At 40.3% G+C, this 132488-nt stretch overlaps 1 protein-coding gene across 4 annotated transcripts; it reads left to right on the forward strand.

Annotated features, from left to right (window-relative positions):
- The first annotated feature begins 46666 nt into the window (after positions 1-46666).
- Positions 46667-107691, forward strand: LOC148037708 (osmosensing histidine protein kinase SLN1-like). 4 transcript variants are annotated; one of them, XM_087676649.1, is made up of 11 exons: positions 46675-48735; positions 48834-50404; positions 50585-51583; positions 54366-54482; positions 63628-63749; positions 64900-65122; positions 84087-84195; positions 84961-85507; positions 94262-94886; positions 106446-107085; positions 107177-107691. In XM_087676649.1, the coding sequence occupies exons 2-10, from the start codon at positions 50030-50032 to the stop codon at positions 106656-106658; spliced, it is 3330 nt and encodes a 1109-aa protein (XP_087532775.1). In that variant the 5' UTR covers positions 46675-48735; positions 48834-50029; the 3' UTR covers positions 106659-107085; positions 107177-107691. The 4 variants fall into 4 exon arrangements, with proteins under 4 accessions (XP_087532777.1, XP_087532775.1, XP_087532774.1 ...); XM_087676648.1 differs by having other exon boundaries at positions 46675-48427; positions 48580-50404; XM_087676651.1 differs by having other exon boundaries at positions 46667-50404; positions 106470-107085.
- The last annotated feature ends 24797 nt before the right edge of the window (positions 107692-132488 follow it).

Genomic DNA, 132488 nt, shown 5'->3' on the forward strand with positions numbered 1-132488 from the left:
ATTCAAGGTTGATCTAACGCCATATTGGGTAGATGACATAGTCCAAGTGCTTAAGCATGGATTATTTGAACGACCAATAGAGAAGGCAAGGTTGAGGCAACTTGTTCTCAAAATCCAACCCTACCAGTTGATAGCATGCTAGCTATATCGCTTAGGGCAAGACGGATTGCTGTGCAAATGTGTGTGTGAACATGAGATGCACGACGTGCTCTCAGAGGCATACAATGGAATTGCTGGTGGGCACTTTAGCGGAGACACGATAGCCCACAAGGTGTTGCAGTCTCAACTATGGTGGCCAACACTATTCCATGATGCCGCACGATTTGTTAAGCATTGTGATGAGTGTCAGCAGACGAAGGTCCCAATTCGCAAGGATCAAATGGAGTTGACCCCAACCATTGCATGACAACCCTTCGAAAAGTGGAAAATCAACTTTGTAGGACCCATCAGCCCCACTGCACAGTATTCGTAGACCAAATACATCATTGTGACCACAGACTACCTAACAAAATGGGCAGAGGCGAGAGCAACACGAAAGAATGATGCTCAAACAACTGCCAAGTTCTTGTGGGAGCAGGTGATCTCATGATCCGGATGCCCCATCGAACTAGTCAGTGATCAAGGGACACACTTCATCAATGAAGTGATAGCGCATCTCCTATCCACCTTCTTAATTATTCATCGAAAATCCTCTCCATACTGCCCTCAAGCAAATGGCCAGGCAGAATCCACAAATAAGATTCTTGTCAACGTCCTAACCAAGGTAGTCTCTGCCTCACGTAGCGACTGGGATAACAAGCTGATGGCAGCCTTGTGGGCTTATGGCACAGCTTATAAAATGGCTGTTGGACAGACCCCTTTAGGTTGACCTACGGAACCGAAGCAATTCTCCCCGTAGAATTCTTCGTGCCTGGCCTATGAATTGCACTTTAGGAGCGATGGGAAGGAAAGGAGGCATGGACGCAATGCCTAGTTGAGCTCAAACGCCTCTCCGAGACTCTCCTTCTAGCCACTCATGCACTCATATGTGAGAAGGCACGACGCAAGAGCTGGTTTGACAAGCATGTCAAGCAACGCGACTTCAAACAAGGCGACTTGGTGCTTCTATACTCAGTTAAGGGGCATAAGCAAAAAATGAAGTTAAGGGGTCTTGGACCTTTCAGAGTCCATGCAATCAATCGAACGGGCAACATTGAGCTCGAGACTCTAGACGGCGAGGGAATAGGCTTCTTCAATGGTAGTCGCATCAAGAAATACTATCCTCCCACGTATCCTTTGCATGAGCCACCAATGTTGGAACCGCATGTCAAGGTACGAGTAGCCACCATCACCGAAATCGATGACAAGGTACGAGTAGCCACCATCACCGAAATCGTGGAGCTTGCATACCTGCACATCACGGTCACTGCCAAGCGAACATGCGTCTTCAATGCCTTAATTGACGAGGGAGCGGACTTCAATGTCTTGACTCATGATCATCAGACCCAACTTGGCAAACCACCACTACAACCCACTAAAGCCAAATTAAGCCCATATGGGGGCCGCTCATACGCACTTCTCGGCAAGTGCAGGGCCACCATTTCTATCGAGTCTGAGACTGTACTAATGATCTTCTACGTGCTGCCAGACGCCAAGAACGGAAGCACGGAGATGCTACTAGGGCGAACCTCTAAGAAGCAAACTCGTTGCAACGTTGATTATGAGTTGCAGTGCATTCACCTTGCCATAGGCAACATTCACATTGATATAGCTTTCAGCAAGGGCTGCACGATCTCACCCCAATCCGCACGACCACCAGTAGAACTAGTAGCAGCCAAATCTAAGGAGAAGGGTAGTGCTCGGCCACCACCCACCACCTCTCAAGAACCGCTGCTCGTGGCAGCAAAAACTAAATCTCAACAGCCTAGTTTTCAATGGAGGCCGCAACCACTACCTAGGAATCATTCCAAAAACCTCATAAAACCCAAAGCTCTAAACCTAGGACACCAAGGCGCAGTTACAGAAATCAGTGCATAATCAGGCAAAGGTGGGTCCCTAAAGCCCTCCTGCACACACAAGGCTACTATGAGAGAAATGCATGGATATGGATCCCTAAAGCTCACACACGGCCAAGGGCACCACTCGTACACTACCCCCAAGCTTGATCACCCCCAGCCTCATAGAACCTCAAAACCATAAACCGCAGTCCTCCCCAGGCCCACATCCATCAAGCTCATCCAACACATGCCCAAGAGAGTCAAACAAGTCTATCGGCCCAAACAACAAACATCGTCACATGAGCCATCACCCGCTAGATCCCATCCGACTACAATGATCCACCCTAAAGGCAGCAGTCCATCAGAAGTAGCTGCTACTTCCCCAGCCCTAAGCCAGGAAGCCCAGCCGTAACCTCAAGAACACCCACAACCACAACTATCCATTGTCAAAGACTCTAGTACTATTAAAGTCCAACCACGATCTCTAAAGAGCAAGCCCTCAAACAGTGCCTCATCACATCATATGATCAGCGAACCACTTCTGCCATCACCAACCAAGAAATTGGAGAATTATCCAAACTTGCTAAGACTGAATCCCCATTCTTGAGGCACTGGTACACTCTTAGGTTGCAATGGGAAGTAGAAGGGTGCCGAGTCATGACAAATGCTGAGTAGCACCGTGCAATCAAAACAGCAGAGTAGGGCCCCACTTATGTCGTGCCAACCTCGTATAGAGTGTTAACCACTCTTCGCGACTACCCCCTAAAAGAGCACATCAAGGGACACCCTTACCTCAATCGCCTATTGACTAAAGAAGAGCTACATATTGCTAGCTGTGTCACCTCTGGTGACTTTCTAACAGATATTCTCACTTACATTACACACATGGGCACTCGACCTTTTGATCTAAACCGCGCAGCTCAGTTAGAATACAACCCTGATTTCTACACTTAGTTCCTATGCCGGTAACTCCTAAGCCCATTGCAGAATGTCCTCAACCTCCAAATCCTTCAATCCTAGGAATGATTCTTCTCAAGCTCGGAGGGGAGGGGAGTGAGGTGAATCAAATTAAAACCAAGGAAAATCAAGCAAAATGCATAAACACGTAAACAATGAGCGAGGTAGCAAGAGAACTTTGAAATAAAGGGCAAAAAGTTAAAGCCGAAAGGGAAGATTCTACGTTGGATGGGATTTTTATGCTTTCATTCAATAAACATACAGAGTCTTTCTTTTTAAACTACGACTTTTCTTGCGAATTGTTAATGTGGAAGCACTAATGGAAACTTGGGATTATGACAAGAACAAAAGATGTCCGTAGCAAGACTGCGCCCACAGACTTCCGTTCACGAAAGAGGAAAGAGTGCAATATAGCATCACTCTTGAAAGCCACGCCTACAACTAGCTTAAGTTCCGAACCATTCACAACGTAGAGGGTGTGGTGGCCAAGGAGGAAGCGGCCAAGAGAGTCATTAAACAATGCAACTTCACCAAGTACCTTGAAAATTTTGCGTAAGAACCTGACCACACAAAGTGTGTAGAGTTTCTCAGGTCTTACGACCCTGACAATGAGAGTGCGGCACCATCATGGTAGGAAGGGGAGAAAACGCCAAACAGGTATAGGTTCACTTAACCCCTGCCTTGGTGGAGAAGGCGTTGGGACTGGAGCCAAAGATATAGAAGAAGCAGAAGAGGGATGTGTACGCCATGCTGAAAATGAAAAAGGAGGATATGCTGACTAACGATGGCATCAGCATCCAGGACATCCCTGATGCGGAAGCCAAAGCTAGTACATGTGCTCTTCTCCAACCAGCGGTACAGCACCTTAATACGTCGAATCAGCGTGCCTGTGCTGGAGAACGTAGTAGCTCACACCCTGCATGAAGTCGATTGGAATGGTTATGTGTGCAAAGCCATCAACCAGGTGGCTAAAGCACTGGCTTTCGAAAGCACACTAGTAGGAGGAGAGTCCCTAGCTTCCAAGGCCACGAAAAGAAAGAAAGCCTTGTCCAAGGCCTCATTTATTGCCTATGGAAGCATTTTGATTGTGCTCATCTAGGAGGCAGTGAAAGAGACACAAGATGCAGAAGAAGGGAAGGAAAAACGCCTGACAGGTCACCCCCTCACCAAGACTAAGAGAGGTCCAGCGACAGGACCGAGACTGATAAGGAAGGGCAGGAACCAGAAGAACAATCAAGCAAAAAGCAAGCCAAGAAACCCAAGAAGAAGATAGCACAAAAGAAAAAGAAGCCGAATGAAGGCCGCAAGAAGGAGAAAGAGGATTTGGAAAAGGCAAAAAGACAATCCCTCAAGGAGACCGAGGAGAGGGAGAAGAAGAAGAAACAGAAAGAAGAAAAAACAAAGGAAGAAGTCAACAGAACTAAAAAGGTGTCAAAACAGGAGGTTAAGAAGAGAAAAAGGGAAGAACATGAAGAAAAAGAGAAACTAGAGGAAGAGTACAGGAAAGCTGAAGAAGTAATGCAAAGAAGAGGTGCTGAGAAAGAAGAGGAACTAAGAAGGAAGGAGGAGGAGGACTTGGTCGAAGCCACACGACGGTCCATTGAGCAGCAGTGCAGGACTGATGATCCAGGAGCCTGGAGTCTGCTGAGGGAAGAAGGGCCTAGTTCTAGCACGCAGGTACTAGAAGTCACACCGCTCACTGTCTTTGAAGGCAAAGGCAAGGCCCTTCTCCATCCTATCCCCACCCTCATGGTGCCCTCCACCGAACCAACCACCCTCACCCCTAGCATCCCCACCAAAATGGAGGTCTCCAACTTCGTGGCCTGGATGCAATATTTTATCAATAAAGAAATGGCCCAGGGAAAGAGCATGGAGACCACGGCCACAGGGCAAAAGAGACCAACGGTCATAGATGCTAGAGTCGAGACAGGACCAGAAGCATCCGAGAGTGGAAGCCTCGACCAACCCAACCCACACAACAATGACGCCACCAACCACTTACGATGAGTACATCGCTGAGTTGCTCTCCCAATTGGAGAGGGCTAAGGAGGAAAAGAGGATGGTTGTGGTGGTGGCTGAGTTGGTGGCGGAAAAGGAGTCAGTAGCTGCTTTCTAGCTTGAAAAAACCCGCACAATAGCCATGCAACAACGACAGATCTTTGACCTCAAGTAGGAATTAAAGGCCAAGGAGGACATGGAAGAAAGCTACAAGCAGCGGCTCGAGGATGAGAATCAAGAACTGGTGCAGATGCAGCGAGAATACAAGCTCCTCCTTATGCAACATGGGAAATTGGAGGCAAAAATTGCCAGCATCGAGCAAATGATGGAGGAATTGAATGCCAAAGAAGAGGAGAGAAAGCAAGAGAGGGAGCAGCAGTAAAAGGAGATCACCGATCAACTACACTTGGGAAGGAAAGAGCACGAGAACATGGGCAGGGAACTCAAAGCCCAGGAGCAGAAGCTCGTAACCCTGGCACAGAAGCAGGGGGAAAGCATGGAAGAAATGAACAAAAGAGCAGAGGAATGGGCAGCGCAGAACGAAAAAAGGGTGAAGACAGTGGCATGGCGCCTCGCTTTGGTGGAGAAAGAAAAAATCCTTGCAGAAAGTAAAGCAGACGCCCCCCAAGCAGCCTTCAGTGAACAAAAGAGCAGAGGAATGGGTAGCGCAGAACGAAAAAAGGGTGAAGACACTGGCACGACGCCTCGCTTTGGTGGAGAAAGAAAAAATCCTTGCAAAAAGTAAAGCAAACATCGCCCAGACAGCCTTCAGTGCCAAGCAACAGGCCTTCATCAACACACTACTGGACACGACTCACCCAGAGGGAAAGGAGTCATTGGAGGTGGTACAAAAAAAACTGAGCATCACACGTAGAGTCCTACATGTGGGGCTATAGATGCCACCCCAACCTGCGGAGGTTAGACTGAGCCTAGAAGAGCAATGGAAGTATCTACTACTGGCCAGCCTAACCCCCCAGGAATTGGACGCACTGGGCTTTGAAGAAGGAGCACAACAAGAAGACCGGTAGGGGGAGGAGGCTGACCTTGAATTCATTATGGGGAGAATCAGAGAAGAGGTAATCCTACAACCCCCCTTGCCCCATGTCCAAGAACAGCAACAGATTGATCCATCCGCGGAAAGACAAGCTGCACTAAGGGAGAGACGGAGAAAATTAGTTGAAGAAACTAGGAAGTAGCTAAGAGCCAAACCAGTCGTGCAGCCGTCTGCACCCCTCCCACCGTGCCCCGATGACCTCCCTAGTGGATTCCACACAGAGCTGGTGATTTGGGAATGGCAAGAAAAAGAAAAAGACCCATTCACCTTCAACTTCCTCATGCCTAACAGCTTGCGGAGGGTCCTACCGATCAAGGTGATGGAGGAGGTGATCGCAACTGGAAACCGACTAGGACAAAAATGGCTGGAAGAAAGGGAGAGGACCCCCACTCTGTGGGGAAGGGAAGAAGAAGAGTTATGGCAAAACAAGATGTTTGAAATACCACATACTGTACAGGGCTACAACTGCCAACCCCTATGGAGGAGGCGAGTGTGTGACATTAGCATGCTCGCCTGGATTGCTTTTTGTAACACCTTGCCCTATGAGAGGAACGACCCCACATTCATGGTGTATCCTCATAAGGTAGGTGTGGATTTTGTTGCCACCCTCCATGGACATCATGATTTCCCCATCATCTACAACTCAAATGCTACCTCCTTCGAACATGCCCTCCTTTTCGATGCGGAAAGCCTAAATGATTCCATGACGCGTTTTCTCGCAGACTTCTCTTCATGCCCCGATCCAACCTTTATAACTACCTATAATTATCTTAGATTACTTAAGTTACTACTCAAGCAGGACCCGACCACAAGAGCGTGGCCTGCCTCCCCTCTTTTTTGACCCTAACGCCATTGACAGCTGTGCCATGGCACGTTTAATGATGAGAGCTAGCTGTCTCCCCTCCTTTTGCCTAGCTCTCCTAAAGGATATGAATGACATCCAATTAACTAGGTGCAACCATCCCTTCCTCTCCACCACCTCCCTCCACATCTGCATGAACCTCAAAGGATACATGCAAAGCCATCAATTTTTTAGCAAATCCATCTGACCCCCTTCTCTGCCTAAATCAAACGAGGAAGATTAGGTACATACTATCGTTCTACTAGTGTAATAATTTTTTTAAAAAAACAAAAAAAAAGAAAAAAAAAGAGAAAAAGAAAAAAAAAGCATCCAAGGAAGAGCAAGCGGAACATTACGCATGGAATGGACAAAACAACTCACTTAGAGAAGTACTTAGCACCACATAAAGCATGATCACTGCACCTAGGGGTCCTCAAGTTAGCCGTGCCCGATGGCTTCGATCGGCTGGCTCCGCTTCTAACCCCTATCCCTTTTTTCTCCCCCACTTCACGCTTAGGGCCCATCAAGGACAGGACATACCTCAAGCATGGGATATCACCCAAGCTAGCCTATGGTTAGACCCAACTCCCCATTCCACCAGCACGAGCACAATGCACTACATAATAAGGTAGACACCCCCCTTAGGTAGAGCACTGCACCCTTTCCTTCCAAGAATCACAAAGGAGACCAACCACCAACTTCGGAGGCCCGTGTCAACCACTTGCTATCTGTTTGGCTTCTCCAATAAACCTTATTATCAAGCTTCCATGAGCACCCGAGTTTGCACATGGCCCTACCCTTACACGACTACTTTGCCAACTGCCTCTTAAACCCCAACAGTCACCAAGAGTGCCATGGGACTGGCACCCATCTTAGAGAAGGGTAATGTTAACCCCAAGCCAATAAGGTAGAAGAATGCCCAAGCCGAGAAGGCAAAAGAATGAATGAAAAAGCGGGAAGAAGATGGAAAAGGAGCAAAGACACGCAGGCGGCCTCTAAAGCTAAGCCGGGGCCAAAAGCATAATTTTAAATGAAAGGCGCCTCAAAAACTCTAAAAACTCTTGTAAAAGAGTGCCATGCTCCCTCCTGTGCTAGTTGTAAAAGAATAGACGGGTATAGACTTAGGGCATGAAGCAAGAAGAGGGAATTAGAAAAAGGGACCTTGCCACAATGGCCGGTCATGTAAAAAGGGATGGACGCCCATGGGGTTTTAGGGTTTGTATATATAAAGTTCAAAAAGTGAATGGAAGCTCATTCTTTGGTGTGTGGCTAGCAAGAGCTCTTCTGTTCTTCTCTTCTTCTCCTCTTCTTGCTTGTGTGTGCTCTTGAGAGAGGGAGTGTGAGAGTGTGAGGGAGTGAGTGTGTGAGAGTGAGAGATCAAGAGGGTGAAGCTCTTCACCATCTCCTCTTCTCTTCTCTTCTCTTGCGCGCGTGGCTATGGTGGATGGAACTTGAAGATGGAGGAGGCTTGAGGATGCTTGAGCTAGCATCTAGGATCGTGGAGCTACCGGAGTGCACAAGAGAGGAGGAAACTCATTTCGACATCAAGGTAAGCTCACTACACTCATAGGATCGACGGCGCGTCAGCTATGTGAGAGGTAGCCATTAGAGCTCGCTTGGAACGCTTAAAACAATAAGCGGTCCGTGGATCTTGGCGGTTGAGCATGAGCTCCCACATATACACAATTTGGATCCTCAAGTGTAGGACAATACTCTCACCTTGCTTAGAGTTTGACCTGTCTCCCAAACTAATCAAACTATGTTTTGTGCACGATAAGAAGAATAGCACTACTCCTAGGGAGAGACCACATATGAGAGGTTTTTCAATTGCAGGTATTGAAGACTCCAACGAAAGTACTGTCAACTCTTCATCAACACTCAACTCTGAATTCTTATCCTTTATCATCCTACAAGCCCACCAAAGAATCGTCGCCTACAGAATTCCCAAACATCAACACCTATGCCAACCCATGAGTGCACCTCCCAACCAAAACCGGCCCTATTAGTGACTTCAACAACCCTATCACCAACCAATCAGGCCAACAATGTGCCCCCAACGACCTTCATCCACACTACCACCAAAACTTCTCCCCACCAGCAAACCACAGATGTCCCTTCCACCCACTTCTTTGGTGCATACCAAAGCCTGCTACCTACAATGGTGAGTGCCATGGGATTGGCATTCATCTAGGAGGGGGGTAATGTTAACCCTCAAAACGGAAGACGAAGGCATGCCAAGAAAAATATGAAAATACAAGAAGTGTAAAAAAGTCCTAAATCAAGGAGAAATGCACACAAGAAAAAGCGCAAGTCAATACTTTTGTAAAGGAGTACAAGGCACACCATGATTTATTTTAAGAGCGTTGGGCTCTCACCTGTGCAAATTGTAAAGGTAGATGGGTGGTAGGAAGGAAGCTAGGAAGATAGGAGGGCAATGGGAAAAAGGGCCTAGGCCATGGTCGGCCATGTAAAAAAGGGAATAAGAGGATGACCGCCCAAAAGGGATTTAGGGTTTTATATATAAAGTTGAAAAGTGAATGAGAAGCTCATTCTTGTGTGTGGTCAAAAGTAGCTCTTCTCTTTTTCCTCTTCTTCTTCTTCTTTCTTGCTTGAACTTGTGCTTGAGAGAGGGAGTGTGAGAGTGTGAGGGAGTGAGTGTGTGAAGGTGAGGGACCATGGTGGAGAAGCTCTCAATCTTCTCCTCTTCTCTTCTCTTCTCTTGCTCATGGAAATGGATCTTGGAGCGTGGAGCTTGAGAATCGAGCTTGTTTGAAGCTTGCACTTGGATCGTGGAGCTACCGGAGTGCTCGAGAGAGGAGGCAACTCAATTGGGCATGGAGGTAAGCTCACTACACTCATAGAGAGATAGCACTTCGGCTATGTGAGAGGTAGCCATTGGTGCTTGGCTTGAAACTCTTGGAACAATAAGTGGTCCAAGGGTCTTGGTGGTTGAGTGGTGTCTCTACAGGCATACCCAATGAGTGTGAGCTTGCTTCTACAAGCCATTAGTGCTTGGCTTAACTGCTTGAAACAATAAGCGGTCCGAGGGTCTTGGCAATTGAGTGTGAGCTTGCCTCTACATGCATATCCAATGGTGTGCCTCTAGAGCAACTAAAGCAATGTAAACTTGCATGGTTTCAGTGAACATTACATATAGAACTATATTAGGGTTTGGTCAATATGGTTTCTAGTGCAAACAATGCTCAATTTTGTGCCATAGGAGTTAATATTGGAAAGAGAACTGTTTTGCCTTTCTCTTTCACAGGTGGTCCCAACAAGCATTGTTGCAATTCAAATTGGCCAGAGATTCGACAAGCACTGTTGTAAGACCAATCAATTTGTTGAAAGATATGACAAATGATGTATGCTCCAAGAAGAGATGTCCTAAATCCCATATGCACAATGAGGAGAGTGGAACAACCCAACTACTATAAAGCATTGTACTTGACTATCATTTTCAATGAGCAATATCATGGTACTTTGGACTTTCAATTAGTTGTCATTGTCTTACACAAGATTGTGTTTATGAGTCCAAGCTTCCATCTTGGAGGCTAATTTTTTGTGTAACAATCAATCTCTTCATTATCTATGTCATCATGAGTCTTGTCTCCATCTTCCATCCTCATACCTGCCATGCTCTAGATCCATGTTTTGACACAGTTGATGACCACCCATAATATATTATTCGTGTCTTTTATGCAAAGCATGTGAATTTGATGGACACACTTATTAACAAAAAACATGTTGGTGATGTTGGTGGATATGATAGTGTTATAGAGTTTCAAAAGAGAGGGTTGCCTCACTCTCATACATTGTTGATTCTGGAGGAGTCATTCAAGCCTTTGATAATAGAGCATTATGATCGAATGGTTTTCACAGAGCTACCAAATAAACAGAAATTCCTTACTTTACATGAGATTATGAATAGATGTAATATACATGGACCTTGTGGACCATTTAACTCACACAACCATATATGAGCGAAGGAAAGTGCATGAAGGGATACCCAACAAAGTTGTTCGGGAGACCATTGTTAATGATAGTGGTTATCCTATTTATAGGAGACAGGATGATTGTAAATGTGTGAAGATTAGGGTTAGTATCCTCGATAATCATTGGATTGGGCCTTACAATCCCTACCTTTCAAAAAAAAAAACAAGCACGTATCAATGTTAAGATATGTTCCACTATCACAAGAGTGAAATACCTTTACAAGTACATTTATAAAGGGCATGATAGAGCTATATTTAGGCTTGGGTCTGTGAGAATAGAAGGTGACAATACAAATGTTGTCATTCAATGGTCTGTTCAAAACTATCTATAAGAGATGTTCAAAGATTGTAGGTCCATTTGTTGTGAGAAAACACATTGATATTTGAAGATGGTGACGATATGCAAGATGTGGTTGCCAATCATAATGCTAGGAATACTACTCTTACAAAGTGGTTTTTGTCCAATCAATAGTATTCAAAAGCAAGGACATTGTTATACCAAGATTTCCCTACTCATTGGGTTTGGAATGCAAGTAGAAGGGCTTGGACAAAAAGGAAGACAAAAAGTACCATTGGATAAGTGTTCTTTGTGTCAGTGCCATAGCAATATTTGTGGTTTTAAAAACAAAATCCAACAAGCATTGAGCAATATTATTTTAGAATGCTCTTGACAATTTTCTAGGGTTGCACATCTTTTGATGACTTGAGAACTATTTAGTCAATATTTGTAACCCACATTGAAGAAAGCTTACCTAGTGATGGGTATGTTAGAGAGTGATTATGAATGGTTTTAATGTTTATAGGAGGCCTCAAAAATTTAGTTGGATATACAATTACATAATTTATTTGTCGTGATATTGGTGTTTTGTGATTTGTACTCGCCAAGAAGGTTGTGGGAGAGACTTGAAGTTTCACTTACAGAGAATATCGTCCAGAACTTCGATATGGCTAGCATGCACATTGATTGAGCAAAGTCTAATGTGGGAAATGAGGTCTTGAAACACTTTCAATCACTCCTAAGACAACATGGCCAAACTCTCTAACTCTCTGCAAGATGCATGAAATACAATTGCGAAGCAGGGTATCACAAGATAATCCACTTATTCTTGAGGAGCTTGAATATAATCTCTTTGATGAAGTGTAGATTGTTGAATTGTTGAAATCACAACTCAATGAAGGGCAACAAGCTGCTACATATCATGTTGTTCTTGGTGCCTTTCATGCTAGTGGTAGGGTAGCTCTTCTTTTTGGATGGTCTTGAGAGGCAAGCAAGACATGTCTTTACAAGTGTATTCTGGCAACATTCTATGCACAAGGTTATTTGGGTTTAGTGACTCGAGGATTATTACATTGTTGTTGCCAAATGGTTGCACTATGTACTCAAGATTCAAAATCCCATTGCAATTGGAAGGCCACTCTACATGCAATGTACCTGTGCACACTGATATGGCAGGACTGTTAAGAGAAGCCTATCTCATTTTGTAGGATGAAGCTCCGATGATGCATCATTATGCATTTGATTCCTTGAATAGGAGTTTGAGAGATATCATGCCTTGTAATTCACCTTTTGGTTGAAAGATAAGGTTGTTTGGAGGTGATTTTAAACAAATCTTGCCTACTGTGATCAAGGAAGGTCATGAAGACATTATGAGTGCATCCCTTTCTTGCTTGACTTTGTGATAACATGTGACAATTTTGAGGTTGACACAAAACATGCAAGCCTATAATAATGATGCCTCTATGGGTGTAGAATTCGTAGAATCACTTCAACATATTGGAGATGGTGTTGACTTGACACATGCTACAGCTAGAGTTGCATTGTCTACAAGCATGGTTATACAAGGGGGACTAGTTGGGGATCTCATTGCATGTGTGTATAATTGACTTTTCGTGTGTACATGAACGAGCTTCTTTCTTTGCTAAAAGGGTGATTCTTGCTCCAAGAATGTAGATGTTGAGCTCAAAGACAAAATAATAATGGGAATATGTGATGTTCTTTGAGATTTCATTGTTTTTCCCCTACTTTTTTAAACGTGCATTTGTGACAGTAATAATTATAATAATAAGTGAGGATGAGATCTTAATTTTGCTCATGCGCAAACAAGGTGCGCACCTTTGTGGCTATGAAAAACCAAGCATAATAATAAGGTTTACTCGTACTTTTTTCAACTTGAAGTAATAAAAAACAAATAGCAAAATGGAGTGAATGCTCAACTTCTATACATTTGTGCACAAGTATTTTATCTTTATTTAGAAATATGAATTTTGAAAAATATTCACTAATTTGTTACTAATTATTGTGACTTTACTAAGAATATATGCACTCATTAATGACAAATCTAGTATAATAAAGAGAATTGGGGAAGAAAGAGTGGGTACTTCTTAAGAGGGGAGAACATCACTACTATACATGGGCCGTAATGACTCACACTGGCATGGGTGAAAAGAGGAGACTTATCCCAATTCTATTCGTGAAGAAGAAAGTCGGGTCACTTCGAATATGTGTGGGTTATTAAGGACTCAACAAGATAACAATCAAGAATCGATACCCTTTGCCGTTGATACTAGAGCTCTTGGAATGCCTTGGAAAAGACAAGATGTTCACAAAGATTGATCTACAAGGGGCTTACAATCTTGTACGGATTAGAGAAGGTGACGAATGGAAAACATCCTTCTACACAAGGTATAGTCACTTCGAGTATGTTGTTATGACATTCAGTCTCACCAATGCTCCTGCAATGTTTCAACATGGATGAATGATATCTCCTGAGAGTATCTAGATGATTTTGTAGTTATATACTTGGATAATATTTTGATATTCTCAAAATATCCAAAGGAGCATGAGCACCATGTAAATTAATTTTGGAAAATCTCAAAGAAAAAAGACAATATGCAAAACTTGAGAAGTGTTTTTTCCATCAGACAAAAGTGAAATTCTTAGGGTACAATGTCTCCTAGACTATTCTTGACTGGTAGACACCCACATGTGTCCACAATGTCCAATAGTTCCTTGGCTTTGCCAGTCTTGGGAGCTCAAGGAGTCGAGACTTCCAAGTAAGTAACTTCGAGTTCTAGTTCTAGTTCTTGTCTAGTCATGGTATCTAGTCTTGTCTTGTCTTCTATTTTACGCATGTTATCTTGTCACCTTGTAATCTCATAGTAGAAGATCTTGTCTAGTACTGTCTTGTATCTTGTTCATCCCCATCGAGGGAGATCTTGTAAATATGATATCTTGTATCCATACCTACGATCCCCGGTTGTGGGATCCTTCATATCCCATCAAATCATGTTATCAATACCTATGGTCCCGAGTTGTAGGATTTTCCATATCTTGTTAAGTTATCATTTTACCTTCTACCCCTACATGGGATTATCTTGTAATCAGAATTCTTGTAACAAATCTTGCATCACTATTTTGATCTGATTGAAGAATCTTCTTTAAAACATTTAATGCTTATTTATAGAATGGGTAAGGGGAAGACTTGCGAAAAAGGAAGTGTAAGCTCTTGCTATATATATATATATATATATATATATATATATATATATATATATATATATATATATATATATATATATATATATATATATATATATATGGGAAGGGGAGGGAATTAAACAGTATTGTAAAGCCTAATGTTTGTGGTATAGTTAATGGGAGGGTGTTTAGAGAGAGGAGGAGAGATTCAACAACATCGTGTTATAAGCGCCCTTATGACCTACACTAGTTGTCACATGGTTCCATTACAACATGAACATTATTTAACTTACTCCATGAGGTGGAGGTGTGGCATGGCCTTTGCTTCTAGTCTTAAGGCACGCTCACATACTAATCCAAGTAGAAGATATTTTTAGGTAGGGAGTTAGAACACCCAACTTTCTTGCATATTTCACATTTAACAACAATGATGCAACAAAAGATTCTCAACAAGGCATAGAATAACCTCTTTGCTTCATCTCAATGGCACATCTTCCAATAAAGTGTGGAGATATTTCATGTCTTGAACATGTTTACATCATATATGCCAAAAGAGCATCCTATGAGATAGAAGAATGCTAGTGTTCGAACAAATCATGCTGAACCACTCCTGGTTTTCATTGGTTGAAACTATTCATTTTCAATCTATTTCTAGCTCTATTACACATTATTTTTCGGGATGACTAATTGTGTATCTAGGGGAAATCCAGTACTAGCACAACTGCCCTAAATCTTGTTGACTAATTTTGCACCTATTGTATGTTGAGACATGGCAGACTAGTTTTGTAGACCCAACTTCTTGATCATCACTAAATGAGTCACACAAGGAGCAATAACCCCACAAAAGGAATCCTATTGAGTGACATCAAAGGAACCCCCATTCAGACAAGCTTGTCATCTCTTGCACCACCATTAAGAAGCTCATACTTGATGAAGGTGAGCATGTAACCACAACTTAGGATTTTTATGATTTGTTCATCAATCAATGAGATTTCTAAAATTGAGAGGGTCTAAGGAGGGTATATAGTTATTTACTAATAAGATCTCTCTCTCTCTCTCTCTCTCTCTCTCTCTCTCTCTCTCTCTCTCTCTCTCTCTCTCTCTCTCTCTCTCTCTCTCTCTCTCTCTCTCTCTCTCTCTCTCTCTCTCTCTCTCTCTCTCTCTCTCTCTCTCTCTCTCTCTCTCTCTCTCTCTCTCTCTCTCTCTCTCAAAAGTAAAGAGACATCTTCCAATTCAACACTATTTCTAATTTTTTGTCCACTTGAGACTTTCTCGATAATGCAATTCATAATAAGCATGCCTCACAACAAATCCCATTTGTGATGTAAGGTAGACCTCACAAGGGTTACCATTTGTAGCAATTGTTCTCTACCAATGGTTTAAACTTCTCAAGAGCTTCAATTTATCTTGTCTCCATAGCACTTGATCCTATCTAAATGCCTTAGAAGCTATCTACATAGTGTCCATAGGCATGTTGTAGGAAAGCATCAATGTGATGAACTTTATAAAAGCTTGCTAGAAGATCCAAATGATGAGGCCCAAGTGCCAACCTATGGTCCCACCATTGGGCCAAAAGAGCATGTGTGCTACTTTCCAAAAGTGGGCATTTCTTAAAAGCATGCTATGATAAGAAAAGTGACTTATTGTTAATATGTAGTTGCATTGTCAAGATCAACTAGCTCAAGTGGTAGTGAGGTGGCATGATAAATCTAAGATCAAACATTCCATCTTCATGGGCTGCTCACCACGATGGACGTCATAATGAGACCATATGTTTAGTTACTAGTCGAGAATTTAGGGTGCCCCTTGGTTACAAGTCTAGATGTAATAATCCTTTCACATCTATGTGCACACCATGAGATTCTTGGATCTAACATCACCCGATAGTTGCTAGAAGTGAAAGCCAAGCATAGGTACATGTGATATTTTGTAGAGGCAAACATATATATTAACCTTATAATGCTACTAATATTGCATCTAGTATTATTCATTGTAATGATTGTGGTAATTACAAGGTAGCTTTTGTCTAGGTTTTGTAGATGCACAATGATTTTGTATTAATTGAATGTGGGGTTTATATCTATACTTGTCATCAAGGGGCACCCAAACCCTTGACCACAGATTTTTACAAGTAGTCTCCTTACAACATCCATCTTATTGATTAGTCAAGTGGAGCCATAATCAACTTCTTACCATCATATATCATACAAGGTGTTGCACTATTGCCCATGAGAATGGAGCTCATGACCTTGGGTTTATTATATCATTTTTCTACTGCTTGAGCTAGAAATTCTTGGCTCATCTAGGTTCTCTCTCTCTCTCTCTCTCTCTCTCTCTCTCTCTCTCTCTCTCTCTCTCTCTCTCTCTCTCTCTCTCTCTCTCTCTCTCTCTCTCTCTCTCTCTCTCTCTCTCTCTCTCTCTCTCTCTCTCTCTCTCTCTCCATTCCATAACCATTACCTTGGGTTTATTATATCATTTTTCTACTGCTTGTAGCCAGAAATTTGTCATCTAGGTTCTTCCTACAATTCAACAATTGATGATCATCAAGGCAACACAGGATCATCATTGACACTTGCTTCACGATGAATAATAACATATTGTCCTGTCTCTCTCTCCACATTTAGACAGAATCTAAACTTGTCGGGGGTTAAAGGCCACATGTGCTTAGATGCTTACATTTACTTGTACTTATTGCCTGCACACTTTTAACTACAAGTAGCATCTGCTTGTCAATGTCACTTTACTCTATATTATTTACATGACAAGAGAATAAGGGAAAGGCAAGTCATGCATTGTGACTGTTGGAGTTCCTACATATCATCTTATATTCTCTTGCTTGAACCTCCATAGCTCTTGCTTTGTTCTTATTTCCGCTTGTCCTTTCACTCTTGCTCCACCTTTCAATGAGTATTAGAGTAGGCATTCAAGGACCTTCACTGACATTGCATTCAACTTGTGTAGAGAGCTTGACTTACAACTTTTATGGTAGGCCCATTTCAATCCATTGGAAGTATGCATTGGCTTCCTACCTTCAACACTTGTTCCAAGCTGGTTGAGGAGCTTTTCAGGGCTTAAGAAAGCCTTGTTGAGTGCTTACTAAGATAAGAAGCACCCATTCCACCAATTTTGAGCAGGTATAGAGCATGTTGCAAAAGGCATGGATAATATGGTGGCTTGATAAGGCTCATATTTTGGCCATAACTTTTGCATACGATATTGGATTGAGGTTTTCTATAGCTCAAAATGAAGATGCAATGAGAATTGCAAATGCGAGCAATCACAAAGTTGATTGCACACACTATTCTCGATTCTCTATTTTACATAGAAAAGAACAATTATGGTTTGGATAGCAAGCTTTCACAGTTAATATATATGTATTGAATGCCTACATGCTATTTTTGTATGACACACAATTATATTAATTCTTGACATTATTGTTTATGCCTAGATATGCTTATATTGAGATCTACATCTTAGATTTTAGCTTCTTGGTAGCGTTTGGGAAGTGACTATTCGATCTAATGATTTCCACTTGTGGGCTTGAAGACTTATTGAATATATATGCTCCCAGATGTATACATGGTGTACTTTGGGCACCCGAATGTTATGTGCTCTATACATTGAGCTTCCTCTGCTACTTACAAACTTTGAATTTTCTTCCAGTTGTGCAGAGCTTGGTTCATTTGAGTCAATGGGAAACTCTCTTATGCTACTTTATTGGTTTATGCATGTACTATCATTATAGAGGTTTATGATTGTGGGCTAATTTGCCTTTGATTTGGACACTTCATAATGTGTATTGTCAATGGCTTGTCAATGGTGGATATATGCTTGGTATGCATTGTGGTATACATGTATGTAGGTATGTACAACTTTTATGTTTTGACAGTCTTTGATACTTGGTGGTTTATGCTCTATCTTTACACTACTAGTTGCATTTTACATCCTAATTGCTATTCGAATTTCCCTAGCAATGGGAGGTTATTCTTTTACATGTTTACCTATAGTTACATGTTTACTTACCACATTTTTATGTATAACCATGCTAACAACTAGTTTTGAGCCATTTTGTTGAGAGCAGACACTTGTGTTTAGTACTCTAGTGCTTCCTGCCTATGGACAATAGTGTATTGGCTCAGTCTTCCACCTATTGTACACTTTTTGGCTTGGTTTTGGGGCTGATTTACTGTTATTATAGTAGCCCACATTCTCTTTTTTTGATACATATAATGAGAGGTGCTTCCAATGATTGTGCTATCTTCAACATAGAGAAGTTAGATGGCAATAACTTCTGGTATTGGAAGACTCAAATTTGGCATATATCGGTGCAGAAGAAGCAAGTTAAGCTATTGAAATTAGAGGGCATAAGTCTAGAACTTTATAATGTAGAGGACTAGGAAGATCTTGATGAGCTATAAAAGTCTACTATTATTCTATTATTGTCAAAGCAAGTATATTTCAATGTCATTGAGACTGAGTGTGGTGCTTATACATTGTAGAAAAGAATATGTGATTTCTATGATAAGCAGAGTCCCACAACTTAGTTGTCTTGGCTTAAGAAACTCATGGACCTTTGTATGAAGGAAAGGACATCTATGTCTTCTCATTCGAATGAGTTTCATTCCATTTTTAATCAACTTACTTCATTGGGTCTTAAGTTTGAGGAGAATGTCAAGTCTCTTTTCTTGCTTATCACACTATGTAAGTCTCAAGATACATTTTGTATTGCTACAAGTGCGAACCCTCCTGGAGGGGGTTTTCAACTCAAGGATATAGAGGATGCTTTGCTTGCAAAAGAAGTAAATAGAAAGAATTTTGATGCATCCCATACTTCTCATACACTTAAAATGAGAGGTAGAAGTGATGAAAATGGAAATAATAATCATGGTAGAAACTTACAATTCAACAAGGGCAAGTCTAAGTCTCATAGGTGAACACACAATAAGTCTCATGGTCTTAAGTCCTCTCCTACTTGTAACAATTGTGGGCAATAGGATCACATAAGGCCACAGTGCCCTAATATGAGCAATAATAGGCACAAATAAGGCAAAGGAAAGACACGGGATAATGACAAATCTTTTGATGATGCAACATTGTTCATAAGTCCATCATTAAGATAGAAGAGATGAATGCCTTGGAGTACAACTCAGATGATTACATACTTGTTGCTTCATCACTTGATACTACTCACTTGATCAATACTCTATCTTCTTACTCTCAATGTTTGCTTCATGATTTGGGGGCTTCATTTCATGTTACCCTATATCGTCACATTTGTTTTATACCTACCATACTATCATAAGTGGTTAGATTGGGAGATAACACTACATTGGATATTATTGACATAGATTATGTAAGATTGCATCTTGGTACTAGTGCTCCATTTGTGCTTCATGATGTGCATCATGTCCTGGCTTTGACTAAAATCCTTATCTCCACTCAACAATTGAATGATGACAAGTACCATGTCTCTTTTGGTGACTGCATGGAAGATTACTCATTGCAATCTTGTTTTTGTTCAAGGTTCCAAGGTTAGCAACCTCTATCCTTTACTTGTACCTAGATCTATTGGTCATGTCTTAGTCATGACAGATCTTCCTCATATATCTCTTTGGCATCATCGTCTCTAGGGCATATGTCTCTTAACAATGAAAGTACCCACTTGTTTGTAGTATTTTCCACCTCTTGACTACTCATGTTTTGACTCTTATGGTCATTGCTTATATGGCAAGTAGATGTAACTCTCAAGAAAATTCTAGCTCTATGAGTGTGGGTGAGCCTTTGGCTCTTATTCATTCAAATGTTTGTGATCCCATGCCCTATTAGTCACATTAGGTGGTACTAAGTACTTTATGATGTTCATTGATGACCATTTGCATAAAAATTGGGCCTAACCTACTATGTAAAAATTACAGATATTAGCTACATTTCAGTACTTCTTTGCTATGGTTGAGAACCATCTGGGCATAGGTTGAAATGCCTACGATCTAATAATGGGGTGATTATGTCTTTAAGGCATTTGAGGAGTTTTGTAATGAGGGAGATACTAAGTGTTAGTTGACAGCCTTGTGCACCCCAACCCAAAGTGGTGTTGTAGAGCTGATGAATATGACTATTTAGGAAAGAGTTTGCAATATGCTTAGTCAGAGGCATGCTTACCATAGTACTTTTGGACTGAGGCAATTACTACTACAATTCATTTGATGAATAGATTTCCATGCACGGCTCTTGGTAGTAGAGTTGTAGAGGAGGTATGGTATGGTAACCTCCCTCATATGTACACTTGCATACCTTTGGATGTGAGGCTTTCTATCATATTCCTAACGACAAATGTAATAAGTTGGATCGAAAGTCCATCAAGTGCGTCTATAGCCATGATTGCATGTTTAGCGTAACATTATAAGCAAAGATGGTGTGTGATGATGAGAAAAATATTATGCTCTCTCCACCTATGATATGTAGTTGTCGCAAGGAGATCTGAATCCTCATCCACAATAGGTAGATGGAGGCATATGTCCTCTTCTACCTCATCGTAGGTCTCATACTACTTTGTGGTATAATGGCTTGCATGTTGAAAAGACAAGAGCCCAAGAACGGAAGCACGATCAAGAGGAGCTATGGCGAATGGAGCAAGAGCGAGAGAGAGAGAGAGGCTCACTATCTGGGAACTCCAACCAACCACAATGTGTGGCCGGGCCTTCCTTTATTCAAACTATCACTAAAATAAGAAAGAATAAGTGATTGTGACGGGCGCTCGCCAACTACAGTAGGTGCAGTGGCGGGTACTGTCAGTGTAGTAATACTCACGGGCGGCTAGGCAAAGGCGCCTTTACCCCCAACAACCTCCCACTTAAAGGCGAATCTGCCCCGTGAGAGAGAGAGAAAAGAAAAGACAGTACAACATAATGCACATGTACAACAGGATGAGTAAAAAGGCGTCATCTCATCCAATGGCCATCAATCTCCTGAGGAAGGCAAAGTGCTCAATAGTGAGGCTCTTCGTGAGCAAGTCTGTAGGATTCTCTGCAGTCGGAATCTTGACAAGGTCAACAAATCTGTCCTCAATGACCTCGTGAATGAAGTGATACCTCACCTCAATATGTTTCGTCTTCTCATGGAAGACCGGATTCTTGGCCAACTTAATGGCACTCATAGAATCCAAATACAGTGTAGGCATAGTATCTATCATACCAAGGTCTGCAATCAAACGGCCTAACCAGATAGCCTCCTTGCAAGCCTCTGTGGTTGCAATATACTTGGCGGGCCTCTGTAGTAGTAGAAAGGACCATACAGTTCTGTGCCCTGGACATCCAAAAGATAGCCCCTCCAGCATAAGTGAACACATAGCCAGAAGTTGACTTCCTGCTATCTGCATGTCCTACATAATCAAAGTCAATGTACCCCACAACTCCTATATCCTGGCTGCCATAACAAAGACACATATCTATTGTGCCCTTCAGATACCTCATGATACCCTTTACGGCATCCCAATGTTTCTTGCCAGGTGTAGCCATATAACATGCCACAACCCCAATTGCAAAAGCAATATCTGGATGGGTGGCTATCATGGCATACATAAAGACTACACACGGCTGATGCATAAGGAATCTTGGCCACCTCGACCCTCTGCTCATCTATCTATGGACAATCGGCCTGTGAAACCTTCACATGAGAATGTAATGGACAGCCAATAGGCTTAACATCCTGCATGCGAAAGCACTCAAGGACTTTATGAATGTACTCCCTCTATGCCAAATAGAGTAGTCCCTAAGATCTATCACATGTAATGTGCATACCAAGTACATGAGAGGCCTATCCCAGATCTTTCATCTCAAAGCTCTTTTTGAGCTGAGCCTTAAGAGCATCTAGCTCCTCATGAGCTGTCCCTACTAAAAGCATGTCATCCACATAGAGTACCAAAATCAGTAAAGAACTGTCACAGGCTTTCTTTGTGTACAAGCACGGATCCATAGCACTACAGCTGTAGTCCTATGACTGCATGAACACATCAAACTTATGGTACCATTCCCTAGGTGCCTGCTTCAACCCATATAGACTCTTCTTGAGCTTGCACACTAAGTGTTCCTTGCCAGGGTCTGCAAAACCCTTAGTGTTAGCTTTCAGGGATGCAGGTAGTGAGCAAGACACAGAGTGAAGCAACATGCTTCCTCTCTCCATTCTTCTCATTATTCATTCAACACACACTTTAGTGCATATACAACCTAAGGTCATAAAGACCATTCACACCAGAAGTAGAACCGACTTATTTAATGTACCTAACTGATCTAGCCAGACTAGCTGTGTCAGTCAAACACACATGAAAGAGCTTGATATTCTAACACTCCCCCTCAAGCTTGATATTTAGTGTACCTAAATGATCTAGCCAGACTAGCTCATGTCGGTCAAACACACATGAAAGATCTTGATATTCTAACACTCCCCCTCAAGCTCAAGACAGCATCTGTACTCCAAGCAGTTGTCTAAAACCACAGAACTTATCTTTACCCAAGGACTTGGTAAAGATATCCGCAACCTGTTCATCTGTCTTTACATGCATAAGATCAACTCGTCCTGCAAGAACCATCTCTCTGATGAAATGGTAGTGTACCTCTATGTGTTTTGTCCTGGCATGATAGACTGGATTCATAGCCAGGAGTACACTACTCAGATTATCACATAGTAACTTCATTAGAGCATCTATCTGTATGTCCAAATTAGCCATAAGCTTGAGCAGCCATGAAATCTCGCATGCTGCCAATGCAGCACCCTGTACTCTGCCTCAATACTCGACAAAGCAACTGTAGGCTGCTTCTTCTGCTCCAGCTAATCATGCCGCTACCAAATCCAAATGCATATCCACTCGTAGATCTACGGTCATATGAGCAACCTGCCCAATCTGCATCCGTGTATCCAGTCAATATCAAGGGCTTATCTCTGACATAGAACAGCCCATACTCTACAGTGGACTTAACATACCTCATAATGCGTCTAACTGCATCCAAGTGCGGCTTTCTAGGCTTCTGCATAAACTGGCTTATGAGCCCTACAGCATAGCTCAAGTCAGGTCTAGTGATGGTCAAGTAAATCAAGCTGCAAACCATCTGCCTATACATAGTCACATCCTCTACTTCATCCTCAGTGTTCATGCCTAGCTTGACATTCTGATCAAGAGGTGTATCCAGCGGTTTGCATTCAGCCATGCCATACTTCTTCACCATCTCCATGACATAGTGCTTCTGCATCAGCCATAACCCATTGTCAGCTGGAACTACCTCAATGCCCAAGAAACACTTCAGTTCTCCTAGGTCTTTCATGTCAAATTCAAATTTCAGCATCTTCATTACATGTTGTATGCCCAAGTCATCATCACCAGTGATTATCAAATCATCAACGTATATGACCAGCACTACCAAGCCACTGTCAGTCTTCTTTGTAAATAGGCTGTGATCAGCCCTGCCAATAGCAAAACCCAATCTCTACAAGTAGTTACTGATCCTAGCATGCCAAGCTCTCCGAGCCTGCTTCAGCCCGTACAATGCCTTTTTCAGCCTGCATACATATTGCTAAAATCAGGGTGAACATACCCTTCCGGTTGAACCATATAAACAGCCTCTGCTAGGTCACCGTTAAGAAATGCATTCTTAACGTCCATCTGCTGCAATTTCCAGCCTTTAGCAGTAGCCAAGGCAATCGCAGTGCGAATGGTTGCCATCTTGCCAATAGGGCTGAATGTTTCCTCATAATCAAGTCCATATTCTTGGGCATACCCTTTGTGACCAGCCTGGCTTTGTATCTCTCCACACTGCCATCTGACTTGCATTTGATTTTGTAGACCCATTTGTAGCCAATGGTTTTTTTCCCTTCAGGCAATGGCACTAAATCCCATGTCTTATTTTTAGCCAAGGCATTCATTTCTTCATCCATGGCTACACACCAATTCTCATCTTTCACTGCTTCAGCATATGTACCTGGTTCTTTGACCTCCATCACTTTTGTAATGTAAGCATAATGCTTTGCGGAGTAGCCACTGTATGTCAACCTGTCAACAGGGTATCTGACCCTCTGCGAGCGTCTAAGCTGTGGTGCACTACTCGATTCCCCTCTCTCATGAGGCAGAATATACCTGCTCTGCCTTATGCCAGGTGTATAGACAGTCGGAATACCAAGTTCGTTGTCTAATGTATCACTAGACTCATAGCCAGAAGTTATTCTGCCAGGTGTCATCATACCAGATGCATCCTCAATAACTTTCTCTTTTCCTTTGCTATCCAAGACATCATGTCTCCCCCTCACTGACATACTGGTGTCAGTGGACGGCGAGCTCCTCAATCTCCACTGAAGTGTCAAAAGACTTGTATTCAGGACCCAAGCCATTCAAAGTCACTGCAACCATATCTTCATCTTCAACCGTGAACCAACAGATGCCAGCTGATCTGCTATGGTCTTAACCTCTATGACATAATCTTGTATGGATCTGTTCTTCCTCTCCATGTTATTGAATTTCTGCTTCAATTGTATCTTCTTGGCACTTGTGGTTGTGCCATAGTATTTGACCAATATGTTCCATGCATCTGCTGGGCTCTTACAGTTCATGATCTGCATCACCATAGCATTTGAGATACATAATGACAGCCAATGTAAAACTCTGCGAGCTCTTTCGGTCCAAGCTCGATGCGCTCGTCTTTGATCAGCTGTAGGATTCCTTTCTAGAACTTCAGGTTCAGCTTCAACACCTATCACTAAGTCCCAGTATCCTTTGCCTATCAGAAATTTCTCCATGCGGAACTTCCATATTGCATAATTGTTGCTATCAAGCTTTTCTCCCACAATCTGGGTTACATTATCAGTTCTATTAGCATTTGCCATGTTGTAGACCTTGCCTGACTACCTGCAAACCAAGATCTTCTTAACAGTCCAACTTCAGCTCGGAACTACTTATGACAGTTTTCTGCAATTAATTGCAATTAATTGCACTAAAAAACAGGGTATTTCAGCCCACTAACAATCCAAAACAGCCCACAACCAAGTGGCCTAACCTGTAGGCAAAACAATTAGTACAGATGCAATGTATTTACTTCAGTTGAACCTCTTCCAACCTCACTGCCAGGATACATACGTGCAGTCTAAAAACTGTAATTCTGTGAATGACTAGCAGTGATTTCAAGCCCAAAACTGAGTGATATACATGTCATACATGTCCCAAACCTTCGTAGACACTAGTACATGTAGCAATCCAAGCATAACCAACGGGGCACAAGTCAATGCATAGATAGCAGGTATAAGTATCAAACCTTCTGCTTACAAATTGCAATCAGCAACTTCTCAGTAAACCAAAGTCTATCCAGCAAATCATGTCAGACATTCACTTTGAAGTGTTAGGTTCAATAATGAGCATTCGGGTAACTATAGGCATCCTGTTCTCATGAATCCAAGTCATAGATTGCATTTACTGCTTGCAACCACTGAGACAATGTCACTGCAGTAATTACCAGCCTTAGGCTTCAACTTCCATGATCACTTAATGCTCAACTCAATCCATAAACCTCCAGCAGACATATCCCATGTCATACATATGATAAATGCCAACCAAGTGTTATGTAATGCTTCAATGGAAGCTAATGCTTGCTGCCCACTGTTTTGAGACAGGTTTCCAGCCTGTTTACACTTCTAGATCTGAGTACTTCCTTCAAGAAATTTCAACTCAAAGGCATGAGAACTGATACATATGTCTTCCAGAGTGCTCCTAAGCTCCAATGAGGTCCATAAAGCATGTCAGAGAGCTTCCAACTCCAACCAAGATCAGATACAAGCTGCCCTATCACTGTTTACAGCTGAACTGCTACTGTTTCAAATCTATAGATCAGATCTGTAGCTGATAACTAAGCACACATCCAAGTATTAGCATGCCAAGACCTTCAACCACCTTCCAAGGTGTATAAGCAAGATGTAGATTGCTTGATGAGCTCCCAATGCCTTGTGTTGCAGTGAGATATGTCTTCAACCACAACAGGCGCAAACACGCTGACCTGTCTGGAGTGTGCAACAGTAGCATTCGATGACAATGATGATTATAGAGCACACTTTAGTGCTTAATGATGCCCTGAGAGACTGCCCAACAAGCTATAACAAGCTCTTCCATAGATAGAATGCATAGACCCTGACACATACCTTGATAGAGTAACAATGGCAGCCTTGCTACTTCATAAATACACTCTGTCTTCAAGCTTCAAGTCTTCTTTTCCAGTGCATTCCACCAGTGAGCCCATTCATGACTCTGATACCATGTTAGCTTTCAGGGATGTAGGTAGTGAGCAAGACACAGAGTGAAGCAACATGCCCTAGCAGTCAAGGACCACTTGCTGCTACAAATTATTCATTTGGATTAGCATGTACTACCAGAATAGGACATGGTGGTCTTGACTACATTTGTACTAGAGGAGAAAGTATGCAAGAAGGTGCAACACAAGCTAGTTCTATTAGGACCATTATCAAATCCTACCATCTTGGTAATCTCTCTTTAAATCTAGAATCAAGTGATTAACAATGATCTACTAGATAGTGGATTTAGAGGAAATATTATCACAATGGTCACTTGTCGTGATTTTGGGCTTATGAATTTGGAACCAACCCTCTTCCTAGTCCAAATGGCAAACCAACAACAAGTGCAACCATTGTTGCACTTGGCATTATCCACTCAATCCTAATGGAAGTATCCAATGTGCCATTCCTGATTTCTTTGGTAGTGTTGAACATGGAGCATGCAGGTGAAGGTTATCACCTATAGCCTTGGTTGTGGTGGCAAACATGTGTTAACAATCTATCGAGGTCACAATGAAATTAAAATTTTCTTAAACAGGATTCCACCTCCATCCATAGCCTATGTCGACCAATGGTGGTTGAAGTAGTCAATATGGTGGATAGTTTGGATGATGATGAGGAAACTGCATTCGAAGCTCATAGTAGTCAGTAGTATTTAGATCCCCATTCCCCACTACATCCTACCAAGGAGCAGGTACCAACACAAGATCAGAATTTCTTAGGTATGGAAAAGTCTTTGGGCTCCAAAGTAGGCATGGCTCAAGCTACATCTATAGCCAAATCTAATCTAGCATGAGTGCTTAGATAGGAAAGAGAGTATGAAGCGCAAATGCAGAAGGTGATTAGGGTTAGAAGATGCTCTCTCTACTATCTATCTTGGTCGAGAAGAAACTAAGCCGATAAAAATCAGTGCTCACGCACAACCTAAATTTCAAGAGTAGCTCATTGCTTTCCTAACGGAATTTGAAGATGTCTTTGCCTAGGATTATGCTGACATGAAAGGATTGGATACTTGGCTCTATTTAGCACTGAATTCCACTCAAATCAGATGTTGTCCCACTCTACATGCAGCTCTATTGCATGAATTTGCACATGGCTAAATTAGTGAAGGAAGAGCTGGATTCCAACTCCTTCAAGTCAGATTCATTGCTCTAGTAGATCACACAGAATGGATTTCTCCAATAGTCATTGTGCCAAAGGAAAATAAAAAGTTGAGAATTTGTGTAGATTATAGGAAATTGAATGCTATCTCTATTATAGATCCCTTTCCCATTCCTTATGGCTTTAGCAAGTATAATCAAGTCCATCTTGCTCTAGAAGATCAATCCAAGACTCCCCTCATTACAGCATGGGGCATCTTTGTCTGTAGAGTCACGTGGTTTGTTTTTTAAGAATGCTCCATACTTGACCAACTTCATGTGGATATTTCTAGATGACCTTAGTGTCTTTGGCACACCACTCCTTAAATTATATAATCTTTGGCTCTATTTCACCAAGTGCCACATAGTAAGTCTCTATCTTAACCCCTTGAAGTGTGTGTTTGCTATAAAAGGTGGTGTTCTATTGGGCCATTCTATTTCAGGCAATAGCATCAATATGGATCCCACAAGGTGGTTGGCATTATGCAAGCTGCGATTAAGGATTCTCTATCCATGATACTGCAAATTTTTAGGGCAAGTTTGCTAGCATATGGATGACACTTATGTTGAGATGACAAGCTCAACACATACGGACATTGATGATGGACCGCCTGGTTAGATGGGTCCACACGTCTACACTTAGCACGTCGGTGGTCATTATGACTCTTACATGGCCACTGACTCATTACTTATTATATTCAGGTTGTTACACCTATTTATAGCTGGCATGGTTATAGCGCCAGTCGACTAGTGTAGTCGGTTATGCATTGTTTGACTTAGTAGGCCACTTTCCTTTATGTTGTATCTTATCTATACTTTGTGTACATTGTAAAGTGTGTGGAAGAAGAAGAAGAAACCAGCAAGAAAACGTTTTGTCCTCCATCTCTCTTCTTGTCTCTTGAGTAAGCTTCTCCTTGTGCATTGTGTGTATGTTCGGCACAGCATCTTGAGCAAGTCCCCCCACCACGCGATTCTTGACATGGTATCAGAGCCACACCACTGAGAGAGGCTGATTTGGAAGGCTGAAGTGAAGGAGAAGAAGCAAGGTTCGAGCAAGCAAGTCATGGGTAAGAAGCTCTCCCATTCTTCCACTCTCTCTCTTGGATAGTGCCTGTGGAGGCATTAGAAGCAGGGTCGAGCAAAAATCCTAGATTGCAGTGAGATTTGGTGTGCGCGAAGAGCGTTGTGTATTCTGCAAACCGGCCCTTTAGGGCTATCCCGCAGTTATTTTGGGCATCTGAGGCCGTTTTAGGCCCCGTTTTAGAGCCGCAAGGTTGCGGACAACAATTTCAGGGTACACTGTGACTTCGACTGTATTGATCAAAAGCGGGTGCACAGGTTACAGATTTCAGATCTGTAAGTTCAAAGGTGTTTCTCAGCAGGTAAACACAAGGATTATCTGTAAACTGGTTGCAGATTGCATGTATTGTTGAGCTGACAGTGAAAAAGGCTGTCTGGTGTATTTCTGTGCACTACAGGTCGAAGGTTACAGAAGATTTGCTTGCTATTGGTATTAATTTTGTGATAATGGCAGAGAACAGTGGAAGCCCCGTCATTGAGAATCTCAACAAGAACAACTACCCTTCATGGACGTTCTGTGTCACGAACTTCCTTATTGGAAAAGGCCTCTACGAGTTTGTTTCAGGTGAAGAAAAGGAGCCGGAGGTGAGTGATCCTTCAACTGCAGAAGAGACAAAGGCACGGAAGGAATGGAATGCAAAAGACAAGAAAGTCATGTATTGGTTGTCTACAGTAATTGACAATAATATGCTGGGACACATTAGAAATGCAGAGAATTCATATACAGCTTGGACCATACTTGAAAGTATGTTTTCTATAAATACAAAGGTACGAAATATTCAACTCAAGCAAGAGTTGAATACATTGAAGAAAGGGAAGATGTCTATCAATGAGTATGCACTGAAGGTAAGAAGCATTGCAGATGCCTTGGCAGCGATTGATGCAATGCCTGATGATGATGATTTGGTGTAGTCTACCTTGGGTGGATTTTACAATGAAAAGGCTCAGAAGTCTTTTGTAACTTCCGTAAATGTCAGAAAGCCATTTCCAGATTTCGATGAGTTGGTCTCCCTTATGATCACTAAAGAGATCAACATGCAAAGTGAGACATCTGAAAGAAGTGGTGAATAGGTCCAAACTTTCTACTCGAGTTCAGGAAGGGGACGTGGCAGGTTCTCTTCAAGAGGCCATGGTACAGGTGGTGGTGGTGACAACCAGCAAAACAGATTGAATTAGCAATTTGGTGATATGCAGGTTTCAGGAGGTCGTGGTAACTTTAGAGGCAGGGGGAGCTTTAGAGGAAGAGGTGGATGGCAGAACAGAGGTTCTAACAACTCTGGTATTGTGTGTCACTACTGTGGCAAAACAGGTCATATTGTAGCCCAATGTTATGCTAAGAAAGATGATATTCGCAGTGGTAAGTTACAGCGAGGAAACTATGCATCGTCGTCACGACAGAATGAAGACAAAAATGAACGTTTGTTTGTTATGCATCATATGCCGAATGCTGTTACAAGAAAGGGAACACATGATGATGTTTGGTATGTTGATTCAGGTGCATCCAATCATATGACCAGCCATGTAGAATGATTTGGAGAGATGTAGGATTTGCAAAATGCAGGTTATGTGCAGACAGGTGATGATTCATGCCACCCAATTTCACACATTGAAAAAGTTTATTTGTCCTTGCATGATGGTAAGACAAAGAGTCTTTCAGATGTATTACATGTGCCATCTATTACAAAGAACTTGGTGTTAGTCGGTCAAATGGTAGAGCAAGGGCTGCAAGTCAGATTTAATGCAAAGGGCTGCTTTGTAGAAGACTTCAATGACAAGTGCAGGTTGGTAGCAAAGGGAAGTAGAGTTGGACGTATGTTTACTCCGAATGCTGGAATTCCTACTATGAATGTTGCTATGTATGCTAAAGGAAAAGATGTTGTTGCAGATATTAAAATTTGGCACAAACGCATTGGACATGCAAATGTACAAAGGCTGAAATTAATGCAGTCCAAAGGGTTGGACAGGTTTGCCTACATTTAGAGTTGCATAATTTCATAAGATATGCGAAGCATGTCAGTTTGGTAAGCAGGCAAGACAACCCTTTTCACATGACAGAGATGTAAGCAGAAATATTCTTGATGTTGTGCATACAGACATTTGGAGGCCTACACAAAATGTATCTCTTGGAGGCAGTTCATACTTTGTCACATTCATTGATGATTGTTCTAGAAAGCTGTGGGTATATTTCATGAAGGAAAAGAGTGAAGCGTTTGAGCACTTTAGAACTTTCAAGGCTAAAGTTGAAAGAGAAACATGCTTGAAAGTAAAGTGTTTGAGGTCAGATGGAGGGGGAGAGTACCTCTCGAATGAGCTCAATGATTTTCTAAGGTCTCATGGGATAAAGAGACAGTTCACATGCAGATATACGCCACAGCAAAATGGGGTTGCAGAAAGGAAAAACAGGCATATTGCAGAAGTTGCACGCGCCTTGATGGTGGCTGAAAAGAATATGCCTAAGCATTTTTTGTCTGAGGTTGTTCATACTGCTGTTTATATTATGAACAGAACTCCCACAGCTGCAATTCATGGTATGACCCTCGAAGAATGTTTTACAGGTAAAAAGCCTAATGTCTCACACTTAAAAGTGTTTGGCTACATTGCGTATGTTCATGTGCCAGATGAGTTGTGGAAGAAACTGGATCCAAAGGCTGAGAAGTGTGTCTTTATTGGATACTCTTTAGAGCAGAAAGGGTATCACTATTATAACCATGTCACATGTAAGTTCATAGTGAGCAAGGATGTCATCTTTGATGAAATGAGCAGTTGGTATGCATCTAGTGGTGATGCATTAGATGATGATGATGATCATGACACTCATGTGCAGACTGAAAAGCAAGAATCACGGACTCTTAGTGGACCAGAGACATCATCTGGTAGTCCTTGGTCTGGGAGACTAAGGAGTAGCTCTACATCTTCAGGTGTATCTAGTAGCATTACAGGTAAAGACAAAGGAAAGAGTAAAGTGTCAGAAGGCATTGATGCAGTTCTTGATGGAGACTCCAGTGGCTCAGAGAGCTTGGATGATGAGCTTGGCATTCCTTCAGTGAGGACACCAGGTGTACAGAGAGCTCATAATAATGTAAAGGCTCCATTGAGTGATCCGGTGGTACACAGATCTAGCAGGGTCAGATACCCTGTTAAAAGATTTGGTTTTGAAGGTTATGCAGCTCACCATTATGCTTATATGGTGAAACTAGTTGAGGATGTTGAGCCCACTTATTTTGAGGATGCTGTTGGTCATACTCATTGGGATGCAGCAATGAGGAGATGGCTGCATTAGAGGCCAATAAGACTTGGGATCTAGTATCATTGCCGAAGGGCAAGAAAGCTATTGGATGTAAGTGGTTTTATAAGATTAAGCACAATGCAGATGGTTCTATTAGTAGGTACAAAGCTAGGCTGGTTGCAAAAGGCTATGCCCAGACATATGGCATAGATTATGATGAAACCTTCAGTCCAATTGCTAGGATGGCAACTGTCAGATGTGTGATTGCTTTGGCAGCAGCCAAAGGTTGGAGGTTGCAGCAAATGGATGTGAAGAATGCCTTCTTGCATGGTGATTTGCAAGAAGAAGTGTATATGGATTAGCCAGCAGGTTATGAAGATTTAGAGCATCCCACGTATGTGTGCAGGTTGAAGAAGGCGCTCTATGGGCTCAAGCAAGCACCTAGAGCATGGTCTGACAAGATCAGAGAGTATCTTGTCAATATTGGCATTTATGTTTCTGATGTCGATCACTCACTTTATGTGAGAAAGGGAGATGCAGGTTTGGTCATCATAGTCATCTATGTGGATGACTTGATTATTACAGGTGATAGTGATAGTGGGATTGCTGAAGTCAAGGACTTTTTGAAGAAGAAGTTTGAGATGAAGGATTTAGGTGAGCTAAGGTACTTCCTTGGCATTGAGGTGATCAGATGTGATGATGGTATATGGCTGTCCCAAAGACAGTATGGCTTGGATATGTTGTCCAAGTATGGTATGACAGCATGCAAACCACTTTCAGCCCCATTGGAGTAGAATGTAAAGTTGAGTGCTGATGTTGGGGATGAGATAGAAGACCCTACTATGTTCAAGAGGATAGTGGGGAGTTTGATCTACATGACCATTACAAGGCCAGACTTGAGCTACGCTGTTGGTCTTGTGAGTCAGTTTATGCAAGTACCTAGAAAGCCACATTTGGATGCAGTCAGACGCATATTGAGATATGTGAAGTCCACATTACATTATGGACTTTTCTATGAGGCAGGTATAGATGTACAGGTGTTTGGATACACAGATGCAAATTGGGCTGGTACTATGTCTGATAGAAGATCTACCAGTGGATATATGTTCTCTCTTGGTAGTGCAGCAGTTGCTTGGAGTAGCAAAAAGCAATCTACAGTTGCTTTGTCGAGTACAGAGGCTGAGTATAGAGGTGCTATTGTTGCAGCATGTGAGATAGTATGGCTGCAAAAGTTATTGGCTGATTTGGATGTACAGGTGGAAGGTCCACTTGTCATTTATTGTGACAACATGAGCAGTATACAGTTGGCTATGAACCCTGTGATCCATGCCAGGACAAAACATATTGAAGTACACTACCACTTTGTGAGAGAGAAGGTACTAGCAGGTGAGATTGACTTGGTGTATGTCAGCACACAAGATCAGATAGCTGACATCTTCACGAAGGCATTGGGTACAGAGAAGCTTCAAAAGTTTCGAAGCTTACTTGGAGTTGCAGAGATACAGTTGAGCTTGAGGGGGAGTGTTGAGATGACAAGTTCAACATATACGGACATTGATGATGGACCGCCTAGTTAGATGGGTCCACACGTCTACACTTAGCATGTCTGTGGTCATTATGACTCTTACATGGCCATTGACTCATTACTTATTATATTCAGGTTGTTACAGCTATTTATAGCTGGCATAGTTATAGCGCCAGTCGACTAGTGTAGTCGGTTATGCATTATTTGACTTAGTAGGCCACTTTCCTTTATGTTGTAACTTATCTATACTTTGTGTACATTGTAAAGTGTGTGGAAGAAGAAGAAGAAACCATCAAGAAAACGTTTTGGCATACATCTCTCTTCTTGTCTCTTGAGTGAGCTTCTCCTTGTGCATTGTGTGTGTTTTCGGCACAGCATCTTGAGCAAGTCCCCCCACCACGCGATTCTTGACAACTTATGCCTCTAAGCCTATGTGTCTATCCCTCTAAATCAGTTGGCCCACATTCTAAATTTGGCCTTCACCTAAAATGAGGCAATGGAATGCCTTTCAACATCTTCGGCTCTTACTTTCCAAGGCCCCAAACAACCTAGTTCCTCTAGATTGGACAAAACAATTTCATGTCTTTGTGAATGCATTAGATATTGTGATTGGCAGTGTCATAATGCAACAAGACACTAATGGATGGTTGCGACCTATTTTCTATACCAACCAATAGCTCTCCTCTATTGAGAAAATTTATTTGATTACTCAAAGAGAATGCCTGGAAATGGTCTACTCAATTAAGAAATTTCGACATTATTTACTCGGTCATTCCTTTGTTTTTCATGCCAACCTACTTAGTCAAGTGACAAAATGTCAGTAGAAGATTGGAGAGATGGATCCTTTTGCTCTAGGAATTCGACTTCAAAGTGGTGCATAGACTCGGCACAACATGTCATTACCAACTTCCTCTCCCATCTAGATTCTAGAGAAGCTTCTCTAGGAATGAATGATAACTGTCTTGATGCTTAACTGTTTTATGCAGTAGCCAATAGCCTAGAACCTAACCCACCTAGCCCTCCATGGATGTAGTGTGAAGAAATGCTAGTCTTCATGGACTCAAGACAAGTCTTGAACCACATTTCATTGGACCAGTGCAAATGACTAGCTCTTTGGAGTTGTTGTTTTGAATTTGTCCTGCCAACAGTCTATCATAGGACTCTATCCTAAGTGTTGTAGTACATCATTTTCCTTATGGAGAAAGATGCTATATTGTAGCGGGCTCATCATGATATTGTAGGAGGTCACTTCACAGCTAATATTACTACTGGAAAAATTCAACAAGTAGGTTTGTGGTGGCCTACCATGCATAGAGATGTCTATTAGTTTTTTAGAAAATGTGATTCATGTCAATGGCTTGGTCGGTTCCATTCTTAGGATCCATTACCCCTTCACTAGATATTAGCCATTAGAACTTTCAAAAATAGGGACTTAATCCATCAAACCTGTGTCATTACACCAAAAATAGGTATACTCGCATTGTAACAAATTATTGTACCAAGCGGGTAGAAGCTTGGGCTCTTTCAAACAATTGAACACAAGTAGTGGCTAAATGCCTATTCAAAGATATCTTCACCCACTACGGTTGCCTGGTAAAATTGGTGAGTGATCAAGGGAGTCACTTTGTAAATAAGGTCATCAAGTATATGACTTCCTTCTTCATGGGTAATTTAGAAGAAATCCTCCCCTTACTACCCGCAAGCAAACAATCTCACCAAATCCACAAACAAGACCCTACGCAAAAATCTTACAAAGCTGGTAGAGCATCACATGAAAGATTGGGATACCAAGCTCCCAATGGCATTATGGGGTTACCATACAACCTTCAAGGTGGCAATAGGCTTGACTCCTTACAAGCTTGCATTTGGCATTGAGGTATTAAGCCTCTGGAATTTATAGTTTCTAGTCTCTAGATTACTATTGAACATCATCTTCTTTTGCAAGAATCCCTTCCCTTCCGGATGGAGAATCTCACAAAGCTTGACATGAATTCAGATTTCTTATCTCCTAGTTGAAGTCTAGTTCAAAGAGGAGCACCAAGCAGATTGCCTCTCTAAGAAGTGGCTCTTCCAATGGGGACAAGCAATGCTTGTCTTCAAGACTTGGATGGGCAAGCTTCCTAACAATTTGAAGATGTAATGTAGTGGCCCATTTTGGATTTTTCATACAACCTCATCTAGTTATTTCTACCTAATTGGTTTACAGGGAAATCTCCTTCCACACCTAGTCAATGGATTTCGATTGTGGCATTACTATGTAGATGAACTGGTGTGCTTCTTTCCAATCACTCTAGAGAGCTTTCCAACCCAAAAGTAGCTCCTTCTATGCACAATCTGGATTATCCCCAGTCCAATCCTAACATCTTAATGATCATCGAAATCCACATTGAATGTGATCGCACTAGCAACAATATAGTAGGATCATCTTTAGTAAGCTATTTGGATGGATACCTACTATCTAGAGATCCTGGCTACAAAACTCTTTGCTCATTGCATTCCTTAGTTGTCGCACTAGAACCACATGGACCTTTGGCTCCAACAACACCATCCAAACTACAACCCACTTTTGGCCTTACCACTAGCACCTCCAACCCCCAACCCCCCTTCCCCTTTTGATTCTATCCATCTCTCCAAGTATGCCATGGCTATACACAATTTCAATCCAGCCCCAACACTAGCACAACTAGTAGCAACCTAGGATAATGCACCCACTTCAAAAGACATCACAAAGACATTAAAGAATGACCTTCTATGGGGTTAAGTTCTTTGTGCATGCCATGTATTAGGAACGAGATAGACTGGCAGCTAAAAGTAGCAATCAATGCCAATGGTAGTGGCATAGTAATGAAAAGCAACAGTCTAGTTGACAATAATGGCAAAATGACTTCAAGACACTATAGGTAGCAAAGGCTATAAAAGGAGCATAGAGAAAGTGATGTGGGTTGTGACCACAATTGTTACACGCATACACACAATTGGCTATGGTTGGCACGAGCATAGTACCTATTCACCCCCATATACACTGCCCCATAGCTCCCCATTTATTCTCATTGTATCATTGTTGCAATGGTAGCCATGGCCATTTAGTCTCTGTACTATATTTCTCTAAGTGATCACTCTTTGGAATGTATTTCATTGCTTGAGTCTGTTTGTACTTAGAAACATCTCATTGCGAGACCAGGATGCTTTGTATACCTTACATTGACTATCCTATTTGAATATATGAGCATTCCCTTTTTTTGATAAATATTGTCTATGATTGCTCATCGTGGTAGTCTTTCTTTTGATATGCTATGAGGACTGATTGAACCTATGATGTTAGCATATCACAGTGTTAGATCTAAGTATGTTAAGACTCTACAGTCCCACATATTTTATGCAACCCGCTTGCACCTAGCAACCACAACTAGAACTTAGACCCAATTACAATCTACAAGTACCTCATCCAATTATCTTCCTTGAAGTTGTGTCCTTGTGTCTCTAAAGTATTGATCAAACTAGTGTTGTAAGGCCTTAGAGTAATGGTTAATGTTTTCTCTACCATCCTAAGATACTCCTCTTGGCTTATGAGTTTGTTTGTTAAGTTATGGATCAAAGGGGTGGGAGCTCTTTAGGGAGGAAGTTGTCTCCAAGTAAATACACTTTCAAGCTTGGTTTATCCTTCATGAACAAAGGTCAAAGTGCATTACAGAATGAGTTGTCCTATAGTCCTAATTAGCTTGATTGGTTGTTTTTCTTCTCATCCAAGGTTAAGTTCTCTTTCTCTCTTTAAGACACTCGCATGCAAGTCTTTCTCTCAAGATCAAATGGCAGGTTTATGGGTCTTTTGGCTTCTTCATTTCTAATATCTAGGTCACTTGCTTTAATCAATTATTCAATTTGTTTAATATCCATTCCATTTGATCTTGTTGACATGAAATCAAAGTTATCTATAGCCTTTTGGTGTTAGTTCTTACTATTTCTCTTAGTCCAAACTATTAACAATGTATCCAATGCCACTAAAGTTTTTTTTGTCAAACAAGAATACTTGGGAGAACTCTTTCAAGGTCTAGCTTATCCTTTGGACTCAAGAATTGATGATCAAGTTGACTTCCAAGGTCTTTCTCAAGAGTTTTCTAAGTCACGTCACTCTACAAGTTTAGGTCAAGTCAATATCCAAGGTTGGAATGTCAATCTTGCCTTGATGCAAATATGGTCAAACCCTTAAAGCATATGCCTATAAGGTACGTAGGTCTAGACAACGTAGTCTATTGATTCCCTTGGTAAGATTGGGTAATATCTAGATCGGATACTAATGTTCCTTTTTGTCCCTAGCTCCAAAAATAGATTTGTCAAACCATTTGATATCCTAGAGAATTGACTTAAGGATGTGTAGTGCAAGGATCTAGTCTTTTCTAGGTCATATCTTTTTAGGCAAGTAACTCAACAATGATTTTGGCTCAAAAAGCACTTGAGAAACAATCTTAATTGAAAATCAATTGCAGTCATTGTTTAGAATTTCACACAAGATTACCCTTCAAAGCACAACGTATAACATAAGAGTTGAATTCAACACTTCAAGGACTTTTGACTAAAGACTTTGATAGACTCTCTACCTTTTTGGACCTTTTAGGTTACTAAAGTGTCTCTCTTTATGATTGTCAATGCAAATCAATGTAAACCACTTCACAAAGGTGTCATACACACCCATCCAGGTGGTTATAAAGGTGCAAGAAGGTGCTATGCACCAATTATGGTGGTTTTAAGTGTAGTTGGATGATTGCCAAAACAAGTAGTGGTGGTGATATCTAAAGTAGACATGGTGATGAGGATGACATGTTAGATGATGTTTTACACTTTTGTTGCAAAGGTGTAGTCAATTAGATGCACTCTTGGTGGTTTGTGGAGGTGTTTGGGCCAAGTTACATTGAGAAAAGCCACTCTATGGATAGAGGACATAAGAAGATGACTCAAGATAGTACTTCTAGTGTTTGGAAACCTAGCATATAGGGTGACTATGGCCTACACTCATGGTGATGATGGTGGATAGAGACATGCAAGTGATGATTTGACTTAGTGGAGGTGGTGTATTAAGCTAGTGGACAATGGTTCTTATATCCATTTTGCTGGTGTACATAATCTTTTGGGTTAGTCATGGTATAACATCTTCTAATGGAGTGAAGAGCTATAAGGTCAAAGTGATTTCGATCTAGGTAATACCTATGTGTGTCTACAATGTGTAGCAGGGTGAGTATTAGTCACATGGGATGGTCCTACTTGGCTAGTCATGGTGATTTCCCACTTATAGGAGCTAGCCATGGTGCCCCGAGAATGATGATGTTTAAGAGTTACTCCAACCAATAGACTTGGCAAACAAGTAGAGCTTACTGCACAAAGTGGATATCAGTGCTTTGAGAAGGAGTATGAAAATTTCAATTAGGTGGATCTTTGCCATGTGAAAGTAGTAGAAAAGGAAGATGATGTTTCAATATAAGTGTTTCATGCTTTCCCACACTTGGTAGAACATAATATATTAGGTGGATGTATGCCTTGTGAAAGTAGTAGAAAATGAAGATTATGCTCCAATATAAGTGGTCCCCACATTTCTAATAGCCAAAGATGAGCATAGGTCCTTCCATGCCTCTCTCTCCTCTTCAATCATATTTCCTTGCCTATGGGGGCAATCCTTGTTGCAGGTGGTCATGTTAGTCCTCCAAGAACATGTGACTTGAGCCATTGCCACATGGTAGCCTTGGAGCGAGAGATATTGGGGGCATACATAGAAACACACTCTAGGAATTCTCTTAAAAATATAAGTCTAACACCTAGCACATTTCCACTTCTATCATTGCACGTAACTTCTGCCCACAACCTATCTTTAACAAAGAGTAGAATTGCACCTTTTCCCCTTTCACGAACATTGGGATCTCTCTCTCTCTCTCTCTCTCTCTCTCTCTCTCTCTCTCTCTCTCTCTCTCTCTCTCTCTCTCTCTCTCTCTCTCTCTCTCTCTCTCTCTCTCTCTCTCTCTCTCTAGGGACCACTTTGACCTTCATTCAATGTTGATGACAATGATCCTTGCTAAAAACAATAGTTAGCCATGAAGACTATGCATGCTCCACACACATCCCAAAGCAATTGGAAGAACTATGCATGGAGGTCATCATGCCCAACAATTTATTTGATTTTATTGTAGACAAAGCATATTCCAACTCCTCCCCAAAAAAAGATGAGCCTTGATTATGCTTTTGTAAAAGTAGCTAGCTTGATACAATTTAAACAAACCGTCATGCTTGTGGTCTATAGTCTAGTAATGAGAAGTTGGCACATAGGCTGAAAGAAGTTCATATATGCAATAGTATACATAGTAGCATGTTGCATCCATTGTAGGAAAATAGGAAGTGCTTGCCAACCTACTTTTGGGGATAGAAACAATAATACCACAATAATGAGTGCAATTGTGTGGGGGGAAAAATGGGTATCACTATGCAACCCCCACCATTGTGTTAACGTCTCCATATTAAAAAAGTTTCTTCATTACTTGTTGATTTATTGAACATCACTTATAGGATGCTTGTATCGATGTTTGCATCTTGGATTTTATTGCTTGAGTGGAAAATATGTTTTTCACCCTACTTTTGGGGATAGAAATAATAGCACCACATTAATGAGTGCAAGTTGCGTGGGGAAAATTTTGGGTATCACTATGCAACCCCCATCATTGTGTTAGCATTTCCATATTAAAAAAGTTTCTTCGTTACTTGTTGACTTATTGAACATCACTTATATGGTGCTTGTATTGATGTTCGTATCTTGCATTTTATTGCTTGAGTGGCAAATCTGTTTTCCACCCCTTATGCAATACATATACCAAAATATCTAATCCAAACAAGTGGAGGTTTGCATCTTATTTATGGGAAAGCCACAAGTGGAGGTAGGATTTTATTGTTGGTTCCTACATGTATTGGGGTTGGTTCATTCTCCAACAATTCCAACTCATGGAGCCTTCACTTGGGTGTTGGTGGGATCCCTTCAAAAGAGAGATTGGATCTTACTGTGTTCAGTAGTATAAAAAGTTGATTTGGTTTGTATCCTTCAATGGAGCTCGTGTCAATAGAGCGATGCTCTTACATAAGTTCCCCATGTGGCTCTCCTTCCCAGTGTTGCCCAAATGGCTTGATAATGAGTTAAGGGTATTGGAAAAAGCTCTTGAGAAGCTTTTGTATGTATTCAACCTATAAGAAAGAAGAGCAACAGGGAAGACCATAAGGTGGGCTAGTCCTTGGGTGAGAAAACCGAGAATTTGTGGTGTAAGATCCAACACAAAGCATAGTTAAGACTAATTGTCCATTAAGAAGTCAAATCACATTTAATGGCTAATAGTCTTACGTGTTGAACTCAAAGAAGATGAGGATGAGTACATTGACCTTATTTTGTATAACCATGAGAAAGTTTCCAATAAGATAGTGGTGGCTTCATGAAATGTTTAAGGCTTGTGCAAACAAAAGAAGGACGCCTACTATAGATTAATAAGGAAAAACTAACCTAACCTATTGGCTTTGTAGGAAATAAAGTCAAGTGAGTTTGTTGCATGCACCTACAAGGTTAATGTGGGCATGACTTTTGTTTTACAGGTGCATGTTAAAGGGGTAAAGGAGGCATGATAGTACTTTGTAAGAAGGATCTAAAACCCTCTTTAGAGTGGGCTAAAGACTTGAGAAAAGACTTGTTATGAGGATTAATTTTGATAAAGAAGATGTAGATGTTTGGTCACTTTATGCCTCTAACATATCCTTATCATCATGAGTTCACGTATGGCTTCATTTAAAGGCCAAAACCTCACTGAGTTGTACTATCCTTATGCAAAAGTTAAATATACAATTGTTGGAGCTCACAGATTGCATGAATTAGTCATTGTGTTAGCTTATGAAATGTAAAATTGGGGATTGTTAGCATCAAAACAAATTCAAGATGTTGCTCTCTTGAAATGATGGGTCCATGCCTTAGTTTATTTGGGACAAAAATAAACTAGTGAACTTTGGAGAATGGCTTGTCCAACCAAGATGTATGCTATGGTGGTGGCTAGTAAAATTGAGATGTATTTTCAAAATTGCATCTTTAGACCACAATCTTTTACTTTAGCAATCGAATAGTGACAATTGAGTTTGGCATGTAAGAGGACAGTAGATCGACTAGTAGAGAGTCAGCCTCCTGAACAATAGTAAAATAAATAACTAACACCAATGTAGGAAAGAACAAAAGGATGGGGGAACGTATGGGTGTTTGGGTTTGTTTGCTTGTTTATTTTTTTCATTTTGTGTGATTGTGACTTTTAGGGTTTTATCTTTTATTTTTTAATTCTCTTTTAATTTTATTTATTTAAAACACGATTGCTATATGATCGTGGTTGTGTTTGGTTAGATTTTCATTTTGGTGTTTTGGATTTTGTGTTGTTTGTAGTGTTTTTTCTCTATCTCTTTCTTTGGGGTTTTTAAAAAAAAGTTTAGTTTGGAGTGACTAAACAGGGAGAAAAATGGTTATAATTGGTAAAGATTTTTTAAAAGAGATTTTAAGAATTTTAAAAGAAAATTGAATATGTTTTCAAAATTTTAAAGATTTTCCATGAAAATTTCAAATTTTTTGAGATTTTTCAAGTTTTTTCTAAAATTTTATATGAATTTTCAATTTAGATTTACGGTCTCAATTTTATCGTAATTTTTGGATTTTTCTCACTAGTTTCAATAAAATTTTCCATTTAATTGAATGTTTTATGGGGTTTTATTGTTTTTTTTGTTGTTTTTTAAAAAAGAAAATACATAAATATACAAGAAAAGGCCAGGTACCCAACTATGTTGCACGTGAACAACAGGATGCATGGCACAATCAAGACCCCACGCAGGTTCTTGTGCATGAACGAGAGCGACAAAACAATTGCACATGAGCACAAAAATCCCCACATGAGTGCCGATGTAGACGAATAATAACACACACACAAACATAAGCAAAACATGGAGTGGGTTGTTTTTTGGTTGTTTGTATGGGGAGATGTGGTCGGGTTTTTTTTTTCAAAGAGTGGGGCATGTGGGACATGGCGGGAAAATGGGGGCAAGGTGAGAGATGAGCCACCACTGCATTGGAGAAATCATTAACACTTTTAAAATCATGGTAGACTTAAGGTTTCCCAAAGGAAGAGTCCTTTGATTGAACCACTAAATGTAGAGATGTTATTTTTCATCCTCTTAGTTTTCATCCTAATGATGCAATTGTCTAAAGTTGTTGCAACTTACTATTGATCACCTCAAAGCCTTGAAACTGGATAGAATTCAAAGTGTCAATGTTCAATAGAAAGGAATATGGGGGATAGATGCTCCTAATCCTAATCCATCCTATTTCAAAGCTCTTAAGCTAAAAATTAAAACTACTTTTGGGAAAGAAATGGTTGTCTTTTTGCATGCCACATTATGTATATCCTATGGATAAGTTGTAATCTAGAGTAGGACATTTTCTTCCCAGCCTTGACTTTGTTGCATGTAACACAACCATTATTACCATACTTAGATAGGTTATACCAAATCTAACATACTCCTCCTTGCAAATAATGTATGCACATGCATGTGTAGTCTCTCCGATGTGACAAATAATCACAGTGACATATCATGCATTCATCTTGTAGTTGATTTTTATGTGTCATATTTCCATTTTGTTCATGTGCCATGAGCAATCCTATATCACTTGACACGTGTTAGTGATGGGTGGTTCGATGGAATTGAAATGATACAAGTGCTTTGTAAAATGCATTTTAAATTGGATAATTTGCACCCTTTGATTTATAATAAAAGCTATGGCAATGTTGAGAAGCTCACTTTGAAGTTCTTTTAGTTTTTGTTAGACGTGACATTAAGTATGCTTTCATGATGTTTGAAGGATATCAACTCTTTAGCTAGCCATCTCTAACCAACTCATGATAATGAATGTAACAACAAATGCTAAAGGTTTTTAAAGGAGAGCATAATAATCACTAAAAGTAAATAGTATCCATTAACAAGAGGGCTACTTAAAACCTTCTTATATCCAAAAGTAGAACAATGCATGAGACTAGAGTAAATGTGTTAGCTAATGAGAAATCTTTCAAGGGAGTCATAGTTGTGTTTTAAACAACCATGGTATTTCTTACAAAATAAGAGTATGTAAGTACCAAATGAATATTTGACTATGCATTAGCACATGCACGTGTGTCAACTCTATGATGGAATATGACTGGTTGAAATTTTTTTGAACAAGCTTATCTTCTTTTTCTCACAATATTCTTAGTGCACCCCCCCCCCCCCCCCCCCCCCCCCCCACCACCACACACACACACACACACAGAGCAATGCATGGTGACTAGAAGGTGTTGGGTTCAACTCCTACATTTCGCATAGTCATTTAGTATAGGTGTAGAATAAATAAAGATTTGAACTTGGGTTATTAAAATAGCGGCTTCCCACTAGGGTAGCCACTTGATTGAGAGAGAGAGAGAGAGAGAGAGAGAGAGAGAGAGAGAGAGAGAGAGAGAGAGAGAGAGAGAGAGAGAGAGAGAGAGAGAGAGAGAGAGAGAGAGAGAGAGAGAGAGAGAGAGAGAGAGAGAGAGAGAGAGAGAGAGAGTGTGTGTGTGTGTGTGTGTCATGTGCCGCAAATATAAAAGAAAGGACAAGCCAAGATTTTTTGTCTTACATGAAATCTCTAAAGTGATTTTACTATTGCTTTTCTTATTCACATGATTTGAAGTTGTTTAATGTTTGAGTGCGATTTATAACAAATTCGAGCTACTTTTGCTAGCTTAGAGGAATGTGCATGCACTAATATCTAACAACTACTTTGCTTAAAATATTAGATAGTGTACAATCATAATCTTAGGAATGCATTAGTTTAATACTCAATGGTCAATGTTATACTCATGTAGCTACACAAAGGTTTTAGCCTTTCTAGTAAAGTGTTGTTGATTATGAAAAATTTTATTTATATATTACATTTTGATGGATTAAGATACTATGGATTTATTTTTGTCTTAGTTTCACACCCATGGTTATTGTTCTTGGTTGTTTCCTACATTGCTTTTGTAGCAATATTGATAAGGATGAAGGAGATTTGGTCTAACCTTCTTTGCATTAGAAAATTCCAACTTTGACATTTCTAATGCCTTCATATCCCATGAGTATTTAAGGTTGCTTAAGAGGTGATAAAGGTGGCCAATACAATCTTTAACTATATCATAGAATCTAGTATGAAAATTAATCATAATTTCAAGATAAATAAAAAGCGAAGATATAGTCATGCAAGTTGCACTCCCCGTCAAGGAGAATCATACTCATAACTCATATGTCCTAAATTGTATAATGTGCAAAACACTTATTACTATTTGTGTTGGTTGAGATGGGAAATGGATAGTGCAACTATATAGAAGATCGCATCAAGATCCTAACAGTGCTAAGAAAAAATGAAAGTGCGGATGTGAAGGAGCTACTTGATGGGACAGTCCATTTTACTAGTATATCTTGATTTGGTTGATATACATCCTATAGGGTAAGAAATATTGACCCCAAAGCACACTTTAAAGCTTCACAACACTTGTGTATATAAACATTTTGTTATATTCCTTCTACAATTGTCAAAATTTAATGAGAACATCCTAATCTATGTATTTTAATGCTAAAAGATGATTTATGCCTTCCAACTATACAAACATTGACATGTTGGGGATTTCAAAAGAGGTCCATTAAAATTTCCTAAATACACTAGAGCTCGATGACACAATCTCTCTTTGCCAAAAAGGTGTTCTAAATATACCTCTATAAACTTTTAATCATTCTTTTAAACAGACAAAGAACAAAGCCAAGTGATGATGAAATTACTACTTTAGATTCTCACTCTGTCCCTACAAATCCCCATAAAAAATCTAGCCTACTCCACCCTCTCCCAACATTGTTCAAAAGCATGTAGTCCTAATTTCCTTGTTTTCATACACCACGCTCACAAATAAAGATAGTAACAAAAGTTTCATAAGGGTTTCAACCTCTAGCCCAAACTTTGAAAAAAGCAACGAGAAACTAGGACACTCATCATTGCTACTTAGAAGCACACACATAAAAAATGGCAAGTCTTTATACATAGCAAGGTTATTGCTCTAGATTTATCGATAAAAGCCCATTAGGATATTATGCACTCTAACTTCAACATAAAAATGTAGCTAGTTAGATTATTGCTCTTTCAAAGAATAGTGAGAAACCTTCAAGCAAGTACATGATTTCATATTGTTAGTGCCCTTTGAGCTAGATTTGTAACAAAGACAAAGGAAAGCTTACAAATTGACATGTCCCGAGCATAATGATTGGTGCCCCATTATTCACATACTTAATATGTTCATTATTAAAACATGTGCTCACAAGCTTAATTCTGAGTGCTTATAATATAGGACATTGTTCCTCTCTCAGTCTCATCTTGAGTGTTTATAATATAGCATATTGTTCCCCCCTCAGCCTCATCGGATTTGCAAGGACCATTGACTTGAGAATGATAATGAGAGTGGTCATCATCGCAACTTGGCGAGTGGAGGATGACATGGCAACAAGGAAGATATGGTAATATAGAAAGGTAAACACTTCAAAATAAAAGGAAAAGATAGAGAAGAGCCTTTGCTTGGCACAACGAGTTTTCGCAAAGGCCAAAGTGGATGTTGTGAAAGGCATTGGATCTCGATTAACACGTGGAGTCATTACATTGAAAGACCAAGCCTTAGGTCACCAATTGTCAAGTTGGAAGTTTTCAACACAAAAGGTGAAATTGAAAGCATTTTGATGGAAGGAGTAAATCTTATGTTATAGGGCACTACGATATCTCGAGGAACTAAACATAGTCGAAATCCTCGATGCTATTGCTATACCTAGCTATGGACTTAAAGGGACATGCTTTGTACTAAACTTGCACTTTCTAATTTTTGAGAAGATTGCATCTATAAAAGGTAAGAATATGACCATAGATGACTAGGCTTAGTACTACAACTAGGTTGAAGATGCAAAGTAAGATGAAGTGACATACTTGGTAGCATGCCATAATTTTCAAACATTGATCCTTGCTAGTTGCTTCCCTTTTCAAGTGAAAATTGAATGGTTGTTAAGAGAAAACATAAATGCAAAAAAAGATTGAAATATTTTTTATTTGTCTTTCCTTACATGACTCTTTCATGCTAAAATTGAAAGTTTACTTGAGGATTTTTCTTTGTAAGAAATGACCTACCCCCACAAATTCATATTTCCTTTAACTTGCAAAGTATTTTTGCCAAAAAATAAAGAATAAACCTATGAACCGGTTCCTTTTCTTTGGATGTATGGTGGGTAAATCTCTACAATTTCAACTTTTTTTCTGTAGCTTGCGAATAAATATGCCCCTCAAAAAAAGAATAAGCCGATGTGTTGTTTTCTTTTTCCTTTTTGAAGCGGGTTCTTTGGGTGTATGGTGGGTAAGCTCCTCATATGCCACCCACATATGCCTCATTTTGCTTACGATTGATAGAATCTTAACGTGGCATTGACATGCCATCAACATAGAGACACTCTATCCCTTGTACACCATGTCAATTTTAGAACTTTGTCAATAGTTCATTCATGCCCTTCCACCTTCATTTGTCGACATGTCCAATTATTAGAAGTTAAGGCTTTATGAGTGATATGGTCAGGTTGAAATGGTAATATTTAAAAAGTTATAGTTAAGTCAAAAATGATGATAGCTTGCACATAAATATGCAATGCTAAGTTGAATAAAGATGTTAAGTCAAAAATTATGATAGCTTGCACATAAATATGCAATGCTAAGTTGAATAGAGATGTTTAGCTTATAGCCCCATCCATGTCACCTCGCTTTTCCTATTCAAGGGTTGAACCTTGTGGGATATAAGACTACAAACATTCCTTTCTTATGACAAGTGGCCTTACCTTCAAATTTCATAAATTTGGAGAGGTGTTTGTATCGATATATTGCATAGGATCATTACCATTAGAGTGCTTATGTGTAAGATTTGGTTAGAAACACCATGGTTGCAAAACATGCTAAGTTGACATAGACTATCAAAGGCAACATCTAGCAACTGTTTAAGAGTGGAACTTTGTTGGGGATGACAAATGGGCTTGCTTTTTGAAACATGGCCTTATAGTTCAAAGTTGATGGGCAAGCATACACATGTAAATTCTCCCTACAACATTGAATGCATTTATTTGAGTGACTTAAAGAATCTAGCCCAAAAATGTGAATGGCGGGCATCCAAATTAAATCATTTACGCATGCTATTTCATTGTGTGTCGTATAGTTGACCACTCATTGTATAACAACCCTTAGCCTTTGGCATTTTTAGGACTTGTTTAGATCATGGACCTTTCAAGGTAATGCAACTTGACAAACTTGAAGTCTAGTAGAGTTGAAGTTGAAAAGGTAAGTGAGCTTCATGTGGCATGCTCTTCGCATGTCATTCCATTAATAGATCTTAAGGTCACTTTATGTGCTGGCGTCCTCATATGGCACACTCTTAGCATGCCCAGATGGACTCTATTGCAATGTTGGAGAGCTTAGGATTCAATACCAGGTGACCAAGTGCAAGAGGAATAATTGTAGTTTAAACTATCGTAATAAAAGCATGTCCAATGTCCACATTCGCTCTGTTGCGATGGCATAGATCAAAGGCTTCGATACCGTGTGACCGAGTGTTACAAGCATGACTATAACATGACCCCTCGTAACGAAAAGCATGTCCACATTCACTCTGTTGGCGATGGCATAGATCAAAGGCTTCGATACCGTGTGACCGAGTGCTACAAGCATGACTATGACACGAACCCTGGTAACGAAAAGCATGACTATAATTCGAAACATGAGACATAATATATTTAATGCCATTTATACTACTAGCCAGTATGTGACTTCCTTGAACAGTCGAGCATTCTTGCTTTTCCCAGCTTAATCAATTCCTCTCTTCCTTTTCTGCTTTGGAAGGTGGTACTCTGTCATGATTAATCCTAGCACTCTCAATTAAACAAAACCCACAAAAAATTAAGCACGGCAACCGCGTTTGTGAGAGAATGGGTTGGTGGCGACTGGCCAGGCTATGCTTCTTCCCCTGTCAAACAAGCTATTTGTGCCTTATTTCAGGTGCTCTGCTGCTCTGCCCTGCCCTGTCTCTCTCTGTTATTCCCACAACTGTCCTTTTATTCCCAACGTCATGGGACTAATGTAGCTTTGATGCTTAGGCTTTCTTCGGGGTTGCTCAACCTTCGGGGTTGCTTGGCCTCCTTTGGCCTATTTCAATTGACATCTTGAGCGATGGCCTCTGGCACGAGGAACACAGAACAGGACTGATCACTGCCCTTGTTCCAATAGACATTTTTAAGCCCTGGTCTCTGGCAGGAGAGACACAGAACAGGACTGATCATTGCTCTTGTTTGTGTAACGATGCTGCATTTTTCAAATCTTTAGAGCTGGCGTTCTAACAGACGAAAGCTATGGCCTGTGGGTCATCATATCATGGCTGAAGTTCATTAGGCCTTATTTCAGAGAAGCTGAAGAGAAGTGCCAGTAGTTCCATCATCAACACTGTCATCCATGTCCTGATCGAATGTCATTATGCCCAATTTAGAGAAGCTGCAGACAATTGCCAGTAGCTCCATTATCAACACTGTCATGCATGTCATGACTGAAGGTCATTAGGCCTTAAGAGAAGCTGCAGGGAAGTGCCAGTAACTGAAAATAATGAGCACATATACAAGGACACGCTTGCCTGGGTTTGCCCTGTCCTTTTGATGTATGGGCACATGAAGAGGCTATTCGGTGCTCGAAAGGGCCTTTGGCAGTGATGAAGAAAAAATAGCTTACTTTCTGCCGCCTGTATAAGACATGATTTCTTATTCAAATCTTCAAAGATGCTAATTTTCGTTTTGGCTTATGTATGTTTCTACCGGAAACAGATGGAAAGCATCGAGTAAACTGGTTATTTGTCAGCCACATATCCAATTTGGACCCTTGACTCGTGCAATTAAACAGCTCATAATGGAACTATATCCATGAAGGTCCAACACTAACCGTAAGATATGGAACCTACCTGATTGCAGGTCAATGTCCTGAAGTGTTTTGTCAGTTTGTACCAAGGCTGTACCTTCAACATTTCCCCTTCTGCTACACTCACCAAGAGTCCATCGTTTATTGGCACTAATATTGACTCTCATCGTCATGCACAAGATGCATATGCAGCCAAAATAATCTTATTGATGATGATGATGATTCAAAGCATGTGATGGGCGGGTACCAAAGTTTTTAGAATAAAGTTTAGTGTAGCTGCAACTGAGCAGAAGTAAAGTACTCAACATGGTTGCCATGACTTAAGGATTGGAAATTTTGTCAGATTGATGGTTGTGATCAAGTCATCACAATCCACTCCTTTCGTGTAGTCATGAACAAACTGAGATGTGGATCATGGAAGTGGTTCACCATCAATCTAGTAATTGCTTTCATATGTGTTGGTGCGGGAGCCTTTTCAGACACCCTATCAGTTGTGAAAAATCTAGAGTCGACCATATGGGTTCCATCAGGTATTATGGTGGCTGCAGTTCTCATTTTTGGATGCAGGATTTCGTTAGGTATCCTGATTGGGACTATTGCCATCAACGTCTGGTATTTTCATAAAAATCGAACTCAACACTATCCGCCTGAACACTATCTGCCCGCCTCGATTATCTTTGGTGGGTTTGCATTGCTGGAGGCGCTATCATGTGGGTGGTTGCTAAAGCACCCATTGCAGTTCAAGAATGGGCGAATTAGATGGCAGGTAAATGTTCTAGTAGCTTCAATGCATAAGCTCAATTGCAGCTTCTTTTGATCTGGTAGGATGTAAAATGTAGAGGCAGAAGTTGGCAATTGAGGTATCTTACGAGCAAGTTATTAGTGTGTCGGGTGAAATGCTGAGGTTTTACTTACTATGGGTTGCTGCACCTTGAATTGTCTACAGGATGCAAGGGAAGGTACTCTCACAGTGGATACATTGCATGATGCACTGTGGTTGTTCATTGTAGCCCCATTCTCCACTTTTATTGCAGGAACAGGAAATGCTATTGCTTTATCTGCATTCCGTCTATCTGACTGGCACCGCTTCCTCTTTGTTTGGTCAACATGGGTTCTGGGTGATCTATCAGCAATACTATGTTACACACCTTGCATCCTTCATTTGTGGAATTACTTTTATCCAGTCACAACATCCTCATGCTGGAGCCAGAGTCCATCGATGAGTATTTCAAGTGGGCAGTGTCAGGAAGCATGTGATGAACATGTGGCAGTTGTAGGCAAGTTTGATACAAAAAGTATGGAGGGGCTAGGTAAAATGAATGAAAGGACTCATAACGCTTCCTTCTTAGTCAACAGAAAATCTCATTGTGTCTGCCAAGATACTGAAGAGTACAGTAAATCAGCAGTTTGCCTTGACATTGAGGCCCTTTTACAAAAAGAATGTAAAGTGTTGAACTTGCAGCGAAGTATCTCATTAGGTGCACTGGAAAGAAGGGGGAGAATTCTTTCTCCGAAGTTAAGGCACAGTTCATTTTGTCATAGTCAGGTGTATGAGGATGACTGTGATCCTCAGTCAAGACTGGAAAGCCTTAAAGAGACACACTGCAGCTCACAGTTGGAAACAAATCAAGGTTCTGCTGCAGCTTCTCCTTTGTCATCTTCCTGCAAAACCCCTGAATTTTGCTCATTCCAGACATGCCTACTTAGGGCCATAGAGTGTGTAGTGTTATTTGTGGTTCTAATTCTATTGTCCTTGTTCATATTTTTCCGAACAAAATACAAAAATGAGGTTATGCAACGACTGTCGTATCTGGTCTTCCCAGTTGTGATCTGGGCATCTTTCCGTTTCAATCGTATTGGCCTGCCGATGGCAGTGGTCTTTGTGGCAGTGATTGCAAGTGCTGGAACTGCAACCAATCATACTAGTCCGCATTCATTGTTACAGGTCAGTTTTCAGGAACCTTAAAAAACTGAAAGGGATATTAATGTGCAGAACTATTGGCTAGAAAGCTAATGGCAAAATCGCATTTTGTATTTCTGCAGTTAAAATGTTCAGGAAACTTGAACAATTGAACTGGATGTTATTATTACACAATGTAGAGCTTAGCAGATGCCACTTTGTAATACCTATATGAACATGTTTTTATTGCGAGTCTTCTAGGTGGATGTACATTCAAGAAGGGTCTGCAAGTCTTCTAGGTGGATGTGCATTCAAGAAGGGTCCACACGCATTGGATTGTCATCATGGGTGAATGTTAGCAGCCATAGTATGTACACAGCCTCTCTTTAAATGCAAATGCATCTCATAAAACGATAGCTATTGATGAACATCAGCCTAATAGTCTGAAACGATAATCTTGTATCAAACGGTATACTGTCAGACTTTAGGCTATAAAAGCTAGGGATTTGTGCTTTCCAATGCCAGAAAAGTTGAGCCAATCTAACAGGTTTCTTTTACACATATGTGTATGGAGAAGGTGATGGTTGTTTGGCCTCTAAAACAACATTCATTGTGGTATTTTGCCTAGGAATATGTATATTAATGAGATAATCGGTTTGTATAAGAGTTATACATCTTTGATACGTAGTGACCTCCTCCTCCATGGTGGAAGGGAATTCCTCCTTATTTTACATCCACGTATTTGTATTTCATTGACTAGTGAAGCCATCATTCCACCAAAGGTTCACCAACTTGTCTTTCTCAACTACAATGTACTCGTTTTACCACAGCAACTTTGGCTTGTTTATCTCAGCAAAGGTTTGAGTGCTGCATAGTTAGTGTTAATGGTAAGTTTCTGATTGATAGTAGGATTATGGCAGCAAACTCTAATGCATACTTAAGATCCCAAGAATCTACAGATTATCCTTAATTGTACTTATGTTGCAGCATCATTGTCAAGTCTTAATCACTTGACTCCACCCCAACTGAAGTTAGAGTGCGTCATTTTCTCATTGAGATTTGGGCAATTCTTAATAAAATTTATAGCCAATACTTGTCATGGTTTGAAGGTATAAAGAACTCTGAATGTCCTATAGTGATTATACCTCACCTTTTGACTTTCTTTTTAGGGGCTTCAATGCCACTCCTTACAAAGTAGACGAATGGAAATATCTTTACATTATCTGCTAGAACTTGCTTTCTAATTGGCAGGTTTGGATATCACTCCATTGATTGCTAGTCCTGTTAAGCTTTAAGGAAAATATCAAACTGAATCCTCAATTCTTGGCAGGCCCCAGAAAGGCAAAACTCAAAAACTCCTCATTCAATATTCATATCACCAACTTTATTTAAGTGGAGCTAGGGGGAGTCATTTTAAATGTTTTTTGTGAAACTTTCAGTGCCATCTTGAGTGATCACCCTGCTGCCACACCCTGGCTTCTCCATCCCTGACCTTGCTAGACATGGAATGCTGCTCGTGCTTTTGTTGCCCTAGAGATTAGCCCCATCACCACAATGGACGTTTTTCCTGCTGCAAAATGCTGCCCTGCCTCAAAATACAAAGGAGAATCAATGGGAATGGTCCCTCCAAGTTCGCCTCATTTGTTGATACTAGCAAGGTAATGGGTCCTCGAAGGTGTGGAATGTCCATTTTGCCCGAGTGACCTTTTGTTGAGGATACTCAATGAGAGTCCAAGTCTCATTTTGGTCAATGCTCTCATGTACATGGAGTGTAGAAGATCCATTTTGTCCCAATGACCTTGTAATGAGGATGCCCAACGCGAGTCTAAGTCTCATTCTGATCAATGCGCTTGTGGTCCTCCTTTGTGGCTTTATGCCAATTGGGATGCTTAAGAGCCTCTTGCCATGTAGTAGGTTCATTCTGACCTACATAATCTACCATAAAGATAGACATGTAGGATGTGAGAGGGGTTGAACCTAGTAGACTTCGGGCCAGGAGGGTTTTGGAATCAGTGGGAATGGTCCTAAAATCTCACATTATTTGTTGATACTAACAAGGTATGTGATCCTACGGAGGCTATCTAGAAGAAGAAGGTTTTGCAGTGAGTTCAAGAGCAGGAAGAGAGTGCAACCTTGAAAGGCACATGAAAGGTGAAACAGGCCTTTGTTGGATCAAAGAGCAGTAAAACTCAACTTTGAGCACCTAATCTTAAACACATGAATTTAACAACAGAAAAACAGAATAAACAGTGGGCTAGAATGCTCCTACACCATACACAAAGATTGGCTCCATAGTGTGGTGCCCCTTGTGGCATTTCTTTATCACAATTGTACAATTGTTCACTGATCTGCCCCTCTTTTTTACGATCTTCAATTGCTTTCACCAGTGGAAATCAAAAGCACCAGATCTGAACCAAATTGGTTTTGGTTGAAATCCCATGAAGACAAGCGAAGACCAATCTGCCTGATGCCAGATCTTGTCGAAAAGGTTCGATCCGACAAATTATATCATGACAAATCTCTTGAGGAAGCCTCAAACGTCAACAAAACTGATATCCCCAATGTGCAACTAGCTAGACAAATATAATGGCGATCTTTTAAGTGACTGAAAATATGTCCTTGATATGCATCTAAGTAGTACATAAATTTTCTATTTGCATTTGAATCTGTTTATAGTTAATGGTAAAATGTTGATGTGTTGTTTGCAAATCATGTCAAGGAGACATTTGGTGTTCAAATGATGTCAAGGAAAACAAATTGGTTCACATTATTATCTTGTATGAATGCTATTAGAGATTCATCTAAACAGTGTCAACCTTTTCTCTAGGTGGAGATGTTTGTTTGTGTCTTGGCAACGGTGGCAATCACTTTGGCAGCCATAGTGCATGATCGGAAGTTGATGGAGAGTAAACTGAACTGCATGAATTCAACCTTGGAGTCTCAGGTGTGGATTCTCACTGTTGGGGAAGGAACTTGGCATTGATATTCTCTTCCTTTCTTTTTTGTGCATTTATAATATAATGCCTCAGCCACGATTTCTCCATAATTTGAATTTATTCAGGAAAATTCCTCAAACTGCTTAGGATAGCAAAAATTAAGTTTTTATCTACAAACCAATTAAGTGTAGTAAATTATCAAAGTTCAATTTGAAAAATTTCTAAGTTGCTAAATATCAGCATTGCTTGTAAGTGTTTGATTCAGTTAGTATGAAGTTTGTAGAGTCATAAAAAGAAGTTTTCTTTCTTTTTTGTCTTCACTTTCCTTTTTTGAAAATTTCTATCCTTTAGCATCACCTTTTGTGACAATTTTGCCATTTTCTAATCTCTTTAATACTTGCTGCTACTCACCAAAAGAAAGTTGTCTCCTAACCCAACAATATGATTTGTTATGAACTCTTGAATATTTTGACTCAAATAAGTAAGGGAACTAAAAAGGGATCGATCACTATGGCCACAGGTATATTGACGTACCCTCTCATGGGTTCACAAATAAAGGTACTAAAGGCAATGCCAATAAATTTCAAACCACTTCTTCATAGCTGCCAAGAAATTTGGTATGAAACAAGTTTCATACCTTCCATTTTAGAAATCCATATCTTTAAGATTAATTGGAAGCCAAAGAAAGATGTTCTTTAACAAAAACCATTATGTTTGGGAAGTTTGTGACCTACTGAAAAAAATGAATAAACCTTGCGCTCCTAGCCTACACTTCATTTACCCTAGTGAAGGACTGCTCCAAGTGACCATATATCTAGAACTTGTGAATGTAGGTCAGCTACAAAAGATGCCCTAGTATTTCCAACAAATATTGGAGGAATGCTATACCCTAGTCCTCAAACCTCTTCTAGCAACAAGGGATATGAGAAGGCTCCTTGAGGGACATGGATCCTATGAAGAATAATGTAGTTAGTGTTTGGGTTGTGTTTACATACATAGAAGTGCTAGTATCCCTAGCAAAATTGAAGGACAATGCTGATGTGATCGATCAAATCTTTAGTTTCGAACAAGAAATTTTCACATTCCAAACGTGTCTTGACAGTTGAAATTGTAAATAATTCTTGTCTATAATAGAAATTTTCAACTTGAAAAGTTGAATGTATGGCAAGTTGTGGATCCTTACTTAGAAAGTTTATGCAATTCCCAATCTGCAATTATTGAGGGGAAATTTATGAGTAAGCTTCTAGTATGGAAATCTATGGGATGATGCTAGCATAACCATTGTGCCAAGGTCCAAACAAGTATCATAATAAAGAAAAATACTTTTATGTTTGTAGGTGTAGTGTCCCTAATAACTTGGGCCATTGGGTGCAACCTTGTAGCATGCATGGTACCATGGCATCTCATATTCCCATGAAAGCACAAACCCATCTTATGATTAGAACATCTCATATTCCCATTAAAGCCTAAACCCATCTAATGATTAGAACAATGGTTCATCGATTTGTCATGATGTAAGTGTAAGTTTAAACAAATCATCATTTACTATCTATCACCACAATTTGACGAATCTCTTGAAAGAAGTGATCACATTTGGTCACTGCCTTAGACAAGATAATCCTGGGACTTGAACTCATAAAACTCATTGCTGACCAGCATTCCCTTAGTCCAAACCCTTAGCTTCTTGAAAATGGAACCTATTCTTTGAAATGTATTTGGCAATGTAATTCGTTTCTTTTCTTAACCTCGGAAATTGCTTACTCCAAATCTTGAAAACTTTACTTTATTTTGCAGTGTTGTAGGCTTACATTCTGAAATTGGGTCTCAATCAATTTTTGAATAACCGTTTCTCCACATTCTTAGGAGTAGGCAGAGGTTGTTGGAATGGTTTAAGCAATTTCCAACTTCTACCTAGGTCCAAACTATATGAACAAATTCTAGCCTTAGGATCTATAAAGCTAATGAAGCTCACACTTTTATTGCAATGGTCTGAGAGACATGCAATCCTGATTGAGATGTTCCACTTAAAAATCAAATCTTCCAAGGTTTCAAACCCAAGCCAAACTAGTTCCATACACTAATTTGGTATGCATGATTGTCATGGGGCTGCATTTGTGTGACACTTTGAAGCAAAAGAGTCTTGTGTTCTCGTCTTCTCACCCCCAAACAAACATAATAAGCTACTATTTTTACTTGCTAGAGAATTGAGTGCAATTGTTGGAGTAGCTTGTTAACTGGAGTGAGCTACGAACAGCCCAAATGCTCGATTTGAGCTTGCAGACTTGCACTGGACTCTGGACTTTGCTGAAGTAACGAGATGATTATGCAATCATGCACATGATGCAAACTAGGCTGGCACATGAAAAAATGTAGTAATAGCAACAATGATTTGTAGGATGTGGTGGGTGCTTTTATAGAAACTGCATAGCAAATGAGTTTTATGGATTGCTCAAACCAGTGATGAAACCAGCTGAAAATGCAGGTGGTAGGCAACATGAGGCCTAGAGTCAATGCGAAACTGCAATGAAACAACTAGGTGAAACCAGGGCGGCACAAAAAAATAGGCAGCTGCATAGCTAGGAACTTAGGCACACTTTTGGGGCTGACTAATGCAATATTATCAGAGATGGCAGTCACCACAATCAATTCATAGGTGGCTAGACATGGAGCTGCCTATTTGTAGACTTACTTCTCCTTGAGTTTCGTACCAGTTAAGTTGTATACCTAAGGTGCTAAATAACAAACTGTTGGCTTTAGAGCCCTACTAAAGTTAGAATACGATAAGGCCTAACTTGGAATCATTCCTAAACATCATGTTGGTAACAAGGGATTAACTAGTTACTTGGTGGCTCAAGGTGACATCTGTCTTAGCCTAGGCTCACCTCATAGTTGCCAGGAAACCTGTTTCATAAAGTTAGGAAATTTGTTTTGTATCTTTGTGTTCACCAATGCATCTCATGCCACGAAAGGCCTTGGAAAGGTCCCAAGTCATCACTGTTTCTGGTACTCTTATGCTCTTGCAGGATGTTCATTACGTGGTAGGTATCAAGAAGAATATGATTTCTATTTTCAGCCAGTGCCACGTTAGGCTTTCTGGTTGTATTTGATGGCCTGAGGTACATGATATCTAATATTGTTTGATCACTGTCTTGATGGGTACATTGGCCAATGGTCTTTAGTGACTTGATGCTGTGACAAGCAGTTTACTGGAAATTAGTTTGATCATGCTTTCCAACACATGATATACTTATGGTAGATAGTACATTCATGGCATTAGAGGTTTGGGCATTTCAATTATAGTGCATCAGTGAAGTCACACTCTCAAAGCACGGTTCACGATCTTCCAAAAATGCACATGCATGCCAAGCATATTAGTGAAGATCATCTCCTTGGTTCAATGCATCGCTTTTCTTTTCCAAAGGATGCTTGGGTTGGTTCCTCTCACAAATGCTTGGGTTTTGCCCTTAATCCAAGTTCCAAGTGTTCATATGCTTTAATCATCTTATTGCTATGGTAGGGAATCAAAGCAGCTCTAGAATTTGGACCATCCATACAGAGAAGGGGGGTGAGCATTGAGTATCTTTCTAAATAGTTTACCGAATTTCTTGCATCCCGCGGCATCACTCATGCATTAGTGCGGAATTCCTTCTTGCAACAAACTGGAATAGCATAATGGAAGAATTGGTCCCTTATGGAGATAGGCCGGTGCATGATCAAAGTAAGCAACAAGTTCTGGTTGGATGTATTCATGTGTACTGCTTATATTTTGAACATGTATCCTACAAGAGCCTTGAAGATCATCACCCCTCATGAGGCTTGGATAGGTGAAGCTTTCTATTTCTTACATGAGGGCTTTTGGATCTTACATTTATGTGCATGTGCATTCTCAACAAAGGCATAAGCTTGATGACAAGGTTGTCAAGTGCATATTCATTGGTTATATTGCTGAAAGCAAGGGCTATTGTCTTTTCCATCCCTCTATTGGAATTCGGCAAGGTTATTATCAATTAATGCGTCAAAACTGTGTCCAATTGTCATGTCACTCACAAATTTACAGAATGTGAAATGTTATGTTGGTGCTTGTGATGGTAGGTCGGGGAAGGATAGGATGGGACAGGATTGGTCTACGCAGGCTTCACTTGATTTTTTTCTTATTCTTATTTGCTCTTGCATTTTTCCTATGCATTACATCCTTTTTGGTCCTTTTTGTGTGCCCATAGCTATCTCCTTCCTGCCCATTGTTCCAGCCTATGGCTTGTCATCATCAATGTTATTGATACTTAGTCTCTTTTTCATTCACTCTAGCCTACTCTGTGTGTGTGTGTGTGTGTGTGTCTTTGTCTTTGTCTCTCTCTCTCTCTCTCTTTGATTATGCACATTCTGAATTTCAAATTTTAAGGTTTAAAAATTGCTATTTTTGAAGCATATTGTGTATTTTTAAATGCTGCCTCAATCACCTATTTCCATGTCTCCTATTTTGGGCCATTCCTATCATGTCCACGTTCATGTTCTTGTGCTTGTTCCCCATTGCTTGTGACTATGCATGATCATTACTAATAGAAGTGTTATTGCTCTTGTTGCTCAATTTCATTGGAAGGTACATCATCTTGATATCAAGATTGCCTTTTTTTTTTTGGTTAGACTTACACACCTAAACACCCACAGGGGGAGGGGGAGTGCCTCCCCTCCAAATATTAGCCATGAAAAAACATAGGCATCTCCTATGAACACCAAGGATAATCTGCGAGCCAAGCTAACGATTGAGCTTGGTTGCAATGTGGATCCTCCTCCTTGGCAAGGGGCTCTGGACCGCCCGAACACTTTGTGTGCACATAGATGTCCCCACCCATGTTGCACTTTGTGGGGGTTGAACTCACAACCTCTAGGTTGCCAAGCACAAGCTTTACCCATTAGGCCATGGTTTCCCTCCTCCGTGGCCAATTGACTAAAGAGTTTATGAGTTTGATGTTAAGACTGCTTTCCTCCATGGCTACTTGATGAAAGAAGTCTACATCACCCAACTTCCAAGCTTTGAAGTCGAAGACTTAGAAGGCAAGGTCTGTAGCTTGAAAAAGCCACTTTATGGCTCAAAGGAGGCTCCTTGGGCTTGGTGTGCCTGCATTTATTCTCATTTGTTGCTTTTTTGATTCTCATAATAGTTGTGTAGAGGCTACTCTAAATATCCAGCATAAGGATTTAGATTTGCAGCAAATGTCTCCTATGACAAATTTGGGTTCATCTAATAGATATTTGGGAATTCAATTGGTCACCATCGAGTGGGGCACCATTATGTTGCAATCCAAATATATTGAACAACTATTACAAGCTTTCAGTTCGAGGACTTGTAAGCCTGGTTCTGCACCCTTGGGGTTCAGTTTTCATTTCTCTTCTAGTAGTGGCAATGGATCTTTTTACACCACTCTTAATTAGCAAGGTCTTGGATTTCTCATTTATTTGTGCCATGCTAGATCGGGTCTTCAATGTGTAGTATCGCAATTGAGCAAGTTAATGCACAACCGTTCTATTCATCTTTGGTAGGCAATGAAGGGTGTCTTGAGATATCTCAAAGGCATCCATGATTTAGGTGTTTTCTACAAGGTTGATGCTTTACTTGCTATGCATGGATTTATAGATAGTAATTGGGCTGGTTGCTTAGACACTTGTCTCTATCATAGTGGCAATGTTTTCATGCTGGGTACTTCTCTTATTTCTTGGTTTTGCAAATTAGTCACATAGATCTTCGTATTCGCTATAAAACTTTGACACCGTGTACATTGAGAGGCATATTGCTTTGGCCATTGCATGGAATCAAGTATACCATGCCCACACAAAGTATATTGAAGTTCATTACCACTATGTTCGTGAGCTCATTTTAGTAGGAGATATTCAATTGTCTTATGTACCAATTGAAGCCAACTTGGTTGATCCATTTATGAAGGCTCTTCCTTGATGCAAGTTCCAAGTTTTCTTAGAAGCTTTGAACTTGATGTCTTTTGTAACTTTATTTGTCATTCTTTTTACAATTAAAGTTGCATTATTGACCTGGATGAACTTGTGCAGCTATGACCTTATATATTCCTAGGTTTCAGTATATTTTCCTAGATTTATTAGCCAATACCATGGAGGGGATGTTGTTGGTCATCTCGTGGGCTACCCATTGATGTCGTTTATTCCTTGGTACATGCTTCCTAGCTATGCTACCTACCACTTAGAAGAGTTAGTACAATGAGTGCACCTAGCACATTTAGGGCTAGTTAGGACACTTAGTATAGCTAGTCCTAGGGTTATCTATTAAAAGACATTTGGTAAAGTTCAGCACATCATTATGGTCACGATGGATTTATTTCAATTGCTACATTCATTGATCATTGCTGTGATTGAGTATTCTTGTGTTTCATTTCTCTTTCTCTCTCTCACACACCGACTCCACACGTGGGTTGACAAAAAGAAGCCCCATGTGGATCCACAAGATGTTTGTTGCCTTTGTTTCAAAGTGGTGCATCGGAGGATAACCATTTTCAGCAGCCTATTGTGGTGATAATGGAGCAAAAACAATTGCATTTACTCACTTAAAATCAGCCCGAGTTTTAGCCCATTTGTAAGGTAGATGATTTTGATGCTTTGGCTGAAGAGAGGCCTACTATCAAGGAGTCTAAAATATTTTCGAGATAGTTGTTAGACACATTGTGTGACAAATAAATAATCCACTCCACCCCTCGGTAGAACAAGAAACAACTACTCACCTTGCCCAAGTTAATTTTCTTGCACAGGAACTTGTTGCTATAGAATGCAATGAATAGTCCGTTTCTTTTAAGGATGCTTTAGAGGGTGAGCACTGGTTGGCAGCCATGTTGTTGGAATTGGATTCCATTGACAAGAATATCACATGGGAGTTATATGCCTTGGTTGTAAGCAATCGTGCCATGGGCACAAAGTGAGTCTCTAAGCTCAAATGCAAATCAAATTTGTAGCATTGATCAATACAAAGCAAGGCTTGTTGCCGAAGGGTATGACCAATAGGATGGGATTGATTATGATTAGACCTTTGCACCCACTTCATATATGACTATTATATACATTGTCATTGCATTCATTGACTAACACATTTTGATTGGCATGTGTATCAATTGGATGTGAAGACACCTTCTTGAATGGTGAGTTACTTGAAGAGGTTTATGTCACACAACCTTGAGGCTTTCACAACAGTGACTGTGTTGAATGTTATGACACATTGAGTGTGCATTAGTGGGAATTGTTTCATGCTTGGGGATTCTTGTATTTCTTGACTCAGCAAGAAATAGACAATGGTGGCTTTTATACCTCTATGGAAATCCATACGGCTTAGATGCCTATTGGCTGGATCTGCATGTGGGATAGCAATCACCCACTCCTATCTATACTAGTAGTCAAAATGCTATGGCAAATGCAAGGAATCTAGTTTCATGCTTGCACAAAGCACATTGAGGTGCATTAATGCTCTGCACTAAACCTAACATATCTTTCATTCTCGTTTGATGTTGCCCCAAAAAGAACTCATACAATTCTTCCTTGAGCTTTTCTAGATAGTTGTGTCCTTCCATATGAGGCATTGCACGAGCCTCTTTGCTTGCTTATGTGATGTGTGGCAGAGTATAGTTTCGTGCTGTAATTTGTTTTGCATGCTATACAATCATCATGTTACCAATTGTTTTTTGGAGTCCAATGGTGCTGGGGACCCTTCTGGCTAGTTTTTTTGCGTGGGAAGGTATAAGTTGCTGGATTGTCCACATCTCGTGTAATGCAAGCCACAATGAAGGCTAGGTAGGAATGGTCCATCTCCAAACCAATAGGTATACCCAAAATATTAAAGCTATGTATGACTTGCATCAATGTAGGTGACTCCATAAGATAATCTTTTGTATTGGCTCTTGCTCTATTCTTCCAACATGCCCATGCGTTTGTACTTGGCCAATGAGATAGACCATTTAAAAATCCTTAGCCATGTGCATTGCTTGAGGCAAGAAGGTGTCTCGACTCTCCCATGCTCAGTCACATCACCTACATCTTGCAAACCCCCTTCATCTACAAGGAGTTCCTTATACATAGGTGTTAGTGATATGTGTAGCAGCTTGTCCATGCATTAAAGTTCCCCACTAGTAGGATATTACTTGGACTAGAAAATCTTAGGATGTCCTTGTACCGTGGCATGTATGGTGAGTTGGCATGGGAGGCATATCTAGAGTATGTGCGTGATAGATAACATATTGCACTGTATATATTGTGAGGTTTACGAGTGTACACTTTTGATCCACATATGTCTTGCATCTACATCCTTATGTACCACATTGATGATATTTATCAAGGCCTTCTTTGTATAGGATTGCCAAACCCCTCAATCCCTTCCGTGGCCTAGCTATGCATGGCTGAGGGTGATCTAAAGTCTTGCATTGAAGGTAATCTGGTCCACATGCCTTTATGAACGTGGCAGTCTCTCTTCCCTTCAATGTGTCCTCAGATTAACCTGCATCCAACCATAGGGATCCCTTGCAGTTCTATACCCACATTTTCAAGGTCTCTTATGCCGCATACTGTCATGCTAATCTACGCTCGTGGATAATCACTCTTCCATCTCAGTACACTACTGATTTCCTTAATTTCTTGCCTCCGGAACTTGTGGCATGTGCTCCTTTCGTGGGCCACTCAGGCACACATAAAGTCTTCAACTAGTACACTTTCTTTCCCTTTAGGGCACTCCTTTTTGAAGAGGAAGGCCTTCCATGTTTGGATTCAAGATCAGGGCGTGTGTTTTGGTGTTGTCTTTGCTCACTCTTTGTATCATAACTGGGACTTTAGTTGGGCCCATCTTTGGCCAAGCGTCTTTGCATCCTCTTGGGAGTGCCCTTTTCGTCCAACCTTGTAACTCATATGTGTAACATTCTTCCTGTTCTTTTGGCCTTCTCCTTGAAGATTCTGTTAATCGCTTCTACTTTGTTAGCAAGCACACCCTTCATTTTTCAGCAAAAAATACCTCAGGTGCATCCTTATCATGCATGCACATTAATGCATATGAAGCTCAACAACTTAACTACCAAGAAACTAAGTGATGTAGTCTATAAGTTTGGAGGCATATTTAGGTTTTTCTGATCCATGTATGAATGTGATGGTTTTTTGAAGGTCCGAGATCGAACAAAAGAACTGCAGGAAGCAAATCGTGAGTTACAAGCATCACAAGCAGCAGCAGAGGAGGCAAGCAGGGCAAAATCAGAGTTTTTAGCAAATATGAGCCATGAAATAAGGTGAAAAGATGCAAGTCTTCAGTTGTCAATGGCTATATGAAGAAAATGCTTTCTAATCATGTTGCTACTCTTGTATTTGGTTTGGTATAACAACCTGCTAAATGATATGCTTTTCATAAGCATGCCGTGAGTTTCTTATGCGGTGAAATTGCTAGTTATGTAGGATGTTTACAGTTATAATCGATGTTTGAGAAAATACTTGTTTCTTACGGTACTACTCTCTTGCACTATACTTTATTGATGGAATTGATCTACCTTGAGCAACACATGTATGCATGCAGTCAATATGCATGCTTATAAGGGAGGGAGCAAGAACTTATATAAATTCAAGATATCTCCTTGGTATTATAAGTAGAAGTTTGTCCATTTTAGGAGTGAGGTAGGGAAATGTCTCTGAAACTTAGGAATCCATGGTCGCCAGACAACAGTACTTTGACTAGTCTTGCCTTGCCTCCCACACCCATAGAGTCTACTGTTGCAGCTATCCCTGGTTAACAGCCCCTATGCTAGATTTACAACTCTCCTCTTTTGCACATGGATAGACTTGAACATCTCTGTAACCTAAGGGACACATCTTGATTCAGTTTTCTCTTTTCAACCTAAGGGACACACATTGATTCAGTTTTCTCTCTTCACAAACATGCTCAGTAATCTATTTGATGGTGATGTGATGGATTGTGCTAAAGCTAATCAATTCATCTGCAGCTATTGTACAGACTCCTTGGCTAGTATACAAGCACACCTGAGGCTACTGAAAAAGTGTTTGCTATATACAGAATAACAGAATCAATGGTCACCATGAAATCACAGATGCCCAAATAGGTTGCAATAATGTAGAGATTTTGGTGGAATTTTAATTTATTTTTCCTTCCTGCTTTTGAATGTAGGTTTTTAAGGGCTTCAGTTTTTGATATAAATGGAAATCTTGCATGATTGAACACAGAATTAGGATGGATCAGTTTTTCTTTCCAGTTGCATATGTATGTGTTAGATGAACATGTTCCATTTTTTGGTTGATTCCGTCAGGCAGTTCCTAGTACATATAAAGACAAACAATAAAATGTTTTACTTATCTCCCTGAATTGAAGTACACGGTTATGGTATCATTTTAAAGGGTCAGAGGTCCCAATGAATATTGTTCTTTGTGCAGAACACCAATTCATGGAATCATTGGGATGGCCTCACTAGCCTTGGACACAAATCTTACTGATGAGCAGCGCGAGCACCTTGAAACAGTGTCTCAATCAGCTGATTGCCTGCACATTGTCAATGCCATCCTTGACCTTGCTAAAATTGAGGCAGGACGGTTGGAGCTTGAACGTGTTCCATTTGATCTTTCAGACACAATAGGGTCAACCATGAAAATGCTGCAGGTATACTTTCTGACATATTATCTTACATTCTCTCCTTGCATCATGTGTGATGGTTGTATTGTAAACCTAACAGTTACAAAGCTAAGCATTTTTAGCCCTTCTGAACTGTAGATCAATTTAGGCTGTTATTAAGGCAGATATCGATGTACTTTTTGTAGTTTTTTCAGTAAGGACTTGAGAATGGAGGATCAAGATAAATATAACATGAAAGAGTCATGACACTACAGTAAAAGTGAATAAGGTGTTGGATTTGCTGCCTCAATCTCTCTAAACTTGTACGAAGTACATTCTTTTCCTTATGCTAGTTAACAATTTACATTTTCCAAAATCAGCCAGTTAATTGCTGAAACGAAAGCATCGATTGCAGGAGGGTTGAGCACAGAGAATATCTGTGCATGCTGAAAGGAGAACTTAAAAAATGAAGACACAGTAGAAAGATTCTGGCAGGCCATTCTCCCATGTGATAACCCTTACTTCCTACAAGTAAGTTGTGGACACATGAAGTGCGAGTTAAATTTGGGCATGGTGACAGTCCAAAACTGTAGCTTGGGTAGTGGGGGACATTGGTAGAAGTTGTGATAAGTTATGGTGGGTAGGTGCTGGTGGGTGATGTACCCTTGGAAATGACTTGTGGTGTCATTGGTGCTAGGGAAATTAAACATTTAATGCTCATAACTTAAGTGTGAGAAAATGCACTAGCTATGGAGGAGAGAGAAACAAGTGACAGTGATAGTGAGTGAGCTGAAGTAAGAGAGTAGAGTGTACTTGCTGAATTGAAAGATAGAGTGAAGGTACAACACTAAGTTAGGTCATGGGTTGACCTAACCAGCCTTCCACCAACTATGTAGAGTTAGGCGAACTTAATCTAGTCCCTAGTGTCACTACTTTAATGTCAAAGGACGCTAGGTACACACACACACACACACACGCACACTCTACATTGACACTTATTAAAGTATCCAAACCACATGAATTACATGGACACTACCCAAAATTGGCAAATTCTAACACCTCTTGCAGTGCCAATGTGATGAAGTACAAGGATGATCAATTATCAAAGGGAAATAAGTTCAAGGACTTTTGAAAGCCTCAAACTTCTCGCATGATAATACTTTGGTGAAAATGTCTACAACATTTTCCTATGTGGGTACATACATCAAGCTGATCTCTCGTGCATAGATTCTCTCTTTGACATAATGGTAATGCACCTCAATGTGTATCGTGCGAGCATGAAACATTGGATTTTGTGCTACTGCAATTGCACTCTAACTATCAGAAAGAATGGGCATAGGACCCTTCAATGGTAAATGTAGATCAGTCAATAATTTGCGTAGCCATACACATTTCATTGTGCCATGAAGGCTGCCTTGTACTCGGCCTCACAAGACGAGGTAGCCATTGTAGGCTGTTTCTTACTTAGCTATGAAATGCATGAGTAGCTTAGAAATAAACAATGTCCACTAGTAGACTGTCTAGTGTCTGCATCACCAGCACAATCTAAATCACTGTAAGCCTATTGATGCAAGTCCCTCCCCTTGGGAAATAATAATGCATGTAATCAAGTACCTTGCAAATATTTGACGATCCACTTAACAGCTTGCCAATGTATGGTTTGTGGGTTGTGCATATACCTGCTCATGTGAGATATTGTATATTGAATGTTAGGGCGTGTGTTGCAAAGACAAATAAAACAACGTTGTAAATTGTAACATTAGACATCTCTTTACCATCATGCATGGTCATATTTAAGCTTAGCTCCATGGGAGTGCACATAGGTTGGCAATCTTGCATGTTAAACCTATGTAAAAGCTTGTCCACATACTGTGATTGTGACATGATGATGCCATGTGATTTTGGGTGATTGAATCCCCAAATAGTAGTATAGGCAGTCCCTATTTGACATAGCAAATGCATGTTTCAATTCAGCCTTGAAATGCGCAATTTTATCCTCTGTAGGCCTAGTGAGTAGCATGCCATCCACATAAAGAATGATAATCAGCAAGTTCCCCCCTTTATTCTATATGTATAGAGCAGGAGTAGTTGGACTATTTTTGAACCCCTTGTTGGCCAAATAAATATCAATTTTAGAGTACCATGCATGAAGAGCTTGTTTGAGACCATAATGAACTTTATGCAACTTGCAAACCATATGCTCTTTTCCATTAATGACAAACCTTGGAGGTTGTGACACATAAACATCCTCATGTAAATCCCCATTTAAAAATGGAGTCTTAATGTTTAACTGATGCACTTTCCAGCCATAATTTCCAGCCATAGCAATCACATATCTCATCGTACTCACACAAGATGTGAGAGCAAAGGTTTCGTTATAATCTATGTCCTTATTTTGTGCATAGCCTTTTGCTACCAACCATGCTTTGTATTTCTCAATAGTGCCGTCAGCCTTGTGTTTGAGTTTAAAACCCATTTTGTGCCAATAGCCTTCTTACCAAGTGGTAAATCCACAAGATCCCATGTAGAGTTAGTGGCAATAGAGTTAACTTTTCTTGCACGGCTTGTATCCAATGTACATCTTGCTGAGCTTCGTCCAAGGAAGTAGGCTCATCATCATCTAGCAATGAGCTCATAAACACATACTCATCACAATCATCTACTTTCATAAAATCAGCTAACTAGGTCTCCCTTGCATCATATGTTACATGCCTAGTAGCCCTTCTAGTGCGTTGAGGTAAGGGAGCATCCATTTTAGTCTCTTGCAGAGTGTGTAGCAACCATCTAGGGACTGTTTTGGTTGCATTTATAGAATCCCTTTTATGTTGTATCACATCTTCCACTGCATGAGGCAAACCGTAATCATAACCCTATTGTTCGGGAGCATGTTGTGTAGCACACAGCTTGTTGTATTATGTTTGTTTGGCCACTCACAGCAAGCACGAACTCCAAAGAAAGTCGCAAAAGACCCTCAAAGATATCACCAATGTCATGGTTACCTGGCATCTCAAATTGATCATGTGAAAATGTAGTATTTTTAGCAAATCTAACATTCCAATTGACAAAAACATTCTTCATACATGGATCATACAAACGATAGCCCTTGCTCTCCGAATTGTAGCCAACAAATATGCATTTTATAGCCTTGCCATTAAGCTTTTCATGAAGCTCTTTTGAAACACGTGCATAGACTATGCATCCAAACACATGAAAGCAATCAACTTTGGGTTTCTTGCCATGCCAAACTTTAGATGGTGTGATCATCTTTAGTGCTTTAGTGGGTGTACGATTTAATACATGATTCGCACACTGAAGGCCTTCTAGCCAAAACTTATGTGGCAGCTCCTTGCTTTTCAACATACGATGAGTTATCTCCATAAGTGTCTAATTTTTCCTTTCAGCAATACCATTTTGTTGAGGTGTCATTCTTGCAATGGCTTGATGGGTAATACCATTTTCAAGCAAATATGTATCAAAAGCTCGAGACATGTATCCCTCCTCTGTTTGTGTGAAGTACCTTCACTTTCAAGCCGGTTTTAGCCTCAAGCTTTGCGACAAGATGTTTAAAATGTATAAACACATCAAATTTTACTTTCAACCCATACACCCATGTATGCTGATAGTCATAAATAAAGGTGACAAAATAAAGATGACCCTCGAGTGCATGTGTCCTATTTGTGCTTGCGTTTTCTTGATCACCCTTTGTGTTTTACTTTCTTGCTTTTGTGCAGGGTTGGGTGATAAGTTACAGGCTGTTTATTGGTTGTGTTTGGTTCGTATTTTCTTTTTGTGATACATTGCTCAACTTTAGAGAGGGTTCATGTGTATCCGGTTGTCGTGTCCTCATCACTACACTTTGGTTATTGTTGCTCTTTTCTCTATGTGCTTTCTTTACTGCACAAAACTTGTGCAATCCTTGTGAGTCTATATTTTTGGCATACTTTTCTCCTTGAAGATCCTGTGTCTTTCTTCATCTTCTTTGTATCTCCCTCATCACGGCTTCTCTAGCCTCTCCTCTCGATGGTCACCATGTCAACATTATTTTCTCATCTAAAAGTGTTTGGTTGGAGACTTGTTGTGTTTAGCTATGAGGATGCTATCATTTGGCGCTTCGGATGTTCTAGTTTTAAGAGACGAGAGGGCCATATGGTGGAAGAAGAAGTAGTCTCCATACTATTATTGTGCCAAGAAGGGATGCCCTTGGACAGCTTGCAGGACATTAGTAGCTTTATGGCATGAGTAGGCGCAAGAGCGGATGGTGATGAAGGGTGATGACTCTCTTGGCAAGTCTTCCTTATCTCCAGGTCTAGGTTTAGGCTCTAGCTTTGTGGCCTCGATGATGGCTACAGGGGTCTCCCTTCTAGGTTGCTCGTATAGATGATGCAGTCATTCTTCACAACTCTCTAGTGCCAGAGAAGGAGTGTGAGAGGGTGGTGTGATGGGGTTGGTACACCTCATCTATATAAGTATATAGGTGCATAAGTTCTCGAGAGGGTTTTCCTTGACGCATCGATTGAAGTCTAGTAGGTTCAAATCTTGAAGTTGGGATTGACATCTAGGTTCATGATGAGCTGGTTCTTTGACAGAGAGCAGATTTGGCTCCTAGTCTGAGCTTACATGAGGAGACACTTTGGCGGTCTGGCCATTGACATGATCATCTTGTATGCTACTACGATACATTGTTGATAGATATTGAGAATTGCTATGATTCTTCTCTATTTTCAGGTGCTAATATGATCAACATTGACATTAGGTTTTCTTCGAGGAACCTTGGTGGTAGCTTGTGCACCCACTGCTTGGGTATCCATGGTTCTATTTTGTTGGCCCTTGTTGTATGTACTACGATGTGACATTCTCATTGTATATTGTATTGTATCAGATCACCCACGATCTGAGAGAGGGTGCTAGTAGATATGTTAGTTCACGGTTGAGTTTGTGCATGCGAGAGAGGGTTGGGCATATTCTAGATATTTTCGGCATTTTTCATTTGTCATTTTGATGGTGTTTATAGCATTTATTGGTGGTGGACCTATCATCATTTATGGCATTATTTTTGCCTATTTATTTAGGCTCCTCCTCCACACTCATTATACATCATTTGTCATTCATCATCTGACAGGTTCTGGTGGAGGGAGAGGAGTAGGTGCGAGTGCCTTCACAGCCGGTGACTCACATTGGTTTTGTACTTTCTCATATCTTGGTATATGGACTCCATTTCCCGATCATATCTTTGCTTCTGAGTTCTTGGTGCAATGTTCTTTTCTTTTGTAGTGTCTCTCTTTCTCTTTCCTTTGTCTCTTGTGTTCAATAGTCTATTACAATAGTTTTCCACGCTTCTATCAGTGCATCCACTTTTGACATGTATAGGGTGTTGGATAGCCCGGGTGCATAATCCATCTCTTTGTCTTTGACAATGCATTTTTAATTTTCAAAGATGACTTGAAAGCAATATAGATAACAAATTCTTTGTAGTGCCAAGCATGTATAAACATTCAGAAACATGAAATTGGAACCATTTGCAGTAGTAATCATGATTGAACCAATGCCACATACATCATAATTGTTGTTGTTTGTACATGTAACATGTTTTCCAGTAGGGGCTGAATGCAAAGATGTGAAAAGACACTTCCTAAAAGTGATGCATTGATGCCCCATTGTCAAAATACCATGTGTGCTACGTTTCAGCAGCATTTAATGTTAAATCAGCCACCGAAGAATCGAAACTGCATGTAAGAAATACATAATTCTCCTTCACAAAGTTGGCTGAAGCATCACCATTAGTAGATTTGCTGGCTGATGTTTCTTGGAGAGCCAAACTTGAGTCCTTTTTCTTCTCTTTGGCCAATTGCTTTGTGCATTCATCTATATAATGATCGGGCTTTTTACAATAATGACATTTTCCCTTTTTCTTGGACTTTTTAGTGTCTTGGGCAGCCTTATTTGATGCCCGTCCAGCATTAGCCTTTTGCTGATTTTTCACATTCTGCCTGACTTTTCCATTGCCTTTATACTTTGAGAGCATAGCCACATCACTTGAACATAATGCAATATTCTTCCGAGTTTATTTCTCTTGCAGCAAGAGGCTTTCCAATTCCACAAATGTAAGGGGCTGCTGCCCCTCCCTCAAAGACAACATCAAAGAGGTGTGGAAACCAATGTATGACTCAAGAAGCGAGTTCAATGTGATGTTTACTAATTCTGCATCTTGAATGACCTCATCAACATAAGCAACTACTCATGTGTGAGGTGATCTGTCATACTATCACCCTCATCCATGTTTACATTAGCTAGCTCTCTGCAAAGATAAGATATCTTGGCCTCATTACGTGCTGCAAACTTGCACTCTGGTACATCCCAAACAACATATTAGAGTCGGAAGATGACTCAAACTTCTTCCTTTTCCCTATCTTTTGCTTGGCATGTTCTATACTTGTAGAAAAAGCCACATAAGCACGGCCATGTGCATGGGCTCCATAATAATCTGTCTCACTATGGTATGCATCTTGCTCAAGCACCAATGGGACTAGCTTCTCCCAAGTGAAGACTCTCCCGGCTACAAGAAGTGAGAAGATTGGTGTAGAAAACATTACATGTTGGTGACAGAAGATGTGAGAGAAACATCACAGCTAGGTCCTCCAAAGAAATGTCTGAACCAAGGAATGAAAACTCATCCCGAATCTCCTCCATCCTGTGGATGTGATCCCTCATCATAGGGGAATGTGCGACAAAGAGCTGTTGTATCTTCAACTCAAGAGATAATCGATCCTCAAATGTTTGGATCTAGAAAAGAGATGCCAATCTCCTCCAAACCTCTGTAGCAGTGCGGATACATTGAACTTGCACAAGCATAGAATCCATACAACTTAAAGGAAGAAAAGAGCGGGCTTTGGCATTCAACCGATCCTGTAAAGCTACCGAATCCACTGTCACACCATCATGAGGATCCTCGTAGGTCAAGGTATAGGGACAATAACAAAATCCCAAGTCATAATTGTTGAGGAGACACTCCATGCGGCATGACCATAGAGGATAGTTTGTCCCATCCAGCTTGTTGGATGCAGGTGGAGAGGGTGGGATCGGCACTTGCTCTAAAGTTGCCATAAATGCCAATTGGGGACTAGAAGCCCCGGAAGAATAGAACGGGAAAGAGTGATAGGATGGTGGTCAGTGTGAACAACCTTGAACCATGCAATCCCCCAAAGCATACACATTGGCCATAAACGTCCTTCAAGAAAGTACTTGCAAGAAAACAAAGAAAATGCTGCAATCGGGATATCCTCTACATGTACGGGGTATGTTGGTGTGTAGATCAAAAAGGACTGATGGACAGTTGTGTAGATGGGGAGTATGTGAGGTGAGAGAGACAACTTGATGCCGAGTAGAGAGAGGGAACAGTAAATGCAGAGTAAAACAGGTGTACTTGCAATAAACGCAAATCTGCCCTGCTGCTGGGCTGAAAAAGAGGCCGCCAAGAGGTCTAAATGATCTCCCAGGCCTGTTTACCTGCCACCCAAGTCAGGAAGATGCTGCCCAGGTCTGAAAACAGGCTGCGCAGGCCAGTAGGATGGTCCCAGCAGTGAAATACAGCAGATAAATAAATCTGTGCCTAAAATAGGCCGCCCAGCAGAGAAAGGCTGCCACCCAGCTGAGAGGAAAACATGAAAACATAGGTCTGTTCTAGCAGAATGATGCTGCCCAGGTGCAGTTTGAAGCCGCCCAGCCTGCAAAAGCTGCCCGGGTGCAGGAATAACGCTGCCCAGATTGTCAAATGCTGCCTGAGGCCAAAAATGAAAATCTGCCCTGGTAAATGCAGCAGTAAAGGGCTGTAAACAAGCCGCCCTGCCTTGTTTGATTCCAAAAGCAAGGTTTGTAGAACGAGAGGATGATGTGTGGCAAGTTTCGTTGCGGACAACATGTTCCTCTTCAAGATCTCCGGCTCCCATGTGTGGCTTTGATACCATGCAAGGGTGTGCAATGGAAAGAGGAAAGTGAACACAGAGAGGAGGAGACAAAGAGAGAACGTAGGAGAGAAGGAATAATGTGATTGCAATGGTTGAAAGTACAAGGCTACAACAGTCAGCCCCAGCATGCAACTCTACACATCAGTGTGGGTGCCAAACAATAGTAGGGAGATCAGAGAATGAGGAGAGACCCTAAATATGTTCAAACCCCTAAAAATGGCCAAAAGTGCCCAAAAAGAAATGCACTAATGTGCCCTCTATCTTAAGTGTCTAAAACACATAAAATGATAGACAAATACAGTGTTAGAGCTCCTAATGTCCTTGTTTGACAGAGCTCTTAATGTCCTCGTTTGACTCAGACTGAGGTTCACAGGCAAGAGATGACCATGCAAGACTGTTGGGATAAAGGCCCGTTTGACCTTCGTGTAAAATACACGCACATTATTTAGCTGTACATGTGAATGTACCCTTACGTGCCCCAAGTATAAATACATTTTATTCTTTGTGTACTGACACATTGTTGGTACACTCAAATCTAATCATACTTTTACTCTCCCTCTTTGAGTCTCTCCAACCATCACTTTCACTCCTCCTCAAACTGTTGCATCTAGCTGAGCTTCGACAACTGGTATTAGAGCACAAAGTGCACGCTTCCCGAGATTTGACGGGATTAGTTAACGGAGCTGATGACCAGCAGACAACTGGAGTTCTTGGCAACCAGCGTGTCAGGTAGTGGCAGGTGAACAGTCCAAGCGGTAATTGGGGGACCGGGCGGTAGGTCTAGCGTGACATAGATCCCCAGCGGGACGGCAGGGGACCACACGGTACAACGTGCAGCAGTCGGGCGATGAGGCAGACGACTGGTAAACGTGACCAGCGCGGGGCTGACACAACACGCAACTGATGGGAGCCACGCGGTAGAATAGGCGCCGCTAGTCCTGACAGGTCAAGGGACCCGTCATTCCGTTTTTAATATATATAAAAAACCATTATTTTCTTTAAAATCCCTTTAAAATTCCTTCCTTTGACCGGGGTTCATGCACTGGAGGCACAGATCTTAGATTTGTGCAAATTCAAGCCTGGAATTTTGGGGATTTTCTCGAATTTTATCTTGTCTATGCTTGGCAGTGACATTCAGGTTTGAATTTGCAGACATTGCGTGTGGTGACCTCAATTAAATTGGGGGATTTACCAAATTTGTCAAAATTTTACTCTTTTGAGTAAAATTTTATTGACATTGGATCCCATAAATTTGGGGCTTTTCATGTATTGGTAAAATTTTGCTCAGCTGGGTCAGATTGACGGACATTTATGCACTTTTGGACCTAAAATTTTGGGGGTTGGTGCAGAATTTGGTAAATTTCTGCATTTTTGCCCATGTGGTGGCTGGTTCATGTACAAACAGCAGAGATTTATTTTTGGTTGAGGAAGAACAGCAGTGTGTTTGTTGGTTCAGCTTGTGCTTTTGCAGTTCAGGGGCATTTACTCGTGTTCGTGATAAAATGGCTCCAACTTCTTCTAGTTCAGAAATCAAGAGTTTGATGGAAATCAAAAGGTTTGATGGTCATGGCTTTGACCTTTGGAAAGACCGTATTCAGGGCATATTGTTCCTAAAGGATTGTGAGGATGCTTTGGAGGAAGATAAACCCGCACTAATGTCTAAAGCAGATTGGGCTAGAGTCAACACAAAGGCCATGGCTTACATTAAGATGGGTGTCACTAATGTTTAGATACAGGTCATGCAATATGGGAGAAGCTGAAAACTACCTATGAGATCACCACACTTGTTAATCAAGTGCATTTAATGTGCAAGTTGGTGAATATGCGACTGGATGAGTCAAAGCCTGCAGCTGACCACTTGAGTGCATTTACAAGGATTTTAAATCGGCTCAAAGATGCAAATTTGAACTTTGATGATAAGTTGAGGGCGATCTTTTTTATCATGACACTGCCTGACTCTTGGGTGACCTTGGTGGTTTCTCTTAGCAATAACCCCAATCTCTCATATGATGGGGTGAGGGGTTCAATCTTGAATGAAGAAATTAGACGTATGTCTAGTGGAGAAGACATCAACTCAGCTTATAATGTAAGAGGGGCTGAAAAGAAAAATGCAAACGTAGGACAAAGAAATAGGAGCAAGAGCAAAGGAAAGGAAAAGAATGACATTACTTGCTATCACTGTGGTCGGAAGGGCCACAAGTAACCTGATTGCAGGTATTACAAGAAGGAACAAGAGAGAAAGAAGAATGCAGGAGATAAAAAGGAGGAGGATAAGATAGATGCATCTGAGGCAGCCAAAGGCAAGGAAAAGGCCAATGTGGCATCTAGTGTGGTCATAGAGGAGCTTTCAGATACAGAGGTTGATGTATTATGTGCAGTTGATTATGATATCCTTGTATGTCACATGCAGGATATGCAGATTACCAAGGCTGATGCGATTGATGCACTTTTGTCAGTTGATGATGGTGTCACTCAGACTTGGATTGTAGACTCTGGTGTCTCTTTCCATGTAACTCCTTGCTTGGAGTGTTTTGCTATGTTCAATGTAGGTAGTTTTGGAAAGATGTATCTTGGAAACAACCATGCTTGCAGCATTGATGGGATTGGCATTGTACACCTATCTTTAGACAATGGGCAAGAGCTTGTGTTAAAAGATGTGAGATATGTGCCTGGCATTAAAAAGAGTTTTATATATGTTGGTTAGCTTGACTTGCATGGCTACACTACACTGTTTGGTGGTGGTTTGTGGAAAGTAAAAGGGTTCCATGCTGATAGCAAAAGGAACCAAGAAGGGCACTTTGTATTGTTTGCATTGTAAAGCCTTGAATGGCAAGTTTCTTGCAGTTGTTGAAATTTGCAATCACTTGGAGTTATGGCATAAGAGATTAGGCCATATGAGCAAGAAAGGACTTGATGTCCATACCTCTCTGAAGAGGGTTGATGAAAAAGGTTCTAAGCTCGACTTTTGTAATGAGTGTCAGTTTAGAAAGCAAATAAAATTTTTCTTTTACTTCGGTGTCTCTCGTAAGTCCAATGTCTTGGACTTAGTGCATTCTGATGTATGTAGTATGCCCGTGAAATCGTTGGGTGGTGCTGCATATTTTGTCTTTTTTATTGATGGTTGTTCCAAAAATATTTAGGTATACTTGTTGAAAAAGAAAAGTGAAGTGTTTGCTGTTTTTAAAACTTTTCATGCATTTGTGACCACTTAGACAGGTAGAAAGCTGAAATGCTTGAGAATTGATAATAGGGGTGAGTTTACATCTACTGAATTCCAGTCATTTTGTGACTTGCATGGAATTAAGAGGAAGCTTACAGTCCCTTACAGCCCTTCTTGAAATGGGGTGGCTGAAAGATACAATAGGAGTTTATGTGAAAGAGTCTGGTGCATGTTGTCCATTGCTAATCTCCCTCATGAATTTTTGGGAGAGGCACTCAAAACCGCGGTTCACAATTGCAACCGCTCTCCAAACTGGTCCTTAAATAATGGCATCCTTGAGGAGGTTTGGTCTAGCAAATCGGCCTCATATGACCATTTATGCATATTTGGGTATGATGCTTTTGTGCATGTTCGAGATGAGCTGAGAAACAAACTTGACCCAAAATCCACCAAAGGCATCTCCATGGGCTATGGTGATGAGGGTGAATTTGGTTACACAGTGTGGTTACCTCAGTCTAAGAAAATTATTCACAGCTGTAATGTTGTGTTTAATGAGGCAAAATTGCTGAAAGGTACTTTAGCCTCAAATGAAGATATGAAAAAGGTCAAAATTCAGAGTTTGCCGCCACCTATTACTTCAGAAAATGAGCCTCATGGTGCTGTACCATAGGCTGAAATTGATGATCAGCCGGTTATTTTTGAGCCAAATGATGATGGACAGCAAATAGAACCACAAGGAGGTCATGGACAGCAAGATAGACCTGCTGATTATGAAATTGCAGGTATTGTAAAGCATGAAGAAAATGGCTTACAGCAGCCAATAAATGCTGAAAATAACATACCTCGAGATGTAGATCCAATTCTTGAAAATGTTGATCATTGGGTACGCAGGTCTACACGCGTAAGAAGGCAACCACATAGGTTTGATCCCTCCTTGCATTATGTGATGCTTACAGATGAGGGTGAGCCTCTTACATACAAAGAGGCCAAGTCATGCGAATTCAGCAGTAAGTGGGAGCTAGCTATGTAGGAAGAGATTGAATCTCTATATGCAAATGATACTTGGGATCTTGTGTCGTTGCCCAAAGGAAGGAAGCCTCTTCCAAACAAATGGGTTTACAAAGTAAAGACAGTTGATGGGAAATCACTGCTAAATTGGACTTAGAGTTGTACCAAATGGGTGTAAAAACAACTTTCTTGCACGGTGACATTGATGAGGAAATTTACATGAAACAGCCCGAGGGCTTTGTAGTTCTTGGAAAAGAACACATGGTGTGTAAACTAAAACGTAGCGTGTATGGGGTGAAGCAAGCACCACGACAGTGGTACAAAAAGTTTGACACTTTTATGCTATCTCATGAGTTTACACGCAGCCATGCAAATCATTGTTTGTACTTGAAAAAGGATATAGATGGCAGTCCCATCATACTTGTTTTGTATGTGGATGATATGTTTCTAGCTGGGTAAAGAAAGACTAGCTTGGATGCTCTTAAAAATCAGTTGAAATCAGCCTTCTCCATGAAAGATTTGGGGAATGCAGAGCATATTTTGGGCATGATGATTCGTAGAGATAGAATGCATAAATTGTTGTTTTTATCTTAAGAAAAGTACATTGAAAAGGTACTGGACAGATTTAACATGGCTGAAGCTAAGCCTTTTAGAGTACCCTTACCTTCTTATCTTAATCTTAGTAAAGCCAACAGCCCAAAAGATGACATAGAAGCAAATGCTATGAAGGGAGACCCTTATGCATAAGCTTGTGGCTCTCTTATGTATGCTATGGTTGCTACTCGTCCGGACATTGCTCATGCAGTGGGAGTTGTTAGTAGGTTTATGTCAAATCCTGGAAAAACACATTGGGAGGTTGTCAAATGTATTCTTTGATATCTAAAGGGCACACAAAGAAAGTGTATTTGCTATGGGTAGGGTGCACTTAGTTTGCAGGTTTATTGTGATGCAAACATGGTAGGTGACTTGCACACTCGTAGGTCCACCAGCGGGTATGTCTTTACAGTTGTTGGTGGGGCTGTTTCTTGGTGTTCTAAGTTGCAAAACATCATTGCACTGAGTAGTACTGAAGCTGAATAGATATCAGCTACTAAAGCTTCTAAGAAAGCTATATGGTTGAGTAGACTTGTAGAGGATCTCGGCATGTCTATGGGTATCGCAGTTTTCGAATGTGATAACTAGAATGCTGTATATCTGGCTAAGAATGCCATGTATCATTCACGCACAAAGCATATAGATATGCGATATCACTTTATCAGACAGATTCTGGAAGATGGTCTAATGACATTGACCAAGATCAAAACATAGGATAACCCTGCAGATGTTCTCACTAAAAGTCTAAGCAAAGCTCAGCATGAGCATTGCATACAACTACTGGGAGTTGGTTAGAGGTTCACTTTGGACCTTTAAGCGGGAGGTTGTTGGGATAAAGGCCCGTTTGACTTCTGTGTAAAATACACACACATTATTTAGCTGTACATGTGAATGCACCCTTACGTGCCCTAAGTATAAATACATTTTATTCTTTGTGTACCAACACATTGTTGGTACACTCAAATCTAATCGTTCTTTACTCTCCCTCTCTGAGTCTCTCCAACCGTCACTTTCACTCCTCCTCGAACTATTGCATCTAGCTGAGCTCCAACACAAGACACACATGACTGTTAAGAGAAGCACCCAAAGAAGAAGAGTGAGATGCATGTCCAATTGAGAAGCTGGGAAATGAATGGCCTCCAAGGTCGCCTCAAGAAAGGCAGGAACTCGCTCTTAGGGGGAGAAGATTCCTTGCTAGCTTGGAGTGTGAAGCGCCATCAAGTAAGGATAACCAAGATAAGGAATGCTAGACAATCCAAGTCTTTGCTCCAATCAACAGGTAGGTTCCCTAAGGGTTAGTGCAAATCTAAAAAGACAAGTTAGGAGCAAAAAATACCACATAAGACCATAAAACATGTATACCTCCACTTTAAGCCCGTATGCTATAGTACAATGTACATCTCTATATGTGCTTCTTCATCTCGGGCTCTTGGCCATAGAGCTGACATGTCATATCCTCTCCTAGACTATCTGTTCATGTTTCTCTCTTGTCCTCAGCCTATGGGAGGAGATGTGAATCTGTCTAGTAGAAGTCCACATACCATGGGAGAGGTGCTTGTCCATATATTGTTGTCGGATAATAAATCCATCCTCATAGAGATATAGGAAGCAACTCTAGTAAAACTTCATCTTTGGTCCTATAGGAATAGGCAGCTGGTTCCAAGTCCTTCCTATCTCAACTCTTAGAACTCAGCCTTGATCATTGAATTCAGCTTGGATTGGTTGAGGGGGGACTGCGGGGCAGCCTAGGCTATAGTCAAAAGGTGAAAGTTAGCCCATGCAAGCCCATCCAAGTCACCATTTGTGAGTACCCACATTCCCTCACCCATTGTTGCTAGCTGTTAGATGGGAGCCGGCCAATGTCCAATTGGCACAAACACAATATCTAGATTACTATGAAACTTTGTTGGGTTTGCAAGAAGCCTGGAGTCCTCTTGATCATGTTCGTCCTGATCAGCTCATGCGCTGCGCTGTAGAAAGCCCTAATTCGACCGTTTTCGCCAACGAAAAGAAGTGGCATGTCACACCCAGGTATTCTATATCTGCCGCCCCGCTAGACATCAGCCCTGTGTCCTGTTGCCCTTGGGCGCCACACTGTGCGCACTGTTGTGTTGAGTAGTGAGAGAGAGACGTAATTTGGCAGAGCATGATTGACTTCCTGCACAGATCAGAGTGCTCATTGCCTGCACACGAAGAGAGAGAGAGAGAGAGAGAGAGAGAGAGAGAGAGAGAGAGAGAGAGAGAGAGAGAGAGACACACACACTTGTGGTCTTCAAGCTTGCAATAAGGAAGACAAAGCAGTTCATGCTTAGCATCTAGATCAGTGATGGAGAATCTGCAGGAGACAAATGGTATCGATGTGGCCTTTCTCGACCAGTATTTAGGGAATGGAAATGACCAACTTTTGCTGGATTCAGATAGGGATTCATTGGCGGAGGATTCTGGTCAGTTGGCAAAAGGGGATGAGATAGGGAAACGTCAGAAGATGTCGATTGAAGATCCGCTATTATGCCCCCTAAATTTGCCTCAGCCAGAGGTCTAGGCTGATGGGTCCCTTCAATTCATGCTGGCCATTGCCAATCATCTTATGTCCGATTATGTTCATGCTAATGAGAGTAAAGCTAACTCTTTTCCGAAAGGGGGTAGATGTAGTTACGGGAACGGAATTGGTTCTATAGCAGATTGTTGCCTTTCATGAGAGGGCAGCCATCTTTTATTTTACAGGAAGGACTCCCTTGATCACAAGGATTCGTTCCTGGCTGCTCTCTAGGCTTGTAAATGTTCAATGGTGCCAAGAAGATGCTCCAGGGCATGTGCAGGCCCCTCTTGTTGAAGAGATTTATGATGGTCCCAAGGGGTTTTTTGAGGTGCTTTTTCGCTCCTCGGAAGTGCAGTCATTCATCATGCAGCGCATCCCTTTGTTTTTGGATGGGCAATTGGTTCACATGGTCCCTTGGAGGCCCATGGCCGAGTTTCAGGAGGTGTTGAGGCAGGCATGCCCTATTTGGGTGGAGGTGGTTGATTTCCATGCGCATCTTTGAAGACTCCTCCCTTTCGTCTTGAGAACCTTAGGCGACGTGTTGGTAGAGCCTCGCCTGGCTTCCCGCAATCGGAACAGGGCATGCATGCTTTGGGACACAGGAAAACCTCGTCCGACCAAAATTCATTTTCAAGTTCTAGGACTGCAAACCTTGGTTTATGAGTTGAAATGGGGTACTTTTGCAGGACACTATTTCTGATGTGGCCAATTGGGCCATTTTATTTCGGAATGTGACAAAAATCCGAAGGTTTTGTAGCGATCTATAGATTCAGACATGGATATGCAAGATCACCATCCTCTCCACATACATCAACAGCTTCAAGCTGATCCTGAGATGCCTCCCCAACATGGTCGTGATGAAGGTAAAAAGGAGGTTCCTCAAGTGGGCCCTGAGCATACTTCCCTTCGGTCGACCGGAATGTGTCTTCTCGGGAAGATTCTTGGGTATCAGTGGTTAGACGTAATGCAAGACAAGGATCTCGTTCGGCTCCCGCCCATCCATCGCCACACCCTATCACTCGGACCTTTCAACGCAGAGGTAGGGGGTTTTATATGAACCCTCAATCTTCGCGTGCTCCAACTGGGGATGATAAAAGGAATTCCAATTCTGCTTTGCGCTTTAATATGCAAGGGAGGCTTGTGCCTCCTAGGGATGTTTTTCGTTCATAGCAACAACAGTTTTCCTCTCGTGCTTTGCTTGCTGGTTTGCAAAGGGCGGACCTTGAAGATGTAATTCGAAGGGAGATGGAAAGATTTCAGGTAGCCAAAGCTATAGATGTAAAAGGGAAAGGAAAAGCGGTGGTTCAATAGTTTTCTCATTTCTGATTTATTATGAGGATTGCTTTGTGGAATGTGAAAGGTATCTCTTTGCGTAGTAAGCAGTATCGGTTGCGGAAAGTTGTGTTTGCTGGAAAGTGGGATGTATTTTGTGCGGTGGAGTATAAACAACATACTTTGGCTGGATCCTCCTATGTTTATAAGGATTATGTTGTTTTTTTCAGTGGTCGAGCTCCATATAAATCTAGAATTATGATGGCTATCAAATCTTGCCTACAACCATCGCTGGTTTCTCAAGACCCTCGAGTTTGATTTGTAATTCTGGAGATATTGTATGAGGGAGAGGTTTTGTGGTTGGTGGGTGTGTATGCTCCTTCCATGGTAAGGGAGCGTCGTCAACTTTGGGATGACCTGTGCTGCCTTTCCATGGCTCGCCAAGGTTTTGTCATGGGCGACTTTAATGCATGTCTATCTGGGGATCAGGCTACTTCTCTGCACTCGGTTATGGATGGTCCTGAGCGACAGGCTTGGGATGCCCTTGCAGTTGGATCTTTAAAGCAGGACGTGTGGTCCTGGATGTATCCATCACAATCTGGTTATACCTATCGATCTTTGCAACATTCTAACACCTGGGCTAGACTGGATCGGATATATATTTGTCACAGTGATTCCTTTCTTCCTGCAGTTATTGACATGTGGGTGGAACGACAGCATGTCTTATCAGATCACTACCCCTTGGTCCTGGAAATGACCCATAGCTGTTGGAAAGAGGTGTTGGATTGTTGCTCCTAGCTTTTGGGGCCAATTCCCAGCCACAGCCATTGGAGACCATTTTGGTGATGGAGATTGCATATTCTTGACCTTGGGAAGCTGACAATTGCTGCTGATGCACTTTCTCCTGAAGATCACAGTCTCTGATGCTCCTATTGTTGTCAGTGCATCCGTTTGGGGCTGGTACAGCAGGGCAGCAGCTAATTTTGATCAGTTCTTCGCGACAAATCTCAAAATTTTCTCTCTCTACAGCATTCTCTCATCTCCTTCAGCCTATGCTCAGCCATTCTCAGCAATTCTCAGCCATTCGGAGGAGATCACAGCATTCTCTCATCTCCTTCAGCCTATGCTCAGCCATTCTCAGCCATTCGGAGGAGATCTCAGCCATTTTTGGTGGGCTGATCTGCAGTAAACCCTAATTCACAGCAGAAATTAGGGTTTAGCAGCCACCTTGGGATCCGTGCCAGAGATTGAAGGCTCAAGGGACTGAAATTAGCAGCTGAAGGTTATCAAGGGATTTCAGGAGCCAGCCCATTCCGAATTGATATTGATTTGGGGCAGCATTTGGCCAGCCAAGGGTCAAATTGGAGAAGAAGTCCTGGGTGAATCAAGGGGCAAGTGACCCAAAAGGCTTGCTGGACATTCATGACAGCAAGAGCAATTGGTTAGCAGGAGGAGATTGAAGAATCTCAAGTTGTACTCCTTCCAATTGAATGAAAGCTAAAGAAATACCGCAAGGGACGCCAATTTTGGGGCCAACAGGGTGTCTATTGTCCAAGAATGTTATGGTAAAGTGTGTATTTCATTTTATGTGCATTTATTTATTGCTGTAATTAACTCTTAAATCAGGTTATCACCACCCATTCCAAGAAGGAAGGCTGGTTTCATTCCCTATTAGGGAAAAGTCTTATCGTGGAGATTGCTGATTGGTGGTCTTCCAAGTGGAGAGGTGCTGCGTGCCCGAAAGATCTCTGCTAGTCGTTGTGTATTTTGCACTACATGTGATGAAACATTGCTTCATCTTTTTGCCGCTTGTTCAGTAGCGCGACAGATCTGGTGTTTTATTTCTAGCGTCTAGCTCTCGGCGACTCAGCTCTGGATAACAGCCCAGTCATGGATTATGGGAAAGCTGCCCTCCGTGCCTTCTTTGCATTCTGATTATTCCTGCCTGTTCCAGATCCTTAGATGGACTGCCTTATGGCATATTTGGCGAACTCGGAATGCCTTTCTTTTTGATTTGGTCTCGGGCATCCATGGTCATGTGGCCCGTATTCGAGGTTTAGTGCTATGGCAGATTTCTTCTATGATATCAGCTGACCTGGTTCTTCTTGACATTGCTGCCCATTGGCTGGCCATTGTTCGCTCTACACCAGCAGTGTGATTTCGTCTTTGTGTCATAGTCCTAATAGTCTTTCGTCACTTTCTTTGAGGACCTGATGGTCTGATGTAACAAAATGTAAACACAAAGAGAGAGAGAGAGAGAGAGAGAGAGAGAGAGAGAGTTTCTCGGATGACCTGATGGTCTGATGTAACAGAAAGTAAGAGATACAGAGAGATTGCTGGCCTGATGGTCTGATGTAAATATTTAGTACTTAATTCAATTATCTTCACGAGAGAGAGAGAGAGAGAGAGAGAGAGAGAGAGAGAGAGATTAATTTTACGAAAAAAAAAGAGAGAGAGATTAATTGCATCTGGCTTTAGGTTCGGGCCAAACAAAAGAAGCTGAATTTTTCATGGGATATCTCAGAAGATGTACCGGTTCATTTGGTTGGTGATGCTGGAAGGTTGCAACAATGCATTTTGAACCTTGGTATGTACTAGTTTTTGAAGTTATAAGGGAAATTTGTGTATCAAACAAGTTATATATGTAGAGACTGTGTGAAAATTATAAACAATTGAACATACATCTATCAAAATGCAGCCAGGAAAACTGAATGTGTCCATCAAGTATTAAGTCTTTTGCATAATGACACTGGCCGTCAACATCAGAGATTATAGTTGATTTGTTTGTATGCCTCACCTATAGGACCCAACCATGTATTTGAGGATGACGAGGGATATGCAGAACAGTGGTAAAACTGTAAACCGCATAGACATCTAACCATTCACCATTGGTGAACTTGTCAAAATCAAGATTAAATAAGTTTTCTAAATTGAACCCAGTAACTCATGTTTTATGATCAATAACTTTTTCTGAGAAAATCTGCAGTGGTTACTTATTATACTAGCAGTTTGTATCCTCACTTAGATCCTATCCATGTTTCAATCTGCGGGCATTGTCTTATCTGTGATTGAATCTGAATGTCACTTAAATAACCATATCCTTTTTCTGAGAAAATCTGCAGTGGTTACTTATTATACTAGCAGTTTGTATCCTCACTTAGATCCTATGCATGTTTCAATCTGCGGGCATTGTCTTATCTGTGATTGAATCTGAATGTCACTTAAATAACCATATCCTTTTGACCTTAGGACCGTTATATCAGAGTCTGAAAATAAATAATGGTCATTGTAAAGTCTGAATGCAAAATCCTTCTACGTTAAACCAGTGGAGTCTTTTTTTTTTTGGGTGCAGTTGGGAATGCTATCAAATTTACACAGGAAGGGTCTGTGTCTCTTGCTGTAAAGCTTTATAGTTCAGAAGCTCTGGAAATGACCAGTGCAAGAGGAAGTGTAAATGTAAGTTGGTGTGAAGATAAACATGAGAGGAGGTCCAATGGATTTTTGGCCTTTAACCTGGCTAACTCTAATTGCCGTTCAAAAAGTTATGCATGTGGAGGATCTACTCAGGAATCTGCACCAGAGGACAGAAATATTACGTCTTTAGCCCCTGAGAAGTCGATAATCGATCAACAGAGAAGTAATAGACCTTCATTTTCTGATGGAGGAAGAAGACCTTTAGCCTTCAGGTTATCTTATTCAAAAGATACAGACTCAAGTGAAAGCAGGCATTTTTATGAGAAAAACCATAGAAAGCTAGCTCTACTATTCTCTGTTATGGACACTGGTATTGGTATAAGTAAAGAAAAGCAAAAGGAAGTTTTCAAGGCATTTTCACAAGCAGATAGCTCTACAACAAGGCTGTATGGTGGAACTGGTTTGGGGCTAAGTATTGTTGAGAGGTATTTTTATGCTAACAAATAATCTTATTTTTCTGTCTGCTTTGGAGAAGTAGTGCTTTCATTTTAGGGCTAGCTCTAGCAGACTAGTAGCTTCTTGTGATGACCTTTCAATTTTTGCTGCTAGTATAATATTAAATCATTTTGTAGAGTTAATAATAATTGTATGTAGGTCAAATTTCAGCATTTTTATATTGCATGTAACCTTCTACATTCTAGTGGATGTAAATTTGATATTGTCGAAATAAAGGCTCGCTAAAGATGGATGATTAAATAGATTTAAGTCAGCAGCATGCTGCCTGATCTGATGATGGATATGGAGGCCGTACAAACATCCTCGCTTGAGAGGATCAAATGTATGTGTCTACTAGGAGTGGTGTATTGATCCTACAAAATTTTGTAGATGTACCATCTTGGATATTTGCTTCAAATTATTTTCTTTTGTTCTTCATTTTGTACACCTTTTGGAGCAGAAAATAATTAAGGGTCCACGTACGTTCAAATTAGATGTTTCCTTTGTCAAGATATAATGTGGTGGAGGTGTGGAAGAAGGTATTTGCTATTAGTGATCCTAGAGGAAGATCAATGTTGCACGCAATGCATGCACGTCTTATGGTGAAGAGTGGAGGAGGGAGACAGTCCTGGCTACAACTTAGTTTAGGGATAAGGCTAGCTTTGGTGTGGACCAGAAAGGTGCATGGACAATTCCATAAGGAACCATTTCCCCACGCTCCCATGTACAGCTTGCATTGGGTGGGGTTGTTAGTTAGAAGCATATTCCTTCACCTCTTATTTCTTGTTTGGCCGCTCCTCTTAAGTATGAGGCTTTTTATTCACAATCCATTTTCTTAGCATTCAAAAAGCAAATCTTTGAGTCATAAAAGGCATGCAGTTTCATCCAGCCATTCAAAATCTATTTCTTATTCAACTGACACCTTTCAAGAATTGCTCAACCTATTTCAATAAACACTAATACCCTTTTCTAAATTCTTAGCTGACATCGAACACTCGGGATATTTTGTATTGACCAAAATCAAATAGTCCACTCTCCATAGATTGACACACATTAGTCATTTTATTGTTCTTTGCATCAATTGCTCTACAATTGCCATAGATTGGAATGTATAACTCCTGGGGCAAACCATGTATTTAGTATAAATGCTCAACGAACAGATCAGCCAATACCTGATTTTTTCATTGTCATCTTACTTGGGATGGAGTGGGCCATTTCAGTAAATTGGTTCACCACATCCCAGATTGTGTTGTGATCTCTATTTGTATGAGACAGTCTAACTACATATTCCTCATTATACTAGCCCATTTATGCATAGGATATGTAATAGGTGTAAAACCCTGCCTGTTTATGCTGTTTATCTTTGTTGACTGGCATTGGAGAATTATGCACACAAATTTCAACAAAGTTTTTCATGTGCAGCCAATGAGAGTACCGGCTGATCAATGCCAAAGTTTGATGTATATGTCAAGATGTCCAAGGGTAAATGCATGCCATTCTTACAAATTTTGTGTGGATAAACTCTTGACATGGGCACATATACTTTGCCTTGCTTAGATATTGAACCACTCATGTGGAATACCTTTCCACCCTCATTCTTATTATACAAGTCAGTCCAAACTTTTCAGACAGCTCCAACTGACTGTTGAGCACATATACTTTCTTGTAAATTCGTCTGAGTAATATAATTAGCTACACCTTTTTTGCAAAAAAAAAAAGTCAGTCAAGACTTGATGGTCTGTCTAAAACACTAGTCGGCCATCATAAAAGTAACAATTCAACGTTAAATGTGTGAATAATGGCCAACAATTCCTCTCTTGTGTGGTAGAATACTTTTGGGTTTTAGTGACATTGTCAGTCTCGAAAGCCATACGTTAGCCATGTTATGGCATAGTTGTTGGTATTTGTGTGCTCCTCATAGGACTTGTTTGGATGGTGAATTGCAGCATGGGTGCAGCCATTACCAGCTATTACAACATGAAAAGGTTGATTGATTTCCTTACATCGAGGAATTCTTTCCTTATAGGTCAAAGTAATACTTATATTGTTTTCACAAAGAGTAATATGGTAGCATGGCACTGACGAGCGCAACATGACCTTTCCATTACTATTAGGACACCTTGATTTCATGGAACATAAATCCATTCAAAGAAACCACTAAATTGTGATAAAGAGCTCATGGCTATCCATGGTTTTCTTTGTTGATGCCGCTCTCTTATTCCCATAGTTATTTGAGAGGCCAACCTCTTTCAAGTTTCATTTGCATGGCTATTTTGACAGTATCTTCATCAAGGCCATTCTTTTGGGTCCATGTGAAAGCTAGTTTGATTGGAGAGCTAAAGAATATGATTAGAGAACCTTTGCATCAAGGTGTTCATGAGCTGAAGATAATGGTTAGAATTGGAGAGAAATTGAGGATCAAAGATGTTTAGGACTCCATCACTAAAAGTTATGGGGAAGTCAAAACCTTGTGTATGGACTTGAAGTAAATTGTGGGTAGAGAGCTGTATTTTTTCAAAAGCATGTATTGGTACTTAACATGGGGCTCATGTTGCTAAGAATGTTGTTTTGTTAAGGTCTTTTAGAATGTGGGACTTTATTGTGTTTCTCCACTTGTAAGCCAACCTCAAGTTTAGGTCATTTCATCATGTATTAGCCTCCTTTGAGCTTGGGGACCATTTCTAGTGAGTGGCCCTTATTTATAGATGCTTGACCAATACTTGATACTTTTGGGGTTAGTATAGGTCTTTGATCTGTGTGCCTAGGTATTGAAAGGCACACTCTTTTACTTTTGTCTTTTGTAGTATGACTCCCTAGATGCTTGGATTGGTTTTCATATGTTCCCCCTCCCCCCCCCCCCCCCAAAAAAAAAAACAACCACCTGTCTCTCTCTCTCTTGTAATTGGTGTGTTACAAGAACAATGGACTAAAGAAGTAACCTTCTAGCCAACATGTAGAGGTGGGGGGTCTTTGACTAGTATATATGTCCCAAAATGAATGGCATCTTCAAACCTTGGAGTGAGGCAACTTGGCCATTCTATTCGCCCTAACTACTTGAATCTAGGGCATAAGGTTGCCCATATCAATCACGGCACTTGCTCCCAAAGAAGAAAGTTGCTAAAGTAGTAATCCTTGAGCCTTGTCGGATAGTGAGGAAAGGCCTAATTTTGAAGAAAAAGTCAAAACATTATAATTTGATTGTTAGCTAAAAGTGCCATAAGCCCCTCCATCCCAAAAATGTGAAAGAGGACTTCATGATGCTTTTCTTGTGGATTTCTAAGGATCTAGCAAATATCCAACTATGGGCTTCACAATTGAGTTTGGATTTTTAAAATTGTAGAATTGTATGAGCACACTTATAAGCCATTGGGCAAGTTTTTAAAAATGCAAATGAGTGTCCATGCAAATTGTGGAGAACACACATGCCCATGATTCATCTTCTTTCTCCTCCTCTTATCTTTAATTGATTTTGCACTCATCAAGATTCTCCACAAGAATACTTTGCCATTGAAATGAACTTGGAAGTCCAAATAGTTAGTGTGGTTTAGATCATGTGTACTTTACACGTAGCGTGTGAAACACCATATCTGTGGTGTGGGTCAACAAGCCATGAGTCATAGGTGGGTGCAGGCCCATTGGCTTTTTTAACATGGCATGGCTAACTTAAATAAGGTGCATGTATTTAAAGGTTTAATGTCCATGCCACGTGGTGATAGTTGTTTTGGGTTAGATGATAGGTGTGCATGATTTTCCAATGCATGGTAATAGGCAATCCTGGTAAGTAGTTTGAAATCAAGACCGGGTTATTTGATGGTGAGTGTCTAGATAAGGCAATTGGATTAATGCCAAAACCTTGGCTATCGTGTATAGTAGGTTGTACCAATGCTGGTGCTAGTATTATTTATGTGAAGCATCTTTGCCTTGGTCATTAAGTTTGCGTCAAATTTTGCTAGTCTCTATGAGGTTCATATTCTCTTTTAGTATGTTACCGTGGAATTTTTAGTAAGCGTGCTCTTTATACCTAGTTTTGCCATCATGAGGGTTCAGAACAATAATGGAGAAGCTAAGGGGTGAGATCTTATTTGTGACATTGACGTTCTGTCACCTTGTTTATACACATCCTCCTCCTAGTAGAATGTATTCTACTTGAGTTTGCTTTCTTCATGGCTTTATGGCACATTGGCATAAAAGCAATTATTGCCCATGGCTATTGAGTAGAGACTCGAATGGAGTTGAGATGCTCCATGCTTCTATGAACTCTAACAGTCTACAACAACTCTCAAATGATATTAAAGACATGAAATCAGGCCTTGATGGTATGAGGATGGATATTGACAAGTTAGTGGCTATCTTTAGTGAAAAGATGTTGCCTACAACTGGTCCTAATGTTCCAAACCCTCCTTTGGCTGAAGAGCAAGCCAAATCCTCTACTCCAAAGGTGGTAGGAAAATTTGAGATTGGGGAATCGTCAAAGGCTAAAGATTTTATTTAGCCCACTTCATTTCAGCCTCAGCCCCATCAATCAAAGGCCTATTCTCAAGGAAAGAGAAGGATTAGTCTTTTGATGGAAAGGGTTTATTTCACCATATAGACAACCATGCACAAGACAAGCATGGCTAGAAGCTTCAAACCTTCATCTGTTTGAAAAGAAGCTTGATGACAAAGGGAAAGAGATAGAATTCGTGACACCAACAATGACCGAAGTCTTTGTCCAGTTTACAACTTCATGTTATTTGCATTGGCATTGATAGGGCCAAAGTATGCAAATGAAGCTATGTCACACCACAATCTAGCATGAGTTAATGTAGGATTTAAAGGGTACGGGGACTTAATTATTATTAGTATCAGGCTCACAAATCTAGTTGAAGGTGTTGGGACCATGGATCTTTTGAGGTGGTCACAAGTTAGTTCAAAGGTCTTTTGTATGTCAATTTTAGGTTTTAATCTTGTAATTTTGTATGGTTTTGCTTAATTTCAAAAATAATCTAAAGGATAGTGAATACAAACTAACTTTCACAAATGAAATAACTAAGCAAATAAACAAATTACTCACTTAACAAGAGAGACACACAATAGGCCCCAAAGGATGGTGCCCCTTTTGCTATGTCTTTATCATTCGAAAGCTTGCATAAATCACAAGTGACTGCTGTCACATATTGGCACTCTCTCAATGCAAGTGATTCCCATGTTTCTTGTTCTTAAACTAGCTCAGACTTGTCCTCAGTGCAGTGTCTTGAGTTGCTCTCACCAACCTTGACCAAGTGTGTGAAATGTGTCGATTCACACTATAATGAGTATAATGTATAAGAATATATGCTTCTTAATCATACATAACAACTATGATGCATAAGAATACATGTTGTCTGTAGTCCAATGACTTGTAAAAGTGACATTCAAGGTGCAAAGCTGGTTCCATACTATTGCGTGCTTTGCATAACCTAGTCATTGACAAATTGAGTAAATTCAAACCTACACTTCAAATCTCATTGTTAGTACAATAAACTAGCATTCAATTCATGTCCGGTAACAAAGGTCAATTGTTGTGGTTCTTACAATATGCATTCCATTAGGTACTGCCTTTCAATTTTCCAAATTTACCATGCATTTTTAGTGATAGAATGTTCATATTTAAGCCATTTCACACGGCACAATTGATTCACAAATGCACAATCATTAGTTACCTTGTCACCTTCAATGTTAGAGTGTTTGAAAATGCATATGAACACTTCAGTATGCTAAACTCCAAGAACAATAGCTAGCAGTTGAGCTCAATTTCACGGAGCGCTTGCTTTGACAATTGTCCTTCATAGTCGCCATGCAATCTTACATTGTTGCTATCGCAAATAGAGGGATTTCTTTTGATAAAATTGTGAGAAAATCACTTTCTTCGTGAGAAAGTTGTCTAAAAAGTGCACAAGGCTTGATATCTCTAAGGAGAAGACAGAATCTCAGTCTATAGTGCTGTAATCACCTGTTTTGATGAGAATTAGGTTAAAAACAGTGGCATACCTTGCTATAAATGGAGTTATAGAGCTGACCAATGGATTTCCCATGCAGAGAGAAGAAGGTTGATTGTTGTCTCGACTCCATATATGTTGTTTACTTATGCCATAAGGTTGACTATCGTAATTTCTGCGACAGAGAAGAGAAGGGTTGCATCCAAACTTGGGCTTTTCAAATGAGAGAGAAAGAGACCCCTAGTAGCAAATATTAGCTTTTTTAATGAATAACTAGTTGCTCCCTAATTCAATCTCCCTTTTGATTAAGGGCTAATTGATAACTTGGTCATTAATCATAAGTGAGCTGCTCACTGGACCAAATTGAAGCTTAGGGCTTGTTGCATAACTTGAATGAGTTTCTTATTGGGTGAAACTTTCAAATAATCATTAATTCTAAGGTGCAAACTTTCAATTAATGAAAGTTCAAAATTGCATCTTGTTCCTTTTGCTTTGTCCTTGAACCAGATATCTTGTACACTTGTTCATTGTATGTCCTAGTGTCAAATCCTTCATTGCCGATGCAATGGTCATGGTGCCAAGAGCTAGGGGTACTACGATTGGAGTTTGTGTCAATCAAATCATTAAGCCCATTTCTCATTCTAGCGATAGTGGTAATCATGAGGAGAACCAAGATATATCTCTATTCCATGTTTCCTATTGGTTTAGGACTCTTTTGCAAGAATTAGGAGTTTAATCTTACCCTAAGCCTTACAAGGTGGTTTTAAAGTGCTCAAAGAGTCTAAGAGCAGCAAGAAGGACAACTTGTGGATTTGTTTAGAGTAATCTATGCCTTGATGTATAAGCTTACTGCTCACGTGCTGGAGTGTTGGTGATAGCAGAAACGTTGGATCATATGGGAAATGACACCTCTAGTAGCTATAGAGTTGGTAATCAATTAGTTGATACTTACGAATAGAAACCTGTAGGAATACTAAGGAACACTGTAATTAAGGTTGCTATTATATTCTTTCAAATGGCCTTATTTATCATTGACTGCTGATGATCTCAGCTATGAGAAACCTGTCAGAACAGCACTCTGGCACACTGGCAAAGTGCTCCACGATTGGGAGATAGACAATGAGCAAGCATGACCAAACATTGCACATTTGATCGTCACATGACCAAACAGCACTCTGGCACATTGGCAGTGCTCCATGATTGGGAGATAGACGATGAGCAAGCATGACCAAACATCACATTTGATCGTTACAGGACGCCATAGTGACCATGTGCTCACACGGGCATTTTCATCTCTCGAAAAAGAGGTACATCTTTTAGATTCCATCAGATTTTGGCTTGGTTTTATTATGCCTCATGGACCCAAAGTCCCAAGTGTTTTCAGTAGGCACATGGTGAGTTGGTAGATTGTGCCCTTTATTGGAGGCTTGTTTAGCCAAATTTTTACCAACTAGTAGCCATTCTTAGGTCTGAAGACCTGTTTCAATTTGTTGGCAGTCAACAGTTTGGCTACCTTGGTTTTTGCAAGGCATAATGTCTCAGGAGACCATTGAAGGTGGGGTAGTACTTTGACTAGATTAACATGTGAAGATTGGGTTTACTATTAACATTTCAGACTTCAGTACAGGGTTTTACTTTACTCTTGGTTTGGGTGCCATTTTCTGCCATTTCATAGCAACTAGCAGCAGCCTACTATTGCTCTTTCTTCTATATAGGCCAATTATATGGCTGCATGTGCAACAGTCCAAGAGGTTGCTGTCTCATGGTTCTGGAGATTGCTTGCAAAGATTGGCTTTCAACCCGGCACCGATAGTACTTTGATTTGACAATCAGAGCTGCTTGGCTGTGGCCAAGAATCTCAGGTTTCATGCTTGCAAGGAGTTTATTGAGTGCAACATCACTTTGTTAGTGAGCTGATCCTTGATCAAGAGGTGGAGCTTGTGCATTGTTGTGCAAGGGACAGTAGACACACCTCTTTTATGTTATACTGCCTGTTATCCCCCCAGTGAGTCATTGGTGGCTTTTAGAAGCTATGTCCAATAGGTCTTTGTTTTAAGAAGTTGGCTATTTTTTGATCTGTTTGGCCATTTATCCAATGAGTTTCAGGATTTGCTTAATATTTGCAGCCTCCTATCATTTAGGCATGTGTGAACGTCCCATGCTGCAGCATATGATGGACTCTCCTTTACAATGATCACTAATTAAAGCTTTCTGTCATTCATGCATCTCTTTGTGCCCTCACATTCATGTTATTTTTTTGGTGGAGCACTCAGTTTTTACATCTATGTGCCTTCAACTCTTTTTGTGGTGTGTTGGAAGTTTCTGTGAGCGATTGACCCATTTACATCTATGATAGAGTGAATGGGCAGCGATTATCATTGAATGCACCTCTTTTTTGAGACATTTCCAGACATTGAAAACCATGCCAAAATCAACCATTCAATGTCTGGAAAAATTCTAACAGTTGATTTTAATATCGATGTGTAATGCTAACTACAATAGAATAGTTAACATCACTATGTAATCTTTAATTTATGCTAGATGTACATGGTAGATGATTGGTTGAATGCCAAATCAGATTTGCTTGTGAGAGCAACTTATGTTGTTGATGTAGTTAGCATCATTTTTTAACCTTTGATTTGTGTTACATGCATATGGTAGATGATTGATTGAATGTTGAATTATCATCGTCATGCCTGCCAAGTGAAGGGATTTCTAGATTAGCCTGTGGGAGCAACTTATATGTCATCTAGTTTTGCAAAATTAAATACGTAATGTTGTTGCCAGATTGGTTGGTATGATGGGTGGTCGCATTTGGCTTGAAAGTGAGCTTGGAAGAGGAAGTACGTTTCATTTTATTGCTCAGTTTGACAAGGAGGATTCATGCAATTGCAAACAGAGGAATTTGACCATCCCATTGCAAGCTTTGGGGGAATGTAGCCCTATTAACTCTCAAGCCACACCACATGCAGGCGATTCAGAGAAGCCAAACATGCAGTTAGGACTCCCTTTATGTCTATCAAAAAAAGAATTGTGTAAGCAGGAGAAAAGGTGGGATGAAGATGGCAAATTTTCAGAGATGGAAGGTAGAAGAAACAGCTGTGTCACTGACAGGGGGAAGAGATCAGGAGACCTTTTTGCTGTCACCAATGAGCAACAAGGAGACAATGCATTGGCCATTCCTTGTTTACCAGTCGAGGAGCATTCGACTGTTGATTTGGGAATTGATGCTAGGCTTTTTAAGGGTCTGAAAGTGCTTCTTGCAGAGGATAATCTGGTTAATCAGAAAGTAGCCTGCAAACAGTTGATGAAGTTTGGATCTCTAGTAGATGTTGTCTGTGATGGACAACAGTGCCTAACAGCTCTTCGCAGAGACCGAGACAAATATGATTTGATTTTAATGGATGTACAGGTAATCTCTTTTAATAGATATCCTTTTTGTACCCTGATAAAGGATGTGAAAAATTTAATATGATTGAATCTCAAAGGGAAAGACAGTTTTTTCTCGGCCTTTTGTTTATGAATCTGTTAATGCTGTTGCAGTGAACCCAAATAACAGTGTCTTTTCTGAGATGTAAGTACCTTCTTCATGCAGAAAAACAGGGCCAAGTTTTTAATTCAAACAGTACATGATCCCCCTTCATAGACACCAAGAAGTTAAACCATGTCAAGGTTTGATTGATTCATAGCTAATAGTAGAGGTTAACCGCTGAATTAGGTCAAAAAAGTTCCATAAGCAGATGTTGAAGGCCCTGTTCGATATTCTGAATGTTATATAGTTGGTCCTTGTTTCTTACCATTCATGGAGTCTAGTTTCCTCAGGGTCAACTTTTACTCCTCTGAATTACTGAGTTTTAGCTTAGCCAGGTGGTGGTTTTGTTGGGCCTGTGACAAATGATTAGGACATAGAGGCTCCTCACTGTCCAAAACACTTGGATTGAGCAGATACCACACACACACACACACACCACCCCCCGCCGCGCCCCCCCCCCCCCCCCCAAACCACCACCACAAAGTATCCCAAGCCAAAGTACAAAAATAACCATGTAAGGGACTTTCAAAACACCAAATGTAAAATTAATGAAATTTTTTTACAAGGCTTGACTGAATAAATAAATCAGGAGGTATATAGTGCCAAAGCATGTGTAGCTGACAGTGCAAGAAAGTGCCTAATTCCCAGGTCCTCAAAAAAGCATCTCTCCCCTCCCTCTCATAGTCTTCAAGCCACCTTGTATCTTCCCATCTGCTTGGGAGAGTATGGCCAATCTTTGGCCCAAATCTTGGAGAGAGTCAGTTGTGGATATGTCCAATAGATTTATGGATGATTGCACCTTGCAATCCTAAATATACCAAGCAATGATGCTAGTCATGAGCTCCCATGTGTAGCAGTGCCCTTGAGCCCACATGAAAATGCGATGGGCATCACTCCCTTGTGTATCTTCATATCTGTAGATTGGGCTCTATTTGTGACCCATGCAGTAGAACTTGAAATTCAGCAGCTGAAATTTGGGGATTTTAGAGAGTTTCAAGGGGCCAGCCAGCCAACGTTAAGTTTGGGGCAGAATTTGTCATCCAAGGAGCAAAATGGAAGGCCAATCCCCAAGCAAACCCAAGGGGTAATCGGTTTGAAAGCTTGTTGGTTGCTATGGAAAGCAATATGTATTGAAGATTGAAGGAGATCATGCTGGATCTCAATATACTTCAGCCTTTACGAATATGAGTTAAGAAGATACTGCCACGGGGGCCAGTTGGGTGTCAATGTCCAATATTAAGTGGCAACATTTGTATTTTTAGTTTATGTGAATTTTATCCTAGTTGTAAATAGTGCTTAATCAAGTCATTACCACCCCTTTTCCAAAGGGAAGGTTGGTTTCAGCCTCCCATATGTCCAATACCTCTAGCCATGCATCATGCAGCTATGGGTCATCTATCTCTCTGCTTTTATGTAGGTGAGTGATCTACTATTATTATCTATCTTCAACAGATTGTCATAGATCTCCCCTTCTAAGCAAGATAGTATTGGAGCGAAAGGTTCTCTCTCTCATATTGCCTACAAGTCTATCCTTGCTTTGCATGGCTTGGGTGTCGTACTCTTAGTGATGTTGTTGCCTTCCGATTTCCTTAATAGCATGCTGAACCTAGTAGCTTTATGGCTAAGGATTTTCATCTTTTGTTCACTCTTAGTTGCAACATTTTCTACTTGCATATTCTTGCTAGACTCATCTTGACCACTATGTGAACCAAGATTCTACAAAATATCTCAACATTGATCATGAACTCTAGGAGTTTACCATTGAGGGGATGAGTTGTCAAGATGGTGGATATTGGTGATTACTTGCCAGTTAGGTGTCATGAAGATGTGTTTTGAGCTCTTTAAGCGACGTATTTTGTGTCAAGGCTTTTATCATTAAGCAAATACAACAAGACATCCATAACAACATCCTCATGGATATTAGCATCTAAGAAGTCTTGCATGTGTTGGGAAACCTGATCTCTGATCAAGGTACAAAAGGTTGCACGGGCTCAAGCAATGTGAGGAGAATATGCCTGCCTTAAACTTGTTTGACATGCCAATGTTGCCTAGTAAACGAAGCATGGTAAATCCCATTTGTCTCGACACCTTTTGCACATTAAGAATCGGTCTTTCAAACAAGTCCAAGCGTTGTAGTGGACTCCCTTGGAGATAGCATGACTCAAAAAGGAAGAGTTAAATTGCAAGGGAAGCTTGCACAAGAGACCTATGAAAGTATTCATAGGTTGCCTAATCATATCAAGTTGCAAAGTGAATAATCAGATAAGACATATTGTTGCAACACTTACATTTTCAAAATTTTTGGTAAAAAGGAATCCTTATGCATAGCACGGATACACGGTCCAATTGAGACCATGTGGCTAAGTATTGGGCTGAGTGAAATGTATAACTTGAAGCCGATGGAGAAAGCCATGACCAAAGATATTGTTTGAGAACATCCATTGCAAAAGCATTCCAAGTCCAACTTTTCGGGATGTCCATCAGAGAGTGTTCTGAAGTAGATTGGGAAGAGTCAATGCACATGTTGAAATCACCCATAAGCAAACCCGGTCTTCTTAGTAAAGAAAATAGTGAAGACGACATCACAAGGCTTGATTATACAACGAGTCATTAGGTGCATAAAGCCCAACCAACCATAAAACTTGCCCTTCAAAAACAATTTCAATCACTAGAAAGCGTCCATGAATATCATTCTTAATAAGCACTGGTTGGAATTTCTCATGTATCACCATAAGGACACCCGAGTAGTGTCTTGCCTTACAAACAACATAACAAAGACCAAATCCATGACAATCCAAAATATGACCAACATCATCTTGACTTTTGTGCTCAACAACACACGATGCATCACAACTATTCTCATGCAAAATACGCAACATATCATGTTGTTTACTACGGGAATAAATCCCACAAAGATTCCAAGTGGCAATCCACATATGTGAAATCAAACAAATGGTGGACAAGGTTGTTCACGCCTCGCTTGAACTTTCTTTGGCAATGCCTCTAAAATTCCATCTTCCAAGAAATCTGCCAAACCATAAAATCATTTTGTCTCGAGCAAGTGGATTTTGAAGAGGAAGGGTTGCTTCCACTCATTGAGATCTATGATCCCACGGGGTGATCACCTTGCCTTTGGGATCAAAAGCAAGGTGTGCAAGTGGGTCCCTGGGATGGTTCCAAGAGCGCTCAACATTATGCGATCTTGGCTATGTGGACTGCTTTGAATTAGAAAATCCATGACAGGCGCATGCGGCACATCATAAGATTTATCCTTTCTATATACATATGTACAAAAGGAATCTTGGGAGCATGATAGCTATTGAATTTCAATCTTCTTGCCCTTTCTATGCTAAACATCAATCCATCTAGAATCATGAGGATCTGAAGAAAGCACAGGCTTCTTGTCCTGAACTAAATCCATTTAAAGAGTCCATTCCCTAGTGACTAGTGCATTAACCATTGAAGCACTAGCATCATTTTTTTCGGACACTCTGCCATGAAGTGACCAAGCTTGTCATACAAGAAGTAGTGACTCGCAAAGATATCCCATTTAAGTCTAAACCATAGTGGATGCATACCAATGCAATTAAGATGCAACCAATTGGGCCTTTTTCTTGAGGTATCCCATAACATGCACCATCGATTCTTGTTGTCTGCCCTCATACTTGGACGTGCCAATATAGTACCAATGGCTGACATTGCATCCCTTAGGAGAGGCCAATAATTTGCATGACAACTTTCTACCTCAACCCACAAGTGTTGAAAATTAACCATGGGTCTCCATGGCACCACATGCACAACTGTCTATCAAAGAAGAGGGGCAGCTTGCCCAAAAGGTCATCTTGATTCATGACTGATGTGAGCACGACCTCATAGAATCCCCTGGGGCCCACAAAGACTTTGGAGAAAACTGCTAGGGTTTGCACAGAGGACACACAGAGTGTATGACCACGACAGAAACACAAAGAGACAGACATAGACACAGAGGGCAAAACTCAAATCCTAAACGCAAAACTCAAAACTCGAACATAGAAACTCAAACACAAACAGAAGAAGGGAGAGAGATAACACAACTCTGAAGTGGATGAGTGTTGTAAATGAATGTAAGAGTGTACAATGTACTCAAGGGTAGAGCAATGTCAGAGTGTGATGTCCACCAGAGACGGATCCCAAGTTTGTGACCACCAGTTAGAGTGTCTGAGGAGGTAGATGCTGTAAACGCAAGTGACAACAGATGCTGATCAGCAAACACAAACAATAGGAGTGTGTGTGATGGCTAGCGCGGCTGTCCCAGATGGTAAACGCAGATCTAAAATTTCTGCAAGATGATGAACAGCTGACGCCTAGGCTGCATAGGTGCAAACGCAGGCTGAAATAGTGTTTGATGTGGTTGGCGATGACTGGATGATCAGATTGCAGCAGATGATGATGTCACTAGTAGTTGACGTTAGCATGGATGAAGGTGCCAGCAGTAGGAGCAATTACAGATGGGGTGGCAGCAGTCATGAAGGCTAGATAGCCACGTGGGAGGAGGCTGATGGCTGAAATCTGCACGTGGAGTGAGAAACCTGCATAGGCGGAATGAGGTTGAATGGGGGCAGCTTGTCTATTTATGGATGTAGAAGGGTGCCCCATAAATTAGGGTTTTTGGGAGACCACTGAAACTCTCTCGGACCACTCCCCTTTTTAGGGTTTTTCATTAATTAAGTGTGTTTTGGGGCTGTTTAAGAATGCTAATCAACTGAAAAACGTGTTTTAGCTTAACACCCCCTCTCAGGCCTAAAATTGAGCCGAAAGGTTAGGCCAGCCATTGTGATGTTTATTGATGACCCCAAGGCATCCCACCCCAAAGCAGCCAGGGCATCGGACAAATGGTGCACCTTGGTTTCCCAGTGGCCTACCAAGACTACAGAGGCGATGGGTATCTTACCAAGGGAATCCAAGTAGCCTTTCAAAGAGGATAGGACATTGGAAAAAGGGTGCACGTGGGCTGCCTAGTGGCCTACCAAGTCCTACAAAGGCGGATGGAACCACATGAAACTTTTTTTTGTTTTTTTTTGTTTTTTGAATAAGTGAGTTAAATGTTATGGGATGTGGCCAATCGAGTAATAGTGACCCAGAAGACAAGAGTAGGGAGGGTACACCCAACACATCACAAAATAAAAAAAACTAACCCATCCACTCAGGGTGTCGTTGACGAGGAAAAATAGGTGATGAGGTATCCATGTGATGAAGGAGGATGGTGGTGTGGTAACAACAGTAGCCGGTGGAAACAACTTGGGATTCGCTCAAGTGGTGCTTTGCACAATGAGATGCAAAGTATGCTATATGTTGAAGAATGCTTATGCATTAGGTGCCACTTGGATAGTGTCCCTCATGGGAAAATTGTTCACTTGTCCAAGCGCCCTAGTACAAAGATGATGAAATCATGCAATGCAAAGGGTAAGGTACAACAAGGGGAAGAAATCGATGTCGAAGACAAAGTGTTGAAGCTTGTAGAATACCAAGAAGGGTAGGAACCCCCTCTCAACTTCAATGTAGATGCCAAAGAAGGAAGAGGAGCTTGATGTCGGTCTTCATATGGTGTCGAGAACCAGAAGGAATGAAAGAAGATGAAGCAGATGAAGCACCCCGCTAGAAGAGCAAGGTAGAAGTTACCGCCATGATAGCATTGAGGGAGATGCTGCATGATTTGCCTCAGGAGGGGAAACCACCATGCTGGAAGAAGAGCAAGCACTCTAAGGATGATGAAACCATGAAAGGAACGGTGCGTATCCCCACGTCTCTAGCCCAGGTAGGACCAAAGCAATTTGCAAGTTAGCCCTACATGAAAGACAAAACCTTGCAAAAGAGACCAGAATATGCAAACATAGAGATTAATGGTAAGATACAGAAGAAAATCTAACTCAAAATAAATGCAATGAATGTGTATGTGTGTGAGTGAGTAAATGCAGCGGAAGACAAAAGAATGGAAAAGCTAAGGACAATAAATCCTATGGGCCCAACTCTAAGAGTGCGAAAAATGAATGCTAGATTGACCTAGGGTATTCGAAAGGACCTAGAGACATACTAGTTTAAGAAGGTGGCTACCATTGCATACGTCTAGTAGCAGGGCTTTGCCAAGGGAACGCATGACGAGGTGGAGAGGAAGGTGAGATGGATGCATGAAGTACAACGGGATCGGGACTTGTATACCAATCAGCTAGTCCCTCAAGGGTAGTGAAAGAGATGGGCTGTTAAGGCTGTACTCGAGCCACATGTCCAGTAGCAACAATGGGTGTTGAAGGAGCAGATAAAGCAGGAGCGGAAGGCGTAGCTCCATTGGATTGTGCAGTTGCGAGTGGTCTACTGAGGCTTTTTAGGTGGAAGACCTTGGGCCTTGGAGTGACACTCCTCGTCCACATAGCCTGTTCTTTGGTAGTGTGTTCAAAACCGGTTTTTCTTAGGGAGTTGTTGCTAGATAGGTCTAGATTCTTTGGTTCCATCTGAGGAAGAGGAGTCACCCTGGGCCTTGGAGCGACACTCCTCGTCCACATGGCTTGTTCTTTGGTAGTGTGTTAAAAACCAGTTTTTCTTAGGGAGTTGTTGCCAGATAGGTTTAGATTCTTTGGTTCCATCTGAGAAAGAGGAGTCACCCTTTGATTGGAGCCATTTCCTCTGTGCATGGGACCATCTCACCTTTTGCCTTTGAATCCAGCTCCAAAGCATCAACCACTTGATCTATGAAAAGTGTATTGAGCTTAGACATGATGACAAATGGGTGGGTTGCAGATCTTGTGAGAGTGTGCAACGGAAAGTGAAAAGTGAACATGGAGAAGAGGAGACAAAGAGAGAATGTAGGCGAGAGAAAGACAATGTGATTGCAATGGCTAAAGTTACAAGTTTGCAATGGTAAGCCCCAACACGCAGCTTTGGGTGTTAGTGTGGGCGCCAAATAGTAGTAGGGCGATGAAAGAATGAGGGCTTTCTAATCACAAAGGATCAAATGATGGATAATGAGAGTGGGAGGGTGGGTTGCCTATATACAGGCAAACTGGGGCCACAATTGGTAATAAAGTGGTTAGGCCCAAAATATGGGTGCCCAGGACAACCAAAAGTGCCCAAAAAGAAATGCACTAATGTGCCCGAGGCCATGGAAGCTTGAGGCAATAACAGGTATGTGATGCCCTTTGATGATTTGGGCCGCACGCACGCTACACCGATGAAGACACACATGACTACGAACACCCCTTCTCAGGTCTTGGATGTGGTGAAAGGCCAAAGGAGATGTAGATCTGAGAGTGGCAGGAAGAGTGCCAATTCTGATGAAGTCCGTTGATGAAGAAAGCCAGCCAAGGAGCAAGATGTTCTTGCCATATAAAAATTAGATCAAATGGAAGGCCACCAAAGGGCAATGGAAATGGAGAGTCTTTGAACGGATCACTCTTGAAAACTCTAGTTGAGGGGATGGGTGAGCTAAGCGTGTGACCCAAATAAGGAACAATAGCAAGGAACTATCGAAGGCACCACAAGCTGCAAAGAAACAATGGGGATCAAAGGGCCAAGCGGTAGGGAATGGTGGCTCAATGATGAAGAAAAGAGGTCGTCGCATAAAAGAAAGGACCAAAGTAGACTAGAAGCGTGGAAGTAATTCCTTACAATCTTGGGAAGCCCCCTCTAAAGCACAAAGGGTTAGGGAATCCACAACTGCATTACCAATATCGTCCCCCTTTGAAAGAGATGGGAGATACGAGGGAACCGCCAAAGGAGATGGTCGGGGGTGGGATGGATCTTGTGGGATAAATGATTTACAATCGGGAATAGGTGTGGCAATAGAAATTTGCCTCGAAGGGCCTTGTACAATGGAAGGGGAATGAAGCAGATAGAGCTCCCTTTCTTGGCAACCTATCACAAAAGAGGTTCCTGTGGAAGAATCCTCAACAAAGATGGTGGGCTCGGGGAAGATAACATGGGTCTCGAGTATAGGAAGGCCATAAGTTGAGAGAGTATGGAAGCCCAAGTTTGAAACATGTAGGGTCTAGAAAATGGAGCTTGATGGACATTCAAACAACAGCGGCAAAGTCCCAACACCACTAATAGGCAGTGAGGAGATGCCACTAGCAGTGAAGATATCCTTTGATGAATGGAGATCCTATAATAAATCACCTTGAGGAGCCGTATGATTTGATGCACCACTATCAATGAGCCAAGGTTGCTTAGAAGATGAGACAGTCAAAGAAGGCTGCTCCACCTAGAAAATGTGTAGAAACATTGACTAGGTAGTAATAGTGGGTGATGAAGATGAGGGAGACAAAGGCTTTGATGTAGATCCACCCTTTGCTCCCTGGTGAAGGCGAGGGTATTTCCTCCAGTAATTCTCCTTGGGGTGGGAGGTCTTCCCACAATGAAGACACGCGGGAAATCCTCTACTCTTCCCCACAAAATTTGTATTAGAGCCAGAAGATGACTCCAACTTCTTCCTCTTCCCTTTCTTTTGCTTGGCTTGTCTTGTACCTAGAGATAAAGCTGCATAAGCATGGCCATGTGCATGAGCTGCACAAGAATCTGTCTCATTGTGACGTGCACCTTGCGTAAGCACCAATGGGACTAGCTCCTCCCAAGTGAGTCTCTCCTAGCTATGAGAAGTGAGAAGACTGGTGTAGTATAAAGTTGCTGAATTTGTGGTCACACCATCATGGGGATCCACAATAGGTCGGGGTATAGGGATAGTAACAATATCCCAAAGGTCGTAGGTGTGGAGGGGACACTCCATTCGACATGACCATAGAAGGTAGTTCGTTTCATCTAGTTTCTCGAATGTGGAAAGGGGGGGTAGGATTGGCACTTGTGAGGAGATGCCATCAATGCCAATCGGGGACTGCAAACCCTGGAAGTATATAAAGGGAAAGAGTGATGGGATGGTGATCGGTTTGCATGATCCTGATTCACATGATCCCCCAAAGCATACACGCCAGCCATAGATGTCTTTCAATAAGTACCTGCAAGAAAACAAAGAAGATGCTGCCATTGGATGAAAGGCAACCAACATGTGTCCTTAGAGTAATCGGGGTTTGTAAGGCCACAAAAGAAGACTAACATAGGCAAGATAGACAGGGAGTACCCAATGCTGAAAAGAACACACAAAGTTGGGCAGAGAGGGCTGGTTGCCATGAACGTAGTCAATCCAGCAAAGAGATGGAAAGTACACTTGTCTCATACTGCCCAGCACATCTAAATGGTGCCCAAGTCAAAACGAACCAGCCCAAGATATAACGCAACAGAAATCGAGTTCTGCCCACTGGTAAATAGGTTGTTCAGCTTGTGTGGAAGCTGCCCAGCAGAGAGGAAATTGCCCAAATGCAAAACGCAAATAGTGATAGGTCTAATCCGTAAGATCCTGCTGCAAATGCAGGTATACTGCAGAGAAAACAGCTGCTTGATAGGGCAGGAACCAGTAGAACACTCCTGTGCATGAAACACAACAAATATGGAGGTTTGTACACCTGTTGAACAGGTCACCCAGTTTGTACGATGCTGCCCAGCCAAGGAGGAGGTCCTGGGAACTAAAATGCAGATGTACAGAGGTCTGTCCACCTGAAAATGAGGTCTCCCGGCCTTAATAATGCCCCCCAGATAAAGAGGTCCTGCACAGCAAAATGCAAATGCACAAAGAGCTGCAAGGTAGAAAACATGCCGTCTTGGTTGAAAACACAAATCTGCAGCCTTAAAACTAGTGAGCAAAATGGCTGATACCTCGAACAGAGTGCTCCTCTTTAAAGATCCCCGGATCCCACGCGTGGCTTTGATACCATGTGAGAGTGCGCAATGGAAAGAGGAAAGTGAACTTGGAGAGGAGGCGGCAAAGAGAGAACGCAGGTGAGAGAAGGAACAATGTGACCGCAATGGTTGAAAGTACAAGCCTACAACAATCAGCCCCAACACGGAGCTTTGTGTGTTAGTGTGGGAGCTAGGCGGTAGTAGGGGGATGAAAGAACGAGGAGGGTTGGGTGATCTCGAAGGATCAAATGATGGATAATAAGAGTGGGAGGGTAGGCCGTTTATTTATAATAGCCAAATTGGGGCAACAACCAGTAATGAAGTGACTAGGCCCAAAATGTGGGCGACTAGGACAGCCAAAGTTGCTAAAAAAAAATGCAGTAATGTGCCCTCCATCTAAAGTGCCTGAAGCACATAAAATGATAGACAAAAACAATGTCAGAGCTCCTAATGTCTGCGTTTGGCTCACAGGCAGGAGATGACCACACAAGACACACATGACTGCAAACAGATCTATCTTTGAGGTTGCTGCCCACTGCCCCTCAATGATTCTCTCTCTCTCTCTCTCTCTCTCTCTCTCTCTCTCTCTCTTTGGGTGATAGTCTGCAAAGATTCACCCCTAGCTGGACTGTAACCCTGTACTGGGGTCGTGAAGATCTGTTTATTGACTGCAGAGCTGCATAGCTGTCTTATAGGTCGTGGTTGTCTTGGCCTGTTGTTGGATTGCAGGACTGTTCATAGCAGGTCTCCTGGACTGTGATTGCACAGTTGACGATCTGATTGCTTCACTGGAGCTCAGCTGGACAGTGTGCCCGCACAGCAGGTGGTTCTCTCTCCCTCACACACACACACACACACACACACACACACACACACACACAAAACAGCAACAGGAATGAGTACATGTCTGGGCGCAGGGCAGAGCAGCGGCTGCACAGGCCTTCTGAACATTGCTTCTCACCGAATGTGATGCTGACTGGCGGTGCTAGGGCAGCAGGTGCTGACCTGCAGAAGGCCCAGACTGTGTGCAGGATAGGGCTGGCCCAGTTTGTGGCTCAGGGCAGCGCACAGCAGGGATTGTCCATCTTTCTCTTTGTCAACTCTCTCTCTCTCTCTCTCTCTCTCTCTCTCTCTCTCTCTCTGTTTTGTATTGTATTGTTTTGTGAGTTGGGTATGCACAACCAGGTTGCACAAATGCTATCACAGGGTCTCTCTCCATGTGTGTGTGCGTGTGCACGCGTGTGCCTGTGCAGCAATATCTACTATGTTTGATAAATGGATAGCTTGATTACCTATCACTGGGCTGTATTACATATAGAACAGAGTATCTGTCCGGTTCTCCCCAAAGTCTATGCAAACAGACTCTAGTGGCTCAAGCTTTTTATGGCTTCCTGGCTTCCTGCTCCTTCTGTAAAAGATAGAATGTGCTGTAATCTCACAGAAGTAGTTTGCAGATTGTGAAGAAATAACATTTCTTGTCTCAGGATCAGAACATGGTTTCTTTAGGTGTGAAGAGGAAATAAATATCTTTTTGCATGTCGCACTAGCATATTCAATAGATTTAGGGCCAGGATTAATTCTTGAAGTACATGTGGGTTATAGTCTGTTATATATGTTGTTTTCACTCTTGCTTTGGGAATTTTAATGTTTCATTAGATCTTAACAAGCTTGTCGTGCAAACAGATGCCAGTGTTGGATGGTTTACAGGCGACAAAGATGATAAGAGCAGATGAGCAAGCATTTGGGTATACAAAAAAGCCGATCATTGGTCTGACAGCTCATGCAATACAAGGATACAGGGATAAATGTTTAGAGGCTGGAATGGATGCATACACGTGCAAACCATTTCAAATGAAACAGCTCCTTGAGGTTATTCAAACAGTGATGAGGCAGTGAACTTTTAGCTCTTTTGTAGTCCCCTAAATGTCTAGATTGTGGAGGCCTTCAGTTCTCAGCACTCAAATGGAAAATTGGAATGCTGGAGTTGGCATTGCTTCAAGCGTTATCATATTCAGTATTCCATGCCCTCGGGGAAATCATTTTGGAATGGGTCACCCTTGCACTGCTGAAATGTACCGAACAGTTCTTTAACTGAATCACTTTTCTGGCAGGCTTCCACAAACATGTACTTTATATCAAATCAGCTTGCTAACTCCTTCCATCAAGATGCTGATGGCTTTTCCCTCTAGCTTCTCAAGTGCTTTCACACTGACAAAGGGCCTGGTAATCAAAATGTGTTGGATCTATTATGTACAGAAAGCATGTCTCAGCTGAAGCATGATTGCTGAATTGTGCCTCTTATGCGCCAAGGTTAGCTATAGAGGTATTGCTTTTTTGGAACTCTTCTGGTTATGAGATGTTGTATTCTGAGATTTACTGAGAAATGTTGCTATGCCTTTCTTTTCTGTTTGCAGGTGCAAATTACTGTTAAGAATGCATCCGTCTTGATGCAGTTACAAGAGCCTTTTTATCAGCGCCGTTCAGCCATTTAGAAGCATTTAGAATTTGACGTGAAGCTTCCTGACCAGTGCTGTGTAAAACACACTATGCAGTTGTAAGTCTTCTGTGTAGGTAAATGGAAGCTCTGAACCGTCTTGTCCAGTTTTGTAGCCTTCATCAGCAAATTGATGGAAAGAGTCGATGTTACTTGGTCTTGTGGACTGTCAGAATAATTTTTGCCTTTTCTTTTTGGGATGTATGTATCTAACCTAAATTCTCTCATATGCACATGTTGTACACATAGTTCCATTCCTCCCTAACACAATGTTAATAGGGTGGCAAGGTACCTTTAGGCGTATCAACAGTTTAGAAACCAAAGCTGTTAATACACAACAGCAAATTTTGTATACAGCCATTTGTATGCTTTGGTGTGCTTTTTGTGCTTTATGGTTGGAAAATCTAGTTAATGTAACCCAAAGGTTTTTGATAATCTGTTTCTTTGTGGATTCACAATCAACATTGGTGTGTTATCCATGTGTTAGAGTTTGTATATGGCTGTAGTATCTATACAAGCTGCCATGCTTCTCCCTACCTTATGTGAAACCAAGTATAACAGATGACCTATTGAACAAAAACATGTTTTATTAATAATGTGCATGTATGACTTGAGTGTAAAACCAGAGGGGTATGATTTAGATGTGGAACAAATTTCCTCTAAGAATTGTTGATGCCTTCTCTTAAATACAATTAATGGGAGACACCTTTAAATCTAGAAATGGAGCACCTGATATATTCACATGGAATTACTGGTTTTTTGTGTCCACCATAATGTTCATGAGCTCATTTGGTTTGCACAAGTCCCATAATTAGCTAAGGAAAACCCCATAGAACATCATGAGACAATTCAGTTCCTATCTACCGTTGTTTTGTTGAGAACCGTGAGAAGCTTACCTTGAACGAGTAGAAGTTTATGTTTGATCTTTGACAATGGATCGCTCCTTTGAAAGGCATATGCATGCACATCCCATTGGTATGTGTGGGATGGTGATTGCACATTAAGATGTCCCTTTGAAAGGCACATGCATGCCCATCCCATTGGTATGTGTGGCATGGTGATTGCACAATAAGATGTTACAATCACTCGATTTGTTTCTAGATTATCTAGGGTAGTGCACAAATTAAGGATATGTTAACATCAACATTCATTGAGTTATTTGTTGGTTGTTATCCACTAGGAGAATAGGGAATAAGGGCTTACTCAAGTTGATGTTAATGGTGTAGGAGTGTACTTGTAGAGATGAGTATATAAATAAGTCATCCTTTGCATAGCTAACTTCAAGTTTTGTGCAGGGCAACCTAGTCATGTATAGTGAAGGATCTATGCAATTCTAAAGAAGAATTTGCACATACAGCAAACCACATTAATGAATTAGTTTCCTAAACTTCAATGTGCACGTGCTAGTGCATGGATGCATGTGCACGAGCATGTGCACGCACAGTGTGATTTTTTTTGGGCTCCATGGTGCCAAGTTTGGGTGTGGAAGAACTCAGGCTAAACAAGCTTAAGGTAAAGCCAAAAGATATCAAGAAGATGAAGGCAACATGGGAGGAAGGCAAGTGGATATTATATTGTGTAGGCAAGAATCATTTAGGAATTTGAGGGACCCTTAAAGAAGATTGACTCTTTTGTTTGGGTTGATTGTTTTGATTGAAATGTGGTTTCTAGGTTGCTTTTGTGTTTAGCATCATGGAGTGGATTGTATCTAGACGTTTTGATGTTAGTATAGCTCCTTCACTTGGAGCTCTTGCCCTAACAAAGAAATGTTGTGAGACTTTCTTAGTGGTCTTGGAATCATTAACCAAGCCAAATCAAGAGTTGAGTGTAGGTGAGGAATGTTTGCATCAATGAGTTCACAACTTAGAGAAGCAGAGGATGTGATTTTGAAAGAATCACTTGTCAAAGTGCTTATGCACTTGGTGGAACTAGAGGGAAAGCTAGTGATAGAGGTGGCTATGACTAGTAAAAAAAATTGGAGATAAAGTCAAGCAAGGAGCAACCATACAAGTGGAAGTATAAAAGGAAATTGAAATAAGGAAGGAGATAGATCAACAAGGTATAAAAGACAATATCTTTTCAATAGTTAATGAAGCTTTATTGCAAGGGAAGGTTACATTTATGTGCATGTTTAGGTGGCCTCATTGAGGGATGGCATGAAGAAACACAAGAGGAGCTAGCTAATAAAGAGTGCCAAGGATGCTTAAATACACATGGGTTCGAGACCAAAATAAGGTTAATGTTGGAAGAAAAAGGAGGTAAGACATCATGGAGAATCATGGAGCAATGAAATAATCAAGTGCATTGGAGTTTGGAAGCATGGAATATAAAAGATTTAAAACGATCAAAATATTTTAGGGAAACTAAAGTACGAGACCATAGATGAACTTAACACAAGCACAACTAAAAGAGTGATTAGGTGAAATTGCTAGGATGAAGGGAACTAGAAAGAAGAGCAAATGGGCAATTTATTGAGCTAGCAAAGTCACCATGGAGTATGAAAAGTTTGAGAATCAAGTTACTTTTGGGACAAATAGGTAGTCTATCAAGGTGGCAAAGTCATCATAGAGGAGTTTTGAAAGCCCAAATATTAAGTTACTTTCAAGCCATAATGTATTAGTAACTTTGATAGCTTTAGTAGTTAGTTTTGTTTTTGGTGCTAATGGCACTTTGGTGTGGATTTCTTTTCATGCCAATGGCTCCTCTAAGTGGATTGTAACCTTTCTACCCCTTTCTTTCCTTCAATTTTTTGAATGACTCATCTTTCTATCTTCTTTATTGCATGGTTGATTGATTTTTGTTTATACTTTGTTTTGAAAGGGACAAGTTGATCATGTTATCACTAGAGACTCACTTCTAAGAATAACCAATGTGAATATTTTGATTTTACATACATAAATTGTTTAGATAAACAAGACTTAAAAAAATATTACTAGATGAATTGCTCAAAATCAACATAAAAAAATAAAGCACAAAGAAATAGTAGATAATAAGCAAAAATTTCTACGTGGTGTGTGTGTGCACATCCTTACATGTTCTTAGACAAGGCAAACTACTTTTGTAAGTATGCTTGTTTAAGCTTGTTATGCGATTTCTATGCATATGTGTGTAGATGAGGTTGTTTTAGACAACATAAACTATGTTTTCAAGTGTGATAATGTAGGTATGCATTTGCAACATGTATCTGCATGTGATATATGTTTGCAAATGTGTTGTGTAAGAGAGATGGTGGTGGAATTGTGTTCTCTTGTTCTGAAACCTACAACACATTGCCCTATTTTATGGCATTACCTTAGCTTCATTCACCTTTGGCCTTTTGATCGTTTTCCGACCCCATGTTGAGATTTTGTGCTCTCTCAATAGTTGTTTTGCATCAATGTTTGATTCCTCAAATTTTTCTTTGCATTACCTTATTAGCCCTTTGTCCAGTCCTTGCATGTTCTTCCATGGTTATTGGCTATCTTTGATTCTTAAATTGAGTGATGCATATTCTTGCAAATCAACTTCAATCCATCTACAACCCTTTTCTGTGTGTATGTATAGATGCAATGTCAACTTTAGAAAATACTATAGGCTTTAGATGACTTGAAAAATTAGCGGAACCAAAGTCGAGGAAAATTGAAGGTCCAAATATTAGAAAAAATTGAAAAGTGTGATGCTCATGTTGTTTTTGATACTCTCAATGATAAATTTTAACATAAGCGGTGGACATGAAATAAAACATATTTCCATGGTGAAATGCATGCCATGAAATTTCCTTCTATGGTAAATTGATTAGAAAGTTATAGCAAGTAGGGGTGCAATGCTTTTCCTAATGAGCTTTGTTTGCAAATGATGTGACTTGATGAATCCAATCACTATTGTGCAATTAGTTTGTTGAAGAAAGCTTTTCATCCCATGGATTTTATGAGGTACATAATTTAGATGCGGCATAAAAATAGGAATTAATGGAAATCTCTCCACTTTTCTATGCCCCATGAATGGAGCATGTGTTATATCAAGGTTCCCAAATATAGACGATCAAATCTAATCCTTTATTGATGCTCAATATAGATTGAGTTAGTGAATTTTTAAGACCAGAGAATCTATCAAGATTGGGTACCTCATTGGCACATGCCCTCAATGTTTGGTTGGCAACACAAAGAATTACTTTTATGGGATACAAAAGTACCTACTCCATTCCTTGATAGTTGTTGAGGTGGAGGATGCTTAGCTATGTAGCAAATATTTTAAGCTAAAATCTAGAGTTTTTGTAGGATCTCGTTTGTGTGCCACAAATTTGAGCATTTGTTTGCAAAATGTTCTGATGTATTTGTTAGCATCATGCTATTGTTGTTTAGCGAACTAACGTTCAACAATAGCTCATGCCATGGGTCAATCACAAAAGATAACTATTGATAAAACAAATGACAAATGTATTAATGCTAGCTACCTAGTCCATTGTTGCCACTGTTGTCAATGCTACGTGGACAATGTAGGACGATGGAACTCTTATTTTGTTTAAGAGCTTCAACCATGCTAGCTACTACCGCTATCTGTCACCTAACCAATACATCCCTTTCTTTGTACAGTCTACTCACTCCTCTCTCGATCTACATGAAAGCAAGAATGTAAAAGCCAGTAAAAGGCACAATAAGGTCACCTTCTTACTTTTGCATTGACATTGTGACTCGAAGGCTTGCAATTGGCTCCACAATTCAAATAGTGCTCCTCGATCCATCTCTATTACTCCACAACTTTTGATCCTATTTGCCACTATTGGGTCTTCAAAAGGAAATGTGGAGAAGAGAAGAAGAATCTCAATCTCTCCTCCACTCTATTTCTCACCCAAAAAGAGCAAAAATAGAAGAATGCAAAGTGAGAGAGAAGCTTCACTTTCCAAGTCCCTTCCTCTCTTCCTCATACTCACACTTTTACTCTTCCTGATGAACAATAAGATAGAGTATAAGCAAGAAGGAGAAGAGAGCTCTCAAGATTACACACCATAAGAATGAGCTTACCCATTTACTTGCTAGCTTATCCATTCACTTTTCTAGCTTCTATACATTCACTTTCCAACTTTTATACATATGGTTTTTGAGTTTGGGGCTTCCACTCAAAGTTGGATGCCCTTTTCTCTATTTGGGCTCTTCATTGGTCATCCTCTTCTATACATACAAATTTAGATAAATTTTGGTTGATCTTCTTAGAAGTGGATGGAAAGCTAGTGCATGCACCCTCGCCCAGCAGTGTAGGTACAAATAATTATGTAACCACATACATTAACAAAAAATCGTTCTATGTGTGTTATGAGTGGTGCAAAAGTATTAATCTCTAAAATATTCATATCTCCTTCCACCTTTGCTAGATTTGCACTCTTATTTGCTCTTTTCCTTTTGCTATCTCTACCTTTGCTATTTATAGCTTTCTACTAGATGCTTTTATCACCTATACCATTTCACAATTAACATTATCCCCCTCTTAGCTGAGTGTCAAATCCATAGCACTTTTTATTAGAGTTAACATGATTTAGCTTGCACAATAAAGATGAGGAATGCTCGGGATAATGATGTAGGCATTGGATAATGATGTAGGCATTGTAAAGAGAGGAGTGGTTATTGTGGTGTGGGAGCTACCTTGTTAGATGTCAAGCATGAGTAGTGATTGGGATTAGATGGGATGATTGAGATTGGGAGCTTGGGAGCTTGGGTTGTTATATGGATTGGTCACTTGGTGGTCAAAGAAGCTGGTCATTATTGAAATATTTTAATTAGGAGTAAAAGGTCTAAGTTGTACATTTACTTGTGCCTGCAAAAGAAAACCTCTCATACAGTCTCTTCTTAGGGGAGTGTTAAGTTGCTTTGGCATGCACATAATGTTTTGATAGATTGGGAGATGGATTGAACTCCAAGAAAACCTAGAGTGTTGTCCCACAATTGAGGACCAATCCATAAATAAGATATGGAGCAATTACTAAGTGAGTACACATGCTTACATAGTCTATTGTATAGTTAAAAGACCATTCATGGTTTCCTTCTATCAACAATAATCAATGTGGTAAGGCATTTGTTGATGGGTAATAGATGATTGCCATTGTTGAGGGATATGAGAGTCAAAGAGAAATCATGAAGAGAGCCTTGAGCTATTTTGATTTTGGAGCTTAGGTAATCTATTAGAGACTACAATGTTGAGTGAGACTGCATCATTTGACAATTCTCGATTGACTTGCTGGTTGTCTTATTGATACTGTTGTAGTGGCAGTGAGAGAGTAAAAAAGGAATGAAGGTGATTGTGCCAGTGTGATTCATGGAGACATATCTAATAGTAGGCAAGTTGAGACTCCCTAGATACCTCTTGCCCTTGATGTACCTCAAGCTTGAGTGGGGCAAGTAGGAAGTGAGGCTAGAGGATTAGGGATAGAGCTAACTGACCGAGGGCACTAGATGTACCTAACTTGATGACCCCTACGTGTGATATTATATTTTCATGAATGCATAACTTTCTTTTTTATTTTTCTTCTCTTTTGAAGTAAAAATGCTATACGAGAGGGTTTTTAGCCTTCGTGAATGTGATAGACCTATAAGAGTAAGAAGACTTAAGGAGGTTCATTAGAAAAGATAACCCTAGATGATGTTGAAGAGATATTGATTTAGTAGTCCTTGGGACTTGAGGTAGGATATCTTAAAGATTGAAGCATAGTCGTTGAAGATTGAAACCTGGTTGTCAAGGGTAAACATTTGTTGTTGATAAAGACCTAACTTCACGTTGGAATTGGGCATTCATTGTGGAAGGAAAGAACAACTAATAGGCATGCTTGTCCAAGACATACTTGCATGTGGAGGATGACCTTTGTAGTTTGTGGTCCTGGAAGTCTTATTCTTGGTTGGGGCTTTGGCTTAGTCCTTCGTTTGCTAGTGTTGTATTTGGTGGTTCTTATAAAGGGATGGTGGCACTTGATGACTTGGGTAAACCTAATTTTCCAGTTCAATTATTTGTTTGGCCCTTTTGTCACTTGGTGAAGATTTGAGAGTACATGTTGAATTCCTTTGGATGCTACAACAAAAGAGTTTGAAGAAAAAGCATCATCACTTATATGGATTGAGTTGACTTGATTCTGGTTCTCATTGCATTAGCTTCACAACATGGCTTGTATGAGGTGTGCAGGGTTTTACCTAAACACCTTATTTATGCACAATCATTGAAAGACATCTTTTTATTTATGTACACATTCACAAGCTAGGGTTTTGTGTTACTGTGAGGTGGAAGAAGACACTTGTAGGAATCAAGATTACATGGGAGTGTAACACAAGTATCGAGAAGTCATGCCAACTTTACTAGCAAAGATAAACATAATATAATGTCAAGAAGTACTGCTCCTTGCCCAAGTTTGCTAGCAATGTGCAACTCCTCTTTCATAATAATTTTGTCAAGCAAAGGACATTTTAGGATTGGTCTAGCTAAGTCCATGTGATGGATAGTAGGAAGTACATGAAAGGAGATAGAGGTTATGTATGTCAGATCCATTTCAGACAAGCATATGGCTTTTCTCCCTTTTGAGATAATCATTACTTGACCTTAAAATTATGCCACCATCGAAGCTCAATCATTGTGTACAAATGTTTCTTAAATTGGCTTCATCTCACTGCCTATTATTCTAGCTCTTGTATCTCAAATATGTTTTCTTTGGCAAAGCACATCATGGAATGTGGAGGTTTAATGCCATTCTTTAGTGTCTTTGTTAGAGCTGTAGCTCATGAGCTCATCTAGCAACTCATCTAGTGTTTGTTGATATGCTCTCTCTCCTACGTTAGTGGCCATGCTAGGTATTCCTCGTGTTCCTTTGGCAATGTGCCCATAATAGTGTGTGTGGGCATGTGTGAATACTCTAAGATTAGTGTTCAGTTCCATGAAATAGTGTGACATTTCTACTCTCATTGCGAGCTTGCTCTATTTTCATTTCCTTGAGAGTTCCAACTATTGATTTGGGCTTTATATTAGCTGAGGATTTGAGTCGAGATGAGCACGATTGGTGGAGTGCTAGATTGCTTATATTTTTAAGGTTCTTATTCTTTATCCTAAAGCATACTATTAGTGAGGCTTGTTTCTTGTTGAATGTGATAGGTATAGTCGCAACAACTAATAGTCATGGATTGTTTTGATTCAACTCTTAATTAGGCCTAATGAGCTTTATTGTTGGTGGATTAAGTATTTTTGAGAATAGTTGAAGGTAATTATTGCTCTAATTTAGTAGCATAATGTGTAGTGGTCTTATTTTTCAATTCTAGGCATGTTGTTTCTCTATTTGAGTATGGTCTCCTTAGCCTTTTCCATTGGAATTGGGTGAATCTTAAGCATAATGCGATCTCTCTATGACCTAGTGTAGCTAGTTGAGGTAATAAGGTGTGATTAAGTGCAGCATTGGAGATGTGAATGTGGCCTAGGCTTTTGTGGGTATGCCTTGGCATACAACTAAATGCAGGGTGATGGCATAAAAATAAATGCAAGCTTCTAGGTATGTGCATTTCCTTAAGAGGCAAAGAGGCAGAATTTTTATCTTTATAGTAGTTTGTTAGGTATTCCCCCCCATAGTCTAGCTATTCCCATTGAGTGAACTCGCTATCTACCATGACTCAAGTGGATTAGAACAAAAATCTTTCAAATTGAATAATTAAGTAAGGTGTAGTGGAGGAAGTGGATCTTGCAAAGCAATTTGTTGGTGGCAAGGGTCATGGTAGCTCTAGTTTAACACCTCAAGGTGAAGTTCTATTGGGGCAAAGAAATAGATTATATAGGTTCTTCCACAAGGTTGCAGTGTTTCTTTTCTTTTGATTATCACTAAGAATGAGTGTGCACAACAAAATTCCCCTCAACTTACTTGGCAGCCACTCCAATGCCTTAAGGGCATGTGTCAACTAGACTTTTAACTCCTCAAGCCTAGGTGTGTGTGAGCACAACCAATACTTTCTTCAGCACAATTTCTTATTCTTCAATCCCTAAAAGAAAATATCCACCTCACAAGTCCATGTGTGAACAAAATTTAGATGGACTAGTTCCATCCCAATTCATGAGGCACAAGACTTTTGTAATAAAGGTTAATAGGCCTTAGTTAAGGCTTAACAAAGCTTTTACAAAGAAAATGGGTGACAAATTGAAACCTACAATGCCATGATTTGAAAGCATATTGACAACCAATATTGGTTGGATTCAAGGCAAAACAATTTGATTTTGGAATAGTCAGGAAGAGGGTATGTATGTCAGCACAAAGACTAGCTCGAGGAGGGGGGGGGGGGGGAGGGAAACTTGTTTTTCTAAAGCAAGAGGTCAAGTTGTGGATAATTAAGGGGCATGCTTGTTGGATCTAAGCTGGGGGACTTGCTTGTGGTTGAGAAGAAGACTTTCTTCTTTTTTTGTTAGAAGAGAGGGGAGAAGAAAGAAGAAATGATTAAGATGCACTCCCCCCCAGTGTTAGAGGACTTGCTAGTGGAGTGCAACAATCCACAGCTTGAAGACATTCGTGGCACAATTGTGGCTCAAAATGTTGCTAGAGTCTCCTTTAGATTCAACAATTTAGGGTGGTCTCTCCTTAAGGTCCATGATTCTCGCAACATGATTTTATCCCAACTTGCCCCCAGATTTTGCTTATGGCTCAATACATTTTCTTTTGGCTTGTGAAATTTGTAACACCATAGTCACTAGGATTCCTTAGTGCAAAAGTATTTTGAAGGTTCAATTGGGTTATTGGGTTCCCTCACTATTCCCTAATGAGCTAGTTTCCTCCTTTTTAAAAGATTGTTAGGTTAAGAAGATAGGTTCCAATTGTTTATAGTGGCTAGATGCTCCTTTGAGGCTTTGAATAAAATCACCCTTGTTGAGACACAATTCCTCTTCCTTTTATTTGTATAATGCCATACGGCTCTTGGATTTGCTCTTTATATGGCTCACACTCCCTAAAGCTTCTAGCTTGTTTATGTAGGGTCTCTCAAAGGTCTTTTGACTTTGGTTTTTACTTGCTTGTTAGTGTACAAAAATTCAAGGTATGACTATGGAATGCTCGTTAGGGTGCCTAGGATTCTTCTTGTGATGCCCAACAACTCTTCCTAAGGTTCGTTGCATGAGAAAGTTAGTCATTGGAAATTCTGCTAGCCTAGGGTTTATTGTGGTTTTTTAAGGGATTGTATAGCCTATTCACTCTTGCACTCATGTCCTCAACTACTCATGGTCCTTGATTGAATCTTTTGATTTGTCTATATGAGGCAAGGATGCATTTGGGTTCATGGTGGGCTTAAGAGGGTATGATCATTCATGAAGCCTATGGCCTAGGTGATTGAGGTGTTATAGTGCAACTAATTCAGTTGCTTACATTGAGGATTCTTGCTCTAACGATGAACTGGAATTTGCCCTTTGAAACCAAATTGTGTTGCCATTGGCTCAAATAGCTAGGCACACTAGAGATTATGCTTGGTGATTGGATAGAGTCAATGCATGATTATGCCCTTGCTATGATTCACTGAAGCAGCTCAAGCTATTGTTAGTGTTTCTTGTAGCTAGGGTTATTGGTTGGATTTAATAGCTTTGGGTTAGTGAGTTTTTTCAAAGGGGACTTAGGCGGTAGCTCAAGGGTGGTAAGTGTGTGCAACTAGTACACAAGCAATGCATTGGCATTGAGTAGACTAATCTTCTCCCAAAGTAGAGTGGTTGTGTGGCATAATTGAACTCACAATAGAGGATCTTGTTCAAAGTTAGGGAAATCAATTAAGGGGCACTCAAGCTCATCTGATTCACTTGCAATGCTTACTAGTGCTACAACTCATGCGAAGCCTTGATGTATTGTTGAGCCTATGGTTCTTTAGTTCAATCGGGTTGTTTATTACTCGGTGTATGTGGAGATAAGTCACTTAAGGTATGTACTGCAAAGTCTCAATTCGGACTTTGCTATAATTTGAGTCAAGCCAAGGCAGGCATCATTGTGTGTCCGATGTAGGTATGTACTACAAGCTCTCAATTGGGACTTTACTATAATTTGAGTCAAGCCAAGGTAGGCATTGTCATGTGTCCGGTGTAGGTATGCGGTGTTGAGCCATGATTTAATGTATTGTGGGCTGATGACAAGGTCATTACCCTCTATCATGCATAGGCAAAGTGAGGTGATGGTCTCCCCCAAATTGAAATGGCATACATTCCAACGGTGGATTGCAAGTGTTAACAAAGCCTAGGCTCTAGCTTGTAAATTCCTCATGATGACATGTCAATAGTGTGATCATCATTAGATGTTGATGTAAAAGAGACATCCATCCAGTCATATAGCTTAGCTTGAGATGGCTTTCGATTTTTGGGGTAATCAATGATTGATTAGAGTGTCTAGTGAAATTATGGATATCTATAACACTGCAAACGTGCGCAATATGACTTGGCTTGCACATAAATGACATAGTTGGTCGAGTGCCTTGAGAGACTAGGTGTTGACACATGCATGAACAAGGGGCTATGTGTCACCTTGTCAACAGTGTGGTTGATGGGGTTGAGTTGAACAAGTCTATTGAGGTGGCATATAGGTCTACTAAGAAGATTGGTTGGTGGGGTGCACACTAGGCCGAGATGTCTAGATGACCAACATGCCACCTTGACATACTTAGCTTAGAGGCCACAACCTGGGCCATCGAAGTATATTGTGGCCTTTAGAAGGTCTAAGTATCCAAAGGTGCCCTTCTTGGGTTGAAATAGGCTATGGGTTGGGTCTAGACCAAGGTGTGATGTACCAACTAGGAGCCTAGGTCCGAGCCCATGGACCTCAATTCGAGGGGGCCTATAAGAGAGCCATGTGCTATTGTGATTTTAGAGGGGTGTGGCTTGCTCGAGTAGAGAGATTGTCCCAAGTTGAGGGTTGGTGAGGGATTTTAGGATTGGGAAGACTAAGAAGGGCCAAGCCAAGAAATCAACAAGGGGGGCGGGGGGAGCCAAGGGTTCAAAGAGGTGGTCGAAAAGGGCCAAGTTCAAGGTTGTAAAGGAAGAGTAAGGCTACAAGGAAGTGCACCTCCAAAGAGGGATGAGTTGGCCCTCTATTTCTCCTCCTCTCCAATTCCCCCTTCCTTGAATCTCCACAAGCATTCCCCTATCTGTTTCCCATAGGGTGGTTGTATAGAAACCCAACAATAATGAAAATTCTAATGTTTTTATGGTTATAATATTATTTCTAAAATTCATTTCTTATTCCTATTCTCGCTACACTCTACCTCTAACCAAAAAATCAATCAAAGTTGCAAAACCATTGAACTAACCTATTCTCATACCAAATTTTCCCAACTAAACCATGCTGCAATTGAAGCTCACATATTCCATTTTAGAGCCTAAAATCCTATTCAAATTTGGGTTATATGCTTCTATTTTTCCACACGGTGTAGAGGATGTATGTCATGATGCTTGATTCTATTAGTTCATGGCAAATTGAAGCCAAAATATTTTCACTTTTGCTCACGCTACATGAACAAAACGAGACTTGACAAACCTCTTATTTTGTTCAAGATCTCCAACCACACCAACTATGGCTATCTCTCGCTTAACCAATACATCTATCTCTTTTGCTAATCTACTCACTTCTCTCTCAATCTCCATGAAAGTAGGAATATGCAAATTGACAAAAGGCATAGTGAACTTATCTCCTTACCTTTGCATCAATGTCATCTGCTTTGAGTAGTACTTCTAGCTCCATATATGCTACTCCATAGTTTTTGATCCGATTTTGCAAGTGCTCGATCTTTGAGAGAAAATGTAGAGAAAAGAATAAGAAACCTAATATCTCCTTTGGTCCATCTCTCACCCAAGAAGAAGGGAAAGAAGAGAAGAATGTGAAGCAAGAGAGGTTCACTTCCCAAGTTCCTCACTCTCTCCCTCATTCTCGCACTCAAGATGATGCATGAGAAAATAGCATAGAGGCAAGAAGGAGAAGGGAGCATGCAATAAATTGAAAATATGTGAACTATTGGTAGCTCCACCTTCTTGAAGGTTGAAATCTTCTCACCATTTACTACTTGTTTAGGAATGTTCAAAATGGAGTTTTCAGCTTTAATGCTAAAAGACTCCATACGTTTCCAACTTTCTTCACCAAACAAAAAATTTGACCATTGAATTTCCTTCAAAATCCTCAATGAAGCTATTGAGGTTTGGGAGCATTCTTTGGTTGCCATGTAGGATTGGTAGTTTTGTGCATAAACATTTAGTTTAAAAATCAAGGAATTGGTGTAGATAGTACATGCTCTTGAGAGAAACATGCAAGCATATGTATCATATATTCTTAAATGCTCGAGCTGGCTTAGACCCCTTGTCACAAGTTTTTCATCAAGTACTCTAACAAAGGTTAAATTGTCTCAATCCTTGGGAGAATGAAGGATCAATGTGCCTACTTAGAGATATATGTGGTGCAATGGTGATAATTTTACCTAGTAATGTATGTGAGTGCACAAAGTTTTGATGCTTCTATGATGACTGATTAGAGAATCTTGCAGTGGTGCATCACCAAACCTGCTCGAATAGATGTGCAATGCTATGAATATGTGTTCTATGATTTTCCTCTATATATACTTCATTTTAGTATGCAAACAATTTGAAGGTCTAATCTAGAGGCATGCTTCTCATTCAAGATGTGTCGTCCATGTACTAATTTTGACAGTCAACCCTTAAAGCATGTTCATGAAGTTTTTTTGGTATTCTTAATCACAACACTCTTTCCTTGAAATTACCTCCTATAATCATCAAGACATTATGTATGTGTCACTCAAACTATGGGGTAAATGTAATGTGTCCCTCAAGCTATGGAAGTGAATGTGATGTTGTGCTAATGGAGGGACTATGAAGATGTGCTAGATGTGGTGCTTTGCCATGTGTTGCTCAATTTTTATTTTGTGCTTAGAATGCTTTCTTAGAAAAATGGATTCATTCAAGGTGGAAAAGGAACTTTACAATGTGAATATCTCTAGATGTGCCATCTCAATTGGTAGTTGAATCACAATGAAGATGCAAAGCATTAATCACCATGTGAATAGAACTCAAGTGTTAAGCATCCAAACTCTTATCTCATTACAATCCTCTTCAGGCTTCCTTTTTCCTCATCATTGATAATAACTTGTATCCATTGAGTGTGAAGACCATCCTTATTGCATCAACAACCCACATCAACAAATAGACCAAAAGGTTAGTTTTCTATACTTATATATTAGCATATGCAAGCATGTGCACTCAAAAGATTAACTTCACCAAAGAGGTGGTCGAGGACAAGTAGATAGAGCTTATAAAGATCTTGATTGATAAGAATCCTACTAATCTACTAGAAGTCTCCCAATCAAACACTATGCATTCCTTAGGAAGATGATTTGTACAAAAAGAAATGACATATATTCATCATCTTGTTGTACTTATATGTACACATTATACATTGTCACTTTTTCTTGTTCTCTCCTCCCTCAAGCACATTCACATTTAAGTGGGAGGTTGACCTCAAACAATATTATGTTATCTCCTAGAAAGTTTGAGGTATGTGTTCATTGTAGTCTACAAACTCAACAATGGAACATTGATGGAATACTCTTGTTCTCTTAAGATCATCACTCTCTTGTGGTGCATCCATCTCTCATATGGATGGTTCTATCTATTGCTCTCAATCTCTTTCTCGTTCCTACTTCACTCATGCACCCTTGGATGGAAGAAAATAAGAAAATAAAATAAAAGTGCAAGAAATTCTCACAAATACCTCTCCTTCTTTGTTGTAGTCTAATTTCAAAGGCAAAGTTTTGATGATTTCTTAATTCAAAGCATATAAATAATGGCAAAGATTGCCTTTACTTTGCTCCTCCTTGATCTATTCTTTCATGCTACCGTCGATGAAAGAAGAGGAGAAGGGAAGAAGAATAAGAATAAAAAAAAAGAGGAAAAGAAATAATGATGGTGGTGGATCTCTCTCTCTCTCTCTCTCTCTCTCTCTCTCTCTCTCTCTCTCTCTCTCGCATTATGAAGTTAGAAATAAGGAGAAGAGAATAAGAGAAGAAGGACTCTCCAAAACTTTGATAGCTAAGACAGAGTCTCTTTCCATTTTTCAAAAAACTTTAAATGCATGGGGTTACATCAATTGGCACTCATGTTGTTCTCTCTCTTGTATTCCCATTGCAATGCATATAGGCCTTCATGACTTACCAACCAAATTTATATTTAGAGTGCTCGACTATCTCTTCATTTATAAACTTAATTATAATTTATATAGATTATAGTGGGCTTTTCACTTAGGAGATACTAGAGTTTAGTAGTAAATGTATACACCTTGTAGAAGAGTGAGTTTGTTGCTTTAATTTTACACAAAATTTCTTTATTTATTGCAAGATTTTGTAAATTTTCCACCCCTAGAGTTCATGAAAGATAGAAATCAAGTGTGGAACTCCATTTTCAGCAATATCAAAAGTGAAAATATTTCCATAAGTAAGTTTTGATATTTTTCTAGCTCCTCCCTTGGTATTTTCTACTTATTTTTACAATTACAACTCTAAGAATGTTGTTTTTGGTAGCTCATGAGGCTTTTTAGTAGCAATTACATTCATATTCTTAGCAATTGCTAATTTTAACCATTTTTGTTTGTAGCTTTTGTTGCTTCTTTTTTTGCTTTTTGCTAAAAGTTACCTTTTATTAATTGTTATTTTTCGTAATTATATTGAAGTAGATTGACATTTGTTGCCTACTAGATGAATGTCAGTCAACTTATTCACACTCTCAAATGAATGTAGCACGTAACAACCCATGCAATAGACTTGAAATGCTAGGACTTGATTGGTAGAGTTCAATAGAAGAGTAGTTATTATTGTTGATGGGGAATGTGGCTCATATTGTGGATATAATATAGTGTGCCTTTCTTACTAGATAGAAGGTAAAAGAAAGTGCTTTGGATGGCTAGATTTTATGGAAGATAGTATCAATGTTGATTTTGCTATACTGATTTGGTGAGTTTCATGATGAATGTGTCTTCATTAGGAGAGTTTTGAGGTCTCGAAAATGCCATGTAAGCGATCCTAGAGAGAAAATATTCTAAGAAATAAAATCATTTTTAAATTATTAAAACCTTATATATTTTGGTAAGTGAATATATAAAAATTGTTAATAAGTCATTGTCATGATTTTCTCATGCTCACATAAAATCTAGAAATCTAGGCCGCCATAAAGGTGACAAAGATTGTCATAATGAAGATCTTACTCATCCTCATTAAAGTGAAAACTAATATTCAATTTGAATTTTGTTTGACGTTTGATTAATTCCCTCCATTCTCACTCTCTTCTTTCTTTCCCATCCTTACTAGTTTCTTCTTCGTTTTCCTTCTTGTTTCTAATTCACATAGTTTTTCAATCCAATCTTCTAATCACATCCTTAGCTATGGATCAGTCATCCAATGATCTTTGTAGCTCCAATAAAAGACCTCTCTATCATCTTTATATTGAGTTAGATAGTGAGTATGAACCAATAAGGAAGAGAACAAAACCCATTACTATGACAGAGTCTATGAAACATATACTCAGGTTTGAAGGAAAGAAGAATCTTGATCTTTGGTTAGATGGCAGGCTATATCCCAAAGATCCTAGCAAAAATAACACTCTGGCTTTCTATAATAGCTCTTCATTGTTGAGGTTCATTGGTGATGGTTATAATGGGTTTGTAGGTTATACACTTAAGCTGGTTGCAGAAAAGGATGTCCTCAAATTGGAGAACCATCTTTTATCAAAACATAACAACGAGTTACTACAGAAGCTAGAGGGCTATCAATAGAGGATTCGTTCATTGGAGAAACACATCAAACGTTATCAACGAAAGCAAACTATTTTAGGCTTTCAAAATCAACAAAAGGCTCTTAGAAATATTGAGAGTCTCAGATGAGGAGGCACTATCCAAGAGAGAGAGTGGAAGAATGGGAGAGCTTCTTACCCATTTCTTGCTTGCTCGAACCTTGCTTCTTCTCCTTCACTTTAGCCTTCGAAATCAGCCTCTCTCAGTGGTGCGGCTCTGATACCATGTCAAGAATCGCGTGATGGGGGGGGACTTACTTGAGGTGCTGCACCAAACACAGACTGTATACACAAGAGGAAGCTCACTCAAGAACACAAGAAGAGAGTTGGAGGACAAAATATTTTTTTGCTGATTTTTTCTTCTTCTTCCACACACTATACAATGTACCAAAAGTATAGATAAGATACAACATAAAGGAAAGTGGCCTACTAAGTCAAACAGTGCATAACAGACTACACTAATCGACTGGTGCTATGTCTTTGCCAGCTGTACATAGGTGTAATAAACTAAATATAATAAGTGATAAGTCAATGGCCATGTGAGTATCATAATGACCACCAACGTACTAAGTGTAGACGCGCGGACCCATCTAGCTAGGCAGTCCATCATCAATGTCCGCACATGTTGAGCTTGCCATCTCAACAAAAACCCCATCGTTGAATGGTGGCACTACCTTGAACGTCATGTTTCCTCTTATGTTATTCCTCAAGGTGAGCTCTTGATGAAGCAAAGAGTTGATCCTAGAGGTCTTGCCTCAAAGATCCATTAGTCCTCCAAGCCTTCCAATCTTACAAGGAAATCAAAGCCGAAACGAGATTAGAAGTGCAATGAAGGCTCTGAATAATGCAATTCCAAAACTATCTTTTTAGAGGCTTGTCAGAGAAATTTATGACAAGCATAGCCTTGATAGTTTTAGATGGACTAGGGTAGCTCTCAAATGTATTCAGGAGGTTACATAAGCTTTTTTGATCGAGTTTTTCCAAGATTCTTATATTTTTGTTGCTCATGCACATAGGCTTACACTTATGGATAAAGATATGATAATTCTTAGGAGATTGAGATACAGGTTTTCAAAGGTCCTTGAGCCAATCTCTCTTTTTGATGTGAAGGCTTTCAATATTTTAAATGTCCCTCCATATAGAAAGAAGAGAAATTATCCAGGTCTTAAGGTTGAAGATGTCACCCATGAAAAGGACACAAGACAACATGAGAAAGAGGAAAAGGCCATAGAAGAGCAGGCATATAAATGAAAGTAATATAAAAGAAAGAAGGAAGAATAAAAGGAACTAGAAAAACTCCCATCTTTTGAAGAGGATTTATCTACCCTTCTTGAAAGGGCTGACCCTAAGGGCTTCAATGTTCGTTGCTTTTTACCTAGTGATATTAACAAAAGATTAGATATGGTATTTTTGGACTCTGACTGTATTCAAATTCTCAAGAATAAAGTGAGATAAGTGAACGACTCTATTCTTCTTGCTAGAACGAGGTATAGTATACCAAAATTTATTTTTACTCACTATATTTTTCTAGCAATAGACTTTCATATTGATGATAACTATCTCTATTCCTTTACTATGTGTGTAATGCATGAGCTCCCCTTTGATATACAACAAAAGATTGAGGTTCTTGATCCATCTATCTCATACTATATGAGGAGTGAGCTTGATGCAAGTGCATTTGACAATTGGTTCAATTCAATTGACTTTGAAACTTTGGAGGTTCTTCTAATTCCATACAACGAAAAGTAAGTAATATGATATTTTGTTAGATTTTATGAGATCTTGTTTTTCTATATTATTGAAATATTTTTATTTTTAGTTGTCATTCGAGCCTAATTGGAATAAACTGTGTGGAGAGACAATGTTTCCTCATCAATTCTATAAAAGGAAGCCATGGAAATGCCAAGTTGTAAGTTATATAATCTAGGGTTTCCTTGATATTTTGATCTTTTTTTTGTAGGTACTCTAAATATTTTGATATTTCTTTTGTAATTACTCTAAATAGTAGCTTTGCCTCATTGATTGTAAGCCCTTGTGTATATGTCATGGAGATGGCTAACAAAAATTTACCACAAAATTTGTACATGTATTTTATATTGATATTAAAGGGATCTTTTCTTCAATATCCTTGTATTGTATATTCTTCTCTCTCCTCATTGATATCTGTAAAAAAAAATTACAAATATTTATTAATCTCATGAAGTGAAATCAAATATACACCTAAGTGGATATAATATGATATAAAAACTTACTCGTTTGTTATTAAGTTGGAACATAAATGAGTATGGTAGTTCAAAATCTTCATTCTGTAAATCCATCCTCACTTGATGTAGCGTACATGATGACCTAACCTTTAGGATTGCAATAACGTCCTCATTATACCAAACATCAAGATCCACTATAAGATCTTTGCTAAAATTATCAAGATTTTGGTCTAAAGCAACCAGACTACCACCAACATAATGCCATCTACTATAATAAAAACTAAGGATGAAATTTTGAGTAGCAATCATATATTTACAAGCTATAGAGTATTGATCTATCTTACATATAACTTTTCCTTCTGCCCTAGTGTCCCATCTCTCATCAACAAATTGTATAACATGATTATATGTTAGTCTCTTCACTGAAAGCATGGCCTTTGATATTCTTATCTTAGCATTAGAAAAGAAGTCAACAAATATATTAATAGGCATGAACAAAGTAACTTTGCTTAGCCTACTTGAGATACTAGGTTTTAATGCTCTCTGTATCTCAGAGAATATTTTACATCTATAGCCCTCACTAGTTGCTAGACTTGGCAAAGGCCACTCAGAGCTTGAAAAATTAGGCAAAGGAAGGGGAGATATTGATCCCCATTTCCTATGTTGCATGGGGAAAATATAAGAATGGTCATAAAAGAATATTCCATTCTCTGCAAGCTGTGTCTTCTTTCTACCTTTGTACATCTCTTCTTCAATCAAGCCATGCATCACATCAATCACATCAACAATAGACTTGATTGGTTGCCATTCCTCAAGATTAGAGGGATAGACATCTACAAGACAAATTAACAAATGTCATAATGGAAAACCTTAAACCAAGTCCAAGAAAAGAAAGACCTTAAGAATCAAATCCTTACAATTTGGTTTATACATTGGAAGATTTGAACTTCTAGGTTCCAAATTTAGCTCTCTATGCATAAACACATGTTGCACCAGAACCTCTTTTATGCTATTCTTATTTACTCCAAGCTTGAAATCTCGGATTCTACCCTTCCAAGGAGAGATAAACAAGCTCTCATATCTTCACCTTTTCCTATGTTTTGCTTGTTGCATGGTGATCCAATTGTCTTTGCCAATGATTGTAGGAATCCATCTTCCATCTTTTTGGAATGAGTTAAACAGTGATATGGATGTGATTTGGGAGTTTAGATGCCTTGTTGAAGGTCGAATTTCTATATCCATGGTACACACACAAAGAGAGAGAGAGAGAGAGAGAGAGAGAGAGAGAGAGAGAGAGAGAGAGAGAGAGAGAGAGAGAGAGAGAGCTACCACAAAGGAGGGAAAAACACGAGGGGGATAAAAGAAAGTAAGGAAAAAAAAGTGCCAAGCTCTTTATCAATTTGAATTTAGATTAAACATGTCATTATAATTAATCCAGATATATCACTAAATAAAAGTGACAGGGACTATATATCATTAATGTAAAGATTGTCATAATCCACGAATATAAGAGGTTAAAAATAGATATTGATAATACAAAGTCGTAATTATATATATATATATATATATATATATATATATACATATATATATATATATATATACATACATACATACATACATACATATGTATGTATGTATGTATGTATGTATGTATGTATGTATGTATGTATGTATGTATGTATCTACATATATATTTGTTTTTGTAAAATAATTTTTTGTATTTTTTAAAATAGAACTTTTGTTACGGAGGCTTGCTCCTATTGCCCTAGAGCACTCTCTCTCTATCTCCTAAAAGGCATTTTCGAGATCTCAAAATTCCCCTAATGAAAGAGCTAGAAAGAAGTAATTTGAAGGTACGGAATGATGATGAACCTATTTGAAGTAGAGATGAAGAGTAGAGGCTCTCCATGTTTTTTAATTTTTAAATTTAAAACCTCGCATAGAGTTTCCTCATGGGAGCACTAGTCTTCTCATTCACATAACAAATCATGTTGGATTGGGAGATTGTATTAACAATAGGTGTGTGAAAACTCCCTAGGGATGTCCCATGCTTAAGGACCCAAAAAATACATAGGTTGTAATGAGAATGACAGATATGACATGGAACCACAAACATTTGGATGAACCATTAGAGGAGATTTGAGGTGAATTTTTTTCCTTGTAAGAAATTAAGGAGAGAGAAAGTAATATACAATTTGTAAAATAAACAGTTGAAAAACAAATTGCAATCTAAGGAAAAATTAGCCCTTGGTAGGTGAAAGCACGATTTGGTGGTACAAGAAAAATACAAATTTTTTCTATGCCTAGTTGGTGCTTCCAAAGCCGCAACATACATGTATGGTGTCATTATGATCTCATATGGATGGAGTTTAGTTGAGTAGGGCTGAGTTTGAACTACTAAGAAACATCATATCCCGCAAAAAAATCTCACCATCATCCAAATGATGTAGGGCACAAGAGGCCTGCTAAATCTCACTACCCTAGATACAACACAAGCCCCCTCCAGCCATTAAACTCTCAATGCAGCCCCCAGGGCTCTTTGTTGTACTGTGCTCAAACTCTCTTCTTGGTGCTTTGCACCCAATTTGTCTATTTTCCTCTTGCCATGACTCCATCAAGGAAGGGGGTTGTTGAATCCACCCCAGGGAAGCCCCCAATGACAAAGCATAAGGAGGGGAAGAAATCCTCTTGTAGTATCAAAACAAGACACGATAGTCCATGCTGGAGGAGACATGGACTCCAAACACCGGTACAAGAAAAGATAGTTGATCTGGAGCAATCCAAGAAAATATTAGTCTTGTTTGGTGATGAAAGAAACTCAACAAAACCTAGAGATAAGCTTCCATGGTATTACTTTGTTTCGGATTCACTTTGTCTATTTTTATTTTTTCAAATTTAGCTAGGACTTCATGCAATTTGCCATACTAGCACATATGGTGAATGGTGACATCAAACCAACAATATTGCTCGATCTCATTATTTCAATTCCTAAGAGGTTGTTACTCAATCATGACCCTCATGTGGTTTAAACCCATAATGGGTCACCACAAAGTGAGAGAGGTCCCTCCAAAGGGTGGAGCGTATCATATCACTTAGTGGTGACCCTTTTGTGAGGCAAAGTCCACATGGATCACCAGAAAGCAAGAGATCCCCATATCAATGGTAGAGGGCCCTTATATCGCATGGCCGTGTCCCTCATATCACATGGTTGCGACCCTCATATGTGGTGAGGGTGAGAATTTTGTTTAAGAGGGCCCTTATATCGCATGATCGCAACCCTCATATGTGGTGAGGGTGAGAATTGTGTTTGAGAGGTGAGAAAGGCATGCAGATTGGAGACCTCCTTTTGATCATGGATTTTGAAAAAGCTTATGATATGCTTTCATAATCGTTTTTTCTATAGGAACCCGCTAAGTGATGGCATTTGGGGCAACCTTTTTGAAAAGTGATGGGGTTTAGGGTAGTCTTCCACGAAAGAACTCCTTCATACATATAAAGACTTTGCTATCCCATCCAACTCTAAAATCAAAAGGGAAAAAGCATAGATAATCATGCTCTCATGGGACCCTCCCCCAAGTTGGCTGGTAGAGATCAATTTTAAGACAATATAGCTCAGGGCACCACTGAGATACCTCTGCTGTCTGATTTGGATTGGGGCTCACATTGAAGTAGAGATTCAATTGGTATACAACAAGATTAAACTCAAGATGGAAAGCTAGTCCAAGGGTCTCCAACTAGTCTAGTAAGGATGGCAAAATAACATGGAACTTTTCATCGAGATGTCAACCTAAAAATTTGTCAATCTATATGGAACTGTTAAGTTTTTGGATGGGCAATAATAATGAATGCTCATCCAATATTTAAGAAATTAAAGCATATAATATGTGCTTGATAAATATCTAATCTTTTTACTCTTAAGGGTTAAGGTGGGTTCTCTATTGTAACGTTAATTTGTATTAAAATAGTAAAAAGGGAGTTGTCACATCAATGAATTTTTAACTAGGAAATCTAACCTTGGACTTAACTTGACTAGCCACTAGGGTGTCTTGCCAATTTCTACTAACATTATTAACCTAACTTGAACCAAAATTGATCTCTTGGAGACTATCACACTGGCTATTTTACTAGTAAGTTCAAAGTTATGTACAATCATTTACAATGATTGTCATTAGTGGTAGGCTTGTTCTATTATTCATTCGATTTGAATGAAGTTGCAATCTTGTGCTCTCTCAAGAAGGGTACCCATTACTTTGTCAGAGGATGAAGTGGTGGTCAAGTCTTCCATTAGAGCTTCTCTCCTTGCGATCTCTAGTCCAACGAGCCTCGAATCTGCATTTCTATGCAATCTCTTAATTTTCATCCATAGGTCCTAGCTGATTTGCTTTAGTGTCGAGACATTTCTTGTGTTCCTTCTCTAATGATATGCATAACCTGTACACGAACTTCAAAATTGAATGTGTGAATTGGATCATGCATACTCTTTTCAAATATTTGCTTATTCTTTGATAACTAGATGCACCAAAAAATGAGGCCACTTAACTAACTCCAAATTACTAGGGGCAATCCATAGATTTCTCCCATTAGCAGTTCTTTCCATGTGATTGTAGAGGGGTGATAAGGAGCTATTAGTACGTGCATAACATTCAAGATATTAGTATTGGCTGCATAGTTCAGAAATAAACGAGAGATAGTTTCCATACCTTTGTGACATATTTAACATATACTAGAACCAATACCTAATTTGTTTACCTTGTTGTTTGTTCATAGTTCTTGGTGCATGATTAGCCACATTAAACATGAGATTTTTGGATGTATTACACTGTTTCATATAATCTTAAATCTGTACTTTCATTGGCTAGGACACCTATTTAGTTTGCATCTACTATTGTGGGTAGCGAGAGTAGAGGTTTTTTCTCTTGCCAATATAGCCCTCTTACATTAAAGCTTACATTTAGTTGGATTGCTTAGCTAAGATAGGGTGTCTAGCAGTTAATTCTTTATTGGATGAGTATTAAGCCTTCTTGCCCAAGACTCATTGGTACTCTTAGCTGTTCCAAATTTTTCCATTGCCCCCTATCATAGTCCCATAGATCTTTCCAGGATGTCAAACCTTTCTTGGTCGGGTCTGTAGGAGGCTTGCCCTATTTGATCCCCCTTTATGCAACCATGGAAGATGTTGAACCAAATGGAATTAGAGGTTGCCCATGGGAGGGTTGATAAGATTTGTTGGTCTTTGACCTAATAATCTCCTTAATGGAGCTACTAGCGTTCTGACAAAGGGGAAGAGATTTCTTGGTAGGTCAATGAGCTCAACCTAGAAAGGGACTTCGGATGGCTTGTCTGCATGGGGGTTAAAACTTGGGAATAATTCAAATAGGGTCACGGGGGAATTTTTACTCATCCATTAACTGATACCTAGAATTTGCAATAGCATTTCCTCTGTTTCAAATAGAAAAAAGAAGAAACTGTTGGGCATATAATTCATCTCTACAACCCTACACCCTATCAATTCCTAATTTGACTTTATCTAAGCACGCCCGAACTCTGTGGGAGAGCAGGGGCCATGGCACAAGCCTACCAGGGCCCTTTTCTTGAATTTCCCATTTCACATTCTTAAAGTAATAGTTGTTACAGCCTCATGAATTATTAATTCTTCCTCACTTGGAGATGGTGGCATCTCATCTTTTTTTTTCTTTCCTTTTGGGTTGAATGTGCAGTTAATGAATAGCCTCCTTGTACATGGTTGCACTAACTTCGAGAAGTCTTCTATAGGTATCCATTGGATTGAGTGTTTTGATGGAGTTTTAATGCTCTTGTGTTGGTTTTAGGAGCTAATACAGTAGCCAAAGATCCTCCTGTGTATTACATGCAGTCGTCTTTCATCAATTGTTGCATTCCAAGTCTTACCATTTTGGGGGATTGTGTTTTTCCAGATATTCTGATGAAGGTTAGTATTACAATAGACAGTGTTAAATAAGGGATTATAAGTAGATGTTAGAGATTTAGTAATCCCTATTGAATCATCATGAAGCGATGCTCCTATCATAGTCATGATTGAGGCCGAGATAGTTTTGAATTGCGGGATTAGAGATGGACTTGAGGTACCAGTATTAGCCATCATTTTGGGGAGCTATGACATACTTTTCCCTCCCTCATAGGAGAGAGACTATTCTCTTTTCTCATCCCCTTCTCCTTGTACTTTGTGCTTGACAAGAATAGGGATAGGGGGAAGATAGG

Source organism: Lygodium microphyllum, chromosome 4 (genome assembly GCF_053477565.2).
Source record: "Lygodium microphyllum isolate KBCC chromosome 4, Lygodium_microphyllum_v1.1.10, whole genome shotgun sequence".
NCBI classification, from domain to species: Eukaryota; Viridiplantae; Streptophyta; class Polypodiopsida; order Schizaeales; family Lygodiaceae; genus Lygodium; species Lygodium microphyllum.

Bases quoted from the DNA above. Each gene is read 5' to 3' on its own strand.
- LOC148037708 (XM_087676650.1), top strand. From the start codon at position 50,030: ATGAACAAACTGAGATGTGGATCATGGAAGTGGTTCACCATCAATCTA. The intron at 50,405-50,584 runs GTAAATGTTCTA...AATTGTCTACAG, and splicing joins ATGGGCGAATTAGATGGCAG to GATGCAAGGGAAGGTACTCT. The intron at 84,196-84,960 runs GTATGTACTAGT...TTTTGGGTGCAG, and splicing joins ACAATGCATTTTGAACCTTG to TTGGGAATGCTATCAAATTT.